The sequence below is a fragment of the Salmo salar genome, chromosome ssa18 (assembly GCF_905237065.1).
Source record: "Salmo salar chromosome ssa18, Ssal_v3.1, whole genome shotgun sequence".
Classification (NCBI taxonomy): domain Eukaryota; kingdom Metazoa; phylum Chordata; class Actinopteri; order Salmoniformes; family Salmonidae; genus Salmo; species Salmo salar.
Genome location: NC_059459.1, coordinates 66,183,385 through 66,327,563, shown reverse-complemented (window position 1 = coordinate 66,327,563; position 144,179 = coordinate 66,183,385). Strand labels below are relative to the sequence as shown.

The window sequence follows — 144,179 nt, the reverse complement described above, 5'->3', positions numbered from 1 at the left end:
ACAAACATACCCTTGTAAAACTGACGATCCTACCAATCCTCGACGATGTCATTTACAAAATAGCCTCCAACACTCTACTCAGCAAACTGGATGCAGTCTATCACAGTGCCATCTATTTTGTCACCAAAGCCCCATATACCACCCACCACTGCGACCTGTATGCTCTCGTCGGCAGGCCATCGCTACATATTCATCGCCAGACCCACTGGCTCCAGGTCATCTATAAGTCTTTGCTAGGTAAAGCTCCGCCTTATCTCAGCTCACTGGTCACCATAATAACACCCACCCGTAGCACGCACTCCAGCAGGTATATCTCACTGGTCATCCCCAAAGCCAACACCTCCTTTGGCCGCCTTTCCTTCCAGTTCTCTGCTGCCAATGACGAACGAATTGCAAAAATCACTGAAGCTGGAGTCTTATATCTCCCTCTAACTTTAAGCACCAGCTGTCAAGAGCAGCTTACAGCTTACTGTACACAGCCAATCTGTAAATAGCATATCCAACTACCTCATTCCCATATTGTTTTTATTTACTTTTTGCACACCAGTATTTCTACTTGCACATCTATCATTTCAGTGTTAATTTGCTAAATTGTAATTACTTCGCTACTATGGCCCATTTATTGCCTTACATCTTCACGCCATTTGCACGCACTGTATATAGACTTTTTTTCTATTGTGTTATTGACTGTACGTTTGTTTATTCCATGTGTAACTCTGTTGTTGTTGTTTATGTCGCACTTCTATGCTTTATCTTGGCCAGGTCGCAGTTGTAAATGAGAACTTGTTCTCAACTGGCCTACATGGTTAAATAAACCCCCCCCAAAAAAAAAAAGACTGTCGTTTCTCTTTGCTTTTCGAGCTGTACTTGCCATAATATGGACTTCATATTTTACCAAATAGGGCTATCTTCTGTGTACCACCCCTACCATGTCACAACACAACTTACGCATTAAGAAGGAAAGAAATTCCACAAATTAACAAGGCACACCTGTTAATTGAAATGCATTCCTGGTGACTAACTCATGAAGCTGGTTGCGAGAACACAAAAAGTGAGCAAAGCTGTCATCAAGGCAAAGGGTGGCTCCTTTGAAGAATCTCAAATATATTTGTATTTGTTTAAAACTTTTTAGGTTACTATATGTGTTATTTCATAGTTTTGATGTCTTCACTATTATTCTACAATATAGAAAATAGTAAAAATAAAGAAAAACCCTGGAATAACTAGGTGTATCCAAACTTTGACTGGTACAGTATGTGCAATCGATAGACCTACGGTTGAAGTGGAAGTTTACATACACTTTAGCCAAATGCATTTAAACTCAGTTTTTCACAATTCCTGACAATTAATCCAAGTAAACATTCCCTGTCTTAGGTCAGTTAGGGTCACCACTTTATTTTCAGAATGTGAAATGTCAGAATAATAGTAGAGAAAATAATTTATTTCAGCTTTTATTTCTTTCATCACATTCCCAGTGGGTCAGAAATGTACATACACTCAATTAGTATTTGGTAGCATTGTCTTTAATTTGTTTAACTTTGGGTCAAATGTTTCAGGCAGCCTTCCACAACCTTCCCACAATAAGTTGGGTGAGTTTTGGTCCATTCCTCCTGACAGAGCTGGTGTAAGTAACTGAGTCAGGTTTGTAGGCCTCCTTGCTCGCAAACACACGTTTTCAGTTCTGCCCACACATTTTTCTATAGGAATGAGGTCAGGGCTTTGTGATGGCCACTCCAATACCTTGACTTTGTTGTCCTTAAGCCATTTTGCCATAACTTTGGAAGTATGCTTTGGGTCATTGTCCATTTGGAAGACACATTTGCAACCAAGCTTCAACTTGCTGACTGATGTCTTGAGATGTTGCATCAATATATCCACATAATTTTCCATCCTCATGATGTCATCTATTTTGTGAAGTGCAGAAGTCCCTCCTGCACCAAAACACCCCCACAACTTGATGCTGCCACCCCCGTGCTTCACGGTTAGGATGGTGTTCTTCAGCTTGCAAGCATCCCCCTTTTTCCTCCAAACATAACGACGGTCATTATGACCAAACAGTTCTATTTTTCTTTCATCAGACCAGAGGACATTTCTCCAAAAAGTACGATCTTTGTCCCCATGTGCAGTTGCAAACCGTAGTCTGGCTTTTTTTAAATGGCGGTTTTGGAGCAGTGGCTTCTTCCTTGCCTTTCAGGTTATGTCGATATAGGACTCGTTTTACTGTGGATATAGATACTTTTGTATCCGTTTCCTCCAGCATCTTCACAAGGTCCTTTGCTGTTGTTCTGGGATTGATTTGCACTTTTAGCACCAAAGTACGTTCATCTCTAGGAGACAGAACGCGTCTCCTTCCTGAGCGGTATGACGGCTGTGTGGTCCCATGGTGTTTATACTTGTGTACGATTGTTTAAAAAAAGATGACCGTGGTACCTTCAGGCATTTGGAAATTGCTCCCAAGGATGAACCAGACTTGTGGAGGTCTACAATAATTTTTCTGAGGTCTTGGCTGATTTCATTTGATTTTCCCATGATGTCAAGCAAAGAGGCACTGAGTTTGAAGGTAGGCCTTGAAATACATCCACAGGTACACCTCCAATTGACTCAAATGATGTCAATTAGCCTATAAGAAGCTTCTAAAGCCATGACATAATTTTATGGAATTTCACAATCTGTTTAATGGCACAGTCAACTTAGTGTATGTAAACTTCTGACCCACTGGAATTGTGATACAGTGAATTATAAGAGAAATCATTTTTCTGTAAACAATTGTTGGAAAAATTACTTTTGTCATACACAAAGTAGATGTCCTAACCGACTTGCCAAAACTATAGTTTGTTCACAAAAAAATGTGTGGAGTGATTGTAAAATGACTTTTAATGACTCCAACCTAAGTGTTTGTAAACTTCAGACTTCAACTATAAGTGTATGTAAACTTCCGACTTGACCTAGTATTAAGCCATTAGGCTACATCTGAGCCGCTTCAATATTGGTATCTATTAGGACAAAATTATTATTTCACTGTAGCCTAACCAATGACCTGAAGGTCAACATATTAGGTCTATGGCAATGTCGATTAACTTGCTACTTCATGTTTAATAATTGTAGTTATTTTAATTGGTTGAATAATTTAATTGTACTTGAAGCTCAATTCCTGCCTTCCATTAGGCTGCAATGATTTGTTGAGCAATTACTTAAACCGTTGTCATCCTGTCCTAATTTTTAGGTGACGTTGATATTATAGTTTACACATACTGAAGAAACGCAGAACTTACATAAACATTGCATGCAAAATAGCGAAGAGAAGACACTTATGATTGCATCATGGCGAACATTAAAAACACAATAGGCTACAGAACACTTCTCTCGAAGGGAAAGACGTCCTGTGTAACAATTTTTTTCAAGATGACTTTGAAAAGCCATAAATCATTTAAGAGCTACAGTGAGCTCTTCAGGCTATATTCTGGAGTCTTTTTCAGCACAGGACAGCTCCTGTAACGACACGGTTAAGTTGCACTTTGTAACAAGTGCACTGCGTGGCCTTTTGGAAAACAGGTGCGATGTCGTCGACCGTTATTCACACGATGCATCGTTCAAAACGCTCGTAAGCCTACTTTCGATCGCTCATCGGGAAACCAGGCCCAGGGTGGAGGATTGAGTGATATAGGAGGAGCGCTGAACTATTGATTGTTCTATAAGGACAGGGGGTGTGGAGAAGGAAGCGAGTTAATATCAAGAGAGAGGAACTCTGACAAACAGCATAGACTACCGTCCAGTGGAGAGGAGGTGTTGTTGGCTTGGGTGTTGAGGGCGTGCAGCATCTGTTCACACCAGGTGGTGAACCCGTCCTGAGGCGTCTTGATGCCCTGCAGCAGCTTCAGCAGTTTGTCCTCCTCATCCGTACGTTGCTTCCTACAGCTCAGCATATACTGCTCACTACAGGGAGGGAAGAGAGGGACACAAAAGACACAGAAAAGAGAGAGAGGTTTAACATTTAAATATACAGACACATACCTGGACACACACTCAACATGTACGACTCACTGCAGTCGGAGGGGAAAGAGGTACAGGTTAAATACACTTTACACAATAAGGGCTGGTTCCCCTTAGACTAAAAAGCATTTTCAATAGAGAATCTCCACTGAGCAACCCTTTATGTAAACACACTAGGACCATTTACTGTTCATAGGGACAGGTGAGTGAAAGTTTACACTCAAAACCCACACACCTAATACGTAGCTAGTATAGACAGACAGAACACCAAACATTAGGAACACCTCGAGTTGCACCCCCTACTGCCCTCAGAACAGCCTCCATTCGTCAGGGCATGTACTCTACAAGGTGTCAAAAGCGTTCCACAGGGATGATGGCCCATGTTGTCTCCAATGTTTCTGACAGTTGTGTCAAGTTGGCTCGATGTCCTTTGGGTGGTGGACCATTCTTGACAAAAACAGGAAACTGGTGTGGGAAAAACCCAGCAGCGTTGCAGTTCTTGACACACTCAAACCTGTGCGCCTGGCACCTACTACCATACCCCATTCAAAGGCACTTAAATCTTTTGCCTTGCCCATTCACCCTCTGAATGGCACACATACACAATCCATGTCTCAATTGTCTCAAAGCTTAAAAGTCCGTATTTAACCTGTCTCCTCCCCTTCATCTACACTGATTGAAGTGGATTTAACAAGTGACATCAATAAGGGATCATAGCTTTCACCTGGATTCCCGTGGTCAGCCTGTCATGGAAAGAGCAGGTGTTCTTAATGTTTCGTACAGTCAGTGTGTCTGTTGTCAGTACCTGAGTGAGGGGCTGCTGCGGCTGTTCTTCAGTCCCTGCATGCTGCTACTTCTGGTCTGGTTCTTCACCGCCTCGTCCCACAGACCCATGCCGCCCCCAGCCTTACCCTCCATCCCCCCTCCGCCTCCCCAAAGGCCCCCCGTGACAGCACCTCTGTCCCCCCACTGACCCATGGAGGAACCCCCCATTGACAGGCCTTGGTGCTGAGGTGAGAGAAAGGAGACGGAACATCAATATTAGAACAGAGTGGATAGGAAACCAACAGAAAAGCACCAAATGTAATACACTAATGCATTGTATCGTTCACAGCCACTCACTGTGAGTGCTGCGTGGGAGTGTCAGCACTCTCTCATTTTCCCCCATTTGTGGATGACGTGTCTGTGCTCACACAGTCCCTCTCTTGCTATTTGAGTTGGCTTTCTTAGGCAAAGTGAACATGGGTAATCCCATAAATTCTGAAGAACACGTACGTGTGTGTGAATGCTATTACGTATGCTATTCTGCCGTCTGTGTGTGTGTGTCTTTTAGTAACTACTTACACGTTCTCTCTGCTGCTGCTGGGCTCTCTGCTGCTGTTTAAGAAGCCTCTCTGCCTCCTGCATGTCAAGCAGACTGAGGCCCTTGGCCCCTGACTTGTTGAGACCCCCAGTGCCCCAGCCAGACCCCACCCCGGAGCCTGAGCCCTGCTGGGGGGCCTGCTGGAGCAGCTTCATGATCAGCTCCTGCTGCTGGCGACACTGGAGGAAGACACACACAGTATGAGGGTACGGTACAACATAAGATGGAAACACACTTGCCATAACACACACACGTCACATACACACAGCCAACACTCGCCGAGACAGCAATCACACTACCGCCTCATCACAATTGCCCTTTGTGAGATAAATAAATCTAGATAAAGTAATTCTCCTCCTCCGTCTCGCTCACCTGTTTGCGTCTGAAGATCTCCTCCTCCTCCCTCCTCTTCTGCTCCTCCTGCTGCCTCCTCTTCTCTTCCCTCCTCTTGCGCTGTTCCTCCTCCTCGCGCTTCGCCCTGAGTTCAGCTTCTCTCCTCTCCTGCTGGAGCTGACCAGGGGTCAGGGGGCAAAGGTCATGGGGGTCAGGGTGGAATACAGATCGCTTTGTTTTCAAAGAGCGAGTTCAAAATGAAAAAGGGGCAAAAGGAATGTTTTGGACTGTACTGTCCATATGGGTTCTACTCTACTAGACAGAGTTATTCCATTTTGACAAGTGCTACTAGATTCCCACAGCCAGAGGGCGCCAGCACTCACCTTCTGAAGCTGTTCGAGAGTTGGACCCTGAGTTGAAGAATTCATTGTTAAGTCCCATAAACTGGCTTCACCGCCTGATTGGACAGAAGAGAGTGTTGCAGTCATTCCACACTATAATGTAGCATATATACTAGAGGTTGATCGATTATGAATTTTCAACACCGATACCGATTATTGGAGGACCAAAAAAGCCGATACCGATTAATCGGCCGATACACCGATATATATACGAAATAATTGGCCATGTCGATTTTAAAAAAAATCGGTCGACCTCTAATATATATGGGTGTGTGTGTACCTGATTGCTGTGAAGCTGAGGTATGCATGTCCCACATGGACCCTGTATCTGGCACTGACATCGACCTGTTCACCGAAGGCAAAATACCCTGCTCTCCGCACCTAGGACAGAAAAGCAAGAGACTTATAAGACATGGAAAAATAAAGAGAAAATATGGGAGACATTCCTGTGCCCATAGGTCAACCCAGCTCTCACTCAATCATTTTCACTTTTTGTTGTTGTTTCTTAGTTTCAAATTCCATCTTCCACACAAACGTCATGTGTAATTCACACCTGCTGATGAGCTGGAATAGCTGCTGCTGCTGCTGGAGCTGTTGATAGAGGACTGCTGCTGCCTGCTCCTGCTGCTTCTTCAGACGGTCCTGATCCATGCTACCCTGAGAGGAGAAGGTAAGGAACAAACAGGATAAACACAGGGGCAATCACACACACAGATCGGAATTAAAAAACACACGAGCGTACGCAACAGTAAATCTTATACAACAAAACTAGAGCAAACCCTACAATTCTACACACACGCACTAGAACCGGCTTCCAGGTCCCACAGTTGAGTTACAGGGCACTAGAGCATTGAGAACGCATGACTAAGTCACTTTGGAGAAAAGCGTCTGCTGAAGGGCTTAGATTATTACTATAACAGCACTGCTCTAAAAATAAACAAGAAACTCATTCAAGGCAGTAAACCTTCACTACTCTACATTCCACAGTCCATAAACCACAACAACATTGTGTTTCCCCTCCAGCAAACTCCACATACACACCCCCCCCCACACACACACACAAACCCCCCCCTATCCACAGCTCTTTCACTCACAGCAGACCCCCGGGGCGGTAGAGGTTGAGGGCGTGGCGGTGGAGATCTCACCAGCAGGGGCGGCGGGGAGGGCCCAGGGGCGAAAGGCACGCGTCCCCACATCTTGATGACGTCACCCAGCGGCTGGAAGCCCTCGTCACAGCCCCTCTTCACCAGCAGAGACATGGAGAAGTAGCCCGCCTGGAACCACTCGCACATCTCCAGGGTGGTGAATGGACCTGGGGGGAGAGGTGGTGGGAGAGTAGAGGGAGGGGGAGATATAACAAAAAAAGAAAGTGAACGAAAGAAGATAAAGGAGAGAAAAAAAAGAGGGCGAGACAGAGGATGATGTGAGGAGAAAGAGGCTGAGAAGAGGTAGCAGAGTTGAGAGGTGCAACTTGTTGCCTAGGTATGTGCCATTTCCTGTGTGTGTGGTTTTGTACATGTCCATATGATTGTGTGTCTGCCCACATGTAGACCTATGCATCTCTGTATGGGTGCGTGTACCCTGGATCTCTGCCTGGGGGTCCTTGTAGAACCACTTCATGGCAGCGTCGTGGGAGAGGGGCAGGGCGGAGGCTGTGTTTCTGCTCTCCTGCAGCGTCTGAGTGAAACTCTCCTCCTCCAGAGACGTGTCCTGCAGGGACGCCACCATCTTCTCTGCCTCCTGCACACAGAGGAAGACACACAGGATGGTTCATTAAACATCGACAACACTTATCTGGGCTGTGCTCTTACCAAAGGTTCTTCCAAAACAACTAGCACCTTAACCAGAAATATTACTACGTACTGAGACTAGAGTGTTTCAGACCATCAATTGTCTTACACCAAACCAAAAGAAGAGATTCTCAATTAGCATTTTAGTCCAGAACTAGGCTTAAAATGTGTCCAGGAAACCAGCCCCAGTACTGTTCGTACCTGTTGCAGGTGCTTCATGCCCTCGTCGTCCTCAGTGTCACCCCCCGGTGGCAGGGAGAGATGGTTAGCAGCAGAGGAGGAGGGAGGGGGTGAAGGCAGACTGGAGGTGGTGCTGGGGCTCTGTTGGGTGGTGGAGGACCCTGCTGGAGAGCCCTCGAGAACTGCAACAAAATCAGAGCATGTCGGTGAAGAGCACTTGATGTGCTCACGGTTTATATATGTATCTGTATGGTTTTGGTTTTTTCATGTACTGCTAAAATAAATGTACATGTTACTTAATTTACATTTCATTAGCGATAGTCTTATGACTGTCTCTCTGTCACAGTGTGTATGTAGTACCTTCACTTGGCATCTTGCTGGCCTTGACAGGGACAGGAACAGGGACAGGGTGGCTGTTGGCCATCTGAGAGGCCTCCAGCTCAGCCACGGTGAGGGACAGCTGGGGCATGGGGGGGTTGAGAGCCAGAGCGGGAGGGGCAGAGAGGGGGCCAGGGGGAGAGGAGGAGGAGGAGGAGGAAGAGGGACTGGTACCAGCGGATTCCTTTACATCGACTGGAGAGAGGAGAAAAAGTCCAGTAAATATTTGTTTTTTTCTGGGTTTTTTTTTAGAAAGAATAGACAATATGTAAAAACAATCGTAAACCTTGATACCATGAGGCGATTGAGGTAAAGATATCAATTAAACAGTAAATTAAGGTAAGAAAGAGTGCAGTTCCCCTCACCTCTCTGTCCTCCATTCATGATCCTCTTCATGTCAGAAAGACTCTCCCCCTCTTCTTCCTCCTCCTCTTCTATTCCCTGGAAGTCAAATTCATCCTCCTTTCCTCCCTTCCGACGGAGAGAGAGAGAGAGAGAGAGAGAGAGAGAGAGAGAGAAGACAGAGACACGGAGAGAGTGAGAGTTACGATTTTCTAATCAATCATTAGGTGTCAACGACCAACTGAATTCAGAGAATAACTAGATGACGGGGAAACAGAAAGATGGGCATATTTGTAGACAACAACCTTGCACGCACGCACGCACTTAACACACACTACCTTGGATATGGGTAGGAAGGCTCCGGAAGCGTCGAAGGTGCCCATCTCTCCTTCTTCATCAGTGCACCACTCAGGCAGTCCGTCTCTGTCGTCCTCTAACCCCTCGCTGCCGGCCCGCCTGCGACCCCCGCTGAAGTCAAACTCAAACTTCCTGCGACGCCCCTCAACCTGACTGTCGTGCTCCCGCCAGCCTGCTGACTTTGGACCTCCATCTGAAAGAAAGAGGAGGGAGAGAAATAGACAGAGAGAGAGGGGGGGGGGGAGAATTCCATGAGCGATACAATCAGCAACATCAACATTTTCTCTTACAACTAAACTGACATGAAAAATAATGTGTTTGCATAGAACTTCCTACCATCTAATCTCCGTGCTCCGGCCAGTCTCCAGCTGCCCCCGGGGTCGGCCCCTTCCTCCTCCTCCTCCTGCTCCTCTCGGAGGCTACGCCAGTTCTCACTGTCCGACCGCGTGTAGTCCTTCCTCGGTACACCAGGCACAGGGACACCAGTCGCCTCCTCGAAGCCAACACGTACCCCCTCCCTGGCACGCACAGGCTTCTCAAAACGCCTCTCGCCCCTGGGGAAAGAGGGAGGGAGACAAGGGAGGAAAGAGAGGTCAGGAATGATGACTGGATCGACTCACTTGCCTCTACAGAAGTGGTTCCTTTTCCATTCTGGGGACCACCAAATCACCATCAAAAGCTCGAGGACTACCATTGGCCAAGAACTGGATATTTTTGTATTTATTATTAAATATCTTGACGGTCAAATTGAGTCCATTTTAGCAGTGAATGTAATAAATTAAAGGCCTATTATTATTATTAAACAATTTGCATTGTGAAAAGTAAAATTCCTTATAATACCATTAATACTCCCAACTGTTATTACATTTTCTTTTTACATTTTCTTTTTTTTGGACCACCGGAGGTACCCTCGCAGATGGTTCGCGGACCACAGGTTGGAAACCACTAGTCTACAGTGTTTAATTACAAATATCTTTCGTTCATATCCTCAAGCCTAACTAATTCAGACTTAAAAGCAATAATACGCGTTTTTTACCTGTCGTCCCAGCTCTGGCTGCGGTGGATCTCTCTGGCTCCACGGCCGAAGCCTGCCTCTCCCTCCTCAATACTTCTTTGGTAGAATCCTCCACTCTCGCCTCGACCTCGCCCTGGAAAAAGAACACACACAATGAAAATCACACAAACATTCCAAATGTAACTTCCTCCACTGCACCAGACCGGACACACAAGATTCATATGCAAACAATGCCGTGTAAGCACATAAGTACTGTGCGTTTAACAAGGTAAAGTACATACAGTGCATTCAGAAAGTATTCAGACCCCTTGACTTTTTCAACATTTTGTTACATTACAGCTTTATTCTAAAACTGATTAAATTGTTTTTTTTTGCTTCAATCTACACACAATACCCCATAATGACAAAGCAAAAACAGGCTTATAGAAATGTTAGCAAATTTATTTAAAATAAAAAAAACAGAAATATCACATTTGCGTAAGTATTCAGACCCATTCCTCAGTACTTTGTTGAAGCACCTTTGGCAGCGATCAAAGCCTTGAGTCTTCTTGGGTATGACGCAACAAGCTTGGCACACCTGTATTTGGGGAGTTTCTTCCATTCTTCTCTGCAGATCCTCTCAAGCTCTGTCAGGTTGGATGAGTGCACAGCTATTTCCAGGTCTCTCCAGAGATGTTTGAGCGGGTTAAAGACCAGGCTCTGGCTGGCCCACAAAAACATTCAGAGCTTTGTTCCAAAGCCACTCTGGCTTTGTCTGGGCTGTGTGCTTAGGGTCATTGTCCTGTTGGAAGGTGAACCTTCGCCCCAGTCTAAGGTCCTGAGCAGGTTTTCATCAAGGATCTCTGTACTATGCTCCATTCATCTTTCCCTCGATCCTGATTAGTCTCCCACTCCCTGTTGCTGAAAAATATCCCCACAGCATGTTGCCACCACCATGCTTCACCATAGGGATGTTGCCAGGTTTCCTCCAGATGTGACGCATGGCATTCAGGCCAAAGAGTTCAATCTTGGTTTTATCAGACCTGAGAATCTCGTTTCTCATGGCCAGAGTCCTTTAGGTGCCTTTTGGCAAACTCAGAGCGGGCTGTCATGTGCCTTTTACTGAGGCGTGGCTTCCGTCTTGCCACTCTACCATAAAGGCCTGATTTGTGGCGTGCTGCAGAGATGGGAGAACCTTCCAGAAGGACAAACATCTCCACACGGGAACTCCAGAGCTCTGTCAGAGTGACCATCGGGTTCTTGGTCACCTCCCTGACCAAGGCCCTTCTCCCCAGATTGCTCAGTTTGGCTGTGCGGCCAGCTCTAGGAAGAGTCTTGGTGGTTCCAAACTTCTTCCATTTAACCTGTTGGGTCTAGGGGGCAGCATTTGCACGTCTGGATAAAAAAAATGTACCCGATTTAATCTGGTTACTAATCCTACCCAGTAACTAGAATATGCATATACTTATTATATATGGATAGAAAACACTCTAAAGTTTCCAAAACTGTTTGAATGGTGTCTGTGAGTATAACAGAACTCATTTGGCAGGCAAAACCCTGAGACATTTTCTGACAGGAAGTGGATACCTGATGTGTTGTATTGACTTTAAACCTATCCCATTGAAAAACACAGGGGTTTAGGAATATTTTGGCACTTCCTATTGCTTCCACTAGATGTCACCAGCCTTTACAAAGTGTTTTGAGTCTTCTGGAGGGAGATCTGACCGAACAAGAGCCATGGAACGGTGATGTCCCATTAGACACCTGGCGCGCTACTTCATGTTGGGTACCCTCGTTCCAATACCTTATAAAAGAGTATGCATTCGTCCACCTTGAATATTATTCATGTTCTGGTTAAAAAAGGCCCTAATGATTTATGCTATACAACGTTTGACATGTTTGAACGAACGGAAATATATTTTTTCCCCTCGTTCATGACGAGAAGTCCGGCTGGCTTACATCATGTGCTAACGAGACGGAGATTTTTGGACATAAATGATGAGCTTTTTTGAACAAAACTACATTCGTTATGGACCTGTGATACCTGGAAGTGACATCTGATGAAGAGAATCAAAGGTAATGGATTATTTACATAGTATTTTCGATTTTAGATCTCCCCAACATGACGCTCTAGTCTGTATTGCAACGCGTATTTTTCTGGGCGCAGTGCTCAGATTATTGCAAAGTGTGATTTCCCAGTAAGGTTATTTTTAAATCTGGCAAGTTGATTGCGTTCAAGAGATGTAAATCTATAATTCTTTAAATGACAATATAATATTTTACCAATGTTTTCTAATTTTAATTATTTAATTTCTGACGCTGACTTGACTGCCGGTTATTGGAGGGAAACGATTTCCTCAACATCAATGCCATAGTAAAACGCTGTTTTTGTATATAAATATGAACTTGATAGAACTAAAAATGCATGCATTGTCTAACATAATGTCCTAGGAGTGTCATCTGATGGAGATTGTAAAAGGTTAGTGCATCATTTTAGCTGGTTTTATGGTTTTGGTGACCCTGTCTTTGACTTGACAAAACATTACACACAACTCTTGTAAATGTACTGTCCTAACATACTCTAAATTTATGCTTTCGCCGTAAAACCTTTTTGAAATCGTAAAACGTGGTTAGATTAAGGAGATGTTTATCTTTCAAATGGTGTAACATAGTTGTATTTTTGAAAAATTTGAATTTTGACATTTATTTGGATTCAAATTTGCCGCTCTTGAAATGCACCTGCTGTTGATGGAGTGCACCACGGGTGGCACGCTAGCGTCCCACCTAGCCCCAAGAGGTTAAGAACGATGGAGGCCACTGTGTTCTTGGGGACCATCAATTCTGCAGACATTTTTTGGTAACCTTCCCCAGATCTCTGCCGACACAATCCTGTCTCGGAGCTCTACGGACAATTACTTTGACGTCATGGCTTGGTTTTTGCTCTGACATGCACGATCAACTGTGGGACCTTACATAGACAGGTTTGTGCCTTTCCAAGTCATGTCCTATCAATTGAATTTACCACAGATGGACTCCAATCAAGTTGTAGAAACATCTCAAGGATGATCAATGGAAACAGGATCCACCTGTGTTAAAGGGTCTGAATACTTAGGTAAATGTTGTTAATTTATAATACATTTTCCCAAAATTCTAAAAACCTATTTTCGCTTTGTCATTATGAGGTAGTGTGTGTAAATTGATGAGGATTTTTATTTTTATTTAATCCATTTTAGAATAAGGCTGCAATGTAGCAAAACAAGGAAAAAGTCAAGGGCTCTGAACACTTTCCGAATGCACTGTAAGTACTGTGCGTTTAACAAGGTTACATAAGCAAGGCAGTCTAAGACAGTTGTGTCCTGACAAATGGACTATTTGGACAGGGCCAAGAGGAATCACAGATATCAGATGAGGTCACACAAGCAAAAGTCTGGCTTAAATAAGTCTGGCTTTTCCTTTCCCTAGACTGAAATTGTTATGGCTTGAGCTCATTGCTCCTGTGATTATGTGTTCTGGGTAAAAGTTGCCCTTAGGCACAGATCTAGGATCAGCTTACCCTCCTGTGCTTCTACATCTGCATTGCTTGCTGTTTGGGGTTTTAGGCTGGGTTTCTGTATAAGCACATTGTGACATCTGCTGATGTAAAAAGGGGTTTATAATTACATTTGATTGATAAATCCTAACCTTAATCATTAGTGGCAAAACGCAGAACTGATCTTCGATCAGTGTCTAGGGAGCAATTATTGATATTGTGTCTCACCTCGGCCTCCTCCTCGCGTGGTGCCTCTGCCTCGGGCCACGCCTGCTGGGGCAACACCCCCTCCTTTACCCATGAGCCTCAGCACAGCCACACTGTTCACAGACATTGAGAAGTTCCTCTGGTAGGAGAGAATGAAAGAATGTCAGCAGAATGTCAGTTGGGTGTGATCAAGTATGTGTCTCTCAGACAGAGATAAAATAGATTTGAGTGTTTAGCAGCTTGTATGACCAGCAGTTTGAGACAGGTGTGTGTGTGTGTGTGTGTGTGTGTGTGTGTGTGTGTGTGTGTGTGTGTGTGTGTGTGTGTGTCCAACCTGCTCCTCCTCAGTGAGAGGCTCCAGTGCCAGCGGCTGCATGGGCTCATCTTGCAGAATAGAAGCAAACTCCTTATCCTGCATGTCCTCCGGGGCCTGGACACAACAAGAGAACACAACAGCAACACAATGTAAACAAACAACTTAATATGGGGAAGTTTACAACACAAAACACTTTAGAATTGTAGCATAACCTCACATGAAATCAGTCATACCACCATTACATGTCATATTTCACAATTACGGCAGGTTGCAGGGCTCAAGTTAAGCGTACTCCTGGACTTAAATGCATAAGTAGCAGTAGTAGCAGCAGAAGTAGAAGTAGTAGCAGAAGTAGTAGCAGCAGTAGGAAAAAAAAGATACACCAGATAGGTGCAGAGAAATGTGTTGTTTTACAGGGCCAGCCATAGTAGTACAACGCCCTGGTGTTAATTTGGGTTAAGTGCCTTACTCATGGGCACATCGACAAAATGTTCACCTTGTTGGCTCCAGTATTCGAACCAGCTACCTTTTGGTTACTGACTCAATGCTCTAACTGCCAAGTTACCTGACACCCTAATAGCAGTAGTAGAAACAGCAGCAACAGCAGTAGTATCGGTAGTAGCAACAGCAGCAGCAGTAGTAGTAGTAGTAGCAGCTGCATTAGCAACAGCAGCAGTAGTAGCAATACCGCAACAGAAGCAGCAGTAGTAGCTGTAGAAACAGCAGCAGTAGAAGTAACATTCAAACCGGCTACCTTTCGGTTACTTGTCCAAAGCTCTAAGCGCTAAGCTAATAGTAGTAGTAGCAACAGCAGCAGCAGAAACAGCAGCAGCAGAAACAGCAGCAGCAGTAGTATTTTGGTATTTCATTAGCATTCCCATTAGCTGTTGCAAAAGCAGCAGCTACTCTTCCTGGGGTCCACACAAAACATGAAACACGACATAATACAGAACATTAATAGACAAGAACAGCTCAAGGACAGAACTACATAATTTTTTTTTAAAAGGCCACGTAGACTACATATCAATGCATACACAAACTATCTAGGTCAAATAGGGGAGGAGGCGCTGTGTCGTGAGGTGTAGTAGCAACAGTAGTAAAAAAGTAGTAGTAGCAATAGCAGTACTACTAGTAGTAGTAGCAACAGTAGTAGTAGAAACAACATTCGAAACAGCTACCTTTTGATTTCTGGTCCAATGCTCTAACTGCTAAGCTAACTGACACCCTAATAATAGTAGTAGTAGTAGTAGTAGTAGTAGTAGTAGTAGTAGCAGCAACAGTAATAAAAAAAGTAGTAGCAACAGCAGCAGTAATAGTAGAAAAGTAGCTGCAGCAAAAGTAACAGTAGTAGAAAAGTAGCAGCAGCAACAGTAACAGTAGTAGAAAAGTAGCTGCAGCAACAGTAGTAGTAGAAAAGTAGTAGCAGCAACAGTAGTAGTAGTAGAAAAGTAGTAGCAGCAACAGTAGTAGTAGTAGAAAAGTAGTAGCAGCAACAGTAGTAGGTAGTAGAAAAGTAGCAGCAGCAACAGTAGTAGTAGAAAAGTAGTAGCAGCAACAGTAGTAGTAGTAGAAAAGTAGTAGCAGCAACAGTAGTAGGTAGTAGAAAAGTAGTAGCAGCAACAGCAGTAGTAGTAGAAAAGTAGCAGCAGCAACAGTAGTAGTAGAAAAGTAGTAGCAGCAACAGTAGTAGTAGAAAAGTAGTAGCAGCAACAGTAGTAGGTAGTAGAAAAGTAGTAGCAGCAACAGTAGTAGTAGTAGAAAAGTAGTAGCAGCAACAGTAGTAGGTAGTAGAAAAGTAGTAGCAGCAACAGTAGTAGGTAGTAGAAAAGTAGTAGCAGCAACAGTAGTAGGTAGTAGAAAAGTAGTAGCAGCAACAGTAGTAGGTAGTAGAAAAGTAGTAGCAGCAACAGTAGTAGGTAGTAGAAAAGTAGTAGCAGCAACAGCAGTAATAGTAGAAAAGTAGCTGCAGCAAAAGTAACAGTAGTAGAAAAGTAGCTGCAGCAACAGTAGCAGTAGTAGAAAAGTAGCAGCAGCAACAGTAGCAGAAAAAGTAGCAGCAGCAACAGCAGCAGTAGTAAAAAAAGTAGCTGCAGCAACAGTAGCAGTAGCAGAAAAGTAGCAGCAGCAACAGTAGCAGTAGAAAAGTAGTAGCAGCAACAGTAGCAGTAGAAAAGTAGTAGCAGCAACAGTAGTAGTAGTGACAGTAGCAACAGTAGTAGTGACAGTAGCAACAGTAGTAGTAGTAGCAGCAACAGTAGCAGTAGTAGAAAAGTAGCTGCAGCAACAGTAGCAGAAAAGTAGCTGCAGCAACAGTAGCAGTAGTAGAAAAGTAGCAACAGCAACAGTAGCAGTAGTAGAAAAGTAGCTGCAGCAACAGTAGTAGAAAAGTAGCTGCAGCAACAGTAGCAGTAGTAGAAAAGTAGCTGCAGCAACAGCAGCAGCAGTAATAAAGTAGCAACAGCAGCAGTAGTAAAAAAGTAGCAGCAGCAACAGTAGCAGTAGTAAAAAAGTAGCAGCAGCAACAGTAGCAGCAGTAGAAAAGTAGCAGCAGCAACAGCAGCAGTAGAAAAGTAGCAGCAGCAACAGCAGCAGTAGAAAAGTAGCAGCAGCAACAGCAGCAGTAGAAAAGTAGCAGCAGCAACAGCAGTAGCAGTAGTCGTAGTAGCAGCAGCAAGAGTAGTAGTAGTAGCAACAGTAGTAGTAGCAAGAGTAGTAGTAGCAACAGTAGTAGTAGTAGCAGCAAGAGTAGCAGTAGCAACAGTAGCAACAGTAGTAGTAGTAGCAGCAGCAGCAAGAGTAGTAGTAGTAGCAACAGTATTAGTAGCAACAGTAGCAACAGTAGCAACAGCAATAGTAGCAAAAGTAGTAGCAGCAGCAAGAGTAGTAGTAGTAGCAGCAGCAGTAGCAGCAGCAGTAGCAGCAGCAGTAGCAGCAGCAGCAGTAGCAGTGACAGTAGCAGCGACAGTAGCAGTGACAGTAGCAGTGACAGTAGCAGCAGCGACAGCAGCAGCAGCGACAGTAGCAGCAGCAACAGTAGCAACAGCAACAGTAGCAACAGTAGTAGTAGCAACAGTAGTAGTAACAGTAGCAGCAAAAGTAGTAGCAACAGTAGTAGTAGCGACAGTAGCAACAGTAGTAGTAGCAGCAGCAGCAAGAGTAGTAGTAGTAGTAGTAGCAGCGACAGTAGTAGCAGCGACAGTAGCAGCAGCGACAGTAGCAGCAGCAACAGTAGCAGCAGCGACAGTAGCAGCAGCAACAGTAGCAGCAGCAGCAGTAGTAGTAGTAGCAGCAGTAGTAGTAGTAGCAGCAACAGTAGTAGTAACAGTAATAGTAACAGTAGTAGTAACAGTAATAGTGACAGTAGCAACAGTAGTAGTGACAGTAGCAACAGTAGTAGTGACAGTAGCAACAGTAGTAGTGACAGTAGCAACAGTAGTAGTGACAGTAGCAACAGTAGTAGTGACAGTAGCAACAGTAGTAGTGGTAGTTTCAACAGTAGTAGTAGTAGCAACAGTAGTAGTAGCGACAGTAGTAGTAGCGACAGTAGTAGTAGCGACAGTAGTAGTAGCGACAGTAGTAGTAGCGACAGTAGTAGTAGCGACAGTAGTAGTAGCGACAGTAGTAGTAGCGACAGTAGTAGTAGCAACAGTAGTAGTAGCAACAGTAGTAGTAGCAACAGTAGTAGTAGCAACAGTAGTAGTAGCAACAGTAGTAGTAGCAACAGTAGTAGTAGCAACAGTAGCAGCAGCAACAGTAGCAGCAAGAGTAGTAGTAGTAGCAGCAACAGTAGTAGTAGCAGTAGGGATGAAATGGTTACCGGTTTCACAATAAACCACGGTAAAATTCCCAGCGATTGGTATTACCGTTTCAAATTTTAATTATCATTAAAACGAACGGTGTAAATTGTCCAGCATCAACCAAAGTTAGCAACAGTCTGACGCAGGCGCAGCCTGCAAAGTGGTTTTTGTTTTGTGTGAAAACATGGTGGAAGGCAGTGACAGCGCTCTGGAGATTTTTCAGCCTTCTAAGAGGACCAAATCTAAAGTGCGGTCGTATTTTGGGTTTTACATGAATGCTGAGGGAAACTTAAATCAAAGATGGTCACCCTGTCTGTCGAACATGCAACAACAAAATCGCTGCGAAAGGGGGCAACCACCACCCACTACTTTATAGCAAATGCAAGATAAGTTAACTTTTAGCTCAATGCATGATGTGGTTTGTCAGTCTAACTTGCTAATAGCTTGTCAATAATGTAAACTGAAGCTTTCAGTGTTACCTACCGTAATTTCAGGACTATTAAGCGCACCTGAATATAAGCCGCACCCACTGAATTTTAAAAAAAATATTATTTTGAACATAAATAAGCCGCACATGTCTATAAGCCGCAGGTGCCTACCAGTACATTGAAACAAATGAACTTTACACAGGCTTTAACGAAACACGGCTTGTAACAAAAATAAATAGGCTTTAACGAAACATGGCTTGTAACAAAAAATAAAAAATTAGCAGTAAGCTTTAGTTGTCTTTTTGCACTGAGTCAATTCCTCACGCTGCTGTTTCCAACGTCTTATCATCGACTCATTAAGACCAAGCTCCCGTGCAGCAGCTCCATTTCCTTTTCCAACAGCCAGATCAATCGCCTTCAACTTGAAAGCTGCATCATATGCATTTCTCCGTGTCTTTGCCATGATGAGGGTGACAAAATGACTACCGTAATCAGAATGATGGGAAGTTTGAGAGCGCTCAATTTAATCTAAATAGTAAACAAAAAAGTTGTTTGACCTTAACCCGTTCGGCAATTTCATTGGTCTAATGAAAGCTTCATGCCGCCAAAAAACTGAGCACGTCACAGAATGTTTTTTTGGAGAAAAAAAAAATTGAAAGCGGGAAAAATCCATATATTAGCCGCGTCATTGTTTAAGCCGCGGGGTTCAAAGCGTGGGAAAAAAGTTGCGGCTTATAGTCCGGAATTTACGGTACTCTTGTAAAAACACTACACATTATTCTGCTGCTGTATGAGTCGTGTGTCTGCAGATTATTCGCCCATTGCACACGATAACACGTTATGTAGTTTAGTCAACCAACCAACATATTTTGTTCATTTAAAATCCGTCAAGACGTCGACTTGGTTGTTAAAGTGTTCCAACAGGAGAAACACTATATACTCCTATACAAGACTCCTGTATTTATGTCAATTGTTGGGCTCATTGCAATTACTATCACTGTCTTCTTAAGACTCATTTGTATTTATGTAAATTGTGCATGCGGTCATCGCATATACTCAAATGCAATCCAGAAGATAGACTGTGTGTGTGTGTGAATAATAAATTATAATGTAACACCAATAATAATAATAAAGTCACTATTCCCTTGTTTACAGTGTGCAGCAGGCAAACCCAGTGATGCTACTGGTCCCTCCTCTACAATTGTGACAGACACTCGAGGAAGCATTTAAAAAGGCAGGCTGCTTATGTACCCACATCAAAAAATTCTCATGCCCTCACTGCAGCCCTTTCCTAATACATTGCAAAGGACATGATGCCATTTCTTATTTTAATGTTTATGCACACAAAAAGTGCTGCTAATTGTATTTGTTGTTTGTTGGTTTTAAATATTAAACTTGGTGAAATGATTTCAGTATATCAGTACTTATTGAACATTTCCAGCACATTTTAACAATACCGCGATAATACTGATAACCGTGATAATTTTGGTCACTATAATCGTGATATGAAATTTTCAGACCATTTCATCTCCAAGTAGCCACAGCAGCAGCCGCGGTAGCCACAGCAGCAGCCGCGGTAGCCACAGCAGCAGCCGCGGTAGCCACAGCAGCAGCCGCGGTAGCCACAGCAGCAGCCGCAGTAGCCACAGCAGCAGCAACAGTAGCCACAGCAGCAACAGACTTCATCTTGACCTTTGTAACCACCTATTTCATAAGACTGAGCACCGTGTGGCTTCCTCCAGCTCACCTTGTTCTCTTTGATATAAAGTGCTAACATCTCCTCTCGGCCGTAGCGATACTCGGCCAGCTTGTACTTTGGCATGGCGGGGGAAGGAGGGGGGGACGTCACACTCCCCCCACTGGATAGTGCACGGAGCCTGGGGGGGGGGACGACAGTCAACACACATTCACACTCAGATTACGTCACAACTCACTTCTTGGCAAACACCACAAACGTATAATAGTAACCTCATTTACAATCTGAGCATTTAATTGAAAAATGTCTTAGAAAATACTAGATTCTAAGACCTGCTGTCACAAACAATAGCTCTATTTTACAAACTTTCGGGATACAAAGCCACCACCCCATATCCAGCCAGTACTTTTGAAGAAAAGGGAAGGAAAGTGGAAAAAGGCATCGAATGTGTGTGTGCACTGCTGCATGCAAACGTTACGTTGGTGGGTGGAGTGATCTGGTGGTTGGCGGAGCACCAAGATGCACACGGCACAGCAGCCAGCAGTCCATTAGAGGTGACCAGCCACTGGCCGCCTACCAATCCAAGGCCTACGCCTCCCTCCCGCCTCACATTAATCTCTACACAAACATTTACTGAGGGCTCAGCACCCAGGAGAGGAAATGGACAGAATAGAAGTAGAAGAAGAGGACGAGGAGGGTAAGGGAAGGAGTCCGGATCAACAGTGGTAAGGATGGAGTAGCAAGAGCGGTGAGAGAGGAAGAGAAGTAGATTGAGTTACCATTCGGGGCCGAAGTTAAGTGTCTCAGCAGTCATATTCCTTACGTCTTTATAGAGCTGAGTATCTAGAGAAAAGTGCAAGAAAAGGATGCATCTGTCAGTGACACACCAACTAACACACAGCATGCATGCTTGGTCACACCGACAAACACGTGTGCACACGCATACAGGCAGTATAATCACACCAACTAGGCGTAGCATTTTCCAGACAAGAACACCCCCCACCCACACACGCACTTTGCTCTTACCCTGTCCAGAAGATCGGACCAGGCTGGATCAGGCTAGGACTGGCTTAGTTAGGCTTAGGTGAGAAGGCTGAGTGGTGCTTATTTAGCTGTGATCACAGAGCTCCCCAAAACACACAGAGATAGAGAATAGCTGCCTGTTTCAAGTGTGTATAGGGGATAGAGTGCTGGTTCGGGTAAGAGAACAGTTTGGAAGAAGCCTCTGCTCACAGCCGAAAAAAGTAGTACAAATAAAAAACAAGAACAAAGAAATTGGAATAAACTGTCAAGTCAATAACAATGAAACAAACAAAATAAAACACTGTCGATAGTAACAATAATGATTGGACGACAACAGCAGTAATATCACACTTAAAAAAATAAAGATCCTTCTCGATTTAAATCTAAACGCAGGGAAGAAAACAGGCTGCTGGAACAGCTGCCAGGAACAGACGCGACTCTCTCCCTCCTCCTCTCCCTCTCTTCCCTCTCCTTCTGTCGTTCTCTCTCCAACTGAAACGTGGCTTGACCGAGACTCTCCAGGTGAGGACACCTTTGATTCCTGACCACCTCCCTTCAAACTGCTGCAAAACAAGAAAAAGAAGTGAATAATAGCAAGTGCTGCTACTCTCTTATTATCTATTCATAGTCACTTTAATAACTCTACCTACATGTCCATATTACCTCAATTACCTCGACACTGATGCCCCTGCACATTGACTCTACCGGTACCCCGTTTATAGCCCCGCTATTGTTATTTACTGATGCTCTTTAATCATTTGTTATCCTTATCTCTTACTTTTTGGGGGGTATTTTCTTGAAACTGCATTGTTGGTTAAGCGCTCGTAAGTAAGCCTTTCACTGTAAGGTGAAACCTGTTGTATTTGTCGCATGTGCCGAATATAATTTGATTTGAAAATAAATTAACCCACACAAATAGACACAGGGACAGAAGAGTAAGAAACACACACCCAGTCACTGTTTGGCAGACAGCCTTCTAATTGGATTCTTGTTTTGCCTTAAAACTAGTGATGCACCAATATGACATTTTTGTCCGATATCCGATATTTTCCTTGCCAAAAAACCTGATAGCGATAACCGATATTTAAAGTTTTTGCGGCCTTTTAAGCATTCTAGTAAAGTTAAATAGTTAACACACACACGGACGCAGCGGTCTAAGGCACTGCATCTCAGTGCAAGAGGCGTCACTACAGTCCCTGGTTCGAATCCAGGCTGTATCACATCCGGCCATGATTGGGAGTCCCATAGTGAGGCACACAATTGGCCCAGCGTCGCCCAGGTTTGGCCGCCATTTTAAATAAGAATTTGTTCTTAAATGACTTGCCTAGTTAAATAAAAGGTTACACACACTGACCAAAAAGTTATTTTGTCAGCATTTACGTATGTCCCCATTACCAGTAAAACATAATCAAAACCTATTTCTTTCACTTACTTGCTGTGCTGTTTAGTTGTTCATTTGTTCAGTCGTTTCATTCTCAACCAGGATTTCTATGGAACGCCGTTTGGTTCTTTGCATGTCAAAAAAAATACTATTTAACACTATTTGACGTGTCAAATAAGCTTGTTGACCAATCAGGACCTGCATGACTGCAAGTCACAATAATTTAAACATGTTCATACATTTTTTACCTAGTTATTACACATTGATTATACCATCACTTGTATTTCATATGTCAAAACGATTCATCGATACGTATGCTATGATGCTGGTAAAGTTGTCTCGCACACCTACAGTGCTGGTCATTAAAAAAAAGCTAGCTAGCTCATGGATGCAAACAATGTTCTTCCCCAAAAACATAGCTAAACGAAAATCTGATTCAGTAGCTATAGTTAGCTATATAGCTAGGTGTCATCATCTTATTTGAATAATGGTGGTCGGACCCATCTATGTGAAGCTGGCCACAATAGTGGACTTTGCGGTTAGCCTGCAAAATAAAAGTATTCCATAATTATACAATTTGTATTCATTCGCATCACTGTCAATGACACACTTTTATTTTGAAAGCAAACTGCAAATTCCACTATTGTGCCTAATCCTTAATGTGGCAAGCTTCACAACACATAACCCGGTCCGGTCGAGCCTCACCAGCCAGATGAAGCTAGCTGGCTGCTTATAACATTAGCTTTTGTCAACAGGGTTAAGTAGCTGGCTAGCTATTTATTTTCATGAACTGATGTTCATTTTCAATAGGCGAACAAGTGGCAACCTAGCTAATACTTACTCACAAGGATTCCTAAATCACTGCAAAGAATAATGAAAATGACTGCAGTTTTTACTGGTCATTGTTTTCAGGCTGGTTGTATTGGTGCTAGCTAGGTATCAAGCTAAAGCTAGCTACCCCAGAAGTTGCGGTCAAACAAATTATGCTTTATTACCAACGCGGTATTGTAAACACATAGTTGGTGGCTGGTGTTTGCTTGTTTGCTGACTTTTCTGTAGAGCTTTGACAATGCTACTGTATCTTTTTTGACACGCACAGACCCAAACAGCGTTCAATAGTACGTATGTCGTGAAGGTAATAGCAGTGACGCTATTAATGTGTAACTCCGGTAGGACAACATCGGAACAATTCCGATATGTTCACCGATATATCGTGCATCCCTACCTAAAACATTTTTTTAAAGCAGATTGGAATGCTTAGTGAGTGTTGATTGGTAAACTTCTTAAAGCATTTGACATTTTCAGGATTTCTTTTTCTGTATAATATGACAGCTACTGTACTCTAGCTGAAGAACATACGCACATCTAGGTACTTTCCGCAGGTGCGGGAGTTGTAGGCAAACTCATGGAAAACGATGCACAGCTACTGTACTCTAGCCTTCCACCATGAGCATGCATCTGTGTTCCTATGTGTATTTTTTCCTCACACAAATTAATAGTCAACAGTGCAAGACCTTTGCCGTCAATAATAATTAACTTAAGTTTCAATTTAAACAGAAATTGAGCCCCAGCGACTAATACAATTATGATGTCACACACTTACAAAAAAACTGCACCAGTTGGAGACAGAACCTGAAAACACAATGGCAACAACAATATCCAAGGAACAGAATGCCAACCCCAGGCTTTGCGGTAAAAACAGACAACCAACAGTCAGACACCTAGGCTATGGGCTTGTAGTGCTGTCCCCATAGAATTAGAATTCATAGAATGCCATAGTCTGAGGGGCTTAGCACAATCTGATCAGGTGATTCTAATTCTATGGCTTCTCCTCTTCCTAGAGATGCCCAGTTATGCATAGGTGGACTTTTGCACATAAACACAGAATCATATTATTTATTACACGCGCGTAATTACGTCAGTTTCTTTTTGAGCAGATTTCGCCATGGGCTTTGATACGGGAACCTGGCTCACGCCCAGGAGGCAGCCCCGCTTCCAAATCGAATTTAATCAGCCGATGCAAAACTTGCCTACGCGGCCACCCCGGTGAGATTAATCGAACCCCCTCACTGTTTGAGTTAAGAGGGCGCTCCTCCCACACCGTGTTTGCCCGTTCAAGTCACAGACCATATACTAGTGCCCCGCGGCTCAGAATAATCGAATCTGTCCAATATTAGCCTACAGTAAACAACATGGCCAACCGGTGTCCGATTGGTCGGTTCTGTAACGACAATTACCTAGCAGGATTCCGGTGTTATTTTAAGAAAAATAAAGTGATAATATCAGCTTGTTACTGCCTTTAATGTCAGATAATTTATAAATAGTTTCCTTAAAGTTTCACCATTATGGAAATTACTTATTTGAGTTACTACAGTATCCCGCTTGTTTGGAATTCGAGTAGCAACTAGTTAGCTAACATTACCGGCGTTGTGGGGCCATGTAGGAACGTTAACAAGGCTCGAGTCAAAAACGCAATTTGAAAATGAACTGGACAATCGCTTTTAGCTAAAATGTTAACTACCTGGGTAACTTATCATTGAACACTGATTTCTCCAGCTAATCATATTTAGATTACATAACACTTACACTGTGTATCTTTAGCCGTGTAAGGCCTTGGGTTTACGTCCAAGGTTCAAATGACACGAGATATGGCGAAGAGGGGCGGAGTGCCCGCCGTGTGTTAATCGCGCTCCCCCCTCGTCAATCCGCCGCCCAAGCTACAACTAACCTTACCTCGCTGCTTACTTTGGCCTTCCACAACCTGAGCAAAACAAACCAATAAAACAGCAATGGTAATCGATAAAAAACACTCTACAACGGCTCGCTCACAGCCCTATCTTCTTAAACAAGATAATTTAGCTAGGCATTCGACTCGTGTTTGCGTGTGCCCTCTCATATTTAAGTGATTTGCCAGCTAAATCAAGCGGCTAGCAAACTAACTAGCTACTATATGTGACACTAACAACCATAGCTTACCTTACTGAAGCAATGTTGTTTATTTTTCAAATACGTTATTTTTGTGTACAATCTTCATTCATTCAATATTTTGTGAATGATTAAAAATATTGTATGTATTATTTCCCCCCTCTCCTACGGTCACTGCGTGTTGATGTCTTGTCGGCTCGCTACTCTTGTTGTTTGTGTTTTCAGAGAAAGATGGCCGTTCTACTCGCACCACGTGACTTTACATTGACTTGCGTTACTAGTGGTTGTTGACCAGTGTTTAGGTATATCGGTATACTATTGTAAGATGAATCACCCCGTTTGCACAGCATGTATAACTTAGCATACACAACATGTATAATTCTTGTCAATTTGGTTGAAGCTAATAACGCCTTTTTTAAGTGCTCGCAAGTGGTTGTAGTGGGTCCGTAATCGATCCACATACGAAACACCGCACTGTGCATCGCTTATTAGGCAGCCGAAAGTGAGCGTTATATCTGCTTCACTATCCGCTGCCTAGGCTATAATGCACGCGTGTTGTTTACATGGGGGGCTGCGCCTGCAAATTTGTAACAGATAACTATCGCACCGATTCAATCGAACCATTTGATTTGAAAAGTCACTCTGGTCAGACTGCAACGTTGTTTTAATTTCTCGAGCAGTCAGAGGGTGGCGCAATATTACTTTTAATAATTCCCTGTTGGAGGAGAACGTTGTCATTATGAAATGATTACTTCCGGGGCACCTCTGTGTTTCCGGACGTTCATAGTCAGGTTGAAAGTCTCCAGCACGATAGACGAAAAATAAGAATAATTTGGTACGGCGGTGATGATGGACCCCATAGAGTACACCCTACGCAAGCGTCTCCCCAGGAAGCTGCCCAAGCGCCGCAACGACGTGTACGTCAACATGAAGACAGACTTCCGGGCCCAGCTGGCCCGCTGCCAAAAGCTGCTGGAAGGAGGAGGCCACGGAGAGATCTGTGTCCACGGTCTGGGCCTGGCCATCAACAGGGCCATCAACATTGCCCTGCAGCTCCAGGCCAGTAGCCAGGGGGCGCTACAGCTGGCAGCCAACACGTGCGCGCTCCCGGAATAACTCTGCTATTCATATCAATGTGTTCTACCCAGACCCACAGTGACCCAAAACACAACTATCGTCCCTAGCTTGGATATGGCTAACTACCTCCATTGATGTGTCTGTAATATCGTACTGATGGAGTCTAGTCATATCAGGGGTACACTTATTCCATCCACCTGCAGTGGTTAAAACTGACAGTGTTGTTTAGATGCAGGGAGAATTATCTATGAACTATTGGAATCTCTTTCTCAGTTTTGTTACATATTTTGTCATGCATGATGTCAGTCAGAGTAGTGTATTTGTCAGTATCAAGAGTGTGTTGTTTCATTGCATCGTCATTTCCAGACAATCCCTTACTGCCTGAAACAAACTCCCATAGGAAATGGGACAGACCACACACCAACTCATGCAAGCTACAATACACCTCTTCCACATGTGGGAATATGTTTAATCTCTGAAAAGGTTGTGGATTTGAATCTTTCATAAAATGTATTTGTTACACGTTTTTTGTTTCTTGTGATAACACTGAATATTATTTGACCATGGGAAATAAGTAATATTTCAGTCATTTCTGGTCAAATTTAAGTTTACAAACTAAGTCTGGGCATGAGACATGCCAATCATGTGTTTTACATACCGATTCCATACATTCAAATCTAGCTCTGTCGAAGAGTCAATAAATGTTTATTTTTTATTTGACTTTTGGCCACATTTTGTTTTTTAGCTTCAGTATTTGAACATGTATATACAGTATTTATTGTATATTTTCAATCAAATTTTTTTATGTGCCATAAAATAAAATTAGAAAAGTACTGAAGTTAATAAAACATTAAAGTGCAAAACTATAATCCGGTCATTTTTACAGGTATAGTAACAGTGAATTTCCACTAGGTGACAATAGAATGCTTCATTTGCACAATGCATGTTTCAGGTATGCGAAACTATTGAACCATGATTTGAGTTTGAAATTTGACAATACACATGTTTTCTACCTGAATTAATTTGAACTGTTGCTAAGTATGCAACCCCAAAACAAGGCTTTCTTTCAACACCAGATATATCTGGACTTCAAAAGAGAGGCACTTATCACACAGACAAACTTCCTCTTGCATTGTTTTCATCCATCCTTTTAATCTAAGAATAATATTTTGTATTTAAATACCAAATGGCAGTGTAATAGAAGGGACAAAACATCTGAAACAAACAGGAAAAAACATGTACAAACATCAGCAACGTGCCTGCAAGACTTTTAATACGGGAAACAAAACACAGGAGGAAAAAAACTAATCCAGAAATTGGAAGAATCCCCAACGTCAGCGACTCCAAAGGTTCCCAGGATTGCGCTTGATTGGCTGCTGCTTGAATGAAGGCGAGAGAGAGGCATGCAGGATGTTCATCATGAGAACCAATCAATATTTTTCCTGGCAGTCATGCTATCTGCGTCGAAGCTCTATTTGAGTGCTGGTCTGCATAAACCAGACACTGATAATCACAGCATAGCTTCGGAGTTCTCACGTAAGCCCCCCTCTCCCTCTTCCGCTCAATCTTTTCCTCCTTCAACCGACAGAACCTCTGCTTCTGTTTCTTCCCCCCCCCTCTAGTCCATTCAATAGGGTTATAAGGAGTTGTATAAAACTCATTCATACAGGTACTCTCTCACACATACAGTACATACAAACACAGATCATTTCTTCTACAAAGGGTAACAGACAGTGAACAGTTGGATATTGACTTGTACAAATATCTTAACAACAATGTTCAGTGGTGGTATACAGTAATTATGGTCAATCGTTAGAGCTCAACTGTGGTCTCCAGCTCCTAGTTACAGTATATCTCTCATAATACTATAGTCCTGACAGTAACTGCAGCTTAAAAGTAAAAATATAAATCTCTATAAATAAGTAATTACATTAGCAATATAAAATACATATAAGGACACTGATAGACAGCAGTTGGAAAAGTGTTGTGTTTTAAGAACGAGGCAGGTGGTGTTTGAAGAGTTTGTGGTACAGGCTAGGAGGCCCCCTCATTCTGGTATTTGATAGGCAGTCAATGACAGTTGAGTAGAACTCCAACAAGGTGTCATCATGTGCAATCTGTGTCGATTACGCGGGCTTGGCGATGAGAACTCACATTCCATTGCAGTAGGGGCCACAGAATTACACTCATGCTAAAAGACATACAGACACACACAAAGTGCTGAAGACTGCCCATTAAAGAGCTGTGGAGCTGTGTATTCTGTAGGCCCCATTCATTTTCGGCGTGTGATTTCTTAACCACATACTTCCCTCATCTCCATGTTCAAGGTGCTACCTGCTCTTTTCCTTTTAAAGTCCAATAGGAACTGTTCTGTCCATATAGCTTCATTCTCTCCTGTGAAGATCTGGTCCACACTCATCTTTTAGAGTTCTACCTGGCAACAAGCAGGGTCAATAGTGTCAGATCCCACCCCTTGCCTCGGGAAGCTCCAATCAACTCGGCCCCGCCTCGGAGAGCCCCAATAAGCTGCCGCCCTAGTGGCAGACGGGCGCGTTGGACAGCAAGAGCTGCAGCTTGCCTCGCAGGAAGTTGACGTGGACCTGGAGCAGCTCTGAAGCAGACGACACCCGCCATGTCTCCTCTCCTCCAGGCACTCCTCCTGCTGGAGGGGTGCACTCCTGACAGGAAGACAGGAGAAGAAATATGTCAGTATTAGGGTTGGACAGTATCTAGATGTTCCTACCATCATATCGTTTCTGTACCATACCGGGGTATATGGTATTACCGGATGTGCACACAAGGGGCGCTCTTTCTTAGAAAATGTACTTTTTTTTTTACACACAAAATGTATTTAGGCAACATGGATCTTAATCCAGGAGGGGATTGATGGTCTCTGCTGTAACCAATAACTTTGATCTTGCCATCTAGCCACTTAGCTAGCAAGTTAGCAAACCAAATGCATAGCTGGAGCCCTGAGTTGGATATCATTTATTTGGCATATCTTAGATAATTTATTTATAAGCAGTGGCATAACACGCACTACCGGAGCCCCCCGTCAGTATGTCTAAATACCCCAGTATATGGTATATCGCCCAAGCCTGGTCAGTATACACAAAATGGAGTAGCCTACTGGGTTTTGTTCACTTGGCAAAAACCAGAAGAAAACTGTCCGAAACGGCGAGAAACGGGGAGATTCCATCTGAACTTGTCCAAGAAGCGCTTGTTTTCTTTTTCCGTGGTACAACATTTCGCTACAGTGTACCCTAATGAACACAACCATGAAATCAATATTTAAAAAATGACACATGCCACTAGACACTAGACTGGATGGAAAGATTAAAAATAAATAAAAAAAGATTTAAAAAATAAAGATTAAAAAAATATCCCCATGATGAAGGAATATCAGCAGTATTTCAGCAGTATTTCACCAAGGTACAAGCCTAGGGCGCTGTTAGATTTGATGTCTATACTATGAAAGCTCTGCAGTAACCCTTAAGCCTGAAAGGACAGATGGAATGACTGGAGCTAATTTTGTCTTTCCATGGCCTTGGTGTATACCCAGTAAACTCTGCCTGCCAGTTAGTGCCCCAACTCACTGGTGGATGTGAGTGTGGTTGTTGTCATTTCTGCTACTATCTAAGAACCACCGCCCCCGAGGGGATTCTCTGAATTTCTCTACCTAACAGTCCCTTACGCTCTTAGAAAAACAGGTTCCAAAAGGGTTCTTTGGCTGTCCCCATAGGAGAACCCTTTTTGGTTCCAGTAAGAACCCTTTTTGGTTCCATGTGGAACCCTTTTGGATTCCATGTGGAACCCTTTTGGATTCCATGTGGAACCCTCTGTGGAAAGGGTTCTACAGTACATGGAACCCAAAAGAATTCTACCTGGAACCAAAAGCGGTTCTTCAAAGAATTCTCCTATAGGGACAGCCGAAGAACCCTTTTAGGTTCTAGATAACACCTTTTTTCCCCCAAAGAGCGTACAGTCAGCATGACACAGCTATCCATCAGCAGCAAGCTCCAACCACTGTGTGGGAATAGCAGTAACTGGGTCATTCAGGTTAAACATTGCGTGTCTCTAGGAATGCATCTGGACAGGGCCCAAAGTGAACATAAGATAGTGACCATTCATTCCTATGCATTCCTATGCTTGTCTGCAATAGCAACTTCCACAAGCCCTTGCACTTTTATTCCCTGACCTGGCTCACCTGGATGTTGAGGCTGCGCAGCACCTTTCCTATTCTGAAGATGTTTATGAGGCTGTTGTCTATGTGGCTTTGCAACGCTGTGTTGGTGACGGAGGCTCGTAGCGAGCCAATGGCCTGGTTTAACAGCCACAGGCCAGACTGTACCTCCTGAGCTTGCTCCAGTGCCTACAAAAACACACAGAGACAGACATAGTTCACCAGTTGACCAGAGCCATGTGGTTTAGGTTGAAACATCAATGCCCAAACTCTCTCCATGTGGCTCTGCAATGAGATAACAGGATATACTGCTGATCTGATAACAGTAGAGCACATTCTTAGGTAGACTGGTTCTTCTTCTTGGAGAGAGAGCGAGAGAGAGAGGGAGACTGTTGTTACTTACATTTTTTCTCTCCCAGACGCTGAAGTCTACTTTGGTTTGGGGAACAGTGACGGGCTCTGGAAGACCACATCCTTCTTTACAAGTCAGCTGAGGGAGGGAGCGGGAGATGGATGGAGAAAAGAAACAGGGCAAGAAAAAATTGATAGAAAATAAGAGAGATGTGTGAGATGAAATGTAACTATCACTATCACTGTAAAAAGCACCAGTTCATGGCCAGGGCCCGTATTCATAAAGGGTGAATATGAATGCTGATTAAGGATCAGTTTTCCTCTTAAAGCTCGCACAAATCGCACCGAATGTGGATCTCGCGTTCGTCTGCGTGGTGTCCGCACTGTGTTTTAGGGACCACCGGCTGTAAAGGTCCGACCTCCGTTATTTTTCATGCGACTCTACATGTGAAATCGGTGCACACTCAGTTCACAAATGATATTCAGAGTACTCTCAGCCAGCGAACTCTATTGGTGTGTCTGAGCCATAAGATTATAAAGAACTGAAAAGGGGGGAGGGGGCCATGATCTCAGATAAGCACTCCTACTTTTAGACGATTTATTAATAAGGGCTCAGACCAGACCAGACTAGACCAGACCAGACCAGACCAGACTAGACTAGACCAGACCAGACCAGACCAGACATGGATGTGGTGTGTCTCTCACCATGGCTGCTTGGGCATCTCTGGCCTCTTCAATGAAGTGTTTTAGAACCCGCAGGTCACAGATCGGCCGCAGGGGGGACGGTAGGCCTGGTCTGGTCCACTCCAACAGCATCAGCAGGAACGTAAAGAGTCCTACACACACACACAGAGAGGGGCTTCAGCAAACACACTATCAACACTCCATACCATTATCAGCCATAACCAATATGTAGCTTAACCCATAAACAATATGGAAAACATGTTATCTAAGGGGTAGGGGCAAGGGGTGGATTTGAGCAAGGCTGACTAATTACGTATAGACTACATGTGTCTGTATTTGGGTGAGTCAAATGCAATCATGCTCTGGCACTAGTATTGAGCACAAGAGGGACTCTGGATGTTATTTATCCTGTATGTTAGCAGGGAGTCATATTGCATGTTGCATCACTACACAAGGAGCTCCAACACTACTAATACTGATGCAAAGAATGTCTTTCTTCATATATATATATGCCAATGAATGAATAGCTGTGTTCAGGCTTTTAAACTCTCATTAAATACATGCCATTGGCTTGGAGCTATGTATGCTAGCCTATGCATGTAGGTGTCATCCCCTCTCTACCCAGACCTCTCTGGTTCTATTAGTCTCTCCCAGTTCTGTTTACATCCATCTGTCCCAAGTTGAATCCCTTTTCCCTGCCTCTCATCCTCTGTAGCATCCCCTCCCCCATCTCCTTGCCACATATTTTGAGCCCATCCCATGGGCCTTTGCAACCCCCCTGTGAACCTAGGAGCAACATACTAACCACCCAGTCACAGGAGCTACCCCTAAGTCAAACCCATACTCTGACGTCTGAACTGTTCTTTCCTGCTCTGACCGTGCTGCTGTAGCACGGGCTGGGCCTCTCAGCACACTGCTGTAGCACGGGCTGGGCCTCTCAGCACACTACTGTAGCACGGGCTGGGCCTCTCAGCACACTACTGTAGCACGGGCTGGGTCTCTCAGCACACTACTGTAACTATGTTCTCCACTGCTTGCCTCTTCACTCAAGACAAACTAGTGTTGTTCTATTCAGGCCAAGATTATTTATTTTACACTGTAGAAGAATAACTGTTTGAATTGGGTGTTACTTGGTATTCTTGACCTGCAAGCAATGCAATGGGTCAAGGTTACTTGTGATCTGTCATCCAGAACATGAGATCAGACATGGTCCTGGACACACAGAGTGGCTAGTATTCCAGCACAATGCTGCTGTACACAGCACATAACAGTGCTTTTGTGGAAATCTGCTGTCTATGTATTCCTGAACTTCATGCATACTGGCTCATGTGTGCTCTTAGAGTGTATGCATTTTGTGGTATTTCTAGTGACAGCCTGGTAAAAATGGGCTCAACAGTGATGTATGCATTATGGAAATCGTTTACCATTTAAGAACCAAATGGAAGCAAACAGAGCAAAACAAGAGTTTGTATTGGGCAAATCAGGTAAGTCCCTCCCTGTTTCGTTCTGTTTGCTTACGTTTAAGAAACGTTTAGCAACAGAATCGGCGGAATGAATACACCCCCGGCCTTTCCACGTGTTCAGTCTCGCACGGACCTCTCCTAGAGCAAACTGTTCCATAATAATTGTGGTAAACCCTATGTGTTACACATGACAGTTCAATGTAGTTGTTCAGGTCATATAACTGCCTTCATTTTTCTGGACCCCAGGAAGAGTAATGGGGATCCATAATAAATACAAATATGGACATCGTGCTGAATGAGCTCTTTCACTGACGCAGTAAAATGCTACAGATTACAGACAGCTCTCCAAGGCTGCCTCGTGTCAGGCTGAGCACTGGTAGCCTCCGCAGCTGTTTCCCCAAAAAGATTCTTCAGTAAAATGTTTGCCAATTATTTGGGTTTAGCCTTTAGTTGTCTAAACATAGAAAGTTGGCTTATCAACCAAGATTTTTTTTAAACTCAGATAATAAAAGATTTTCTTAGACCATTGATGTTTTTAAAAAACAATGTTGGCTGTGGGGAGGACAAAGAGGACTCACAGAGATCCCTTTTAAGGGTCAGAGGAAATGCCCCCTCTAACCCTAACCCTCTCTCAGGGTCTTCACCCTGTGTGTACATAAAACCCCTTTATGTTGTCTGTCTGTGTTGTCCCCTGTGTCATACTTAGGGTTGGAAAGGGAGGGTATATTACTGGGAACTTTCTATGTTTACCAGTAAACTACCAGAACTTTGGCATCTTTCAAGGATTTATGTAATCTATTACAAGACATCTAGTGTCTCTTTTGGGTACTTCCAATTTTTTACAGATGTCTGTAATTGTCTCTGGCTCTTTGTGTGGTCTCATCACATGTAAAATATACTGAACAAAAATATAAACGCACCATGAACATTTCAACAATTTTACTGAGTTACAGTTCATATCAGGAAATCAGTCAATTGAAATAAATGCATTAGGCCCTAATCTATGGATTTCACATGACTGGGAATAGAGATATGCATCTCTTGATCACAGATGCCTTAAAAAATGAGGTAGTGGCGTGGATCAGAAAACCAGTCAGTATCTGGTGTGACCACCATTTGCCTCATGCAGCGTGACACCTCTCCTTCGCATAGAGTTGATCAGGCTGTTGATTGTGGCATGTGGAATGTTGTCCCACTCCTCTTCAATGGCTGTGCGAAGTTGCTGGATATTGGTGGGAACTGGAACATGCTGACGTACACGTCGATACAGAGCATCCCATACATGCTTAATGGGTGACATGTCTAGTGAGTGTGCAGGCCATGGAAGAACTGGGACATTTTCAGCTTCCAGGAATTGTGCATAGATCCTTGCGACGTGGGGCGGTGCATTAGGCCGGGCATTTGTTCACAACGTTGACATCAGCAAGCCGCTCGCCCACATGACACCATACACGTGGTCGGCGGTTGTGAGGCTGGTTGGACGTAGTGCCAAATTCTCTAAAACTATGTTGAAGGCGGATTATGGTAGATAAATGAACATTCAATTCTCTGGCAACAGCTCTGGTGGACATTCCTGCAGTCAGCATGCCAATTGTGTGCTCCCTCAAATTTGTGTTGTGTGACAAAAATGCACAGTTTAGAGTGGCCTTTTATTGTCCCCAGCACAAGGTGCACCTGTGTAATGATCATGCCGTTTAATCAGCTTCGTGATATGCCACACCTGTCAGGTGAATGGATTATCTTGGCAAAGGAGAAATGCTCACCAACAGGGATGTAAACAAATGTGCACAACATTTTAGAGAAATATGCTTTTTGTGCGTATGGAACATTTCTGGAATATTTATTTCAGCTCATTAAACATGGGTCCAACACTATACAAGTTGTGTTTATATTTTTGTTCAGTGTATATTAAATAATGAAATAAGATGATTTTCAAACAACTTGAATGACAAAGCTGTAAAACATTATCCCATCAACTTAGTGAATACCATTGGTGTTTAATATGAGGGTTTCAGCATATTGTTTTTTTAACACACTTTTATTTATTTTATAAATAAAAGTGTGTTTTTATGTTTTATGAATAACCACATTGTCCATCTATTAGAAACTCATGGACAATATGGACTGATATAAAAAAAATTATGCTATATATGAATACTTTAAAAAAAAGTTAATCACGTATAAATTACCAAAGTTACAATAGATTGCCATAGACTTTCTGTTAATTACCAAAACTACTAAAAGTTCTGGTAACTTTGGTAAACTACCGATAGCTTTGCAACCCTAGTCGTAACTAAGTCAGCTATAAGCACTAGCTGCGGTGATATGGTCGCATGCTTCTAAAGTAATGCTGATTATCTGTGTCACATAGTGGAACCCCACACTGGTTCTTTGGAGACAAAGAAATTAGGCCAGCAGCAGCGTGTGTGTGTTTAAGTGTGCGTGTGTGTGTGTGTGTGCATGGTACTTAGAGACACGATGTAATGACAAGACAAACAAAAGTATGGATTACACTCATATAACCTTACACCCCATTCCAGTCTGAGAGGTTGTAGGTGGTTTGGAAAGAGCAGCATAGCCAACCTCATAACTGACCTCCTCTAGGGTTGAATGTCTGAATTCCACACTTTTCAATCACTATGTTTAACAAGTTGATTAGTGTGACCGCCCGACCTTTGCCGACCTATGTGTGAGACTGATTGCGTGTCCTCCCTATGCCCCCCCATGCCCCCACACTCACTCACTCCCAGACTCCCTCACTGACTGACAACGCTGACCCATAGACTACTCTGCCTGCCTGCCTGTCTGCCAGTCACGTGCTGAGCACAGGGACTCTGGAGTCCAGGAAGCTGGCCAAAGTGAAAGGTAACAGAACCTGTGCCAGCAGCACCAAATGCCAAGATTTGACTTCTATTTTTTGCCATTCTAGGGTCTAGTTCTGTGCTGTGCACTGATGGTGAACCTTGGCAAGCACCAGACACAGAGTGGCAGATTAATCTCTCAAAGGTCACCTAGCTGTCAGTGATGCTCTCGTTTGAGACGATTTCATTCCTACTCTTGACGTTTAATAAATCAAATGACTTCTACATGACACTGGTTCATTCTCAAGGTGAACTCAACACTTCAATCCAATTGGGAAGAGTGACAGATAAATGATGTATAACAACCTACTACACTGCCAGCCTTTTCTCTTAGAGGTGAACTCAACACTTCAATCCCATTGGGAAGAGTGACAGATATAGGATGTATAACAACCTACTACACAGCCAGCCTTGTCTCTTAGACTGAAAGTGCAAAGTTGTGAGTAATCAGCAAGCAGGTCACACTGATGTGACATCATTTCCTGTGAGGAATCCCAATGTAATGCAAAGTCAAAGGGTGGAATCCTGGACTTCCTCTATGGAAATCCCTTGTCTGTTAAATCATCCTTAGAGAAATGTAAAGTCATCCCATTCTAACATTAATCAGCATTAACTTGAAGCCTGTCACTTCCTTGCTGCCTCGACATTGCAGTCATGCTACAGTTAACTAACAGGAAACACATCCATAGCCTTACTCATGATAAGTAAGAAGTAGCATTGTCAGAGCAGGAACGGCCCATAGGGCAGGAGCCTCTCTCCTGTTTCTGTCTGTAGCTTGAGCCAACTGGATGTACAAGTATACCCCCTGGACAGGATACTGAGCCTTCTATCGCAGGGCAGGGCTTTACCCCCAATCCATCAGTTCAACCTTCCAATCTCAGGGATGACACTAACCACAAGGCCACTGAGTTGGTACTCATGGAAAGGTCATGGGTAAAAAAGTACTGTGCATATGTCAACCATGAGTACCTTCTGATTAAATCAATCGATCAATCAATAAAATGTATTTTTTTTAAACTACACAAAATCCCAAACTGTTTGAGCTGGAACGGCGGAGATATTGCGCGTCCATGCTTCGCCTCACTTGACTATTGATATAGGGGACTTTACGCACGTAGTTGTCCCATTCTCTGTCAAAACCTAGATGTGAAAATAAACTACATTTACTGTAATAAAGTTCCTTTAGGAAAGCATAATTTGAAAGCCAAAATTAAAACGTGGTTGAAATGCTGATATGTACATTTAGCAGACGCTCTTATTCAGAGCGACTATGGTTACGTTCCTTGCCCAAGGGCACATCGACAGAATTTAGGCTCCACATTATTTGGGCTGTATAATATGTATAGCCTCCTTATTAGTCGTACCAGAAAATGTGACTTTAGCAGACTATTTCGTTTATAGCATACCAAGTAATTAGAAAACGGTCTTACCTCGACTTGAATTGTGGAACATTCGCAAAGCAGTGATGTGTCGTTTAAACACATTGCGCGAAATAATAACATCTGTTCACCCACTCCTCAACATGCAAAAGCCATCGGTCCATTAAAAATTCCCAACCATGCCCAGTGTACTGGTTCGTATTCTCCAGGTGCTGAATGCGAGGAGCTTAGTGCTGGGTAGGTGCGTCTACCAGTCAGAGCCAAATATAGGCTACAGTAAGTAGCCTCCTCACCGGAGCAACGATCTATCAGGCTTTTCATCACTGCTTTGGCAAGTCACTAAAACGCGTATTTACCTCCCCTCAGCAAAGCGATAAGGCCATACAGCCGATTGGGATGAGCGCACGCTCTTCAGGCCTACGCATCAACACAGACAAGAGCTATAAAACCTCAACTCAGGTCGTCCTTTGCCAAACCATGAAAATATTCAACTTCAGTAGAATAAAACTAAAGCATTACTAGTTACTCACTGGGTGGCAACTCCATATCGGAATCTGCATAGTCCCTCACAGGATCCTCGCCGTTTCGCACATTGGCCCGTCTATTGCCCACTAATTGCAACCCGAAGCTCTTTTATGGTCCCTGGGTTATCCGGTAGGTGTTTCTACAACTGATTCGTGAGATTTTTTTAAAATTGATGACAATGAAAATAAAGTTACGTTGTCCTGTGATGACTATCTGAACGACTTCCTTTGTTTTAGGACATTTATTTTATTATATTGTCATTCAAATAATATCCATGTTTTCAAACAATAGTACCCAAATGTAAATCATGTTATAAAAAAGCAAGCAGGGACTTCCCATTCACAAATCTTCTGATCCCTGTACACATTTTTCACTTGGCTGACTACAATTTCTACAGAAATAACATTGTAAACAATAGATCAAATATTCCTCACTTTTGATTCACTGGACACAGTGACATTCTTTGTAATCCTGTAATGCAAGTGTGCCAGAAGTGCCGGTGCGCCATGGTGCGCTGACAGCCTAGAACATTACCAAATGAAATAGCCTTGTCCTAGATTGTTACTTTAATAATGCCGTTATTTGCATGTTGATGGTATTCCTCAGAGGCCTTTAGCGTCAACATCTTAGAGCTTTGTTGAGACGCAAACACCCCCCACCCAGTTTTGTTGACGCAAGTCTCTAGCGGTTGTCTCCCTGACCTGTAGCTTGCTGTCTAGGAGACACAGCCACGCGTGGCGGGGGTGGAGAGGCATGGAGCCCTGCGAGGTTCCTGTCCAAATACACTATATATACAAAAGTATGTGGACACCCCTACAAATGAGTGGATTCGGCTATTTCAGCCACACCGTTGCTGACAGGTGTATAAAATCGAGCACACAGCCATGCAATCTTCATAAACATACATAGGCAGTAAAATGACTTTCAACGTGGAACATTCATAGGATGCCACATTCCCAACAAGTCAGTTGTTCACATTTCTGCCCTGCTAGAGCTGCCCCAGTCAACTGTAAGTGCTGTTATTGTGAAGTGGAAGCGTCTAAGAGAAACAATGGCTCAGCACCCAAGTGGTAGGCCACACAAGCTCACAGAACAGGACCGGCGAGTGATGAAGTGCGTAAAAATCGTCTGTCCTCGGTTGCAACACTCACTACGAGTTCCAAACTGCTTCTGGAAGTAAAGTCAGCAGAAGAACTGTTCGTCAGGAGCTTCATGAAATGGGTTTCCATGGCCGAGCAGCCGCACACGAGCCTAAGATCACCATGAGCAATGCCAAGGGTTGGCTGGAGTGGTGTAAAGCTCCCCACCATTGGACTCTGGAGCAGTGGAAACGCGTTCTCTGGAGTGACGAATCACGCTTCACCATCTGCCAGTCCACCAGACGAATCTGGGTTTGGCGGATGCCAAGAGAACGCTACCTGCCCAAGTGCACAGTGCCAACTGTAAAGTTTGGTGGAGGAGGAATAATGGTCTGGTGCAGTTTTTCATGGTTCCGGCTAGGCCCCTTAGTTCCAGTGAAGGGAGATCTTAACACTACAGCATACATTCTAGACGATTATGTGCTTCCAACTTTGTTGCACAGTTTGGGGAAGGCCCTTTCCTGTTTCAGCATGTGCACAAAGCGAGGTCCGTACAGAAATGGTTTGTCGAGATCAGTGTGGAAGACCTTGACTGGCCTGCACAGAGCCCTGACCTCAACCCCATCGAACACCTTTGGGATGAATTAGAACGCCTGACCTCATTAATGTTCTTGTGGCTGAATGGAAGCAAGCCCCCGCAGCAATGTTCTAACAACTAGTGGAAAGCCTTCTCGGAAGAGTAGAGGCTGTTATAGCAGCAGAGGGGAGATCAACTCCATATTAATGCTCATGATTTTGGAATGAGATGTTCGGCGAGCAAGTGTCCACATACTTTTGGTCAAGTAGTGTATGTTGGTCACTGTCCTGCACGTTCACAGAAACAGATGACACATCAGCACAATAGGGGGACCAATGTCAATTTCTTTGCTCTCAGATGCAGGAGTTGATGATCCCCTCCTCAATTAACATCAACATGTTAGATACTGGGGAGTGGTGGGGGGACAAAAAAAAACATATTCATGGCCAAACAAGAAGACCTAATTTGGTAGTGTGCACTGTAAAACACTATTTAATATTCTCTCAAGTGATGTAAGACCCGAGGTCCTGTGTTGGCTCCCCTAGATAAATGTCTAAGCTTTAGCTCAATGGGCTAACATAGTTTTCATTTGGATATAGACTAAGACCCTGATTTGATATACAGCCAATCACAGAAGGAGGTCCGAATAGTTTCCTTCTGTTTTGGACTTGGGTTATCGAATAAAGCCTTGTACATAAGCCCTACATTTTATAAGATTATATATGGTTTCATTAAGAAACCGTAATGACATGGTTGTTGCTCAGAACTCCGCCAAATCGTTTGACCTATAGTATGCATAGTATTTGACGTATAGTACGTATAGTACTTGATGCATGTTTGCGGATGGCATTCTTAGAAACGTTTCCTGCTGGTATAGTTCCCTTGTGTTAGTTACAATGAAACAAGTACTCCGCCCTAGTAGTTCTGTACACTCTAAAGATAGTTTTTGTAGGATGACTTTATTACTCCTCTTCATTCCTGGAATAATAGAAGGTCTAAAAGAGTTCCCCTTTTAGCTGAATATGAGATCCTTGTACGTCACAGAGGAAGTAGTGGTATGTTTGAATGTGCCCTATCAGGTGTCTCTGATGCTTAGCGGATCATACTGCCTTACTTAAAGAAATACAGGGAAACCCGATACTGTAGACACATACATGTTCATGTACATTCTATACTGTACAAACGTACTGTAAATGCACCCCCACCCGCATACATGCACGTACACACACAGTGACTATGCTCGTGGCACCACGGGCCAGCTGGTCTACAAGAATACACCCAGTGTTCTGTGAAACATCTGGGTAAATTACTCAAACTACACAAGTCATTTAAGGGTAAATCCCTTTGAATTCAATCAGTTTTTGATAGCACCTCTTTTGATCTGAACTAAACCTTCCATTCATATTTGCCCGTTGTAGAAGTGTTCAGAAAGGGACTTTTTGGAACTGAATGCCAAAACATTAAAATGATGAAGGTGCTCAAAGTTGAGCTGTTTTGCTTATCCCACCATACCATGAGACATCCATGTCTTCATCACTGGAAAAGCTAAACGGTTGACATTGACATAATTTAAAAGCTAACAGACAGGGTTGTCAAAATATTAGAAAATGTGTTTATAAAAAAAAGTTTGTTTAAAAAACAATTGTCATTTTTTACCATTAAACGTCAATTATCTAAAAACTAGTAAATTCTGATTTTTTTCTTTTTTGCATACATTGTAGCTTAGACCTTATTTTAGATCATCTGATGTTTTGGTGTTGTGCCCACCATCGGTTGAGACAACATGCTCTTGAATACAGGGTTGGTGTTGTGTTTTGGCTAATAAATGTACTAAAATGGGAATCAAATGGAAATTTCAACTTTCAGATGCTACCACAAAGATGGTTGGAGATCTACACATCAGAGAATGTTGATTTGAATGGGAATATCTGCTCTTTTAAATTATACTATCAAGCCTCAATATGAAACCTGTTGAAATCATATAAATATAAATAATAGAATACACATTTAAATTGACGTTCGGCGTTAGGTGGACTGGTGGCGATCTTTGTGGTAGTAATTAGAAGTTAACATTTTAATTACATTTCAATGGTGTACCAGCTCAATTGCAGTGGTATGAAGGGATAGACCCATTCTATTAATTATTTTTCTATATAATACCCTGTAGTCAAGAGCTTGTTGTGTCAGAAACCTTAGAAGATGTAAAGTAGGGTCTAAGCTACATCTGCGAATATGAAAAAATCAGACTTTACACTTTTTTTAGATATATGACTTTAAATGTTAATTAAAAAACGTTCCCCCAAGATATTATAAAATAGTTTGACAACCCTGTTTGTAAATGATAAACTTAACCGTTCATCTTTTCCAGTGACAAAGACATGGATGTCTGATGGTATGGTGGGGTATGCAAAATGGGTCAACTTTGAGCACCTTTATCTCCTGAATATCTTGGCATTCAGGTCCAATCATATAGATTGAATCAAATAGATTTACCCTTAAAGCTGAAATTTGTAACTTTTTGGGGCGACCTGACCAAATTCACATAGGAATTTGAGTTATACATCTGCCATTCTCATTAAACACAAGTCTAAGAAGCAGTATATCTGTTCTATGTGCACTATTTCTATGCTTCCCATGCTTAAAGATACACTATGCAGAAATCAATCCACCATTTCCTGGTTGCTAAAATTCTAATAGTTCGCATAATTTCAGTTTATGTCACAACTTGTAGACTTGTTTACGTGCTGCTGTGCGTTTTGTTGCTAATCTTACTTTGCTAACTGCCAACTTTATGGTTTTTACTTTTTAATTACCATTTACATTTTTTGTTTTTCCCTCTCTCGACTTTTTTCATTCAACTTTTTCACTCCGGACGCTTTATCTGGACGTAGTTCGTCAGGACCTCCACCAGCCGAAGCTAAGTAGTAACATTAACATGATGCCTTCTAATTGCAGTCGCTATACTCATAATGTACAGGAGAGCGATCGCTTTACGGCGAGATAGCTGTGCTGCAAGCCCAGCTTCAGACGCAATCATCAGGCAAGGGTAATTTAAGTGTAGGAAAGGATGATACAGCGTCTGTGCCACCAGTAAGTACAGATAGTAGTTTAAATCCCCTCGCACAGTCCCCGCTCAGCCGGACAACTTTCTCATGGCTTCTGGAAGGAAATGCTGTAGGAATGCTTAACCGGTGTCGCTCATTCAGCCGACAGAAACTTTCAACCGGTTCTCCCCATTAAGCAGCGAGTCGGAGTCAGAGGCCGAGACTTCTCAGGTCTCTACTCCTCCCGTTACGGGTTCTGAGATGCCGAAGCCTCCCACCATTAGCTCTGACAAATTGAAAACCCTAGCCATTACCCTCAGTATTAGACTTAAAACGAATCATCCAGCGATCATACACTGTTTACCAGGGGGCAGGGCTACCGACGTTAAGGCTAATCTGAAGATGGTGTTGGCTAAAGCTAAAACTTAATATGTGATTATTATTATGTGACCCTGCTGGTCATCTATGAACATTTGAACATCTTGGCCATGTTCTGTTATAATCGCCACCCGGCACAGCCAGAAGAGGACTGGCTACCCCTCATAGCCTGGTTCCTCTCTAGGTTTCTTCCTAGGTTCTGGCCTTTCTAAGGAGTTTTTCCTAGCCACCGTGCTTAAATGCCTGCATTGCTTGCTGTTTGGGGTTTTAGGCTGGGTTTCTGTACAGCACTTTGTGACATCAGCTGATGTAAGAAGGGCTTTATAAATACATTTGATTGATTTATGTGACAAAACAAGCAAGTATAGTGAAGCAGCAGTGGTTCCCAAACTTTTTATAGTCCCGTACCCCTTCAAACATTCAACCTCCAGCTGCGTACCCCCTCTAGCACCAGGGTCAGCGCACTCTCAAATATATTTTTTTGCCATCATTGTAAACTTGCCACACACACACTATATGATACATTTATTAAACATAAGAATGAGTGTGAGTTTTTGTCACAACACGGGGAAGTGACAAAGAGTCCTTATTGTTATGTAGAGCGGAACAGGTGAACCCAAGAGCAGACTCAGACGAGGAGACTGGGATGAGGTAACCAAAGTATTTATTGAAACACAGGGAGAAGATTGAGTGCAGGCCATCAAGCTCGGGCTGGTTGCTGGAAACCAGGTGCGGAGGCTGAGGCTGGAGCGAGAGGTGTGGGGACAGGGTAAGCAGGTCCGGAGGGGAATCCAAGGGAGCGTAGAGTGGGGAATCCAGGACAAAGTAGCAGGACTGACGACAAGTCGGACTGGAGACAGGGACCAAGCGGGCAGAACTGTAGCGGAGAAGAAAACAGCGTCAGGTCAAGGAGACACCGGATGAGCACTAGAGGGCGTGGAAGGAGCAGATGTGACAGTACCCAGATGGCGCCCGACCAGGCTTATCTGGGTGTGAGGAATGGAAATCCCGTAAGAGGGAGGGGTCCAGCATGTGACGGTGGGGCACCCAGCAGCGCTCCTCAGGCCCGTATCCCTCCCAGTCCACCAGGTACTACCAGCCACGAACCCGACAGCGCACATCCAAAAGCTGCAGGGTGGTATAGGCAGGATGGTCATCGATGAGCTGAGGGGTGGAGGAGCTGCTGCAGGAGGAGACGAGACTGGAGCAGACAGGTTTAATCAGGGACACATGGAAGGTTGGGTGGATCTTAAGAGAGTCTAGGAGTTTCAGGTACACAGCAGAGGGGTTAATGACATGATCAATCTCAATGGGATCAATGAATTGGGGGGCAAGTTTTCTGGAAGCCACTTTCAAGGGCAAGTCCTTCGACGAAAGCCATCCCCTTTGGCCTGGAGTGTAGACTGGAGCTGAGGCACAGTGACGGTTAGCTTCGGATTGGGTCCTGGCGGAGGCACGGTGAAGGGCGGCCCAGGCCCTCCTCCAGGTGTGATGACAACGGCGCATGTGATCATGGACTGAGGGCACCGCTACCTCAACCTCTTGGGCAGGGAACAAGGGGATTGATAGCCCAGAACACACTCAAAGGGTGACATACCTGACGAGACGTGGATGAGCGTCTTGTGGGCATATTCCACCCAGGGTAGCTGAGTACTCCAGGAGGAAGGGTTAGCCAAAGTCACACAACGTAGGGCAGTCTCCAGCTCCTGGTTGGACCGTTTGGTCTGGTCGTTGGTCTGGGGGTGACATCCAGATGAAAGACTAACATTAATACCAAGTGCTGAACAGAAGGATCTCCATACCTGGGATGTAAACTGGGGCCCTCTGTCGGAAATGATGTCAGTGGGAATTCCATGCAGCCGAAACACATGGGATACCAGCAGGTCCGCAGTCTCCCTGGAGGATGGAAGCTTGGAGAGGGGAATGAAGTGAGCCGCTTTGGAAAATCTGTCGATAATGGCATGGATGACCTAGTTACTGTTAGATGGGGGAAGGCCAGTGACAAAGTCCAGAGCTATGTGTGACCAGGGGCGACTGGGTATGGGAAGAGGGTGAAGCAGACCGGAAGTGGGTTTGGTTGAGGTTTTGTTCCGGGCACAGACCGAGCAGGCTGAGACGAACTCCCGGACGTCTCTCTCCATGGTGGGCCAACAAAAGTGCTGACGTAGGAAGGTGACAGTCCGGTTCATGCCAAGGTGACAGATGAGGTGAGTAGAATGGGTCCACTGAAGAACTTCAGAGTGAACTGGATCTGGAACAAACAGAGCCTTTCTAGGACAGTTACCTGGGTCAGGCTGGTTTTGCTGAGCCTGGCAAATACGGGACTCGATCTCCCAGGAGACAGCGGTAACGATGCACGTGGATTGCATAATGATCTCTGGCTCGGAACCTGTGTTGTCGGCGGTGAACTGACGGGAGAGGGCGTCAGGCTTGGTATTCTTAGATCCGGGGCGATAAGTGAATGTGAAGTTGAATCTTCCAAAGAAAAATGCCCACCTGGCCTGCAGGGAGTTCAGATGTTTGGCGGTCTAGATGTAGGACAGGTTTTTGTGGTCCATCCACACAATGAAGGGGAGAACCTTGCCCTCCAACCAGTGACGCCACTCCTCAAGAGCCAGCTTCACAGCCTGAAGTTCCTGGTTACCTATGCGACATTTCTTTCTGCAGGTGAGAGCTTGCGGGACAAGAAAGCGCATGGGTGGAGCTTCTGATCAGAGGGGGAACGTTGAGACAGAACAGCACTTACTCTGGTGTCGGATGCGTCCACCTCGACGACGAACTGGAGTTCTGGGTCTGGCTGGGTGAGGATCGGAGCGGAAGTGAAGCGGAGTTTGAGTTCCTGGAACGCTGCCTCTGCCTCAGGGGACCAGTGGAACGGAGTGGAGGTGGAGGTGAGAGTGGTGAGAGGAGCTGCCAAATGACTGTAGTCACGGATGAAACGTCTGTAAAAATTGGCAAACCCCAGGAAACGCTGTAGCTGCTTCAGATTCGAGGGCACAGGCCACTCTGTGACTGCCCTGACCTTGCGAGGGTCCACCTGTAACTGTCCTTGTGCAAATATGTAATCCAGAAAGGACGCAGAGGAAACATGAAACTTACATTTCTCAGACTTAACAAAAAGCTTATTCTCCAACAGCCGTAGGAGAACTTGTCAAACGTGTTGTTTGTGAGCCTCAGGGTCCTTAGAAAAAATTTGAATGTCATCCACATAGACAAAAAACGAAGCGTCCAATCACATCCCTCAGAACGTCAATAACCAGTCTCTGGAAAACAGCAGGAGCGTTACTGAGACCAAACGGCATGACCAAATACTCAAAGTGTCCAAGTGGTGTGTTGAATGCCATTTTCCACTCTTCCCCCTCTCTGATGCGGACAAGGTGGTAGGCATTCTGGAGGCCGAGTTTAGTGTACACCATGGCACCTTGGAGGCGGGCAAAATCAGAACTGATGAGTGGCAAGGGATACTTGTTCTTAACAGTGATACTATTCAGCCCACGGAAGTCTATGCATGGCCTCAGTGACTCATTGTTTTCTTGACAAAGAAAAATCCAGCCCCTACCGGAGAGGAAGCAGGCCTGACATGTCCTGCAGCCAGGGAATCCTGGATGTACCCCTCCATAGCCCCTTGCTCAGGGCGAGAGAGGTTATACAACCGGCTACAGGGGAGAGGAGCTCCAGGCTAGAGGTCAATAGCACAGTCGTATGGCCGATGAGGTGGCAGAGACAGGGTGTGGTGCTTGCTGAACACAGGAGCTAGATCATGATACTCTGGAGGAACTGATGACAGTTCCGGAGGTTCTGGAATGGACTGGGGCACAGACAAGGCAGGGGGAAGGGCAGAATGTAGACAATTAGAGTGACAAAATGTGCTCCAAGTGGTGACCCTTCCAGCAGTCCATTCGATCTGTGGGTTGTGCAGCTTTAACAAAGGATGGCCAAGAACCAGGGGAGAACAAGGGTAGTCGATTACGTGGAGACTGATCCTTTCCTGGTGATTCCCAGAGAGACACAGGATGACCGGCACGGTTCTCTCACTGACACTGTCCATTGAGCTGTCCATTGAGAGCGTTAGCATCGAGGGGTGAATCGAGTGGAACAGTGTCCAGACCCAACTGCGTAACAACACCTCGGTCCAGGAAACTCTCATCGGCACCCGAGTCGATGAGGGCAGGTAGAGAAAAAGCCTAGCTTTGCCATACAAGAGTGCCATCTAGCAAGGGTCTGGGGGAAGATGGACAGGCGCTTTGACTTAACAGTATATCCCCCACAACAGCCGAACCACCCCCTTTGACTGGCCTCAGTGAACAAGTGGAGACAAATTGACCAACCTGGCCACAGTATAGGCAGCTCCTAGTTCTGACTCACCGATGCCTCTCCTCAGGAGAGAGACGGGCCCGGTCGAGCCGTGTGGTTTCGGGTTCTGCCCTCTCTCTCTGACGCTCATGGAGATGTTGTTGATAAGGATGGCGAGAGAGATGAGCTCCTCGAGTCCACCAGGCTCATCCCTGGACACCAACTCATCCTTGATGGTATTGGTGAGAGCGTTCTGGAATGCTCCTTGAAGGGCCTCCTCATTCCAGCCACTCTCAGCGGCGAGGGAGCGAAACTCGATTGCCATCTCAGTGACACTATGGGACACTGGATGAGCACTAGAGGGCATGGCAGGATCAGATGTGACACTTATAGGACCAGGGCACAAATAATAATATAATAATAATAATCAATAATTTTGCTCTTTATTTAGCCATCTTACATATAAAACCTTATTTGTTCATCGGAAATTGTGAATAACTCACCACAGGTTAATGTGAAGAGTGTGCTTGAAAGGATGCACATAAGTCTGCAATGTTGGGTTGTATTGGAGAGAGTCTCAGTCTTAAATAAGTTCCCACACACAGTCAGTGCCTGTATTTAGTTTTCATGCTAGTGAGGGCCGAGAATCCACTCTCACATAGGTACGTGGTTGCAAAGGGCATCAGTGTCTTAACAGCTCGATTTTCCAAGGCAGCACACTCTGAGCGCAGCCCAATCCAGAAATCTGGCAGTAGCTTCTGATTAAATTACATTTTCACAAAACTGTTTGTTGCAATTTCGATGAGGCTCTCTTGTTCAGATATCAGTAAGTGGACTGGAGGCAGGGCATGAAAGGGATAACGAATTCAGTTGTCTATGTCATCCGTTTCGGAAAAGTACCTGCGTAATTGCGCACCCAACTCACTCAGATGCTTCGCTATATAACATTTGACATTGTCAGTAAGCTTGAGTTCATTTGCAACACAAAAAAATCATACAATGATGGAAAGACCTGTGTGTTGTCCTTGTTAATGCAGACAGAGAAGAGCTCCAACTTCTTAACCTTTGCCCCAATTTTGTATAGTTGCGGAGAGTCCCTGTAATCCTAGATTCAGATCATTCAGACGAGAAAAAACATCACCCAGATAGGCCAGTCGTGTGAGAAACTCATCATCATGCAAGCGGTCAGACAAGTGAAAATGATGGTCAGTAAAGAAAACTTTAAGCCGTCTCTCAATTTAAAAAACGTGTCAATACTTTGCCTCTTGATAACCAGCGCACTTCTGTATGTTGTAAAAGCGTTACATGGTCGCTGCCCATATCATTGCATAATGCAGAAAATACACTACAGTTCAGGGACCCAGTGTACCCAAATAGTGTCAGGAGCAACTGCTTGCACGCGCGTTAACACTCCACTATGTCCCCCTGTCATGGCTTTTGCGCCATCAGTACAGATAAACACATCTTGACAACCAAAGTCCATTTGATGTCACAAAACTGTCTAGTACTTACAAAATATCCTTTTCTGTTATCCTGGTTTCCAATGGTTTCCAGTAGCGGATGTCTTCCTTAATTGTCCCCTCATTAACGTAACAGACATATACCAGGAGCTGTGCCAGGCCCGCCACGTCTGTTGACTCATCCAACTGTAACGCATAGAATTCACTGGCTTGTATGCGAAGCAGTAACTGTTTCAAAACATCTCCTGCCATGTCACTGATGCGTTGTGAAATGGTGTTGTTTGATGAAGTGATTGTCTGTATAGTTTTTTGGGCCTTTCCCCCAGCATCCCAGCCATATCCGCAGCAACAGGAAGAATTAAGTCCTCCACAATAATATGGGCTTGCCTGTCCTAGCCACTCGCTAGCTCACCATATAAGACGCTTCTAGCCCCTTCTTATTAATGGTATCTGTTGCTTTTATACGTCTTACTAATCGAAAGTCGTCTTAATTCTTCCTCAAAAACTCCTGTGGCTTATTTTTAAAATTGGTATGTTTTGTTTCTAAATGTCTGCGCAAGAGTGAAGGTTTCATCGAGTTGTGAAATAGTACTTTTGCACATATAACACACTGTGGCTGAGGAAAGGCACTACTCCCAATATAAGTGAATCCCAAATCAATTTAGTTCTCATCATCTTTGCGCCTCTTCGATGGTCCAACGTCCCTGTCTGTTGTTCAGTGATTTCCCGGGTAAAGGGGGAAGTAGCTCTTCGGCTGCATCAGATTCACAACTGTCAGTGTCCATGCTAGCTGGGCTAACAGCAAATGTAGAATTACTGATGCTTGCATTGGATGTGCTCGTGGAAACAGAACAGCTTGTGTCGTCGACAGGTGCAGGGGTAGTACTGATGGTAGTAGCAGTACTACCAGTAGAGCTGGTATGTGTCTCTATGGATGCAGGCCTTACTTTTTTAAAACATGAATCAATTTTTTAGCAAACAGAATGAGCAGCAGCTACGTTTGGCTAGATACAGACCGTTAGTGTAATTCCCGGTTAATGTGATTGGATGTTAATTATTTGACTAGGCTACCTGTATTTGACATTGTGTTGTTATTTCGCTGAACACTAGATGGTTTAATTTTATTTTTGGCAGTGAAACGAGGCTACTAAGGAAAGAAAAAAAACTATCAACCAGATGTATTGCCCCGTTGGAAAATCTAAATGGACTGTTTGAAAATGTGATTTAAAAAAAAATAAACGTGAATTACATTTTTATTTGGTGAACCCCCGACGGCATTGCTCGTACTCCTGGGGGATACCGGGAATACCTGGTGTAGAGCATCATTGTACCATCTAAACCGCTTTGAAATACAGTATCTTTTACATAACCAAAAATATTGTATTGTCAGTTATTTGAAGCTGAAAATACAAGAATTATAAAAAATAATGCACATAGAACAAATCTACCGTTTCTTAAACTTGCTTTCAATGAGAATGACAGATCTATAACTCTATAACTCTATAACATTTCTATGTGAATTTGGTCAGGTCGCCCAAGAAGTTATATATTGCAGCTTTAAAACCTGTTGGGGATCGAGGGTAGCCTTAATCCCCCAGTTGGGATTGCTAGCAAGGCGGGAAATTCAAAACATCAAAAATCTAATAATTTCAATTTCTCAAACAATCAACTATTTTACACCATTTAAAAGATAAACATCTCCTAAATCTAACCACATTGTTCGATTTTCAAAGAGGCTTTACGGCGAGAGCATAAAGTTAGATTATGTTAGGACAGTACATAGCCAAAAAAGTACAAACATCCATTTTCAATTCAAGGACAGGCGTCACCAAAAGCAGAAAACAAGCTAAAATTATGCACTAATCTTTGACAATCTTCATCAGATTACACTCCTAGGACATTATGTTATACAATACATGCATTTTTGTTCCATCAAGTTCATATTTATATCCAAAAACAGCATTTTACAGTGGCAGAATTTTTTTCTCCCTCAAATTGGTAAATTATAATATTGTCATTCAAAGAATTATAGATTAACATCTCGTAAATGCTACCGCATTGCCAGATTTCAAAATAACTTTACTGGGAAATCACACTTTGCAATAAACAGGATCCTATGCTAAGAACAATAGGCTAGGATATACAGGTTAGCACCATCTAATATCAATAATACTATTGTTAATAATCCCTTACCTTTGATTATCTTCATCAGAAGGCACTTCCAGGAATCCCAGGTCCACAACAAATGTGGTTTCTTTTGACAAAATTCATAATTTATGTCCAAATATCTCCAAATTGTTCCATGTTGTTAGGCGTTCGGTAGGCTCCTCAAAATGTAGGGGGGGAAGTCACGATGAAAAGTAAAAAAAAAAAATCTATTTACGTTCGTTCAAACATCTCAAACGTTGTTTAGCATCAATCTTTAGGGCCATTTTTAACGTGAAACATCAGTAATATTTCAACCCGACCTCTCCTGTGTCTTGAAAACCGTTTTTGAAAAATGTCTCGCCTCACATGCATGCGCAGGTGCGCACAATAATGAAGTGACGACATCCCAGGGACGTCAACTTCTCTTCGTTGTCATCCGGTCTCTGTTCATCATAGACGCTTCAAACAACTTTATAAAGATCGTTGACATCTAGTGGAAGCCGTAGGAAGTGCGAAATGAATCCTTTGTCACTGTGTGATCTATTAGCAATGACTCGAAAATAGTACAGCCACAAAATTCTCATTTCCTGGTTGTATTTTTCTCAGGTTTTTGCCTGCCATATGAGTTTTGTTATACTTACAGACACCATTCAAACAGTTTTAGAAAACTCAGAGTGTTTTCTATCCAAATCTGTTAATAATATGCATATCCTAGCTTCTGAGTTGGTGTAGGAGGCAGTTAAAAATGGGCACATATTTTTTTCAAAATTCTCAATACTGCCCCCTAGCCCCAACAGTTTCGTTTTTGCGTCTTTTACTTTCGGTTTTGTACACCAGCTTCAAAACAGCTGAAAATACTATATTTTTGTTTAAGGAAAATATATTTCTCAGCGGTTTAGATGGTACAGTGATTCTCTACACTGTACTTGCTTGTTTTGTCAAATAAACTGAAATTAGGCGACCTATTAGAATTTTAGCAACCAGAAAATGGCAGAGCAATTTCTACACAGTGCAACTTTAAATAAGTTTGGAACACATTATTTAAACTGATAGAATTTTAAGAAAAATCTTAAACTTGCTAAGAAACAAAGTTCAATGGTGAAGTGAAACACTACAGACCAAATTCAAATTCAAACAATAATGGCATAATTTCAGACTTTCTATAAATATTTGTTCAAAACCATGGAAGGCAGAAGGTGTGGATTTTTAACCAATTATTGCTGTAAAATATTGCATTTCAAATAACTTGCACCTTGAACAGGTAGACTCCAAAGGACAGGTGGACTACAAAGGACACCTTCACAAAGACACGCAGTGAGGCGTCAAAGACAACCCACATGTGACTGGCTGTCCAGTCCCACTGGCTCTTAACATCGTCATGATTCTCAGAATGTCTGGGACCATGGCTTGCTGTACTGTTTGCTCAAATAAAACCCTGGGCTGTTTGCTTATGTCTGAGCCAAAATGAGAGAGGGGACAGAGAGACAAGGTACGTGCTGCAAGCCATGTGTCGGAGCTGGGTGCGGGGGCGTCCCGTCATAATGACTCCGTGGGTAGAACCAATGTTGTCGTTGAATTAGGGATGATTTAAAAGGGAAAGCGGGATGAACCCAAGGACACCCCCCTGCCCTTTTTGATAATAAACAAAGAAAGCCAGGAGTCGGAGGGGGGGAGAGAGAGAGAGAGAATCCACAACATAGTAAACAGCACCAGTGAAAGTTCATGGCGACAGTCTTTCTCCCTGCCGCTGGGAAGAGAGCCAGATAGATCTACTTTCTGCGAGTCAGTCCACTGGCGCGACACAAGACAGGAATTTCACATAAAAGAATGGGTAGACCAGAGAGGCAGGAGCCAGGACAGTAGCCTGTCGGAAGTTATTGTTTTGGACCAACACAGGCGTCTGTCCGCGGAGGCAGAGTAATCTTCCAGTCGTGTCTGGCCTGGGACAGGTTCCACTAATGTCGTGACCTCTACAGCCCTCTGGTCACTTATGATACTGTTCACGTCCAATAGGGCTTTTCTGGGACAGGAAGCCCCGAAGCTCGTCACCACAAGGCTAGGGAGCCCCTCCCCCGAGTCTTTTGTATTGTGTCCTGCCCATAATAACAGTAGCAAGTAGCCACTTAGGCTAATACATTTTATGAACTTCCTGGCCTTATGGATGTAAACAATGCTTATGATAACCATCACAACTACCTCCCCACTCTACGTCATTATCTGGATGCCAGACACACTTGAACTGCATTGTATATGACAATCTCACTTTTGGCAGGCTCCACACACCGCCTGTCCCTGTGGCCTAGCCGCCCCCCCCCCCATCCCCCCCCCCATCCCCCCCCCATCCCCCCCCACCCACCCACCCGCCGACCCCGAGTCACCCCTGCTGATTGTTTTAGGAAGACCAGGCGACTCTTCAGCAGGAAGATTTTAATAGACTGAGAAGAGCCTCCTCTACTGATAAACAACAACTTGGTCTGGGACAGGTTCCACGTTGCTAGAATAACCTTTTTACACTGGCAGGAAAGAGCAGAGATATGTTCGGTATTTAACCTTGTCACTCCTCCATAGATCTTTTCTGTAATCATTTGAATGAATAATAAACACTTATATTACCGTATACTTCTGTACGGGGAAAGGTCAGCCTACTTTTAGATTCTTCTTAGGGTGGGAAATGATCCAAGTTTTAGCCTATGTAAGACCCCTGACAAATGATAATTGGACTAATTTGCGGTAGTTCTACTGGAGGATTCCGTTTATGGTTTATCCTGTCAGGTTGTTTAGAAAGCTGTCTACCAGTACATTGGCGGGCCCTACTCTGGTTGGTCCATTGACATTTTAACTTGTGGCAGGTGAGCAATCAAAACACTATGGCCCTATTTAAATGCTACAACCTCATCAAACAAAAACAAAACATTGTAACATCTATTATGCTCCTGAACTGTGCCAAAAGAGAGATCCCTATGACTATAAGCAGTGGAGGGCTGAGGGCTCACACAGCTGTTCAAACTTAGGGAGCAGAAGCCAATTACATTCTCAGAAGCCCCAATCCCATTGTGTAACATTGCATAATAGCAGGCAAGGCGCAAATCCAACAAGCGTAACAAACGAATAAAAATGCATGGATTTTTTCTCGCAGGTGCTGTGGTTCCGTGGTTGAACACGCTTGATGCTCTCCTTAGCTATTGGGCCACAGAGTTCCCTATTTGAATAATCTGTAATCTATAAAATCATTGAGGCCCCTGTTCATTGACTGAGCTTCCTAATGTCTAAAGTTGGCTCTATCATGGGAAAAGTTCATGCTGTAAGGAAAAGCAACAGATAAGGCCATGTGATTATATAATGTGGTATAATTCTTTGTAATTTTTTCCCCCCTATGAATGTTATTGATTCAGATGCAACAGTCAGGTCCTAGATCCAGAGCCGGACTAAACAGTCAGGTCTTGACCATAAGAGATTTCTTGTAAGCAAGACCACAGTCGCCAATACGAACTGCCTCGTTTCCTGTGATGGGAAAATCAAATCAAACCACATTTTATTTGTCACATGCGCCAAATACAACCTTACAGTGAAATGCTTACTTACAAGCCCTTAACCAACAATGCAGTTTTAAGAAAAATACGAGATTTTTTTTTTAACAGTGACTTTCTCCAGCAGATAGGGATGCAGAGCACATACGAGCTATAGAGGAGAAGAAATGTTAAGCCTCTCAGTTGTCTATGTTAACATGATTGTTTTCCTTTCTTTTCACAATGGGGATATGTTGGTGCTCGTTGAAATGGCAGGCTTTTTCTGGAAAGCACAGATTGGGATTTTATGGGTATGTTCAGTTAATCGTAGGTAGATACATAACATCCATTATGTTCAAGTGTAACTCTGGATTTTTTTGCACAGCTTTTACAGGCAGTATTTAGACATACTACTTGAATGTCCTTGTTTCAGAAAAAAACATCCTCTGTGCAGAAGAAAATAGAAGTATGACCTGTGAGTATGACCTGTGTTTTGGTTTATCATGTCACATGACCTGGATTTGAACTTTTATTTTAAGCCTTTTCCAGAAATGAGAATTAAACCAAAAATGTAAGCAATTGTTTGAGGATGGTGCAGGACCATCTGACATAAAAAGACAGTGGGATGAAAAAGCTTTAAATAAAGGTTAAAATCCTGGCCATGATCAACCAAAACACAGGGCCCTACCTATGAGGGAGTTTCCCCACCACACTCATGGTGATACTCAAACTACCTGATCCATCTGGACCCCAGTATAGTTCACTACCTGTGGGTTCTACCCATTTTCATCTCAACACCACATGCTTTCAGAGACATTATTCATGCAAACAAAATCAACATATTATTTTCACAATGTTTATTTTTATCAGTGTATTTTCATTGTATTCTCTTCGCTTAAAATCCTCTGTACCCACCTGAAGTAAACTCAGGATGGAGTGTTTGGAAGTGGAGAAGGTTGTCCAGCAATAGAAAGTTGGCCTCTTCAATGGGAGTACGGTCAAGTCCGGAGTGGGCCCACTGTGGTGTCTGACTCTTCTGCTGTAAGGACAGAGGAGATAGGAGGAAAGTTATAGTCATGTCATTCACTAATCACTGCAAGGATGAGAAGCACTGATGAACCATCAGTAGCCCATCCAATTAGTCAATATAATCGGTGTATATTATGTCAACGTGAACAAGCTTCTCGTCTAGTCTACATCTATAGTTTGGAAGGGGATCAACTCTTACAAGAGCTGCAAGGATCATTTTTGATTGACATTGTCTTGCTAGGGTCATTTCATTTAAGTGCTGTCTTTTATTTAGTAGCCTAGTTAGTCATGGCTGTTTGAACTGTCTGATTGCTCAGTACTTGTGACTGTCATTGTGGATTTAGATTAGTTTCAGGCCTATTTGTGTAACAGTCTTGCTCATTTGAGGGCATGTTGTATTGTAGGTAGAAGCAGATCCTCTCTTATAACAATGCAAATTTGAGAACAGTGCTACCTAAATTTTATCAGCATATTGATTGCACGACACGTAAGGCTAATACTCTCGACCACTGCTACTCTAACTTCTGCGATGCATACAAAGCCCGCCCTCCCTTCGGCAAATCCGACCACGACGCCATCTTGCTCGTCCCGGCTTATAGGCAGAAACTCAAACAGGATGTACCAGTGATGAGAACCATTCAACGCTGGTCTGACTAATCGGAAGCCACGCTCCAAGATTGTTTTGATCACACGGACTGGAATATGTTCTGATCAGCCTCAGAGGACAATATTGACCTATACGCTGACTTGGTGAGTGCATTTATAAATAAGTGCATTGGAGGCATCGTACCCACTGTGACCATTAAAACCTACCCTAACCAGAAACCATCGATGGATGGCTGCATTCGCGTAAAACTGAAAGCGCAATCCACCGCATTTAACCATGGAAAGAGGTTGGGAGCTATGGCTGAATATAAACAGTGTAGTTATTCACTCCGCAAGGCAATCAAACAAGTGAAATGCCAGTACAGGGACAAAAACAGCCACATCACGGACACTGACGTCACGCTTCCAGACAAACTAAACACCTTCTTTACCCGCTTTGAGGATAATACAGTGACACCGTCGCGAATCGCTAACAAAGACTGCGCCCCCCACCCCCCTCCTTCTCAGTGGCTAACATGAGTCAAACATTTAAATTTGTTAACCCTCGCAAGGCTGCTGGCCCAGATGACATCCCTAGCAGCGTCCTCAAAGCATGCGCAGACCAGCTGGCTGGTGTGTTTACAGACATATTTAATTGCTCCCTATCCCAGTCTGTTGTCCCTACATGCTTCAAGATGGCTACCATTGTTCCTGTACCCAAGAAGGCAAAGATAACTGAACTAAATGACTGCCGCCCCATAGCACTCACTTCTATCATCATGAAGTGCTTTGAGAGGCTAGTCAAGGATCATATCACCGCCACCTTACCGACCACCCTAGACCCACTTCAGTTTGGATACCACCCCAACAGGTCCACAGACGACGCAATCGCCATCACACTGCACAATGCCATATCCCATCTGGACAAGAGGAATACCTATGTAAGAATGCTGTTCATTGTCTACAGCTCAGCATTCAACACCATAGTACCCTCCAAGCTCATCATCAAGCTGGAGGACCAGGGTCTCAACCCCTCCCTGTGCAACTGGGTCCTGGACTTTCTGATGGGCCGACCCCAGGTGGTGAAGGTAGGAAACAACATCTCCTCTTCGCTGACCCTCAACACTGGGTCCCCACAAGGGTGTGTGCTCTGCCCTCTCCTATACTCCCTGTTCACCTACTACTGCGTGGCCATGCACGCCTCCAACTCAATCATCAAGTTTGCAGACGACACAACAGTAGTGGGCTTGATCACCAACAATGACGAGACAGCCTACATGGATTTCCCCAGAGAACACAACTACTCCAGCTGTTCTCTCGTCACCTGACTGTGTGTTCTCTCATAGTCCGAGAGCATCTGGTAGTCGCAATGGTGGCACAGTGCTAAATCAAATCAAATCACATTTTATTGGTCACATACACGTGATTAGCAGATGTTATTGCGGGTGTAGTGAAATGCTTGTGCTTCTAGCTCCGACAGTGCAGTAATATCTAACAAGTAATATCTAACAAATTACACAACGTATACCCAATACACAAATCTAAGTATGAATGAATTAAGACTATATACATATGGACGAGCGATATCAGAGCGGGAACAGACTAAGATATAGTAGAATAGTATAGAAAACCGTATATACATATGAGATGAGTAATGCCAGATATGTAAACATTATTAAGTGAATGAGATACCATAAAATAGTATAGAAAACAGTATATACACATGAGATGAGTAATGTCAGATGTGTAAACATTAAATGACTAAGACACCGTAGAATAGTATAGAATAGAGTATATACATATGAGATGAGTAATGCCAGATATGTAAACATTATTAAACAGACTAGTGTTCCATTCCTTAAAGTGGCCAGTGATTCCTAGTCTATGCCTCTAGGCAGCAGCCTCTAATGTGCTAGTGATGGCTGTTTAACAGTCTGATGGCCATGAGATAGAAGCTGTTTTTCAGTCTCTCGGTCCCAGCTTTGATACACCTGTACTGACCTCGCCCTCTTGATGATAACGGTGTGAACAGGCAGTGGCTCAGGTGGTTGATGTCCTTGATGATCTTTTTGGCCTTCCTGACATCGGGTGCTGTAGGTGTCCTGGAGGGTGGCTAGTTTGCCCCCGGTGATGCGTTGGGCAGACCGCTGAATTGTGACTCCCCTCTATCCCTATACTGACATTTCGCTTGTTTGATTGCCTTGCAGAGGGAATAACTACACTGTTTATATTCTGCCTTTTTCCCAGTCATCTTTCCATGGTTAAATGCGATGGTTCACGCTTTCAGTTTTGTACGAATGCCACCATCTATCCACAGCTTCTGGTTAGGTTATAATAGTCACAGTGGGTACAACATCTTCAATGCACTTCCTCACTGAATCTGCATGTAAATCGATGGTATTCTCTGAGGCTGCCCGGAGCATTTCCCAGTCCGCGTGATCAAAACAATCTTGAAGCATGGATTCCGATTGGTCAGACCAGCGTTGGATAGTTCTAGTCATGGGTATATCCAGCAAAATGGAGTTGTGGTTGGATTTGCCGAAGGGAGGGTGGGGGAGGGCCTTGTATGCATCGCGATAGTTAGAGTAGCAGTGATCCAGTGTTTTGCCTGTACGAGTGCTACAATCAACATTCTGATAGAATTTAGGTAGCCTTGTTCTCAAATTTACTTTGTTAAAATCTCCAGCTACAGTAAATGCAGCCTCAGGATATATGGTTTCCAGTTTGCATAGAGTCCCGTGAAGTTCCATGAGGGCCGTCGTGGTATCGGCTTCTGGTTAGGTTATAAAGAATCCCGGTGGCTTGAGGAGGGATATACAAGGCTGTGATAATGACCGACGAGAATTCTCCTGGGAGATAATTTGGTCGGCATTTGGAATTCTAGGTCAGGTGAACAAAAAGACTTCAGTTCCTGTATGTTGTTACGATTACACCATAAGTCGTTAATCATGAAGCATACACCCCTGCCCTTCTTCCCAGAGATGTTTATTTCTGTTGGTGCGACGCATAAAGAATCCCGGTGGCTGTACATATCCCGAGAGAGCCATGTTTCCGTGAAATAGAGAATATTACAATCCCAGATGTATCTCTGGAAAGCAACCTTTGCCCTAATTTTGTCTACATTGTTATCTAGAGACTGGACATTTGTGAGTAATATACTCGGAAGCGGTGGGTGGTGTGCATGTCTTCGAAGTCTGACCAGGAGGCCGCTTCGTCTACCTCATCTGCAGCGACGTTGTTTTGGGTTGGCCTCTGGAATCATATCCAATGTCCTGGTTGGTGGTGCGAACAAAGGATCCGCTTCGGGAAAGTCGTATTCCTGGTTTTAATATTGGTAAGTTGACGTCGCTCTGATATCCAATAATTCTTCCCGGCTGTATGTAATAACACTTAAGATTTTCTGGGCTAACAATGTAAGAAATAATTCTATAAAAAAATACTGCATAGTTTCCTAAGGACTAGAAGTGAGGCGGCCATCTCTGTCAGCGCCATCAGTGCGTACGTTATCGTGTGTGTGTATGCGTGTGTCTGTGCCTGTGTGTGTCTCTTCACAGTCCCTGCTGTTCCATAAGGTGATTTTTATGGGGGGGTTATCTGTTTTTATTGATTTCATGATTTACTTGATGTGGAATAGAGTACCATGTTGTCATGGCTCTATGTATTACTCTGCATCTCCCATAGTTTGTTCTGGACTTGGGGACTGTGAAGAGGCCTCTGGTGGCACGTCTTGTGGGGTATGCGTGGGTGCCTGAGCTGTGTGCTCGTAGTTTAAACAGACAGCTCAACATGTCAATACTTCTCACAAAAACAAGTAGTGATGAAGTCAATCTCTCTTCTACTTTGAGCCAGGAGAGATTGACATGCATATGATTAATGTTACCTCTCAATTTACATTTAAGGACCAGCCCAGGTGCTTTGTTCTGGGCCAATTGTAATTATGGTATAGTGAATGATTTGTCCCAAACACATGTACAATGCTATTAATTTTTGAAATATTTAGGACTAACTTATTTCTTGCCACCCATTCTGAAACTGACTGCAGCTCTTTGTCAAGTGTTGCAGAGATTTCACTTGCTCTGGTAGCTGATGTATACAATGTTGAGTCATCAGCATACATAGACACACAGGCTTTACTCAGAGCCAGTGGCAGGTCATTAGTAAAGATTTTAAAAAGTAACTGCCCTGGGGAATGCTTGACTCAACCTGGATTATGATGGATAGGCTTCCATTAAAGAACACTGTTTGTGTTCTGTTAGACAGGTAACTCTAGATCCACATTACAGCAGGGGATATAAAGCCATAACACAAGTTTTTCCAGCAGCAGATTAGATTGATAATGTTGAATGCCCTTCCCTATAAGCGTGCTGAAAAGCTGTTGTTAATTTGTTTACTTTGAAATAGCATTGTATCTGGTCAAACACCATTTTTTCCAAAAGTTTACTAAGGGTTGGGCACAGGCTGATTGGTCGGACAACCATAATGTTTTCACCCCTTCAACACTCACTTTATGGAATTCAAAATTACAATGCTTGTCTTTCTTAATTTTGTCAGTTATGCATGGGTGTGTAGGTTCAGAATTTGTTGTTGGCATGTCATGCCTAAATTTGCTAATCTTGCCAATGAAAAAAATAACATTAAAGTAGTTTGCAATATCAGTGGGTTTTGTGATGAATGAACCATCTGTTTCAATAAATGATGGAGCCGAGTTTGCCTTTTTGACCAATGTCATTTAAGGTGCTGCAAAGCTTATTACTATCATTCTTTATATAATTTATATTTGCTTCATAGGACCGTTTCATCTTCTGTTTGTTCAGTTTAGTTAAATTATTTCTGAATTTACAGTACGTTTGCCAATCGGCTGTGCAGCCAGACTTATTCGCCATTCGTTTTGCCTCAGCCCTCTCAACCATACAATTTTTCAATTTCTCATCAACCCACGGGGATTTAACTGTTTTTCCAGTCATTTTCTTAAAGGGTGCATGCTTATTAGTAACTGGAATAAGCAATTTCATAAATGTGGCAGTGTCTGGTTGCTCCTCATTACTCAACACAGGAATCATTACAAAACTTATTGTATGGTCTGTGCATATTTGTAAACAACAGCTAGTGCACGAAATCTGAGGAAGTCTGTAGATTTTGCTCGCCTGAAGTAGAGTATATTGTGATAAATTGCAGGCCACACTACTTGCCTAGAGAGTTTTCAGCTATACTTTTCGTGGCTGTTTATTTACCACCACAGACAGATGCTGGCATTAAAACAGTCAGCTGTATAAGGAAATAAGCAAACAGGGAACCACTCACCCAGAGGTGGCGCTCCTAGTGGCCAGACTTTAATGCAGGGAAACTTAAATCAGTTCTACCAAATCTCTATCAACATGTTAAATGTGCAACCAGAGGGAAAAAAATTCTAGATCACCTGTACTCCACACACAGAGACGCGTACAAAGCTCTCCCTCGCCCTCCATTTGGTAAATCCGACCACAACTCTATCCTCCTGATTCCTTCTTACAAGCAAAAAGCAAGAGGCACCAGTGACAAGGGTCTATAAAAAAGTGGTCAGATGAAGCAGATGCTAAACTACAGGACTGTTTTGCTATCACAGACTGGAACATGTTCCGGGATTCTTCTAATGGCATTGAGGAGTACACCACATCAGTCACTGGCTTTATCAATAAGTGCATCGAGGACGTTGTCCCCACAGTGACTGTATGTACATACCCCAACCAGAAGCCATGGATTACAGGCAACATTCGCACTGAGCTAAAGGGCAGAGCTGCCGCTTTCAAGGTGCAGGACTCTAACCCGGAAGCTTACAAGAAATCCTGCTATTCCCTGCGACAAACCATCAAACAGGCAAAGCATCAATACAGGGCTAATATTGAATCATACTACACCGGCTCCGACGCTCGTCTTATGTGGCAGGGCTTGCAAACCATTACAGACTACAAAGGGAAGCACAGCCGCGAGCTGCCCAGTGACACGAGCCTACCAGACGAGCTAAATCACTTCTGTGCTTGCTTCGAGGCAAGCAACACTGAGGCATGCATGAGAGCATCAGCTGTTCCGGTCGACTGTGTGATCACGCTCTCCGTAGCTGACGTGAGTAAGACTTTTAAACAGGTCAACATACACAAGGCTGCGGGGCCAGACGGATTACCAGGACGTGTGCTCCGGGCATGTGTTGACCAACTGGCAGGTGTCTTCACTGACATTTTCAACATGTCCCTGATTGAGTCTGTAATACCAACATGTTTCAAGCAGACCACCATAGTCCCTGTGCCCAAGAACACAAAGGCAACCTGCCTAAATGACTACAGACCCGTAACACTCACGTCCGTAGCCATGAAGTGCTTTGAAAGGCTGGTAATGGCTCACATAAACACCATTATCCCAGAAACCCTAGACCCACTCCAATTTGCATACCGCCCAAACAGATCCACAGATGATGCAATCTCTATTGCACTCCACACTGCCCTTTCCCACCTGGACAAAAGGAACACTTATGTGAGAATGCTATTCATTGACTACAGCTCAGCGTTCAACACCATAGTACCCTCAAAGCTCATCACTAAGCTAAGAATCCTTGGACTAAACACCTCCCCCTGCAACTGGATCCTGGACTTCCTGACGGGCCGCCCCCAGGTGGTGAGGGTAGCTAGCAACACATCTGCCACGCTGATCCTCAACACTGAAGCCCTCCAGGGGTGCGTGCTCAGTCCCCTCCTGTACTCCCTGTTCGCCCACGACTGCATGGCAAGGCACGACTCCAACACCTTCATTAAGTTTGCAGATGACACAACAGTGGTAGGCCTGATCACCGACAATGACGAGACAGCCTATAGGGAGGAGGTCAGAGACCTGGCCGGGTGGTGCCAGAATAACAACCTATCCCTCAACGTAACCAAGACTAAGGAGATGATTGTGGACTACAGGAAAAGGAGGACTGAGTACGCACCCATTCTCATCAATGGGGCTGTAGTGGAGCTTCAAGTTCCTTGGTGTCCACATCACCAACAAACTACAATGGTCCAAACACACCAAGACAGTCGTGAATAGGGCACGACAAGCCTATTCCTCCTCAGGAAACTAAAAGGATTTGGCATGGGTCCTGAGATCCTCAAAAGGTTCTACAGCTGCAACATCGAGAGCATCCTGACTGGTTGCATCACTGCCTGGAACGGCAATTGCTCGCCCTCCGACCGCAAGGCACTACAGAGGGTAGTGCGTACGGCCCAGTACATCACTGGAGCTAAGCTGCCTGCCATCCAGGACCTCTACACCAGACGGTGTCAGAGGATGGCCCTAAAAATGGTCAAAGACCCCAGCCACCCCAGTCATAGACTGTTCTCTCTACTACCGCATGGCAAGCGGTACCGGAGTGCCAAGTCTAAGACAAAAAGGCTTCTCAACAGTTTTTACCCACAAGCCATAAGACTCCTGAACAGGTAATCAAATGGCTACCCGGACTATTTGCATTGTGTGCCCCCCCACCCCTCTTTTACACTACTGCTACTCTCTGTTCATCATATATGCATAGTCACTTTAACCATATCTACATGTACATACTACCTCAATCAGCCTGACTAACCGGTGTCTGTATGCAGCCTCGCTACTTTTATAGCCTCACTACTGTATATAGCCTCGCTACTGTTTTTCACTGTCTTTTTACTGTTGTTTTTATTTCTTTACTTACCTATTGTTCACCTAATACCTTTTTTGCACTATTGGTTAGAGCCTGTAAGTAAGCATTTCACTGTAAGGTCTACATCTGTTGTATTCGGCGCACGTGACAAATAAACTTTGATTTGATTTGATTACCTTTTATACACTATATTAGGCCTAGCCTTTGGAACTTCTTAGATATGGCTATTATATTATGATCACTACATTCAATGGATTTGGAGACTGCTTTAAAGCAGATTTCTGCAGCATTAGTAAAGATGTGATCAATACATGTGGATGATTTCACCAGTGCTATTTGTAAACACCCTGGTAGGTTGACTGATAACCTGCACCAGGTGGCAGGTACTGATTACAGTTTGAAGCTTTTTCTTGATTGGGCAGCTTGATGAAAGCCAGTCAATATTTAGGTCCGCCTGAATATTTCCTCTGTTATCACATGCATTTCACATGTGCTAGACCTATACTCACTATCAGTCTTCTTGATTGATGACTGTGGAGCATTCTTCAGTGTCCCACTGGCTCAGAACTCTGTCCCCCGCTCTGTCCCCCACTCTGTCCCGCCCCCTTCCCCCCTAGGACTATGCCTCAGGACTATACCTCAGGACTACATGGCCTGATGACTCCTGGCTGTCCCCAGTCCATCTGGTCGTGCTGCTGCTCCAATTTAAACTGTTCTGCCTATGGAACCCTGACCTGTTCACTGGACGTGCTACCTTGTTCCGGACCTGCTGTTTTTGTCTCTCTCTCTCGACCGCACCTGCTGTCTCGACCTCTGAATGCTCGGCTATGAAAAGCCAACTGACATTTACTCCTGAGGTGCTGGCCTGTTGCACTCTCTACAACCACTGTGATTATTATTTGACCCTTCTGGTCATCTATGAACGTTTGACCATCTTGAAGAACGATCTTGCCTTAATGGCCATGTAATCTTATCTTCACCCGGCACAGCCGGAAGAGGACTGGCCACCTCTCAGAGCCTGGTTCCTCTCTAGGTTTCTTCCTAGGTTCCTTCCTTTCTAAGGAGTTTGTCCTTGCTGCCATGCTTCTGCGTTGGTTGCTGTTTGGGGTTTTAAGCTGGGTTTCTGTATAAGCTTTTTGTGACATCTGCTGATGTAAAAAGGGCTTTATAAATAAATGTGATTGACTGTCTGGTCTAGTCAAGAAAGCCATTGGTCAACTGCAAAACATACAGAATGCTGCAGCACGGGTACTGACCAAGTCCAGAAGGAGAGCACACATTACACCGGTTTTAAAGACTCTGCGCTGGCTACCTGTGAGTTTTAGAATTAATTTTAAGATTCTTCTATTGGTTTTTAAATCAACCCATGATTGTGCACCCCAATACATGTCAGACATGCTTTTAAGTTACAAACCCAGTAGGTCCCTCAGGTCCTCTGACACTGGCCTTTTAACTATACCAAAGCCGGACATTCTGCTCGGTGGACAATGAATCCCAATGTTAGGGTGGAGACATAGGTAGCTTGTCATTATATAATCTCTGGTGCCACTATAAGAGGTCAGTCGTGAGTGCCATGATGGGGGTAGGTACATAATATTTGGCCTATTTAGAGAAAATGGTACATATCACAAAAAACACATGCATTCCCATCCTGATGTAGGCTATATTTAACCCGCTATTTTACATCTTGATCCCAGTTGGATGGATATTATATCTCTGAACTTGTTTGATTTGTAGGAGAAAAAGAGTGAGAAGCCATTGACCCCAACATGGCTACCTATGACCTCCACTATCATATCAAATCAAGCTTTATTTATACAGCACATTTCAGACATGGAATGCAATGCAATGTGCATCACTGGGGAAAAAACTAATTTAAAACAATGAAAATAAATACTGAAATTTACTACACAACAAACATAAGGAGATACAAAACTAAAGAATAATAAAAACTGAATGACTAAAAAGCACCCTGAGGAAAAGCAAAGCTTAAAAGGTGTGTTTTAAGATCCATTTTAAATATGTCCACAGTTTCGGCCCTCTGGTTCTCTGGCAGGCTATTCCAGAGGCTGGGGGCATAGTAACTAAAGGCTGCCTCTCCATGCCTATTGGTCCTAGGCTTTAAGCTCCCGCCTATTCCTCTCTTTGGATTGATATATACATCTCATTATTTTAATACATTTTTGAATATTGGATGAGGGGCGTTGATGTCAACCGTTTGTATTCAATGGACACAGATGCTATGCTACTAGCCTCATATCATGAATATGCATAGCCATCTCGAGACAACTCCGATAAAAAAGTGTTTTTTCTGAAAGTTGCCGAGATGTCATGTGTCCTACTTATATCAGTACACTCCTCTCATTGACCTCCATACAAAAACTCCTCGCTTGGTGAGCGAAAGAAACAAAACAACACCACCTGCTGGAGAATACATTTTTGTCTCAGTTTATTTTATTTAACTAGGCAAGTCAGTTAAGAACAAATTATTTTTTACAATGACGGCTTACCAGGGAACTGAAACTGCCTTGTTCAGGAGCAGAACGACAGATTTTTACCTTGTCAGCTCGGGATTCAATACAGCAACCTTTTGGTTACTGGCCCAATACTATAACCACTAAGCTACCTGCTGCCCCAAGGGGTAACAGTTGTGTCATTTTGCCTCTTCCTCTCTGGTGGCACTCAACAGGTAAGACCATTTGAACCCCTCTGACTATCAGGCTTCCACTGAGGGTGGGGAACATTCCAGGAGATAACACCAGCTTGTTGGAGTAGATCAGCCATTATCCATTCAGCTGCAAGGGTGAGGAGAAGAACCATTAACAGGCCTAAAGTAATTATCCTGTAACTCTCCCTACCTTGTGCCCGCGTGCCGATGATGACTGCAGATTTTTGAATTCCAACGGTCATCTCGAGATGCCTCCAGCTCTGCCAGTTTGATCCACCGCTTCTCATTCAAGCCAAAAACCTGTCTCAAATGTGTCTCCAAGTACCCTAAAATCAGAACAACATTGGGATAAAGACGAACTACAGGTAAAATGTGAATAAATAAACGTGGGAATTGCAGTGGAGGTAATTAATCGAAAGCAGAGGCATCCTTTTCTAACCATCACATTTTCGTCTTGGTGACGATCCAACGGTGACGATCCACTGAATTCCTGCACACCTTTTTCAGAACATGGTGTCTCTGGGCTACATCTGAAATGGTCCTATATTCAGGATTACAGTACTATGGGAGTGAGTCCAGAGTAAATGGTCTTTCTCAATATTATTTTGGCTGGCAGTATTTCATGGTCAATGACAAAAAAGGGCCTGTGTCTGTGTGTAGGCCTAGCTACCATGTTTACAATTAAATGGAGAAAACACTTTTTAAATTGTAAAACATAAGATTGTTGGCAGTGCCATAGCCGCGGGAAGTAGGGGTGCTGAAGGTGCTACAGCACCCCCTGAAGAATCTGACACAAATAAAATGTTAATAAATATATATATAATAAAAATAAAATAAAAGTATTGCACTGAGCCTTTTAATAGTCCTGATATAGCTGATTCCAGCCCCCCCCAACATACTTCCCACGGCTATGGGCAGTGCTTGACTTGGGCAGGAGCTCACCATTCTACTACTTGAGCTCCTGTTCCTGTTATAGAATATGAACTCAAAACTATTGTGGAGCTCCTGCACCTAAATATAAACTGTGCCAGCACCCAAAATGAGTACCAGCACCTATTTCAGTCCAAGTCAAGCACCGAGGGAGATCATCTGAGAACAATGTCCAATTTAGTAAGAAAAACAGATCTACTCGACTATTAAAACGGTAAGACCGACAGGTTTTAAATAGAACGCATACATGCAGACTGATCATCAATGACAGCCAGGTGTCAATCAATAATGTAGGCTACAGGTGTGCGCTTGATGCAAAATGAGGGGGAGGGTGTTAGAGAAGAAGGAAACTTAATATATAATATAATAATATAGAGAATCTGTAATCCTTTAAAGGTTTCCCATTTTCCAACGACAAGCCAAGCGTCCTCTTTGTGAAATTGCGCACACGCATGCTATTCCCGCTAAAGCAAGCCCAGATAGGAACACAATCATCAGCTTTTGCTGATAAGGGGAACTGAGGGGAACTGATAAGTGATGAACTGAGTTGCAATTTTGCCGTTGTCTATATATTTTTGGCCTATTTTGTAAAAATTCTAAAAAACAAAAATGAGCTTTTTGGTCTTAATTTAAGTTTATGGTTAGGCGTAAGGTTATCAGTGTGGTTAAGGTTAGGGTGAGGCCTCCACTGGACAGGGCATCAGTGCAGGGTGGGTGTCGTGGAAAAAGTGGGGTCACTGGATGACAGCTTATTCTATAACTTGTCTGCCTCAGACTCCTAGGAAATGAAAGGGAGAAGGACAGATCAGCCCGGAAATGAAGACTCATTGTGTTGTGAACTCGTTGACAGAGAGATAATTCTTGTAAGGTCTTAATTGGATAATCGCTTCATTATATGACTGTTGTAAACATATTCGCAAATGTCTGTTAAATATAGCCTACTTGTATTGTCCTGTGCAGCAGTAGGGAGTAATTCATGAGTAGGATGCTATTGCCCTCTTGTGGATGACTGCAGTTGCAGACTCTTCATACAGTGTGAGGCAATAACTAAACCTTTAAAGGCCCATTGCAGTCCCTGTGTTTTGTATTGTATTGTACAACAGCTGAAAAAAAATGGTTCAGGGTTATTTCCTGATAGTTGCTTGTTGAAAATACAATCTACACAGGACCTTCTAATCAGCAGGTTTTGCATGGGTGTTGTTTCAGCTTTCCTGGTGACATGATCAATATATGTAATAGGTATAATAGACCAATAACAAAGTGAGAGTGTGTTCCAAATTTCTCAGCCAATAACAGCTACTTTTCCGTTTTCCCCTCCCCACTCAGACCACTCCCAGACAGTCCTAGCTACATTATTGCTTGAGAAATAGGTTTTTGCAATAAAAAAGCTATTTTTGTTTCTTTTTTACTATTTTAATGGAACACTATTCCAGATATTGATATAAAAATGGCTGCATTGGGCCTTTTAAAGATGACCGTCTACAAGCCTGGTGAATATCACCTGTGAATACAGTAATTCTCCAACAGTAATTCTTATGATCTGAAAGTTCTTGTCCACATCTATCCTTCCTCTGAGTAAATTCTCCAGGTTTTTCACTGGAACCTCCACCAGGTGGTTGTTGACACGGTTGTTCTGACCGTAGGCCCCGAACACTGGGAACTTGTACAGTGCGATGTAGGGCTCGTTCTGTTCATAGTCGGTGCAGCAGTACGCCAACCACATGTACTCGGGGACGGCCACACGGTCCCAGCGGATCATGTTCCCGGAAGTCGTGACCCCGGTGACCATGAAGGCTTTGCCACGGCAGTAGTTGTTGAGACGTTTGCGGATGAGGTCCTCGTGCTCGGCCCAGGGCCCGATCTTGGACTTGCGGATCTGCGGCAAGAACATTACTTATATTCCCCATACGTCTTCTGATTATTATTCATCTTCCACCCTCTCCAGCACTAAAACGGTTTAAGGTAGACACACCAAACCTTCTTTAAAATGTGCAGACTGAACCAACGTACCTGGGGCACCACGTTGGTCATTGTGTAGGTGAAGGCCATGTCCAGGGGGTCGGACTGGTGCTTGTCAGGGTTGAGGAGGCCTCTCTCGTACTGGGCCACGTCAGCATAGTCTTCCAGCACGGCTGTCCTCGAAGTTCATGTGCATGTGGGAGGACTGATGGAACGGCTCCATGTTGCTGCTGCCGTTCTCTGACGTCAACTAGAGAGGGAGAGAGAGGAAGGGATGGAGAGAGAGTGGAAGGGAAGGAGGGCAAGAGGAAGGGATGGAGAGAGAGTGGAAGGGAAGGAGGGTGAGAGAGGAAGGGAGGGAGAGAGAGTGGAAGGGAAGGAGGGAGAGAGAGGAAGGGATGGAGGGAGAGAGGGGGTAGAGACACATACAGATAGATAGAGGGAGGTGGGGAGAGATCGAGACAGAGGAAGAAAAGGAGGGGATTTTGATGAAGAGTTGAAGATGGAAAATGAGGGGAGGATCAATTCATTTTGCATATGCACAACACCTGCTTCCTACATGAATGGCTATCACAACAATATCCTATTGTAACACCCATTCACACAACCTATGAAGCTGCTTATCTCCAGTGTCTCATTTTACGTAGAGCAGCAGTATTGTCCTCACAGCTCAGCAAGCCTTACCAACTAGTGTATGGGTATCAGTCATCTGCATCCATGAGAGAACATGTTTGAAATTACATAGGGTTTCTAACTCACTATCTAGAGCATGCAAACATCTTGGCCTATGTTCATTCAAAATCCAACACACACACACATGCACGCACGCACGCACGCACGCACGCACGCACGCACGCACGCACACACACACACACACACACACACACACACACACACACACACACACATACCTGTGGCTCAAACATCCAGGGAAAGTCCACCCTCTTCCCGCCGTCAAACTTCTTGAAGGTATAGGCCGAGTAAATGGGGGTGTGTTTGTGGAGGTCGCAGAGGGTGACGAAGCGCAGCTTGTCCTCGTAGCGCTGGCAGATCTTTTTCAGGGAGTTACTGAGGAGGTTGCCCTGCGTGGGGTTCCCAAGTACAGGGAGTCCTTACAGCGCTCCATGTGGTTAAAGTCCTCCACCACCCCAGCTTGGGTCTCCCGCATACAGCCCAGCAGGATCAGCACCACAGCCAGGGACAGAGAAGAGTAGATGGATAGGTGTCTCATGATGACCATGTCTCTCTCTCTTTTCTCGCTCTCTCTCTCTCTCTCTCTCTCTCTCTCTCTCTCTCATTGTCCTTGCACCTATCTTCTTTAGTGGTCTTGTCTGCCTCTCTCAGTTAACACTGTCTCAGCATGTGTTCCCCTCTCTCCCTATGACCTTCACACAGTATTCTATGCTTGAGTCGTATGTCTCTCCCTCCCGCATTTCTAAATTGCCCAGATAGAGCATCATCATCAGATAGACGTATTTTACTGGCTGACACTATCGTGTCCTCTCTTTCATGCTCTGCAGCCTCTGTTAGGCCCTGAAAGGCTGTGTTTTTTGTTATCAATCTCATGCTTTCTGCTCAGTAGAGAGGAACTCAAGGTCCCTTGTGTGTTGGTGTCCATCGATGCAGAACGTGGTCCGAGCTGACGGTCATTCTTCCACGCTGCCTCTCAATCTCTGAAGTGGAGATATGCAAAGTGTGTGTGTGCGCGTGTGTGTGTGTGCTTGAGTCTGTCTGAGCGCGTGTGTGTGTAGATCTGTGGCTAGCCTTCTCAGCTCTTCTCATGTAAAGACTGAGGTGTGAGCCGAACAAGGCTTTGTGCAGTGGTAGATTGGGAGGGAGACGTGAGGAAGGCTCTGAAACAAAATGGAGACCTAGCTGTGCTATGATTATTTCAAATCACAGACATGTTGTGGATTCATTGATTGTCACTGGAATTAGTATGATGGGCTTCTAGTGAATAAGCTTGTAGATGTATAGAAAAACAACATTCCATCCAGGGTCGTCAGTTAAATCAGTAGCAATGACTGAGTTTTTATTTCTACTCATTGTTATTTGTACCAATAACTGTTGCTGTTTTACATATTTTCTGTTTCCAAATCACATGAGGGGAGAGGAAGGTTTTTAATTTCCCCCTGAGGGGTTGTAAACCACATTCTCATATCTTCTGTGTGTATGTACAGCAACAGGACTAGACTACAACCTCTATTTCCTGTTGTATGTTTTAGTTGGTGAGCTGTTCACAAGTTGCATGACACCCCCTCCCACACACCAGCTGAATGTTGCTCTGAATAAGCAGGCATGTCACCCGTGATACAAGTCAGTATTCAACGTCCATCCACGTCTAATGACGTGGAAACCGGCCGCTAGGGGCATCAGTGAGCGCTGTTACCTTCAAGCAAGTTTTAGTGTTGTGGACAGGGATGGAGGATGGGCATAAGTATCTGCTGCTTTTGAGACATGGTTCAACCCCACCTTGGGGCACTACTTGTTGAGTAAATAAAACACTAAACAATCACAATACAGTAACTATTGGTCACTACTATGTATTATAATTCTAATATGTATTCATTATAGAATTGTGTCAGTTATTAATGATCGTAATAATGGAAATAGAGGTTACAGGAAGCATTACAGGAAATAGAGGATGTAGTCTAGCACTGTTGTTGTACCCACACACAGAAGATATGAGAAAATGTGGTTTACAACCCCTCAGGGGGAAATGAAAAATCTTGCTCCCCTCATGTGGTGTGGAAACAGAAAATTTGTAAAACAACAGTTTTTGGTACAAATAACAATGAGTAGAAATAATTGCTCATCCATTCCTTTACTTAGATGTATGTATTAGGTAGTTGTGAAATTGTTAGATTACATGTTAGATATTGCTGACTGTTGGAACTAGAAGCATAAGCATTTCACTACACTCACATTAACATCTGCTAACCATGTGAATGTGACCAATACAATTTGATTTGAATCATAACCTTTTTTAACTGCACTCTCCAGTTGTAGGCATAGATATGTGAGAGAGGAGAGAATGTGTGTTTTCATGTTTTCATATATTTATACATTTGAAGTCGGAAGTTTACATACACTTAGGTTAGAGTCATTAAAACTTGTTTTTCAACAACTCCACAAATTTCTTGTTAACAAACTATAGTTTTGGCAAGTCAGTTACGACATCTACTTTGTGCATGACACAAATTTGTCCAACAATTGTTAACAGACAGATTATTTCACTTATAATTCACTGTATCACAATTCCAGTGGGTCAGAAGTTTACATACACTAAGTTGACTGTGCCTTTAAACAGCTTGGACAATTCCAGAAAATGATGTCATGGCTTTAGAAGCTTCTGACAGGCTAATCGACATAATTTGAGTCAATTGGAGGTGTACCTGTGGATGTATTTCAAGGCCTACCTTCAAACTCAGTGCCTATTTGCTTGACATCATGGGGAAATCAAAAGAAATCAGCCAAGACCTCAGAAAAAATGTAGACCTCCACATGTCTGGTTCATCCTTGGGAGCAATTTCCATACGCCTGAAGGTACCACGTTCATTTTTACAAACGATAGTACTCAAGTATACACACCATGAGACCACGCAGGTCGTCATACCGCTCAGGAAGGAGATGCATTCTGTCTCCTAGAGATGAATGTACTTTGGTGTGAAAAGTGCAAATCAATCCCAGAACAACAGCAAAGGACATTGTGATGCTGGAGGAAACAGGTACAAAAGTATCTATATCCACAGTAAAATGAGTCCTGTATCAACATAACCTGAAAGGCCGCTCAGTAAGGAAGAAGCCACTGCTCCAAAATCGGCATAACAAAAGACAGATTACGGTTTTCAACTGCACACAGGGACAAAGATTGTACTTTTTGGAGAAAAGTCGTCTTGTCTGATGAAACAAAAATAGAACTGTTTGGCCATAATGACCATTGTTATGTTTGGAGGAAAAAGGGGGAGGCTTGCAAGCTGAAGAACACCATCCCAACCGTGAAGCACAGGGGTGGCAGCATGATGTTGTGGTGGGGCTTTGCTGCAGGAGGAACTGGTGCAATTCACAAAATAGATGGCATCATGAGGATGGACAATTATGTGGATATATTGATGCAACATCTCAAGACATCAGCCAGGAAGGTAAAGCTTGGTCGCAAATGGGTCTTCCAAATGGACAATGACCCCAAGCATACTTCCAAAGTTGTGGCAAAATGGCTTAAGGACAACAAAGTCAATGTATTGGAGTGACCATCACAAAGCCTTAACCTCAATCCTATAGAACATTTGTGGGCAGAACTGAAAAAGCGTGTGTGAGCAAGGAGGCCTACAAACCTGACTCAGTTACACCAGCTTTGTCAAGAGGAATGGGCCAAAATACCCCCAACTTATTGTGGGAAGGTTGTGGAAGGCTCCCTGAAACGTTTGACCCAAGTTAAACAATTTAAAGGCAATGCTACCAAATACTAATTGAGTGTATTTAAACTTCTGACCCACTGGGAATGTGATGAAAGAAATAAAAGCAGAAATAAATCATTCCCTCTACTATTATTCTGACATTTCACATTGTGAAAATAAAGTGGTGATCCTAACTGACCTAAGACATGGAATTTCTACTAGGATTAAATGTAAGGAATTGTGAGAAAAAAATGAGTTTAAATGTATTTGGCTAAGGTGTATGTAAACTTACGACTTCAACTGTATATAAACTATGCAAAAAAAGAAACGTCCTCGCACTGTCAACTGCGTTTACTTTCAGCAAACTTAACGTGTAAATATTTGTATGAACATAACAAGATTCAACAACTGAGACATAAACTGAACAAGTTCCACAGACATGTGACTAACAGAAATGGAGTAATGTGTCCCTGGATAAAGGGGGGGTCAAAATCAAAAGTTACAGTCAGTATCTGGTGTGGCCACCAGCTGCATTAAGTACTGCATTGCATCTCCTCCTCATGGACTGCACCAGATTTGCCAGTTCTTGCTGTGAGATGTTACCCCACTCTTCCACCAAGGCACCTGCAAGTTTCCGGACATTTCTGGGGGGGAATGGACCTAGCCCTCACCCTCCAATCCAACAGGTCCCAGACGTGTTCAGTGGGATTGAGATCCGGGCTCTTCACTGGCCATGGCAGAACACTGACATTCCTGTCTTGCAGAAAATCATGCACAGAACGAGCAGTATGGCTGGTGGCATTGTCATGCTGGAGGGTAATATGCAGGATGAACCTGCAGGAAGGGTACCACATGAGGGAGGAGGATGTCTTCCCTGTAACGCACAGCGTTGAGATTGCCTGCAATGACAACAAGGATCAGTCCGATGATGCTGTGACACACCGCCCCAGACCATGACGGACCCTCCACCTCCAAATCAATCCTGCTCCAGAATACAGGCCTCGGTGTAACGCTCATTCCTTCGAAAATAAACGCGAATCCGACCATCACCCCTGGTGAGACAAAAAAGCGACTCGTCAGTGAAGAGCACTTTTTGCCAGTCCAAGCTGGTCCATTGATGGTGGGTTTGTGCCCATAGGCGACGTTGTTGCCGGTGATGTCTGTTGCGGACCTGCCTTACAACAGGCCTACAAGCCCTCAGTCCAGCCTCTCTCAGCCTATTGCGGACAGTCTGAGCACCAATGGAGGGATTGTGCATTCCTGGTGTAACTCGGGAAGTTGTTGTTGCAATCCTGTACCTGTCCCGCAGGTGAGATTTTCGGATGTACCGATCCTGTGCAGTTGTTGTTACACATTGTCTGCCAGTGCGAGGATGACCAGCTGTCCGTCCTGTCTCCCTGCAGTGCTATCTTAGGCGTTTCACAGTACGGACATTGCAATTTATTGCCCTTGCCACATCTGCAGTCCTCATGCCTCCTTGCAGCATGCCTAGGGCACGTTCACGCAGATGAGCAGGGACCCTGGGCATCTTTCTTTTGGTGGTTTTCAGAGTCAGTAGAAAGGCCTCTTTTTAGTATCCTAAGTTTTCATAACTGTGACCTTAATTGCCTACCGTCGTTCCACAGGTGCATGGTCATTAATTGTTTATGGTTCATTGAACAAGCATGGGAAACAGTGTTTAACATTTTACAATGAAGATCTGTGAAGTTATTTGGATTTTTACGAATCATCTTTGAAAGACAGGGTCCTGAAAAGGGACGAGTTTTGATGAGTTTATATATATATATATATGTAAAACACACATCACGACAAGAGACAACACTACATAAAGAGAGACCTAAGACAACAACATAGCAAGGCAGCAACACATGACAACACAACATGGTAGGAACACAACATGGTAGCAGCACAAAGCATGGTACAAACGTTATTGGGTACAGACAAGAGCTCAAAGGGCAAGAAGGTAGAGACAACAATACATCATGCGAAGCAGCCACAACTGTCTGTAAGAGTGTCCATGATTGAGCCTTTGAATGAAGAGATTGAGATAAAACTGTCCAGTTTGAGTGTTTGTTGCAGCTCGTCCCAGTCGCTAGCTGCAGCGAACTGATGTGTTTGCTTTGGGGACCTTTATCAGAATGTGACTTGCAGAACGGGTGTTATATGTGGAGGATGAGGGCTGCAATAGATATCTCAGATAGGGGGGAGTGAGGCCTAAGTCGGTTTTATAAATAAGCATCAACCAGTGGGTCTTGCGACGGGTATACAGAGATGACCAGTTTACAGAGGAGTATAGAGTACTGTGATGTGGCCTATAAGGAGCATTGGTGGCAAATCTGATGGCCGAATGGTAAAGAATATCTAGCCGCTCGAGAGCACCCTTACCTGCCGATCTATAAATTATGTCTCCGTAATCTAGCATGGCAGGAAGGTTAGAGGAAACCAAGTCTAGATTTAACTTTAGCCTGCAGCTTTGATATGTGCTGAGAGAAGGACCGTGTACCATGTAACCATACTCCCAAGTACTTGTATGAGATGACTACCTCAAGCTCTAAACCCTCAGAGGTAGTAATCACACCTGTGGGGAGAGGGGCATTCTTTTTACCAAACCACATGACCTTTATTTTGGAGGTGTTTAGAACAAGGTTAAGTGTAGAGAAAGCTGGACACTTAGAAAGCTTTGTTGTAGAGCATTTAACACAAAATCCGGGGAGGGGCCAGCTGAGTATAAGACTCTATCATCTGCAAATAAATGAATGAGAGAGCCTTCTACTGCATGAGCTATGTTGTTGATGTAAATTGAGAAGAGCGTGGGGCCTAGGATTGAGCCTTGGGGTACACCCTTGGTGTCAGGCAGTTACTGAAACCCCAGATTTTCTGACTTTATACACTGCACTCTTTGATAGAGGTAGTTAGCAAACCAGGCCAAAGACCCCTCAGACACCCATACTCCTTAGCCAGCTCACAAGAATGGAATGGTCTACCGTATCAAAAGCTTTAGCCAAGCCAATAAAAATAGCAGCACAACATTGCTTAGAATCAAGGGCAATAGTGACGTCATTTTGGACCTTTAAGGTTGCAGTGACACATCCATAACCTGATCAGAAACCAGATTGCATACCAGGTAGAATACTATAGACATCAAGAAAGCCAGTCAGTTGATTATTGACAAGTTTTTCCAACACTTTTGATAAACAGGGCAAAATAGAAATAGACCTATAACAGTTAAGATGAGCTTGATCTCCCCCTTTAAATAAAGGACGAACCATGGCTGTCTTCCAAGCAATGGGAACCTCCCCGGAAAGGAAAGACAGGTTAAAAAGGTCAGAGATAGGCTTGGCGATGATAGCGGCAGCAACCTCGAGGCGGCAGCAACCTCGTGGCGGCAGCAACCTCGGGGCGGCAGCAACCTTCCTCTGTTTGCAATCCCAAGGGTCCCAGCTACAATATGAATGGTATTTTTTTTTTAGATAAAATCCTTCTTTAAATCCCAAAAAGTCTGTTTAGAGGCGCCATTCATTTCAGTAATCCACTCGTTCAACTTGCAGACAAAGGAGTCCAAAAAGCTACCGCTAAACTTTGTCCAAACAAGTCAAACAATGTTTCTATTTAATCCTCACATACTCTCAAATGTAAATACACTATAATATTTCATACAGAAAGTAGTATGTTCAATAGGAAGCAAAATTACTTGGCGCGCACCCTCTCCCTCATGCGCCAAAAGGCTGATATTGTTCCGGTGCTCTCTTCACCAAAACTCCAATTTCTTGCTTGTTTTTCAAAAAACATCTAGTGGAAGCCATAGGAATTGCAATCTGGGAGACGGAAGTACATAGGATGCGTAGCTTTACATTGTAAGAGCCTGGGACCTAAAAAAAATGTATTGTTGTTTTTTCTTCGGATTTTGCCTGCCATATCAATTCTGTTCTAGTATTATTTTAACCGTTTTAGAAACTTCAAAGTGTTTTCTATCCAATGCTACCAATTATACGCATTTCCTGGCTTCTGGGCCTGAGTAACAGGCAGTTTACTTTGGGCACGTCAGTCAGGCGGAAATTCAGGAAACTAGACCCCATCCCTAACAAGTTTTAAAGTTTTTTAGCAAGCGTCTATAACAAATCAGGACAGGTTGTTTCTCTGAGCAGCCATTACAAACACAGGCTGTAAAACAGTGATCACTAAGGTCATTACAGAAAACACCAGACTGATACCTATCAGGATTATTTGTGAGGATAACATCAAGGAAAGTAGCCTTTTCTGGGTGTTTGGAGTCGTACCTTGTGGGATTGGTAACAATCTTAGAAAGATTTAGGGAGTCCCATTGCTTTAGGACATGGTCAGGTGGTTTAAGCATGTCCCAGTTTAGGTCACCTAGCAGGACAAATTCAGACTTGGTGTAAGGGGCCAGGAGAGAGCTTAAGGCAGGTAGGGTACAGGCCGGTGCTGATGGAGGACGATAGCACCCAGCAACAGTCAACAAAGAGCAATTTGAAAGTTTAATGCTTGAAACCAGCAAATCAAATTGTTTGTGGACAGACTTGGTGAGACAACCGATCACTGAAGGTGATTGCCACTCCCCCATCTTTGGAAGATCTGTCTTGCTGAAAAAGGTTATAACCAGAAAGGTTAACATCAGTATTCAAAACACTCTTCCTTAACCATGTCTCAGTAATGACCAACACATCTGGATTGGAGCTGTGAACCCACACTTTCAAAATATCCATTTTAGGTAATAAGCTTCTAGTGTTAACGTGCAGAAAACCCAGGCTTTTACGAGAGTAGAAATCAGTGAAGCAGATATCAGAGCACAAGTCAGAATTGGGGCTAGCAACTGTAGATGGGCCAGGGTGTACATGCACATTTCCAGATATCATCAACAGTAATACAATCAAGGCACGCCAGAGGACAGGGATAGCTCTGCAGTGTTGATTGATGACATCTGAACGTACATCAGATGGCAACAAGATCATATTGTACAGCATTTTCATCAGGTAACATGAATACAAAGCCAGCAAGAGGTGGTTAGAATAGGATGGCCAAAAGTCTGTGTAACCAATAGAGAGTCAGAGTCCCGAGTGTGGGAACAAACACTGTCCCTAAACAAACACCAAAGAAAGTTAATAATCAACAAAGCATGCAGGAGTCATGAGACAAATAGCAAAACAGCAAAATGCGCAAGAAAAAAGTAAAATATATAACGACTTGGGGCTAGCCATTGTAAGCTCAGAGTCACTCGCCCCAACAGTTTGTGTGTGCTGGAGGCGAGCAAAAGCTCGGGAGAGAGGGGTGAGTGTGGTGGGGGTACCTGTACCAGACAGGCCAGGGCAGACGGTGAACAGATCGCCAGGTGGAATCCAAGCAGCAGTGCAGCAGGAAACGGGAGTAGGTGTGTGTCACACCCACTTGGGAGAAGCTTTTATTTCTGGAGGCAGATTTATTGTAGAAAATGCCAGTGGATGGTCTTTGAACAGCAGGAGGGGGCTTCAAAGGGGGCTTCAAAGACTCAAAGGCCTTGACACCTTTCACTTCACACCTCAGTGCTAATTGAAGTTGTATCTGGTCTGTCCTAGCAAGCCTGGCAGCCTTAACTCAGCATTCAGTCCCCATAAAGTAAAATATATCATTGTAATTACTTTTACAGTTCTAAAATGTTTCATTTTTTTCTTGGCTTTCAAATAGCATCAGACCAAACACTACTCTCACTCAGTTCCAGGTTGATCATCTATTTTTATTTATTTTATTTATTTCACCTTTATTTAACCAGGTAGGCTAGTTGAGAACAAGTTCTCATTTGCAACTGCAACCTGGCCAAGATAAAGCATAGCAATTCGACACATACAACAACACAGAGTTACACATGGAATAAACAAAACATACAGTCAATAATACAGTAGGGGGCTGACTCTTTTCTCTGAATACATCAATGATGTTGCTCTTGCTGCTGGTGATTCTCTGATCCACCTCTATGCAGACGACACCATTCTGTATACTTCTGGCCCCTCTTTGGACACTGTGTTAACTAACCTCCAGACGAGCTTCAATGACATACAACTCTCCTTCAGTGGCCTCCAACTGCTCTTAAACGCAGGTAAAATTAAATGCATACTATTCAATCGATCACTGCCCGCACCCGCTCGCCCGTCCAGCATCACTACTCTGGACGGCTCTGACTTAGAATACGTCAGAGCCGTATTCGGCTGATATAGACTTTTTGTTTTCTTTTGTTCTACTGTATTATTGACTGTATGTTTTGTTTATTCCATGTGTAACACTGTGTTGTTGTATGTGTCGAATTGCTACGCTTTATCTTGGCCAGATCGCAGTTGCAAATGAGAACTTGTTCTCAACTAGCCTACCTGGTTAAATAAAGGTGAAATAAAAATAAAAATAACAAAAGAAAACAAAAAGTCTATATACAGGGAGTGCAAATGAGGTAAGTTAAGGTAATAAATAGGCCATGGTGGCGAAGTAATTACAATATAGCAATTAAACACTGGAATGGTAGATGTGCAGAAGATGAATGTGCAAGTAGAGATACTGGGGTGCAAAGGAGCAAGATAAATAAATAAATACAGTATGGGGATGAGGTAGGTAGATAGATGGGCTGTTTACAGATGGGCTATGTACAGGTGCAGTGATCTGTGAGCTGCTCTGACAGCTGGTGCTTCAAGCTAGTGAGGGAGATCATCTATTAAAATGTATCATATATTAACATTTAAACGGTCCGGTAAAGGATATTATGGCCCTCCACGTCCTCCTCACTGTGGCTTCATACCCGAAGGCAGACCCACCCAGCCCTTCAGACACAACGGCCGGGCTCTGCCTGGCCAGAGAGGGGGATACTGGTGGCACTCCAGGCCTGGCTTACTGTTAGGGACCACTGCAGTGTTGACGTTAGCACTTGCCTGTTCCTGGTGCCCAGGTACCCTGAGCTGTTGAATGTAACAACTAAAGTGAGCAAGCAATAGTTAATGGATGGCAGATAGTCTGGCGGTTAAGAGCATCGGGCCAGTAACTGAAAGGTTGCTGGTTTGAATCCCTGAGCTGACAAGATGAAAAATCTGTCGATGTGCAATTGAGCAAAGCACTTAACCCTAATTACTCTGGATAACAGTGTCTACTAAAATGTAAATGTCTTGAAGAACAATCTGGCCTAGATGGCTGTATGGTTGATGTTATGGCACCGGATCATGTTCCCCGAGGTGGTGATTCCGGTGATAACGTAGGCGGTGCAGTGGCAGTAGTTGTTGAGGCGCTTGCGGATGATGTGCTCCTGTTCCTTCCAGGAGCCGGCGCTGAATTCTCAGACCTGAAAGACAGTGCCACATCATACGTGTGGATGTTTATTGGTTGTTGGGGTTTAGGAAGTCATTCTAAGCTAACCACTGGTGTTGCTAATTTACTTATTTGATATAAAATGTTTTATGACTGGATGTTGTATTTTTTTGTTAAAAACATTTTTTAAATTTGTAAAGTATTTCAGTACATTATCCCACTGTTGAGAAATTATATTTTGTTCAATACAAATGTGACATTGTCTTCAAGTAAAATGTTAAGTAAATCATTTGAAAACAAAATGGCGGACCTGAGGCACCACATTGGTCAGTGTTTAGGTGGAGGCCTTGTCGTCTGGGTCAGCCCGGTGATCGTCAGGGTTGAGGTGGCCATGTTTGTAAAGTTTGGCGTTGGTGTAGTTTTCCAGCACGGCCTGGGCGTCCTCAAAGTTCCTGTGCCTGTAGCCACGCGGGAACGCCTGCATCTCGCCAGTGTCAGAGACTGTGGACAGCTGGGTGGGAAACAAACAGACAGGCAATATGAGATAATGAATGTTGGATATAAAGTGTGATTGTTATGGATATTGATATGGAGATGAATGAATGTGCTACTTCTTCAAACACATGTTTGCTGTGAAAAGGAGAATTTATGATCAGTCAAATATAAGCCCATGAAATTAGGTGCATTTGCCCATGAAATTAAATGTACTTTTATTGAGTTAGCACCACATACATTCAAATTCAAAAGCTATAGAAAAAAAACATTCATTAAGAAAGAAATACAAATAAATAAACAGTCTAGCAGTGAAAGCCAATCAGTATGGAAAAACACAGACTGATGGGCCCTGGTCAAAAGTAGTGCACTAAATAGGCAATAGGGTGCCATTTGGGATGTAACCATTGACTTGAAATGTCACCAGGTAACCTGTGGCTCGTACATCCAGGGCACGTCCACCCTCTTCTCTCCGTCAGAGCGCTTGAAGGTGTAGGCTGAGTAAATGGGGACGTGGTCGGCCGTGTCGTACAGTGTGACATAGTGTGGCTTGTTGTTGTAGTGTTGGCAGATCTTCTGGAGTGAGTGGTCCTCTAGGCCCATGGAGGGCGTCTCCATGTACAGAAACTTCTTCTCCACCGTCCCCTGAACACCATCCGTCATTGCCATGGTGACCAGTAGTAAGGCCTGTGCCCAGAGTAGGGCCATGATGACTTCAGCTACAAGGTCACGATGTAGAAATGGAGTAAAGCTGTCCCAATGGAAGGAAAGGAGAAGTCTGTGTGTGAGTCTGAGGAGCTTCAATGAGGTGATATGTCCTTTGCGTTCCTGTGCATGTCTCTCTCTGTTACTATCTGTCTGCATGTCTCTCTCTCTCTGTTACCGTCCGTCCGTCCGTCCCTCTTAGTACCTATATGTGTCCCAGAGCTCTTTGTGTCGGCAGCTCTGAAGGAGAGGTACACCTGTGTCTCAGCGTTAGCTCTCCCTAATCTGGGCCCAGTATGCAAAGCCATGCACCTTTTAGCCCAGCTGACTCGCCCATCATTGGCTATATAGAGGAATAAAGAGGTCACTGCTAGCCTGGTCCCAGATGTATTTGTGCTGTACAGGCAATGGCTATGGTTTTTGTCATGACAACAACTATAGAAGTTGGCAATACAGCACAAGATCTGGGACCAGGGTAGACTATTCCCAAACCCTGATGGGTTTTTCCATTGGTTCCATTTGTGGTTGGAGGAAGTGAATTAACTCAGCTGGACTGAAACCTCTAAAGACTGAAAACAGACTCTGATTGACAGGTGACTATTTGGTCACTTTAGAACGAGCGGTTCCTGTCACTTGCCAAAAGCTTTTTCCCCTGAGCACTAGAGGTTGGACCATAGTGCATGGAAAACCAAACTCAGCTCGCTCTGAGGGACCAGTTCCTGTCACTTAATGTGTAAAACGTTTTTTTTTTAGATGTGTTGGTGGTTCATATGTCATATCATATGTGATAGGTTTCAGTCTCTTCCTGGAAGGCTGTGGTGGCTAGACTCATAGACGGCCTTGTATATGGTTTTGCTGCATGACCATGTAAGGTTGTGTTGGTGTCATGTGTACTCAGGCATGACTTGATGGGAAATCAATGAGAGCCCTTCCAGCAAACCCTTATCTTCCTTTAGAGGGGAAATAAGTGTCATGTACCTCAATGACATGAGTGATTCACTTTGAATTTGTATATCAGTTGATCCATTTCCTTGTCAAGGCCATTACAGTTTATGTTTCTGTACGTGTTTATTGGGCATAGCAACAAATTATTGGTGAATGAAAATTGTACCCCCACCCGGTTAACGATACCTCTCCGAATGGTGTTACTGGCGGTGGTGAGGCCGGTGATAACATAGACCGTTCCATGGCAGTAGTTGTTGCGGCGTGGTGGAGAGCCAGTTGTGTTGGAGGAACTCCTTGGCCTGGGGCACCACGTTGGTCAGGCTGTAGGTGGAGGCCTTGTCCCCGGGCCTGGTGCTGGTCGGGGTTCAGCTGGCCATGCCTGGCTCTCCTTCATTACCTGTCCTAGAGCCACTGGACAGCTGGAGTAGATGGAGAGGGGTAGAGCAATGTGTGATTACACAGACAGTACATAGATGCTACACAGTATAGGCACCACTGGATAGCTGGAGAGGAGAGAGAGAGAGAGAGTGAGGAGTAGAGTGCAACAGATGAATGCGTATAAAAATGAGTTATTATAGAAATTGCAAACAGGAATATCAATAGTACTATGTAACAATGTGTACCTTTTTCCTGCACTTTGTTCACAGTGAAACCTGTTCATTGTGAGGGAAGTGTCATTTGGTGCTGTATCAAGACTTCGAACCACCATGTCAGAATACCAGAGGAAGGGTTTCAACTGTGCTCACCGCCACCATAAAGCCCTCTTCTCACCACTGTAGCAGACGGTCTATTCTTTGAATGACTCATCATTCAGGTCCAAAAGGCTCCTTATCAGCTTCTACCCCAAAGCCATAAGACTGCTGAACAGTTCATCAAATGGCTACCCAGACTATTTGCATTGACCCCCCTCTTTTCATGGTGCTGCTACTGGCTGTTTATTATCTATGCATAGTCACTTTACCCCTACCTACATGTACATATTACCTCAATTACCTCGACTAACCTGTACCCCCGAACATTGACTCGGTACCGGTCCCCCTGTATATACCCTCGTTATTGTTATTTTATTTATGTATTTTTTTTACTTTAGTTTATTTAGTAAATATTTTCTTAACTCTTGTCTTTCTTAAAACTAGTTGGTTAAGGGCTTGTAAGCATTTCACGGTAAGGTCTACACCTGCTGTATTCGACGCATGTGACAAATAAAATGTGATTTGATTATCTCTTCTTCAGGTTGATTTGACCACAGAGTTCAAAATATTGTGATATGAGATTTTGACCATATCGCCCAGCCCTATCCACAGATCTCAGAGGGAGAACGACTGCCTAAGCAGTCAAATGGCTCTGTATGTAAAGTGGCAGTGCCAGGGACCGGTTTGATTGGGTGCCTGGTTGACTATTTATGGAGAGCAGTAGCAGACAGGTATAAGTGTGTGCAATTAGAGTTAGGAAACTTCTGGATCAAGTCTTGTTTGTCTGGTGCCATGAGACATTCATTAATGCACAGATATTAACTTTCTTATAAGTGAACACCCACCCCCACACCAAAACACACATAGCAACAGCAGGTGGTGGTTCATAACCAAAGGAAACTGCAGGCCCCATCTATATAAACAAAGCCTTGACCACAACTAAAAACGCAGCCTCCAGGATGGAACCCACAGTTAACATCTTGCTGTTTGTTTCCCTGTAGTCAGTTAGTCAGTCAGTCAGACATCAGACAGACAGACACAGAATGCTCCATTGTTCCATGATCATCTTCATCAAACCCATCATCATCACCAAGAGATTGTGATTGATATTATGTCAGGTAAGAGGTAATATAGCTATACTTACTCTCTAAGTATGTCTCCAAAAGAGAGCAACACTTCTTTTTTCCTCCCCTTTCTTTTTGTAGGGGAACAGGAGTCTGCTCACCCTACACATTGTATAGTTTAATGGAGATAGTTAAAGAGGTGAAGTGAGTAAGGAGAAAGATGAGAGTTGTGCAGTTGACTCAGGGATCGAACCCTTGTCTCCCACGCGGGCATATGTACCCTGGAATTAACAGTGTTTTTCTGCTATACAAATCAAATTACGCCACAATATCTTAACATTAGACACATTTTGAGTTCTGAAAACATCTGACAAACGTTGATATTGGAATGTAATATCCCGTTAAGTTTACCATTTGAATTGACCTTGAATTAAATGTAATGTAATATCTACCTTCTCCTCTCCAGGCACACAGACTTCTCTGGTTGCCCTGCTGTGGCTGTGGGGAGCGTGGCTGTCCCCTGTCCTGTCCTCGTGCACCACGGGCCGGCCAGCGGAGTGCAAGGCTGCGCTGTCAGCTCCCGGTACCAACCTGGCGGGCGAGGGTTTCGACGTTGTCACCATGGAACGTAAGCAGGCCTATGTCATCGACGTGGACACCTGGAGGAAGACCGGTAACGGGACCTGTACCCTCTGTGTTAACCCTTTCATGGATAGACAGGCTCAGAGGCTGCCTGCGGCTGTGGTGGACTGGCGTCCCTCGCAGAAGTGCAACATGAAGTTAGCCAGCATGGTGTACGACTCCAGCGAGGCGTTTGTGAGCAGCAGCCAGACAGAGGTAATACTACTAAACTCAACATGTCAGGTGTTGGTTTCATGAGCTGAAATAAAAGATACCAGAAATGTTCCATACGCATAAAAAGCGTATTTCTCAATATTTTGCAAACAAAGTTGTTTACATCCCTGTTAGTGAGCCTTTCTCATTTGCCAAGATAATCCATCCACTTGACAGGCGTGTCATTTCAATGAGCTGATTGTGCTGCGGACAGTAAAAGGCCACTCTAAAATGTGCAGTTTTGTCACACAACACAATGCCGCAGATGTCTCAAGGTTTGAGAGAGCGTGCAATTGGTATGCTGACTGCAGGAATGTCCACCAGAGCTGTTGCCAGAGAATTTAATGTTAATTTCTCTACCATACGCGGCCTCTGTCATTTTAGAGAATTTGTCTGTACGTCCAACCAGCCTTCCAACCACAGAACAAATGTATGACATCATGTGGGTGAGCGGTTTGCTAATGTCAACTTTGTGAACAGAGTGCCCCATGGTGGGGTTATGGTTTGGGCAGGCATAAGCTACAGACAACGAACACAATTGCATTTTATCGATGGAAATTTGAAAACACAGAAATACCGTGCCGAGATCCTGAAGCTGTCGTGGAAAAATTAGGTCAATCATATTTCACAAATACCGGAGCATGTGAGTTCAAATAGACTTTCATTACCACTTAACAAAAGCCGAGCTGGTTCATGAATACAACTGCCTTCCAGTCTTGGCACACACGTTTATATATTTGTCCTCCTCACGTCACACTCACAGTAACTCCTCTTAATGGCTCATTCCCTCTGGCATTTAGCCACCGTTATCTTATTGGTTTCAAATTAGGGCATGGAACCCGTAGAGCAACAGAAATAGACAAAAATAGACCTGCATTCGCCTTAAGTCAGGTTCATGCATGTAGGAGCATAGTAACAGACCTTGGCACTCTACAGGAATAACCATGCATGTCATCCTGCTAACTCTTCTGAAAGCGACACCCCTGTTCTGGAAAAGACCCAAGAGGTTTAACCATAGCAACAGTACATAGTTGGCCCTAACAACAGTACATAGTTGGCCCTAACACATGTCCACTCCCCAGATAGGTGCATGTCTAATGGCGTCTAATGACCCAGAGCACACATGGAGTGCACTAGTTTTGCTGGCTCCTTCTGAAATAAATTATTGCCACATATGTACTGAAAAATGCACAATGAAGCCCATTGTGAAGCCCATTTTTTCTTAAAGGTTTCTGTGACCAAGAGATGCATATCTGTATTCCCAGTCATGTGAAATCAATAGATTAGGGCCTAATGAATTGATTTAAATTGACAGATTTCCTCACATAACTCAGTAAATTTTTTTGAAAGTGTTACATGTTCCATTCATATTTTTGTTTAGTATATAATATATATAGAGAGAGAGCGAGAGAGAGAGCATTATAATAATAATCATAAGTATAATATAAATAAGAATAATTGATTCAATATATATTTAAATATAGATATTTTCCCAATGCTCAAAGTGCTTTATGTGGGTAAACTCACCTTATCCACCACCAATGTGTAGGTAGATGTCAGTTGGAAGATTGGTCTGGACATTATGACCCCCCAGGCTAAGGGGTCGGTCATGGTGGGGGGCACCCACTCCAGAGCTGCCAAAACGGTGATGAGCCAGTCGAAGAAGGACAAGTACAGCTTCATCAAACAGGATATACACTGCTCTTATTACAGGTGATATACCTTATAAATATAACATCACTTGTATTATAGAAGTTTAACTTTATAGAACCAACACTGCTCTCTACAGGCTATAAACTCTCCATCTTGTGTGTTTCTCTCTCAGTTACCGCCTGCTAGATGACCCTCCCCTGCACCCTGAGTTCTCTCGCTCCCTGGGCCTCCTGCCCCCCCTCTACACTGACAAGACCAAGGTTGACTACAGACGTTTTCTTGACAACTTTGGCACCCACTTCATCAAGAAGGTTCTCCTGGGGGGGCGGGTGAAGAGTGTGACCTCCCTGCGAGTGTGCCAGGCGGCCCTGAGTGGCTACAACGAGAACGAGGTCAAGTACTTTTTAATCAAAATATATTAGTAAATGTATTTATCTATGTATTTTTATTTATTTAAAGAAAATGTACATTACGTTAAAAACAATAATAATCCAGGTCAAGGACTGTCTTGAGGCTGAGGCCTCCGTCGCCACCAGTACCGGATCAGCCGAATTCAAGACAGAGACCAAGTTCTGCAAGAAGGACCTTAAGAAACGTGACACCAAGGACCGCTTCAGCAGCACCTTCCAAGAGAGGTTCGATTGATTTTGATTTGAAAGAGTTTGGGGGTTAATGGGCATTATACAAGACTTATAAAACACATATTTCCATTGTGGTCCTCGTTCAAGACAAAACATGACTAATGATAAACAAACAGGTTTACCGAGGTGGTGGGGGGAGAGACGGACGGGACGCCCGACCTGCTCTTCTCCCAAACGGGTGGAAACTCCAAGGCCTTCGCTGATTGGGCGAGCAGCCTGAAGACTATCCCTGACGTCATCAACTACTCCCTCCACCCCCTCCACCTATTGGTGAAGCAGGGTAGTAAGAGGGCTGGGCTGAAGAAGGCTGTGGAGGACTACATCCTGGGACACGCTCTGGTCAAGCGCTGCTCTGGGAAGTGCAAGGGAGGCTCCAGCTCCAGTGCCCACGACTCCTGCCAGTGTGTGTGCAAGGCCAGCAAGGAGATGACCAGCCAGTGCTGCCCGCAGGAGAAGGGCCTGGCCCACCTTACCGTCACCGTGAAGTACGCCAGGGACCTCTGGGGGGACACCACCTCTGAGACCGACGGCTTAGTCAAGGTATTATCTATTTTATTTTACTATTTTAAATTACTATGAAATTTGTTCTTCAGTGGACTTTAATGTTAAAGTCTAGGATTTTACATTTCCGTAGCCCCATCCCTCAGCTACACAAAATTATGTGGACACCCTTTCAAATGAATGGATTTGGTCATTTCATCCACACCCCTTGCTGACAGGTGTATAAAATAGAACACAGAGCCATGCAATCTCCATAGACAAACATTGGCAGTAGAGCAAGGTCCACACAGAAAGGGTTTGTCGAGATCGGTGTGGAAGAACTTGACTGGGCTGCACAGAGCCCTGACCTCAACCCAATCGAATACCTTTGGGATGAATAGGAACGCCAACTGCGAGCCAGGAACAGCAATAACATCTAGTGGAAAGCCTCCCCAGAAGACCAGAGGCTGTTATAGCAGCATATTAATGTCCATGATTTTGGAATGAGATGTTCAATGAGCAGGTGTCCACATACTTTTGACCATGTAGTGTGTATACCAAAACAAGTGGTAGGGGTCCCGTTTTGTTGTTTTTTCTAATAACATACAGTAGCCTTAAATAAAATTTGATTTGGTTTGATCCGTCAAGGTCATCATGGACAACGAAGCCAGGCAGACCAAGGTGATCCACAACAAGAACAACCCTGTCTGGAACTCATTCTATGACTTCGGATTCGTCAAGCTCTCCCTGGCCAGCGAGCTGAAGTTTGAAGTGTACGATGAAGACAAAAACTGGTACAAGTGGTGGAACGACCTTCTGGGGAATTGCAGTACCCGGCCCATCGTACCGGGGTCTGACAAGCAACTGTGTGCCTTGAATCATGGCAACATGTACTACTCCTACACGGTTGACTGTGCCCCAGGACTTGGGGGTTCCACCTGTGGGGAGTATGTCCCCTCTGGGATGAACTCTGACCTCTCTGACCTCTACACCTCCCGCAACGCCCTCAACATGACCCAGGATCTGCTGGCTCACATCCGGATGGGCCGTCCCCTAGGAGACCCCCTGGCTTTCATGGTTAAGCAGAAGGCTAATGGTCACGAAAAAACCACATGAATCTCACATCGCATGTGAGGGATAATGGTTACCCTTGTATCCTTGCTCTCAGTGAGCTGTGATCAAAACCGCTATGCTATGCATTATAAACCTTATGCTGGCCTATCTAACTTTAAGCCATACCATTTCTAACCTATTGTTCTGAACCATAAATCATTTTACTTTGGTAAAAGAAATTGAAAATCATCAACAAAAACATCCAAAGTACTGTATATCCTATGTATTTCTGAAGGTAATGGTTTATACACATGTTTATATGTTTATTTGACAGGGGCCATGTACAATTACAACATGAAATGTAATGCATTAAACTTGACTTTTATGTTTTCATTCTCTCATGACTGTGCCATGTTGTTTGTGCTACCACTGCAATAAAAAGCTACTTGATTTGAAATATTCAGCTGGTAGTCCAGTACATCAATTCATTGACCCTCACTTGAAAATCAATGTGCTGCTTTTGTGTTGTATTAAATGGAAGCAATTTTTCTCTAAGTATATAATCATTAAATACATTAAATATGAATATTTACAACAGATGGTGTAGCCTACTTTGTTTAAAGACATTCACATTCACCTGTCGAACCTGGAATATCTCCACACCCCCAAGCATCTCAATTCCAGGCAAGCTAGATGGGCTCTGCTTTTCACCCGGATCAACTTCTCCCTCTCACACTGACCGGGATCCAAGAATGTCAAGGCGGATGCACTGTCATGTCACTATAGCCCCATGGCTACAACCCCGGATCCCGAGACCATCCTTCCCACCTCGTGCTTGGCAACGGCACTCAGCTGGGGAATAGGGAAGCAGGTTTGTGAGGTGCAGCGTTCCCAGCTGAACCCCGGGGGTGGGGGGGGGGGCAGAAAACCAGATGTTTGTTCCATCCAGGCTTGCCTGCCACCCGGGCTCCCGTCAGACCCTGGCCTTTGTGCGACAACGCTTTTGGAGTCTACCATGGTTCCTGACATCTCCGCGTTCGTCACCGCATGCAAGATCTGTGCGCAGATCCGAACCGGTTTCCCAAAGCCGACCACTTCATTCCTCTCCCCAAGCTACCCTCTGCCAAAGAGACGGCCCAGCTCATGGTGCGGCTCATCTTCCGAATCCATGGACTCCAAGTGGACATGGTCTCCGACCGGGGTCCTCAGTTCTCGTCCCGGTTCTGGAAGGCGATCTACACACTCATTGGTTCGTCGGCCAGCCTGTCCTCCGAGGTCCACCCCCAGTCTAACGGCCAGTCTCCGCCAACCCCACCACCTGGAGCCAGCAGCTAGTGTTGGTCAAATACGCCTGCAACACCCTTCCTTGCTCTGCCACGGGGCTCTCGCCCTTTGAGTGTTCTCTGGGTTATCAGCCGCCGCTCTTCCCTGAACAAGAGGAAGAGGTCGGCATACCTTCGGCCCAGATGTTTGTCCGCCGCTGTCGTCGTACCTGGAAGAGAGGCCGGTCGGCTCTTCTCAAGACCACCTCCAGGTATCAACGACAAGCGAACCGCCACCGGACCCCTGCTCCCCGGTATCATCTCAGGCAGAGGGTATGGCTGTCCACCCGGGATCTGCTCCTCCGGGTGAAGTCCCGCAAACTTTCCCCCCAGTTTATTGTCCCTTTTGTTATGTTATGGCGCCAGATCATGTTCCCCGAGGTGGTGATTCCGGTGATAACGTAGGCGGTGCAGTGGCAGTAGTTGTTGAGGCGCTTGCGGATGATGTGCTCCTGTTCCTTCCAGGAGCCGGCGCTGAATTCTCAGACCTGAAAGACAGTGCCACATCATACGTGTGCATGTTTATTGGTTGTTGGGGTTTAGGAAGTCATTCTAAGCTAACCACTGGTGTTGCTAATTTACTTATTTGATATAAAATGTTTTATGACTGGACGTTGTATTTTATTGCTTTAAAACATATTTTTTTAATTAGTAAAGTATCTCAGTACATTATCCCACTTTTGGGAAATCTTATTTTGTTCGATACAAATGTGACGTTGTCTTCAAGTAAAACAAAATGGCAGACCTGAGGCACCACGTTAGTCAGTGTTTAGGTCGACTCCTTGTCGTCTGGGTCAGCCTGGTGGTCGTCAGGGTTGAGGTGGCCATGTTTGTAAAGTTTGGCATTGGTGTAGTTTTCCAGCACGGCCTGGGCGTCCTCAAAGTACCTGTGCATGTAGCCACGCGGGAACGCCTGCATCTCGCCAGTGTCAGAGACTGTGGACAGCTGGGTGGGAAACAAACAGACAGGCAATATGAGATAATGAATGTTATACATAAAGTGGGATTGTTATGGATATTGATATGGAGATGAATGAATATGATTCTTCTTCAAACACGTTTGCTGTAAAAAGGAGACTTTATGACATGCAGTTTATGATCAGTCAAATATCAGCCCATGAAATTAGGTGCATTTGCCCGATTTAAAGAGTCAAGTTAGCACCACATACCGTAATTTCCGGACTATAAGCCGCTACTTTTTTCCCACGCTTTGAACCTCGCGGCTTAAACAATGACGCGGCTAATATATGGATTTTTCCCACTTTCCAATAAAAAAATGAAAAAATAAAAACACATTCTGTGACATGCTCAGTTTTTTGGCGGCATGAAGCTTTCATTAGACCAATGAAATTGCCAAACGGGTTAAGGTCAAACAACTTTTTTGTTTACTGTTTAGATTAAATCGAGCGCACTCAAACTTTCCATCATTCTGATTACGGTAGTCATTTTGTCACCCTCATCATGGCAAAGACAAGGAGAAATGCATATGATGCAGCTTTCAAGTTGAAGGCGATTGATCTGGCTGTTGGAAAAGGAAATAGAGCTGCTGCACGGGAGCTTGGTCTGGAGCAATGACTTTCTTGGTAGGCTACTGTTTACTGCAAATGTTTTATTTTTCACATGATCTGCCCCATGATCTCAGTATATATACACCTGTTCTGAAAGGCCCCAGAGGCTGCAACACCACAAAGCAAAGGGCACCACCAAGCAAGCGGCACCATGAAGACCAAGGAGCTCTCCAAACAGGTCAGGGACAAAGTTGTGGAGAAGTACAGATCAGGGTTGGGTTATAAGAAAATATCCGAAACTTTGAACATCCCACGGAACACTATTAGAAAATGGAAAGAATATGGCACCACAACAAACCTGCCAAGAGAGAGCCGCCCAGCAAAACTCATGGACCAGGCAAGGAAGGCATTAATCAGAGAGGCAACAAAGAGACCAAAGATAACCCTGAAGGAGCTGCAAAGCTCCACAGCAGAGATTGGAGTATCTGTCCATAGGACCACTTTAAGCCATACACTCCACAGACCTGGGCTTTAAGGAAGTGTGGCCAGAAAAAAATTAAGAAAATAAGAAGAAAACACATTTGGTATTCGCCAAAAGGCATGTGCGAGACTCCCCAAACATATGGAAGAAGGTACTCCGGTCAGATGAGACTAAAATGTAGCTTTTTAGCCATCAAGGAAAACGCTATGTCTGGCGCAAACCCAACACCTCCCATCACCCCGAGAACATCATCCCCACAGTGAAGCATGGCAGTGGTAGCATCATGCTGTGGGGATGTTTTTCATCGGCAGGGACTCGGATACTGGTCAGAATTGAAGGAATGATGGATGGCGCTAAATACAGGGAAATTCTTGAGGGAAACCTGTTTCAGTCTTCCAGAGATTTGAGACTGGGACGGAGGTTCAGCTTCCAGCAGGACAATGACCCTAAGCATACTGCTAAAGCAACACTTGAGTGGTTTAAAATGTCTTGAAATGGCCTAGTCAAAGCCCAGACCTCAATCCAATTGAGAATCTGTGGAGCTGGAGCAGTTTTGCCTTGAAGAATGGGCAAAAAATCCCAGTGGCTAGATGTGCCAAGCTTATTGAGACATACCCCAAGAGACTTGCAGTTGTAATTGCTGCAAAATGTGGCTTTAAAAAGTATTCACTTTGGGGGGGTGAATAGTTATGCACGCTCAATATTTCAGTTTTGTCTTATTTCTTGTTTGTTTCACAAAAAATAATATCTTGCATCTTCAAAGTGGTAGGCACGTTGTGTAAATCAAATGATACAAACCCACCAAACATCAATTTTAATAAAAAAAAGAAGAAAAATGCCAATGGGGGTGAATACTTTTGCAAGCCACTGTAGATGGTCTTGTATATGGTTATGCTGCATGACCATGTAAGGTTGTGTTGGTGTCATGTGTACTCAGGCATGACTTGATGGGAAATCAATGAGAGCCCTTCCAGCAAACCCTTATCTTCCTTTTAGAGGGGAAATAAGTGTCATGTACCTCCGGTGATAACATAGACCGGTGGTGAGGCCGGTGATAACATAGACCGTTCCATGGCAGTAGTTGTTGCGGCGTGGTGGAGAGCCAGTTGTGTTGGAGGAACTCCTTGGCCTGGGGCACCACGTTGGTCAGGCTGTAGGTGGAGGCCTTGTCCCCGGGCCTGGTGCTGGTCGGGGTTCAGCTGGCCATGCCTGGCTCTCCTTCATTACCTGTCCTAGAGCCACTAGACAGCTGGAGTAGATGGAGAGGGGTAGAGCAATGTGTGATTACACAGACAGTACATAGATGCTACACAGTATAGGCACCACTGGATAGCTGGAGAGGAGAGAGAGAGAGAGAGAGTGAGGAGTAGAGTGCAACAGATGAATGCGTATAAAAATGAGTTATTATAGAAATTGCAAACAGGAATATCAATAGTACTATGTAACAATGTGTACCATTTACCTGCACTTTGTTCACAGTGAAACCTGTTCATTGTGAGGGAAGTGTCATTTGGTGCTGTGCTTATCAAGACTTCGAACCACCATGTCAGAATACCAGAGGAAGGGTTTCAACTGTGCTCACCGCCACCATAAAGCCCTCTTCTCACCACTGTAGCAGACGGTCTATTCTTTGAATGACTCATCATTCAGGTCCAAAAGGCTCCTTATCAGCTTCTACCCCAAAGCCATAAGACTGCTGAACAGTTCATCAAATGGCTACCCAGACTATTTGCATTGGACCCCCCCCCCCTTTTTTTTTACACTGCTGCTACTGGCTGTTTATTATCTATGCATAGTCACTTTACCCCTACCTACATGTACACATTACCTCAATTACCAAGACTAACCTGTACCCCCGAACATTGACTCGGTACCGGTCCCCCTGTATATAGCCTCGTTATTGTTATTTTATTTATGTATTTTTTACTTTAGTTTATTTAGTAAATATTTTCTTAACTCTTATCTTTCTTCAAACTGCATTGTTGGTTAAGGGCTTGTAAGCATTTCACAGTAAGGTCTACACATGTTGCATTCAGCATTTCACACTAAGGTCTACACATGTTGTATTCAGCTCATGTGACAAGTAAAATGTGATTATGTCTTCTTCAGTTTGATTTGACCATATCGCCCAGCCCTATCCACAGAGCTCAGAGGGACAATGACTGCCTACGCAGTCAAATGGCTCTGTATGTAAAGTGGCAGTGCCAGGGACCGGTTTGATTGGGTGCCTGGTTGACTATTTATGGAGAGCAGTAGCAGACAGGTGAAAGTGTGTGCAATTAGAGTTAGGAAATTGCTGGGTCTAGTCTTGTTTTTCTGGTGCCATGAAACATTCACCCATGCACAGATATTCATTATCTGTATGTTTGCAAAGGCTTTCTTATAAGTGAACACCCACCTCCACCCCCACACCAAAACACACATAGCAACAGCAGGTGGTGGTTCATAACCAAAGGAAACTGCAGGCCCCATCTATATAAACAAAGCCTTGACCACAACTAAAAACGCAGCCTCCAGGATGGAACCCACAGTTAACATCTTGCTGTTTGTTTCCCTGTAGTCAGTTAGTCAGTCAGTCAGACATCAGACAGACAGACACAGAATGCTCCATTGTTCCAGGATCATCTTCATCAAACCCATCATCATCACCAAGAGATTGTGATTGATATTATGTCAGGTAAGAGGTAATATAGCTATACTTACTCTCTAAGTATGTCTCCAAAAGAGAGCAACACTTCTTTTTTTCCTCCCCTTTCTTTTTGTAGGGGAACAGGAGTCTGCTCACCCTACACATTGTATAGTTTAAAGGAGATAAATTAGTTACAGAGGTGAAGTGAGTAAGGAGAAAGATGAAAGGTGAGCAGTTGAAGAAGTTGACTCAGGGATCGAACCATGGTCTCCCACGGGAGCATATGTACCCTGGAATTAACACTGTTTCCGCTAGTCAAATCAAATAGCGCCACATTTTGAGGACTGGAAACATTGATATTTGTAATAAGTTTACCACTGGAATTGACCTTGAATTAAATGTAATGTAATATCTACCTTCTCCTCTCCAGGCACACAGACTTCTCTGGTTGCCCTGCTGTGGCTGTGGGGAGCGTGGCTGTCCCCTGTCCTGTCCTCGTGCACCACGGGCCGGCCAGCGGAGTGCAAGGCTGCGCTGTCAGCTCCCGGTACCAACCTGGCGGGCGAGGGTTTCGACGTTGTCACCATGGAACGTAAGCAGGCCTATGTCATCGACGTGGACACCTGGAGGAAGACTGGTAACGGGACCTGTACCCTCTGTGTTAACCCTTTCATGGATAGACAGGCTCAGAGGCTGCCTGCGGCTGTGGTGGACTGGCGTCCCTCGCAGAAGTGCAACATGAAGTTAGCCAGCATGGTGTACGACTCCAGCGAGGCGTTTGTGAGCAGCAGCCAGACAGAGGTAATACTACTACTACTACTACCACTGCTACTACTGCTGCTACAACTACTACTACTACTAAACTCAGACCTTATTTCTCTGAAATGTTGTGAACAAATTTGTTTACATCCCTGTTAGTGGTAATTTCTCTTTAGCCAAGATAATCCATCCGCCTGACAGGTGTGGCATACCAAGAAGCTGATTAAACAGCATGATCATTACACAGGTGCACCTTGTGCATGGGACAATAAAAGGTCACTCTAAAATGTGCAGTTTTGTCACAAAACACAATGCCACAGATGTCTCAAGGTTTGAGAGAGCGTGCAATTGGCATGCTGACTACAGGAATGTCCACCAGAGCTGTTGCCAGAGAATGTAATGTTAATTTCTCTACCATAAGTCGCCTTTGTCGTTTTAGAGAATTTGTCAGTACGTCCAACCGGCCTCACAACCATAGAACACATATATGGCATCATGTGGATGAGCGGTTTGCTGATGTCATCATTGTGAACAGAGCGCCCCATGGTGGGGTTATGGTATGGGCAGGAATAAGCTACAGACAACGAACGCAATTGCATTAAACAATGGCAATTTGAATACACAGAAATACCGTGATGAGATCCTGAAGCTCATTATGAGGCCCATTTATTTGAAGGTGTCGGTGACCAACAGATGCATATCTGTATCCCCAGTCATGTGAAATGCATAGATTAGGGCCAAGATAAAGCAAAGCAGAAGATGAGTGTGCAAGTAGAGATACTGGGGTGCAAAGGAGCAAAATAAATAAATAAAATAAATAACAGTATGGGGATGAGGTAGTTGAATGGGCTGTTTACAGATGAGCTATGTACAGGTGCAGTGATCTGTGAGCTGCTCTGACAGTTGGTGCTTAAAGCTAGTGAGGGTGATATGAGTCTCCAGCTTCAGTGATTTTTGCAGTTCGTTCCAGTCATTGGCAGCAGAGGAAGGAAAGGCGGCCAAAGGAGGAATTGGCTTTGGGGGTGACCAGTGAAATATATCTGCTGGAGCGCGTGCTACGGGTGGGTGCTGCTATGGTGACCAGTGAGCTGAGATAAGGCGGGGCTTTACCTAGCAAAGACTTATAGATGACCTGGAGCCAGTGGGTTTGGCGACGAATATGAAGTGAGGGCCAGCCAGCGAGAGCATACAGGTCGCAGTGGTGGGTGGTATATGGGGCTTTGGTGACAAAACAGATGGCACTATGATAGACTGCATCCAAATTGCTGAGTAGAGGGTTGGAGGCTATTTTGAAAATGACATCTGCAAAGTCAAGGATCCGTAGGATGGTCAGTTTTACGAGGATATGTTTGGCAGCATGAGTGAAGGATGCTTTGTTGCAAAATAGGAAGCCTATTCTAGATTTAATTTTAGATTGGAGATGCTTAATGTGAGTCTGGAAGGAGAGTTTACAGTCTAACCAGACACCTAGGTATTTGTCGTTGTCCACATATTCTAAGTCAGACCCGTCCAGAGTAGTGATGCTGGACAGGCGGGCAGGTGTGGGCAGCGATCGGTTGAAGAGCATGCATTTAGTTTTACTTGCATTTAAGAGCAGTTGGAGGCCACGGAAGGAGAGTTGTATGGCATTGAAGCTCGTCTGGAGGTTAGTTAACTTCCATGGGCTACCACCTGCGGGACACAGCCAGTGAAATATCAGGGCGGAAAATTCAAAAACAACAAAATGTCATAATTCAACTTTCTCAAACATACAACTATTTTACACCATTTTAAAGATAAACTTCTCTTTAATATAACCCCATTGTCTAATTTCAAAAAGGCTTTACAGCGAAAGCAAAACATTAGATTATGTTAGGAGAGTACATAGACAAAAATAATCACACAACCATTTTCCAAGCAAGGACATGTGTCAATAAAACCCAAAACACAGCTAAATGAAGCACTAACCTTTGACGATCTTCATCAGATGACACTCCTAGGACATTATGTTACACAATACATGTATGTTTTGTTCGATAAAGTTCATATTTATATCCAAAAACAGCATTTTACATTGGCGCGTAATGTTCAGAAAATATATTCCCACCAAAACGTCCGGTGAATGTGCACATCAATTTACAAAAATACTCATCATAAACGTTGACAAAATATATAACAATTATTTTAAGAATTATAGATAGACTACCCCTGGATGCAACCGCTGTGTCAGATTTTAAAATAGATTTACGGAGAAAGCACATTTTTCAATATTCTGAGTACATAGCTCAGCCATCACGGCGAGCTATTCAGACACCCACCAAGTTCGGGGCAACCTAAACTTAGAATTAGTATTAGAAATATTCTCTTACCTTTGCTGATCTTCGTCAGAATGCACTCCCAGGACTGCTACTTCCACAAGAAATGTTGTTTTTGTTCGAAATAATCCATATTTATGTACAAATACCTCCGTTTTGTTCGTGCGTACAGATCACTTATCCAAAGGCATAACTCGCGAGTGCGGAACGAGAGACGAAAAGTCCAAATGTTCCATTACCGTACTTAGAAACATGTCAAACGCTGTTTAAAATCAATCTTTATGGTATTTTTAACGTGAAATTGCGATAATATTCCAACCGGACAATAGCATATTCATTCAAGAAGAAAAAGAAGGAGGGGAGCGGGACCGAGCATATCCAATCCCTTTGTTGCCAGGCAGACCACTCAGTAACTGAGCTCCTATTATCTGCCCAGTGACAGGAAAATGCTCAAACCACTTTCTGAAGGCTTTAGACAGCCAATGGAAGCCTTAGGAAGTGCAACGTCCCCCACAGACACTGTAGTTTCGATAGAGAATCAAAAGAAGAACTACAATTCTCAGACTTTCCACTTCCTGCTTGGAATATTCTCAGGTTTTTGCCTGCCATATGAGTTCTGTTATACTCACAGACGCCATTCAAACAGTTTTAGAAACTTCAGAGTGTTTTCTATCCAAATCTACTAATAATATGCATATTCTAGTTTCTGGGCCAGAGTAGTAACCTGTTTAAATTGGGTACATTTTTCATCCGGCTGTGAAAATACTGCCCCCTAGCCCAGATAGGTTAACACAGTGTCCAAAGAAGGGCCAGAAGTATACAGAATGGTGTCGTCTGCGTAGAGGTGGATCAGAGAATCACCAGCAGCAAGAGCGACATCATTGATATATACAGAGAAAAGAGTCGGCCCGAGGATTGAACCCTGTGGCACCCCATAGAGACTGCCAGAGGTCCGGACCACAGGCCCTCCGATTTGACACACTGAACTCTGTCTAAGAAGTAGTTGGTGAACTAGGCGAGGCAGTCATTTGAGAAACCAAGGCTGTTGAGTCTGCCGATAAGAATGTGGTGATTGACAGAGTCGAAAGCCTTGGCCAGGTCGATGAATACAGTTGCACAGTATTGTCTCTTATCGATGGCGGTTATGATATCGTTTAGGACCTTGAGCATGGCTGATGTGCACCCATGACCAGCTTGGAAACCAGATTGCATAGCAGAGAAGGTATGGGATTCAAAATGGTCGGTGATCTGTTTGTTAACTTGGCTTTCGAAGAACTTAGAAAGGCAGGGTAGGATAGATATAGGTCTGTAGCAGTTTGGGTCTATAGTGTCTCCCCCTTTGAAGAGGGGGATGACAGCTTTCCAATCTTTTGGGATCTCAGACGATACAAAAGAGAGGTTGAACAGGCTAGTAATAGGTGTTGCAACAATTTCGACGGATCATTTTAGAAAGAGAGGGTCCAGATTGTATAGCCCGGCTGATTTGTAGGGGTTCAGATTTGGCAGCTCTTTCAGAACATCAGCTATCTGGATTTGGGTGAAGGAGAAATGTGGGAGGCTTGGGAAAGTTGCTGTGGGGGGCGCAGGGCTGTTGACCGGGGTAGGGGTAGCCAGGTGGAAAGCATGGCCAGCCATAGAAAAATGCTTATTGAATTCTCAATTATCGTGGATTTATCAGTGGTGACAGTTTTTCCTAGCCTCAGTGCAGTGGGCAGCTGAGAGGAGGTGCTCTTATTCTCTATGGACTTTACAGTGTCCCAGAACTTTTTGGGAATTTGTGCTACAGGATGCATATTTCTGTTTGAAAAAGCTAGCCTTTGCTTTCCTAACTGCCTGTGTATATTGGTTCCTAACTTCCCTGAAAAGTTGCATATCGCGGGGGCTATTCGGTGCTAATGCAGAACGCCACAGGATGTTTTTGTGCTGGTCACGGGCAGTCAGGTCTGGAGTGAACCAATGGTTATATCTGTTCCTGGTAAAAAAAAATTGAACCAGGTGAGGTCACCGCATGTGTGGGAGGTGGAACTAAAGGGTTAACTAAGGCATACTGAGCAGGGCTAGAGGCTCTACAGTGAAATAAGGCAATAATTACTAACCAAAACAGCAATGGACAAGGCATATTGACATTAGGGAGAGGCATGCATAGCCGAGTGATCATAGGGGTCTAGTGAGTGGCTCAGGTGGGCCGGAAACCCGGCGATTCAGGCAGCATTGCGGGCTGGGGCTAGCAAGCTAGCAGAAGGGGCTTAGAGGGACATCGCAATGGAAGAAGTCAGTTGTAAGTCGTGCTGTAACGTCGGCAGACCAGTCGTCGTGGATCAGCAGGGCCCCGTGTGGTGAAAGGGTCCAGGCCAATTGGCAAAATAGGTATAGTGGCCAAAGAATTTGTCCGATGGGCCTCTTAAGCTAACAGTCCAATATGCCCGAGACAGCTAGCGGGCCGCGGCTAGCAGATGGGCATTCAGGGTATGTCGCGACGGAGGAGCCAGTTGAAAAAAAAACCTTGGTCGAATTACGTCGGTAGTCCAGTCGTATTGGGTCGGCGAGGGTCCAGGCCAATTAGCAAAATAGGTATTGTAGCCCAAGGAGTGGCTGATGGACCTCTTCGGCTAGTCGGGAGATGGGCTTAGCAAAGGCTAGCTCCAGGCTAGTTGGTTTTTGCTTCAGGACAAAGACATTAGTTTTAAGTTACTGGGTGTACACATCACAGACAAACTGAAATGGTCCACCCACACAGACACTGTGGCGAAGAAGGCGCAACAGCGCCTCTTCAACCTCAGGAGGCTGAAGAAATTTGTCACCCAAAACCCTGACAAACTTTTACAGATGCACAATCGAGAGCATCCTGTCAGGCTGGTACGGCAACTGCACCGCCCTCAACTGCAAGGCTCTCCAGAGGGTGGTGCGGTCTGCACAACGCATCACCGGGGGCAAACTACCTGCTCTCCATGACACCAATTTCACCCGATGTCACAGGAAGGCCAAAATGTCACAGGAAGGCCAAAATGATCATCAAGGACAACAACAACAACTGCCTGTTCACACCGTTATCATCCAGAAGGCGAGGTCAGCACAGGTGCATCAAAGCTGGGACTGAGAGATTGAAAAACAGCTTTTATCTCAAGGCCATCAGACTGTTAAATATCCATCACTAACTCAGAGAGGCTGCTGCCTACACTGAGGCCAAATCACTGGACAGTTGAAAAAATGGATCACTAGTCACTTTTAATAATGCCACTTTAAATAATGTCACTTTAATAATGTTTACATATCTTACATTACTCATATCACATGTATGTACTGTATTTGGGGTGGCAGGTAGCCTAGTGGTTAGAGTGTTGGACTTGTATCTGAAAGGTTGCAAGATTGAATCCCCGAGCTGACATTCTGCCCCTGAGCTGTCGTTCTGCCCCTGAGCAAGGCAGTTAACCCACTGTTCCTAGGCCATCATTGAAAATAAGTGATTTGCCTAGTTAAATAAAAGGTAAAATAAAAATACACTGCTCAAAAAAATAAAGGGAACACTAAAATAACACATCCTAGATCTGAATGAATGAAATAATCTTATTAAATACTTTTTTCTTTGCATAGTTGAATGTGCTGACAACAAAATCCCACAAAAATAATCAATGGAAATCCAATTTATCAACCCATGGAGGTCTGGATTTGGAGTCACACTCAAAATTAAAGTGGAAAACCACACGACAGGCTGATCCAACTTTGATGTAATGTCCTTAAAACAAGTCAAAATGAGGCTCAGTAGTGTGTGTGGCCTACACGTGCCTGTATGACCTCCCTACAACGCCTGCGCATGCTCCTGATGAGGTGACGGATGGTCTCCTGAGGGATCTCCTCCCAGACCTGGACTAAAGCATCCGCCAACTCCTGGACAGTCTGTGGTGCAACGTGGCGTTGGTGGATGGAGCGAGACATGATGTCCCAGATGTGCTCAATTGGATTCAGGTCTGGGGAACGGGCGGGCCAGTCCATAGCATCAATGCCTTCCTCTTGCAGGAACTGCTGACACACTCCAGCCACATGAGGTCTAGCATTGTCTTGCATTAGGAGGAACCCAGGGCCAACCGCACCAGCATATGGTCTCACGAGGGGTCTGAGGATCTCATCTCGGTACCTAATGGCAGTCAGGCTACCTCTGGCGAGCACATGGAGGGCTGTGCGGCCCCCCAAAGAAATGCCACCCCACACCATGACTGACCCACCGCCAAACCGGTCATGCTGGAGGATGTTGCAGGCAGCAGAACGTTCTCCACGGCGTCTCCATACTCTGTCATGTCTGTCACATGTGCTCAGTGTGAACCTGCTTTCATCTGTGAAGAGCACAGGGCGCCAGTGGCGAATTTGCCAATCTTGGTGTTCTCTGGCAAATGCCAAACGTCCTGCACGGTGTTGGGCTGTAAGCACAACCCCCACCTGTGGACGTCGGGCCCTCATACCACCCTCATGGAGTCTGTTTCTGACCGTTTGAGCAGACACGTGCACATTTGTGGCCTGCTGGAGGTCATTTTGCAGGGCTCTGGCAGTGCTCCTCCTGCTCCTCCTTGCACAAAGGCGGGGGTAGCGGTCCTGCTGCTGGGTTGTTGCCCTCCTACGGCCTCCACCACGTCTCCTGATGTACTGGCCTGTCTCCTGGTAGCGCCTCCATGCTCTGGACACTACACTGACAGACACAGCAAACCTTCTTGCCACAGCTCGCATTGATGTGCCATCCTGGATGAGCTGCACTACCTGAGCCACTTGTGTGGGTTGTAGACTCCGTCTCATGCTACCACTAGAGTGAAAGCACCGCCAGCATTCAAAAGTGACCAAAACATCAGCCAGGAAGCATAGGAACTGAGAAGTGGTCTGTGGTCACCACCTGCAGAACCACTCCTTTATTGGGGGTGTCTTGCTAATTGCCTATAATTTCCACCTGTTGTCTATTCCATTTGCACAACAGCATGTGAAATTTATTGTCAATCAGTGTTGATCCTAAGTAGACAGTTTGATTTCACAGAAGTGTGATTGACTTGGAGTTACATTGTGTTGTTTAAGTGTTCCCTTTATTTTTTTGAGCAGTGTATATACCATCTACTGCATCTTGCCTATGCCGCTCGGCAATCGCTCATCCATATATTTATATGTACATATTGTCATTCACCCCTTTAAATTTGTGAGTTGTTGGTGGGGAATTGTTAGGTTACTTGTTAGATTTGTGTGTATTACGTAGCTGTTGGGAATTGTTAGATATCACTGCACTGTCGGAATTAGAAGCACAAGCATTTCGCTACACTCGCGTATGTGACCAATAAAATTTGATTTGATGTATAGCTCTTTTCCCAATGCTCAAAGTGCTTTATGTGGGTAAACTCACCTTATCCACCACCAATGTGTAGGTAGATGTCAGTTGGAAGATTGGTCTGGACATTATGACCCCCCAGGCTAAGGGGTCGGTCATGGTGGGGGGCACCCACTCCAGAGCTGCCAAAACGGTGATGAGCCAGTCGAAGAAGGACAAGTACAGCTTCATCAAACAGGATATACACTGCTCTTATTACAGGTGATATACCTTATAAATATAACATCACTTGTATTATAGAAGTTTAACTTTATAGAACCAACACTGCTCTCTACAGGCTATAAACTCTCCATCTTGTGTGTTTCTCTCTCAGTTACCGCCTGCTAAATGACCCTCCCCTGCACCCTGAGTTCTCTCGCTCCCTGGGCCTCCTGCCCCCCCTCTACACTGACAAGACCAAGGTTGACTACAGACGTTTTCTTGACAACTTTGGCACCCACTTCATCAAGAAGGTTCTCCTGGGGGGGCGGGTGAAGAGTGTGACCTCCCTGCGAGTGTGCCAGGCGGCCCTGAGTGGCTACAACGAGAACGAGGTCAAGTACTTTTTAATCAAAATATATTAGTAAATGTATTTATCTATGTATTTTTATTTATTTAAAGAAAATGTACATTACGTTAAAAACAATAATAATCCAGGTCAAGGACTGTCTTGAGGCTGAGGCCTCCGTCGCCACCAGTACCGGATCAGCCGAATTCAAGACAGAGACCAAGTTCTGCAAGAAGGACCTTAAGAAACGTGACACCAAGGACCGCTTCAGCAGCACCTTCCAAGAGAGGTTCGATTGATTTTGATTTGAAAGAGTTTGGGGGTTAATGGGCATTATACAAGACTTATAAAACACATATTTCCATTGTGGTCCTCGTTCAAGACAAAACATGACTAATGATAAACAAACAGGTTTACCGAGGTGGTGGGGGGAGAGACGGACGGGACGCCCGACCTGCTCTTCTCCCAAACGGGTGGAAACTCCAAGGCCTTCGCTGATTGGGCGAGCAGCCTGAAGACTATCCCTGACGTCATCAACTACTCCCTCCACCCCCTCCACCTATTGGTGAAGCAGGCCAAGAAGAGGGCTGGGCTGAAGAAGGCTGTGGAGGACTACATCCTGGAACACGCTCTGGTCAAGCGCTGCTCTGGGAAGTGCAAGGGAGGCTCCAGCTCCAGTGCCCACGACTCCTGCCAGTGTGTGTGCAAGGCCAGCAAGGAGATGACCAGCCAGTGCTGCCCGCAGGAGAAGGGCCTGGCCCACCTTACCGTCACCGTGAAGTACGCCAGGGGCCTCTGGGGGGACACCACCTCCCAGACCGACGGCTTCGTCAAGGTATTATCTATTTTATTTTATTATTTTAACTTACTATGAAGTGCACTTTAATGCTAAAAACTAGGATTTGATGTGATTTACATTTCCGTTGCCCCATCCCTCAGCTACACTACATGGCCAAAGGTATGTGGATACACCTTCAAATTTGTGGATTCTGCTATTACAGCTACACCCGTTGCTGACAGGTTTACACAATTGAGCACAGAGCCATGAGATCTCCATAGACAAACATTGGCAGTAGAATGGCACCATGCACAAAGTGAGGTCCATACAGAAATTGTTTGTCAAGATCGGTGTGGAAGATCTTGACTGGCCTACACAGAGCCCTGACCTCAACCCCATCAAACACCTTTGGGATGATTTGGAACACCGACATCAGTGCCTGACATCACTAATGCTCTTGTGGTTGAATGGACGCAAGTCCCCGCAACAATGTTCCAACAACTAGTGGAAAGCCCAAGAGTAGAGGCTGTTATAGCAGCAAAGGGAGGACCAACTCCATATTAATTGCTATGATTTTGGAATGAGATGTTCAGTGAGCAGGTGTCCACATACTTTTAGCCACGTAGTGTACAGTATGTACCAAAACAAGTGGCGGGGGCCCGGTTTTGTCATTTTTCGAATCACATACTGTAGCTTTAAATAAAGTTTGATTTGGTTTGATCCGTCAAGGTGTTCATGGATGACAAAGCTATGCAGACTAATGTGATCTACAACAATGACAACCCTGCCTGGAACAAAGCCTTATACTTCGAAAACGTCAAGCTCTCCCTGGCGAGCGAGCTGAAGTTTGCTGTGTACGATGAAGACAAACACTGGTTCAAGTGGTGGAACGACCTTCTGGGGGAGTGCAGCGTCCGGCCCATCTTAGTGGGTTCTCACAACAGCATGTGTCCCATGAATCATGGAACCCTGTACTTTTCCTACAAGGTCGACTGTGCCCCAGGACTTGGGGGCTCCAACTGTGGGGAGTATGTCCCATCTGGGATGAACTCTGACCTCTCTGACCTCTACACCTCCCGCAATGCCCTCAACATGACCCAGGATCTGCTGGCTCACATCCGGATGGGCCGTCCCCTAGGAGACCCCCTGGCTTTCGTGGTTAAGCAGAAGGCTAATGGTCACCTTTACGGAAAAACCACATGAATCTCACATCATGTCTCCCTGCTCTCAAAACCGCTATGCTATGCATTATAAACAGCCTGGCATGTCTAACCTTAATGCATACAATTTCTAAACTATTGTTCTGAACCAGAAATCATCAACAAAAACATCCAAAGTATATGTATTTCTGAAGGTAATGGTTTATTTGAATTTTAGTATGTTTACTTGATAGAGGCCATGTACAATTACAACATGAAATGTAATGCATTAAACTTTTGTATTTTCATTCTCTCATGACTGTGCCATGTTGTTTGTGCTACCACAGCAATAAAAAGCTACTTGATTTGAAATATTCAGCTGGTAGTCCAGTATATCAATTCATTGACCCTCACTTGAAAATCAATGTGCTGCTTTTGTGTTGTATTCAATGGAAGCTATTTTTCTCTAAGTATATAATCATTGAATACATTTTAAAAAGGAAAGTTTACTACAGTTGGTGTAGCCTACTTTGTTAAAAGACAATCATAGCTGTTGTTGACTGCACCTCCTCATTGACCAACTGGACCAGTTCAAGGACTCACTGTTAAGATTATTTTCCATTGATATATTATACAAGAAAGTGATTCGTTTATTATGGAATATATTTGGTGGGAAATACTAATACATTAAGCTGGGTTGGGGTCAATTGCATTTCAACTCCCGTCAGATCAGGATGTACAGCACACTAAAATTCCAGATCACTTCTATTAGGAAAAATTAGAATTTGAATTGGCGTTTGGTTCACTTTTTGAATTGACCAGACTTGAAATTGAATTGAACCCAACCCTGACAGTAGGAGGCATCAGGATGATTATGTGTGTACTTCAGGGTATAGTATTGTAAGTACACAATTTAATCTTACTATTCAGCTACTACAAATAGCTAAGCAGTGATATTTCACAGAGACAATATAATCTCAAAGTCTCTTAGAAAAGTGAAACGTTAAGAAAAGTATTATATTCTCAGAGAACACCACAATTTTCCAATTCAATGGTTTCTCAACACTTTCCTGAATCACAGAAGTGTAAGTTAAATATCAGACCATGCTTGATTTTACCAAACCCAATGTTACAGAAAAATGAAAGATAAAAAACACATAAAAACCCCAAACTGTAAATTAATACTAGCACAAATACAAAACATAATTAGAAAATTATTCTCTGTAAATACTACCATTACTTAAATGTAGAAGATTCTCAAAAAAGGGTTGACTTCAAGAGGCAATATTCTGCAGTTCGCATCAGAAAACAGATTCCTTGTTGATTGTTGTCAGTGCCTGCCAAAGTAGACTGATAGTTACATATCAAGTTCAAGGACTGATGTATCTTTTGCGAATTGCTTTCAAGCAAAGAAGCTGAGGCACAGTGTATAACAGATTATCATTCCAACCACCATTTGGTGGCTCTTCGATTAGACTATTCTGCTTAGTGATGAAACAGATGCCTTGTCTTGATTCTGTAAACTAAAACCTGAAACAGAATCAGATTTAAGCATATTTAAGCATCTTTATTATAAATGTATCTTCTTTGTTTAGTGTTAAATCTGTCAATTTCTCTTACCGGCAACGGCTTCTTTTTTTTTTTTTTACTATGGTCCGACACATTATTACTCTTCAAGATGCTATTCCTCATCGAGAGGATGAATGGGCTCTCAATTATAAACTTTTTCAGACGCAGGGATCCCTGGACGATATACCTGAAATTCACTACTTTCATTCTTCTGCTTACTCTGCCCTCATATTTAGCCTCACATTAAAATGTTATACCATATTATTCCAGTGACAACTATGGGGAGTTTGTGACAACAATTTTGTGAGCTTATTACAGTATTATAGACCAAATGTTTTATTTAACTAGGCAAGTCAGTTACGAACAAATTATTATTTACAATGACGGCCTACCCATGCCAAACCTGGACGACGCTGGGCCAATTGTGCGCCGCCATATGAGCCTCCCAATCACAGACAGATGTGATACAACCTGGATTCGAACCAGGGTGACACCTTAGTGACACCTTTTGCACTGAGATGCAGTGCCTTAGACCGCTGAGCCACTATGTCCTGGGATGTACAATGATCTTCTATGTAGAAGAATGCAAAAGAAACACCAGTCTGTAGCTAAAACACACAATGTTTAAAAGGGGTTAGAAGCACTAAAATGCGCTGGCGATACCGTGGGACTCAAAGCATTAGTAATGCTAAAAGACTCTCTAAGGCTCTTTTCTGCCTGTTCCTTTGTGATCAATTTCCAGGCAGGGGGGATATCTCCTGGGCATGCATCATACTCTTTGGAAAATTCCTTGTTGAATTTTGCCATCACATATTTCCAGTAGTCTGAGGCTTGTATGCTGGGATCTGCTGGAATATGCCAATTGGGAAAAATGTCTCTGTACTTTTTGAAAGGGTGGTATTTTCCATTTGTCTCATAGCATCTGAAAGAACTCTCACTGAACACAGAGGAGGAGCAGATATCAGTCACGAGTTCCTTTGAACCATCAAACCTGTATCGACCAAGTCCCTGTGGTCTGTGTATTGAAGCACAGTGATCATTGTGGGCCTCCCCTCCTGCCTCGCATGGTGACTTGCAGAATGGACACTGCTTCCCGCAGCCAAACACTCTTGTGAACAGGATATTCTGTGGTTTAATCCTCATTTGTTCCAATTTCTTACTTACATCTGTTGCATTTCTGAATTCTTCTCTCAGAGACTGTTCCATCTCCACCACAGATGTTTTGAGCCAGTAGGAAAACTGTTCCTGGTTGGAATTGTTGAGGATCATGGTGGCTTCCAATGCATCTTGTGGGATGACCAGCTTCTCTCCAAGTTCCCTGCATATGTCCTGAATTAATTCCTTTATGTTGCCATTCTTATTCGTCTGTACTTTTGTGATTGCCTCAGTGATGACTCTGATGATCCCTTTGAGTTGACAGTCTTCCAACTCAAACATTTTTTTCCCTTGTGAAAATCGTTTCAACATTTCACCCAAAATCCAATTCTTGACAAAGGCTTCATAGTGACAAGTGTAGCTCACGTAGTTGGCAAAGTTGAATTCTGACAGTAGTTGCTTCAGGATAGAGTACTGGAAAAATGTCCGAGAGCTGAATTGAAAGGCATTCTGTCCTGTCAGCATTTCGTCAACAATTTCCGGACCCAGGGAACTGGCAACATAGACTTCTACTGCAGGTTTAAGACACAGGTTGGTGAACTCCACAGATTTCTTCCGACACTGATCTTGTCCATTGAACAAGTCTTTGAAGTTCGCCAAGTATTTACCTTTGAACTGTTCAAGGCACAAACGAGGATTATTGTCACATATGAACTGTTCATGCATTGATTGGAAAGCCCTGGATGCAAACCCACAAATGTACAATTTAATGGAGACTTCAAATTTATCGCTTGTTCCAAGATTTCTGTTGGCGTTCAACTTCTCTTCAATCATGTGTATGATCTCTTGAATGTATGTGTCATTGTAATCTGTTTTATTTTGGATCTTCTCATTCACAAATTGTTTGCATATCTCTATAAGGTTGTCTGCCATGGCCTGGGTTTTTCTTGTGTGCTCATCCATATAAATCCCCGTAATTAATCTCTTGAAAAACCCCTCTGGAGTGACTATGAAGGGTTCTTTTCCATGATCTTCAAGTTTCTCTTTGTTCAGCTTTTCATTCACTGAACCTCCCTTCTGCTTCATGTTAGACCGGAGCTGGTTGAAAACATCGCTCACAATGTCTCGTTTCTTTAATCCTGTAAAAGAGAGCTCCTGCACGGTTTCCTCCCATACCTTTTCAAATTCTCTATCAAGGTCCTTCTCTGACCGCTCAGAATGGCTCTTTCTGCAGTCCTCAAGCAACTTCAGCACCTTCTCCTCCATCACGGCTGTATGTTTTTTCTTGATTCCGTCAAGCTTATTCATTCCTTGTCGAATCTCAACAGCAGCTTCCAGTTTACTCATTATAGAGTTTTCCATCTCCCTTTTCATACTTTTGGTGCTGTTTACAAAATCCTCTCTGTATCTCTCCACAAGATAGACATGGCCCTCTGTCTGTTCGTAGTACTTGGTCAGGTTGTCAAGAATGGTCTTCTCCCATTTGATAAGTTCCGTTGAGGCTGCACTTTTCAATTGACAGAGAAAATCCCTCACATCTCCTGTTTGAGATTTCATTGCTATTGTTCCAAAGTTGGAAATCCTTGTTTCAGCACTTGTCATCCATGTGTGCATGTGTTTTCTGACAGACCATTCCCACTTGTTGAACTCAATGCACAACTTCATGTAGGCATCAGCCACCAGGCTGTTTCTGAAGCTGAAGATGAAGTTTTCATACTTCACAGCATTCCAAAGGCTTTTTGTCCACTCCAGAAAGTCCATGATGTTGTTCCCAGAGGCTTCACAGTTCTGGAAGACCTTGATCATGTTCTTTTTGAACTCGTAGACGGACTCGCTGTATCCGGCATTGACAGGTGCCATTGGAGGGTTTCCATGCCAAAGTCCAGGGATGTACCAGTTACCAGTCTCTGGGTTGTACTCCATCACATCTGTGAAGCTCATGTTCTCCTCCTTGTTTTCCATTCTGGCTGCTGCCTGGGTCATCTCATTCAATTGCTCCAAGAGCATTTTCCAGTCTCTCATGTTCTTGTCATGTGCCGAGACATCTGCCACGTTCTGGTGGACAAATTGGCACCTGGGTTTCTTTCCCACCTCTTTCATTCGGAGAAAAGCGTGGACGACGATCTGCAGGATGTCCTTCATCTCAATCGAGTTCTCCATGGCAATATTGATTATTGTGACATCACTTAGCCCAACAACGAATGTGGCTAGCTCGTTGTCATGCTCATAGCTGTCATCCAGCTGTGCCAACTCTGGAGACTTCAGTCCTTCTGTGTCGATGATCACAAGGAAATCGCAGTTCAGCTCTTTCTTGAAGTCCTCTTTGACTTTGATGAGAAGCATGAAGGCCCCTCTTGTGCATCTGCCACTACTGACTGCGAACTGCACTCCAAACATTGTATTCAGTAGAGTGGACTTTCCTGTGCTCTGAACACCTAGAACGGTTACCACCAGGATCTTGTTCTTCGGTTTCACCAAGACATTGAGCTGATGCAGCACATCACTCACCCATCTCAGAGGTATGTTGGACGCGTCTCCGTCCACCAGCTCCAGAGGAAACCCATCCAGAAGCAGCTCAGCACATAGTTTGGGCAGGTGCTGCAGTTGTTGCCGTGACTCTTCAGTTTCTCCCAGTAAGACTGCAGATTCGTACAGTTGACCCATTTCACGTAGGAAATGTTCGGTTCCCAAAGAACTGTTTGAAATCTGTCTATCAAGGTATGCAATTTCATCTTGGTTTTCAGACCAATTCTGAGACTTTTCTTTGTACAGGTCCCTAAGGCCAGAAAGGTTTTTACGAGCCATATTGTCCAGGTTCATTCTCATCCATTTCAAGAAGTAGGACCTTTCTAGCCCTGTGCCTGATATTCCATGTATGAAGCAGGTCATTGCCTCTGACATGTCATACAATCTTTGCTGTTCCCTAAGTTGTCTCTTCTCTGTTTGCAGTTCACTTTTGTACATCTCTAGGTTCTGGTTCCCAGCTTTCCGCAGTCTGCATTCCTCTTCTCTAGACGTGCCAGCTCCTTCCAGATCTGTCCTTGCAAGGGAAGCTGACGTTCCTTATACTGTGGGGTGTCATGTATGTTTGAGGTAATTCCATCAGCTTTTTGCTTGGCACTCTGACATTCTTGGCAGTCCTCATCAACCAAAATCCCAAGCTCGTGTGCCACTTCAGCGATCTGCTCCAATGGCATTCTGGACTTTGAATTCTTGATCACCTGACCAACTGTGTTTCGCAGGTTCTTCACAAAGTCTGCATCATTCATCTGTTTGGTTTTCAGGATGATGTTGCTTTTCTTCAAGTTCAACTCTGCTGCTGTTTTCTTTAAAGCATCAATGCTGAAACTCTTGCTCTGTGGGTTACCCACCAGAAACAGCTGTGCCTTGGTGTGTTGGCTGGTCAGTAGCTTGTACTTGTTGTCCAGGTTGTCAAAGAACACAAAGACTGCTGCAGAGGTCTGACAAAGAAAGGAGTACTGGGTCTCAAAGGAACTGATGTCCCCTCTCAGATTGGTTACAGCAACAGCTTCACCAAAAATGTCAATATTTTTTTTCCCACTTGGGAGGTACCAGCTTATCTCAACCAATCCATTGGATATCCTCCTTGGGCTATCACCGCATTCCATATCGTGGTGGACAAATGTATCATGATACTGTTGGGGATTACTCAGAAGCTTGTTCAGAATCTGCGACTTGGACAAGGAGCATTTGCCCAATCTGACGAAAGAGACCATGGGGAGGTCAGACAGAACAATCCTGTCTTCAACAAATCCTCTTGGGTCTGCCAATGAATGAGGTCTGAACTTCTTGACAATGTCTCGCATTGCCCAAAGCATGAGCGTGCACTTTTCTGTGTCACAATTGGGGAGAAGAAGGGGTACTGAAAACTGACACATTGACATTTTCAAGGTCATCTCTTGCTGCAGAAAACCATTAGAGCAAAGAAAGAGAGCAGTAACAACGTCTAAAGGGTTCACAACATTACTAGAGTCCAAGTTATTAAACAGACTCTCCACATCTAGGTCTGCATCACAACTTTCCTCACCTCCTGATGAGGTACATTTCACACTTCTAGCTGTTACATTAACCATCATTAACCTCTTTAGGAAAGTCCATGGCAGGGCTGAGTGAGTCTGAGCTGGTTCATCGTCGACGGTCTTCTCATCAATCTGCAGCACAGTGCTCAGGGTGAGCTTCTCAACATAGTGAACTGTTATCTCTCCGGGGGAGGACAGCTCTGTGGAAGAAAGCAAAAAGTTATGAGTCTATGGGCAATGGAAAATAGTTATAGCAGCCATTCACAATCCTGAAAATATTGGTCAAGTGAAGTGACTATACATATTGAAGAGTTTTCAACACAACTCTCTTTTCAGGCATGAAAAGGTTATAAATAAATGCTATTATACTGCATCATCCCTACTGTTGTTGTGCTAGTAGTGAGTTAAAACCTTTGGCACCCTGGGCATAGACAATCTAAAACGAGTGAAAGATGTTTTGAGTACTCACTTGTGCGTGCATATGTCACAGCAGACTTGCTTTTGGTCCCGTTCTTCAGCACCGTAGAGACGTGGAAGGAGTACTTGACACCTGGACTCAGACTGGAGAACGTCAGGGTGTTGGATACAGTTGTTATCTTCTGGACTTCCTCTCCGTCACAGGAACAGGTCACAAGACATGCCTCAGGAACACCAACACGTTTGTCCCAACTCAGAGACACTGATTCACTGCTGACATAATCTATCTTTATCTTTTCCGGTGGCACAGGTTCTGCAAAAAAAACAAAAAAGGACCCAATCAATTATAACTGGAATAATGAAAACACAAATGAAATATCATTCTCCCTGTAATGCAAGAGGACATGTTTGAATCATTGTACTTACTTGACAGTCACAGTCAGTGATGTGGTGAAAAAAATAGGTGGGTAAATGCTGTTCGCCGTTCGCAGTGAATAAAGTAATGCTCCCTATATTTTCATAGCATTTTTCAGCAATAGTTGGGTAAACGCTCATGCAAATAAAAAAGGTGCGAAACCAGCATTAACGTGAGCTTACCTTCCATTAAGCCACTGGTTACAACAATACAATTACAACTACCCAAATAAGCATACATGCAGTGTTTTCATGTGATTGGAAAAAGCAAGTGATAAAATATACTCCAAGCTTGACAATAACTCTGAGATATAGTATATTGTAAATTATATAATTTCCTCTAATATTATTGAAGTACCTGCTACAGCAGCATCCATCTGTTTAGCTGGCTCTGGTTCTAGATCATTAGCTTGTACTCTCTGAGATGTGTCCTCATCTTCCCCAAGGTAGAAGTCAAAGAATTGATCACTGGCATCATGAAATTCCTTCAAATGGAAAGAAAATTACAGGCAAGAATGAAGGGTTTTATCCTTTGGAATGTCAGTCAATTGAATGATTTCACATTGTAAATGGCAATGTCCTTGATAAAAGATGTAAAAAAAAAAAAATGTACTGACAAGGTTATTAATTCTGTATTAGAAACTGGGTGGTTCAAGGCCTGAATGCTGATTGGCTGAAAGCTGTAGTATATCAGACTGTATACCACAGGTGTGACCAAAAATGACTTTTTACTGTTCTAATTATGTTGGTAACTAGTTTATAATAGCAATAAGACACCTCTGGGGTTTGTGGTACATGTCCAATATACCACAACTAATGGCTGTATCCAGGCACTCCTTGATACGTTATGCTTAAGAACAGCCCTTAGCCGCGTTATATTGGCCATATACCACACCCCCTTGTGCCGTATTGCTTAATTATAACAAGTTATACAGCATATTTCCATGGCCGGCGCCAGAACAAATCAGTTGGACGGGCATTTGATTTCCATAGGCGGCATTTTCTTTTCACGGGACATCCTATGCTTATATGTTCAGATTCTTTTAATGGGTGTCATTTCAATAATAAAGTTTTTGTTTATCAAAATCATTGTCACGTGGTTAATCATAAATCTGAATTAAAATGCAAAAAAAAAATCTCAAAGTTAAATGTAAACTAATGTGAGAGCATATGCCTCTGCCATATGGACACATGGATACACCACGATCCATTGGCGGCTAAAGAAATGAGAGCATAGAACTCAGATAGCCTATAGGCCAATGTAGTAGTAGGCCTATAACTTCCATCGTCAAATTTCTATCTGTCTGTACTTGAGACATCGCTAGTGAAGTGCAACATCATATCAAATCAATCAGTTGGGTCTGGCCTGAAGCTGTCGCTAGCGAACTCGCAACTTTACATCAAATCAAATTTGATTGGTCACATACACATATTTAGCAGATGTTGTTGTGGGTGTAGCGAAATGCTTGTGTTCCTAGCTCCAACAGTGCAGTAGTATCTAACAGTGCAGTAATATCTAACAGTGCAGTAGTATCTAACAGTGCAGTAGTATCTAAAAACAATTCACAACAATACACACAATTCTAAAAGTAAAAGAATGGAATTAAGAAATATATAAATATTAGATCAAGCAATGTCGGAGTGGCATTGACTAAAATACAGTAGAATAGAATACAGTATATACATATGAGATGAGTAAAGCAGTATGTAAACATTATTTAAACATTATTAAAGTGACTAGTGTTCCATTATTAAAGTGGCCAGTGATTCCAAGTCTATGTAAACTCAGCAAAAAAAGAAACGTCCTCTCACTGTAAACTGCGTTTATTTTCAGCAAACTTAACATGTGTAAATATTTGTATGAACATAAGATTCAACAACTGAGACATAAACTGAACAAGTTCCACAGACATGTGACTCAAATAAATTGAATAATGTGTCCCTGAACAAAGGGGGGGGGGGGGTCAAAATCAAAAGTAACAGTCAGTATCTGGTGTGGCCACCAGCTGCATTAAGTACTGCAGTGCATCTCCTCCTCATGGGCTGCACCAGATTTGCCAGTTCTTGCTGTGAGATGTTACCCCACTCTTCCACCGAGGCACCTGCAAGTTCCCGGACATTTCTGGGGGGAATGGCCCTAGCCCTCACTCTCCGATCCAACAGGTCCCAGACCCGCTCAATGGGATTGAGATCCAGGCTCTTCGCTGGCCATGGCAGAACACTGACATTCCTGTCTTGCAGGAAATTACGCACAGAACGAGCAGTATGGCTGGTGGCATTGTCATGCTGGAGGGTCATGTCAGGATGAGCCTGCAGGAAGGGTACCACATGAGGGAGGATGTCTTCCCTGTAACGCACAGCGTTGAGATCGCCTGCAAAGACAACAAGCTCAGTCCGATGATGCTGTGATACACCGCCCCAGACCCTGACGGACCCGCCACCTCCAAATCGATCCCGGCTGGCAGGGATGTCCTTGTCCCATCGTGCACTAGCAACTCCTGTGGCGGGCCGGGCGCAGTGTACGCTGACACGGTCCCCAGCTGCTTCCTCCGACACATTGGTGCTGCTGGCTTCTGGGTTAAGTGGGCATTGTGTCAAGAAACAGTGCGGCTTGGTTGGGTTGTGTTTCGGAGGACGCACGGCTCTTGACCTTCGCCTCTTCCGAGTCCGTACGGGAGTTGCAGCGATGACTACCAATTGGATACCACGAAATTGGGGAGAAATAGGGGTAAAAAATATATATTATAATTGGAGGGAGACAGCTGAGCACATTGTGGATAGTTGAGTTCTGGAGAGAGACACACTGTATCGTTGCCACACAACTCTCCCCTTCTTCTTGTCAAAACATTTAAAATTATATTCAAGACATTATCGTCACACATACAGTGCCTTCAGAAAGTATTCATACCTCTTGACTTATTCCACATTTTGTATTGTTACAGACAGAATTCAAAATGGATTAAAAAAAGTACACACAATCTCACACAATGACAAAGTGAAAACATGTTTTTAGACATTTTTGCAAATTTCTTGAAAATGAAATGCAGAAATGTCTCATTTACATAAGTATTCACACCCCTGAGTCAATACTTTGTAGAAGCACCTTTGGCAGCAATTACAGCTGAGTCTTTCTGGGTAAGTCTTTAAGAACTCTATACCTGGATGTGCAACATTTGCCCATTATTCTTTTCAAACTGTCAAATTGTTTGTTAATCATTGCTAGACATACTTTTTCAGGTCTTACCATATATTTTCAAGTAGATTTAAGTCATAACTGTAACTCAGCCACTCAGGAACATTCACTCTCTTCTTGCTAAGCAATGCCAGTGTAGATTTGGACTTGTGTTTTAGGTTATTGCCCAGCTGAAAGGTGAATTCATCTCCCAGTGTCTTGTATAAAGCAGACTGAACCAGGTTTTCCTCTAGGATTTTGTCTGTGTTTAGCTCCAATCCGTTTCTTATTTATCCTTCAAACCTCCCCAGTCCCAAACTCCCCAGCCCCAAACATGTCTAAAAACACATTATGGGGTAGTGTGTTTACCAGTGACAAAAATATCTACATTTTATCCATTTTAAATGCAGGTTGTAACACAAAAAATTTTGAAAAAAGTCAAGGGGTGTGAATACTTTCTGAAGGCACTGTATATTTAGATGCTTTTCACTGACAGCCACAACTCAATAATCAGCTAGGCTTATTGCCACACGTGCTTCCCAAATAGGCAATCCACAGCTATTTTTTTTCAAGAAGATCCTCTGTGGCTAAGTCAAGCTCTCTGCTGAAGTATTTTGAATGATTTTATTTAGACAGTAATTGTATAACTTTGGCAAAAACATCAATTGACTTTTGGGGAAGCCAGCATCCGAACAGTGCACTCTGCACCAGCCAACTTTCCTTTCCAATTCGCAAGTGGCTGAAACCAGAGATCTTTATATGATGATGAGATGCTCATGTCTCCACCCTAACAATGGGAATCATTGTCCCAAAGGCGGGAAGGCAGGCAACAAGCTTATATGTGCATATTATGCCAATAGAAATGCATTGGGCTTATTCTGGACAGATTTTGACGAGAGTGAGCCCTCTCACTCAGCCTCTTCCTCTCTCCTCTCACCGGAAAACAGTGCCCCTCTGTCTTAAATATGTAGTCCATGACATGCCATACTCTTTTTGTCCACACAACATCAGATATATGATCTACACATACTGAGACAGGGGGCACAGTTGCGCTCACTCGGAGGATTTATCTAAGATCGATGTGTCTTTCTGTCAGTGCACGTCTCGGTCAAATAAATGATCAATAGTTCAATATTTTATTTGGAAGGAGATACGGTAGGGCGGGCCAAGCCCCCTAAGGCCCATCCGTAACGCCGGCCCTGCACATCTCTATCTGCTAAAACCTGGAAGTTTCATCCTCCTGGGCCTGTTTACAAGTGTGAAAGCACAAAAGCACACCCTACCTCTTCATCTGAGAAACAATCCATTGGCAGGGGGGTGTCTTCAGCTGTCCTACTCCTACCCCAGTCAACAGCCACATCTTTCAGACTGCCTGGGTCTGAAATACGTTTGGGGTAATAGATGAGCTCATGTTACAATGCCAATTAATGTTCCAGCACATTAAAATGACGGTGAAACATTATACGATTATTTATTTTCTGTTATATCGCAGCAAAGAGAAAAAGCACTAATGGAGAATTTCCACTGATGATTTACCCCAGTGTTTTACCAAAAAGACTCAGACTTTTGTGTTTCTACCACCACGGCCCGGCTCCAGTGACTCACTGGGCCATGGCATCAGTGCAGCTGCTCTGAATTGATGCCAAGGCGAGGCCACTGGGACTTTTCAGCTTGCATTTATATAACACTGGCTAACTGTGAACATTGGTTAACATCTTCTACGGTTAATACCTTCTCACAATGCAACGGTGTTGATGGTGCAGATATTTGGTTCCTAGATCAAAACTTAACGACATGTTCTACCTGTTTATTGGTTACCAAACATGAACATCCCTAAGCAATAGTGGACAGGGCCTATAAACTTGCCCTGAAATCATGAGGCGAGCCATTAACACATTAGCAAGGCAAATATTTAGGCAAAGACTAATTTCACCAGATTTTACTTTCTCTATAAAAAGCAGAGTACCCTGTGATTTAAGCCAGTTAAAAAGTGTTAGCAATTTTCTTGGCTTTATTGTTATTCATACTTTGTAAATAATGACAGTACTTTTTAAAGTCTATCAAACGTGACAATTGTGCTTTTGATCATTCCATTTCATTTGATGAATATTATTGGCAAAATGTAATATTCATAAAATGAATAATCAAAAGCCCAATTGTCACTTGTTTGATAGACTATCATGTAATAAAAGGGTTATATATAGACAGGTAAAATATAATATTCATAAAATGAAATGAATAAAAGCTCAATTGTCATGTGTTTGATAGATACATTGTAAATAATGTATCAAAAACAAAGCCAAGAAAATGATGAAATTGCTAACACTTTTTAACTTCCTAGAAGGCTAATAATGCCTCCCTTTTCTACAATTGATGCATTGTTTTTTATTTGATTTGTAAATGTATTCAATCTACTTGTGAATGTGAAGAGATTGTTGTTCGAATGAATACAGTGTGTATTTTAACAATACTGAATAAAAAATAAGGCAGACAAGACTGACTCACTAGGACTCTTCTAAAAAAAGGCCCGAGGCTACAGTACCTACCTCGCTCTCCCTCGACGATTGCGTTGCATCTCAAACAAAACGTCTGTCCCACCTCACAAAGCGTGTTACATCGAAGACACTCCATTTTCAGAAAATGTCTACCACACAATGGACGTCAATAAAATAATTAGATTATATCAAACATTTGCATTCGTAGGCTATAGTATAGCATGCTTAGTATGGAATGTGCTTCTGTGATAGATTTACTTAAAATAAAGATTACAACTTCTTAATTTGCCTTGTGATTTAAGCCATGAAAGAGTTTGATAAACCTGAGTCACCTGCGACACAACTCACCTTTTGATCACACTCCAGCTAAAACGACAACGGATAATCAAATGTTCCAGGGTCTTCCTTTGGGATGAACCATGTGCAAGATTGACTATCTGTTTTTTATTGTGCCTAATAAGCTAACATTCATGCCACCACATTGTCAGTAGGTCCCTGCATTCACATATAACTTTATCCTACGCTATTAGAATGTCATTCATGTGAGAGAAAAAAACATTTAGAGCATCATTTGGTTATCATTTGGTTCAGTCCGTCTGTGCTTTCTTTCGGTTTCACTGAAATGAGAACACAAGCGGATAAATACAAAATTAGGGTGAGTTTGGGCGAGTCAGCGTAGGGCGAGACAGATTCAAGAATGAACAGGAACATGAATGAACATTTAGCAGACTAGTTGGTGTAATGGTTAATATACACTGAGTTAACAAACATTAAGAACACCTTCCTAATATTTGCTTGTTGTCCTTTAGGTGGTTGACCATTCTTGATTCACACGGGAAACTGTTGAGCGTGAAAAACCCAGCAGCGCTGCAGTTCTTGACACAAACCGGTGCGCCTGGCACCAACTACCATGCCCCATTCAAAGGCACTTAAATATTTTGTCTTACCCATTCACCTTCTGAATGGCACACACACAATCCATGTCTCAAGGCTACAAAAATACTTATTTAACCATTTTTTTCCGTAATCTACACTGATTGACGTGGATTTAAAAAGTGACATCAATTAGGGATCACAGCTTTCACCTGGATTCCCCTTGTCAGTCTATGTCATGGAAAGAGAAGCTGTTCATTATGTTTGTACACTCAGTGTATATATCTGTGCCATTGAAAATAGCAACATCTTCTTTATGTTGACTTCTTCAACATTTAAGTTTTAAGCAAATGTGAAAAATGGTGCTCTGGTCAAAAGTAGTGTTTTAATTGTATTGTTTTGCTGTAAAGTGTGGAAGGACGTCTGGGAGCATGTAGGGAAGTTGTTTTCAGGAGGAGGTTCTAAATGGGTGGTGGGAGGGATAAATAAAAAAATCACCTTTATAATAAAGTATTTGCAGACTAACAATAAAATACAATTCCTAATGTGATGAGTAACCGAAGCATAGGACAAGATTTGGTAGCACTGTAGCTTAAAGTAAATTGAAATACATTTGCCAAAATTATATAATTACACCAGAATTATTTTTGGGGGGGCCTACGCTACAGACAGCTACACGGATCCGCTAATACAGGTCTATTAAAGGCCCAGTGCACTACTTTTGTGATATTTATATATATACAGTACCAGTCAAAAGTTTGGACACACCTACTCATTCAAGGGTTTTTCTTTATTTTTATGATTTTCTACATTGTAGAATAATAGTGAAAACATCAAAACTATGAAATAACACAATGTTATTTAACACATATGGAATCATGTAGTAACCAAAAAAGTGTTGAAAAAAATACAATATATATATATATATATATATATATATCTATATATATATATAAATAATTGTATATATATATATATATTATTATTATTAAAAAAAAAAAAAATTCAAAGTGTGCACCCTCAGCACCCACGGCTATGGCTGAATGTACACCTCTTCAGATTAGTGGATTCGGCTATTTCAGTTACACCCGTTGCTGACAGGTGTATAAAATTAAGCACACAACCATGCAATCTCCATAGACAAACATTGCAGCAGAATGGCCCGTACTCAGTGTCTTTCAACATGGCACCGTCATGGGATGCCACCTTTCCAACAAGTCAGTTCATAAAATTTCTGCCCTGCTAGAGCTGCCCTGGTCGACTGAAAGTGCAGTTATTGTGAAGTGGTAACGTCTAGGAGAAACAATGGCTAAGCCGCGAAGTGGTAGGCCACACAAACTCACAGAACGGGACCGCCGAGTGCTGAAGCATGCAGAGCGTAAAAATCGTCAGGCCTCGGTTGCAACACTTACTATTGAGTTCCAAACTGCCTCTGGAAGCAACGTCAGCACAAGAACTGTTCGTCGGGAGATTCATGAAATGGTCCATGGCCGAGCAGTCACACACAAGCCTAAGATCACCATGCGCAATGCCAAGCGTGGGCTGGATTTGTGTAAAGCTCGCCACCATTGGACTCTGGAGCGATGAATCACGCTTCACCAACTGGCAGTCCGACGGACAAATGTGGGTTTGGCGGATGCTAGGAGAACGCTACCTGTCCCAATGCATTAAGCCAACTGTAAAGTTTGGTGGAGGAGGAATAATGGTTTGGGCTAGGATCCTTAGTTCCAGTGAAGGGAAATCTTAATGCTACAGCATATGACGTTCTAGACGATTCTGTGCTTCCAGCTTTGGGGCAACAGTTTGGGGAAGGCCCTTTCCTGTTTCAGCATGACATTGCCCCCATGCACAAAGCGAGGTCCGTACAGAAATGGTTTGTCGAGATCGTTCTGGAAGAACTTGACTGGCCTGCACAGAGTCCTGACCTCAACCCCGTTGAACACCTTTGGGATGAATTGGAACACAGACTGGGAACCAGGCCTAATCGGCCAACATCAGTGCCCAACCTCACAAATGATCTTGGAAGCAAGTCCCCGCAGCAATGTTCCAACATCTAGTGGAAAGCCTTCGCAGAAGAGTGGAGGCTGTTATAGCAGCAAAGGGGGGACCAACTTCACATTAATGCCCATGATTTTGAAATGAGATGTTTGATGAGCCATGTAGTGCATTTCAAAACAGAATGGAAGTACTTCAATCAGAATGATTTTGTTTTTAAGAGAGTGTTGTGAAAACACTTTTTGGTGTTTCAGTGCATGTAAAAGAAAGCACCAAAACACAAAATTAATGTTTTGGCAGACTGTGTCTCATTCAATCAGGATGTTTTCAATTTATAATTGGTTTATTTCATAAATATTGATTGTTGACATTCATTTTTAAAGAAGACACTGGGAAATAAATAGTTTAAGGGTAGACTTGGTCACTTATTATAGGCCACAATTGCCAGGCCCATTGTGAGATTATAAATAATGTTACAATCAAAATGTGTAGGGCTATGTAAGTTATAGCAGAGGTAACATGTGTAAATGGGTACTTCTTTACTGGTATTCATGTGAGGAGGTGGATGTGAACCCGGGTCTCCTTCTTGTCAAAACAATGCCTTAGTCCACTTAGCCAGTCTTCAGGACTGCACTGTTGTTCCGAACCACCCTTGTTACACTGAGCACATGGGGCCCGATTCAGACTTGAGATAAGTAGACTTAACATAGAATCAATAAAGCAAGGACTTCAATTCATGTTAAATCACCTTATCTTAAAGGGGCAATCCGTAGTAGCTACATCGGTTTTTGGACATATACATTAATGATATGTACCCATTGATTCTTGAAGAATATAACTTATAACTTAACTTCATAAGGCATTTGCCTTATGAGCTTAGTTCAACCGTAGTATCCCATCAGAATCCAAAATATAAGCTTGTCTTACTCCAATGTTTGTAAACAAAGAAAATTTAACACACTCTGTATATAAACCCTGTAAAACATGGTTAAAACTATAATTTATATGTCATGGATGGTCAGTCCTTGCATCCACAGCTCTGTCTATGAATCCCTCAGCTTTTTAGCGAAACCGTGGCGGGGAGTACGCTTTGTTAAGTCTGAATAGGGCCAATAGAGAATATTTATATCTGAAATTCCACCTTTATTGTTTCTGTGCTTTGTTTAGACCGATTATAAACAGGAGGAGACAGATAAGGAGTGAAAGTTGGACAGGCAGAAGTGGGAAATTAACCCTCGAATCGGCTGCAGTAAAATTGTACATTTCTTTGGAATTTCACCCACTCAATCACACAGCCACATACTGTGTGAGGATCTTGGGCTCCAATATCAGATGCAAAATGTGAATTTCAATCATTGTGCTGCCGCACATTTCAGAATTCACCTAGTCTGAGGCATGGAGGTGTAGAGAGGGTATTCGTGGCAGGTTTGCCCTCTAGCAAACTCTATGGTCAAGTATTAAAACAGGCAAATTTGTGTGCACCTCCCCTGTATTTGGGTCCTTCATGAATTCAGGATGGTAAGAGCAGAAGTGTTATGCAACCAGAAATAAACAAGTAGTAGCTAGAACGCATGGGTGATTCACATTGTACTATGTAAACAGAAGACATCCAATAAGGAAAAACCAAGAAGGAACATATACAGTTGAAGTTGGAAATTTACATGCACCTTAGCCAAATACATTTAAACTCAGTTTCACAATTCCTGACATTTAATCCTACAAAAAATTCCCTGACTTAGGTCAGTTAGGATCACCACTTTAGGAATGTAAAATGTCAGAATAATAGTAGAGAGAATGATTTATTTCAGCTTATAGTTCTTTCATCACATTCCCAGTGGATCAGAAGTTTACATACACTCAATTAGTATTTGGTAGCATTGCCTTTAAATTGTTTTACTTGGGTCAAACATTTAGGGTAGCCTTCCACAAGCTTCCCACAATAAGTTGGGTGAATTTTGGCCCATTCCTCCTGACAGAGCTGGTGTAACTGAGTCAGGTTTATAGGCCTCCTTGCTCGCAAATGCTTTTTCAGTTCTGCCCACAAATTTTATATAGGCTTGAGGTCAGGGCTTTGTGATGACCACTCCAATACCTTGACTTTGTTGTCCTTAAGCCATTTTGCAACAACTTTGGAAGTATGCTTGGGGTCACTGTCCATTTGGAAGACCCATTCGCGACCAAGTATTAACTTCCTGACTGATGTCTTGAGATGTTGCTTCAATATATCCACATAATTTTCCATCTCCATGATGCCATCTATTTTGTGAAGTGCACCAGTCCCCCCTGCAGCAAAGCACCCCTACAACATGATGCTGCCACCCCCGTACTTTCCCACCATAGAACGAGTCACCTTCCTGAGCGGTATGACGGCTGCGTGGTCCCATGGTGTTTATACTTGCGTACTATTGTTTGTACAGATGAACGTGGTACCTTCAGGTGTTTGGAAATTGCTCCCAAGGATGAACCAGACTTGTGGAGGTCTACCATTTTTTTCTGCGGTCTTGGCTGATTTCTTTTGATTTCCCCATGATGTCAAGCAAATAGGTACTGAGTGTGAAGGTAGACCTTGAAATACATCCACAGGTCCACCTCCAATTGACTCAAATGATGTCAATTAGCCTTCCAGAAGCTTCTAAAGCCATGTCATCATTTCCTGGAATTGTCCAAGCTGTTTAAAGGCACAGTCAACTTAGTGTATGTAAACTTCTGACCCACTGGAATTGTGATACAGTGAATTATTAGAGAAATAATCTGTCTGTAAACAATTGTTGGAAAAAGTACTTGTGTCATGTACAAAGTAGATGTCCTAACAGACTTACCAAAACTATAGTTTGTTAACAAGAAATGTGTGGAGTGGTTGAAACACGGGTTTTAATGACTCCAACCTAAGTGTATGTAAACTTCCGACTTCAACTGTAAATAACTTAATTTGGGTAAGGAAATGTTCAGCCTATAATTAGTTAACTAGAAAATGTATATTTAAAACACATTTAATTAGCTAGCTAATTTCAAGCTGCTAGCACGCAAGCTAAAGTTATTAGCTGGCTGGCTTTGGGCTTAACATTTCTAGCTATGCTTAGCTGACATTAGTTGCTATTTGCTAGCCACAAGATTGTAACGTTTTTCAGGTTTCAGTTGTCTGATATGTCACTCGTATATATGTTTTACAAATACATTTAAAAAAAAAACAGGACAAATCTAACAGGGCACATGCCCTTGTATCCTCTATGGGCATGACGCCTCTGGCTGAGAGCACACCAAACACACAGATGAAACTCTCCAAAACAATCCAAGAAAGTATGTGTCAATGAAACATTGTGTTCTCACGTTTATCACATTAAAGAAGGTAAAATAAATTCTCTCAACAAGAGCATTTTGTTTTGTGTAGCATTTCGGCCGTTAATGCTAATAGTCCGAGCCAAACAGCCATTTTGATTCATTTATCAATTTTCATGATGCTACATGTAGTTATTAATTGACACGTCATTGTTTGCCCCTTTCGAGCACTTGTTTTTATGCAAATGAAGGCCTGCTTTAGTTAATACTGCTGGCTTGTTTGCCTACTAGCTTTACCTACTGTTTGATGTGTGACCCACATGTTAAACACTAAATACCACTGCCAATTTAGCCTGTTCTAGCATTGGCCTACCACAATACATGTTAGATGCTACAATATATACCACTTCCAATTTAGCCTGTTCTAGCATTGGCCTACCACACCACATGTTATTGCATCCTACTTTTGACATTCATATTGTTATCTTGTTGCTATATTTGCATAGCTTAATCACGTAGGCATTTTGCATATTTCTATTAATGTTTAATACTTGTGTTATGACAAGGAACATAGGTGGAACATAGGTGTTCCTTTTGTCCAGCTGGGAAAGGGCAGTGTGGAGTGCGATTGCATCATTTGTGGATCTGTTGGGGCGGTACAAGAATTAGAGTGGGTCTAGGATATCCGAGAGGATGCTGTTGATGTGAGCCCTGACAAGCCTTTCAAAGCACTTCATGGCTACCAACGTGAGTGCTACGGGGCAGTAATCATTTAGGCAGGTTACCTTCACTTCCTTGGGCACAGGGATAATGGTGGTCTGCTTGAAACATGTAGGTATTACAGACTCAGTCAGGGAGAGGTTGAAAATGTCAGTGAAGACACTTGCCAGTTGGTCCGCGCATGCTTTGAGTACACGTCCTGGTAATCCATCTGGCCCGTGGCTTTGTGAATGTTGGCCTGTTTAAAGGTCTTGCTCACATCGGCTACCGAGATCGTTATCACACAGTCATCCAGAACAGCTGGTGCTCTTGTGCATGCTTCAGTGTTGCTTGCCTCGAAGCGAGCATAAAAGGCATTTACCTCATCTAGTAGTCTGGGCAGCTCACGTCTGGGTTTCCTTTTGTAGTCCGTAATAGTTTTCAAGCCCTGCCACATCCGACCAGCGTCAGAGCCGGTGTAGTAGGATTCAATCTTAATCCTGTATTGACGCTTTGCTTGTTTGATGGTTAGTCTGAGGGCATAGCGGGATTTCTTATAAGCGTCTGGATTAGTCTCCCGCTCCTTGAAAGCGGAAGCTCTAACTTGTTAATTTGTGTTTTCACAAAACTGTTTTCTTGTGCCCTTTGTTTGAGCATAATACGGTACATTTGACCTTTTGGAATTACCAATGAGGAGTTTATCAGCACACCATATAAGAGTAGGGACTATGCAATAAGATGAGGGTCTCTCATTTACAGTATTTGTAAACTCCAGAAGGGATCTAATTCTGCACTACACAGGACTTGAAACACCAAGTGTTTTCAAACTTTTCCAGGTTTGTGCACCCAGACTCTGAAAGGTGTTGCACAACTCTTGATTATGTGGTGTTACAACACACCATGTCATGTTTGAGAACACCTCAGGATGAATGTTTCAGTACATCTTAAATCTGCCCCAATACCCTCACAACCATGTGTTTCAATACTCCAGCAAAGTTAAGGTTTTGTCTACTTTAGGGTGGTGACAGCTCAGTTGCCACTAGTTTTAGTGTTACAAAACACTTCATTTTAACAGTTTACTACTCCTAAAAGGTTTACTGCGCCCCAGAACTGAGGGGCCCCACCTGTGGGGAGTACATCTCCTCTGGGATAAACTCTGACCTTTCTGACGTCTATACGTCCTGCAACGCCCTCAATATGACTCATATCCGGATGGGCCGGCTCATAGGAGACCCCTTGGCCTTCATGGTGAAGCAGAGGAATAATGGTCACCCTTCATCTCCATGTGAGCTGTGACTCTAACATATGCACTGTAAACCTTAGCCGGCATATTCAACCAGATGCATTGTAATGCACTGTAAACCTTAGTCTGTCTATCTAACCTTAATGCATACCATTTTTAACCTTTTGCTCTGAATCTGAACCAGAAAGCATTTTACTTCGGTCATTTAAAGAAACAAACCAACAACAAGAAAATCCAAACATCAAGTATATCCAAAATATTTCTGAAGGTAATGGTTTACTTAAATGTAAAAAAAAGTTTATTTACAATTACAATATACTTCTCACAGGAAATTTGATGAATGAAACTCAAGTTGTCAGCCTTGTGTTTTCATTCTCTCATGACTGTGCCATGTTGTTTGTGCTACCACCGCAATAAACAGCTACTTGATTGTTTTATATTCAGCTGGTAGTCCAGTACATTTATTACATCAGCTTTTGTGTTGTATTCAATAGAACCTAATTTTCTCTAAATATATAATCATTGAATACATTTTACATGGGAACTTTTACTACAGTTGGTGTAGCCTACTTTGTTAAAAGACATTCATAGCAGAGTGTTGACTGCAACACGTCAAAAAACTGGACCAGTTCAAGGACTGTAAAGATTATTTTTCATTGATATATTATATAAAGTGATTAGTTGATTATGTAATATATTTGGTGGGAACTACTTATACAGTGAGCGTTATCAGGATGATTGTGTGTGTGTACTTAACGTTACAGTATTGTAAGTACACAATCTAATCTAAATATTAAGCTACTACAAATATTAATGATATTTCAAAGGGACAATAACGCAATAGAATATTTAATCTCAAAGTCTCTTTGGAAAGTAAAAAGTTTTGAAAACTATTATAGTCTCGGAGAACACCACCATTTTCAAATGTAATTGTTTCTCAACAATTTCCTAAATCACTTAAGTGTAAGTAAAAAAAAAAAAGGTCAGACCAATGCTTGATTTTACCTAACCCAATGAATGTTACAGAAAAATTAAATATAAATCCATTCACCGCATACTGTAAGAACCCAAACATTAAATGGCTGATATTCATAGACAGAGTTATGGATGTTTGAGGCTATATAGTGTTTGTTTAAATGTTCTTTGTTTACAAATGTTGGGAGTAAAACAAGCTTATATCTTGGGTTTTGATGGGGTACGACAGTTGAACTAAACTCATGAGGCATTTATAAGTTACTGTATATTCTTCAAGAATCAATGGTTACATATGATGATTCATTTCTAAGTCCAGAAATGGATTTAGCAACTGCTGATTGCCCCTATAAAGCATTGGAAAATAGATTCCTTGTTGATCGTTGTCAGTGCCTACCAAGTAGACACATCAAGTTTAAGGACTGATGTATCTTTTGCGAATTGCTTTCAAGCTATGCAAAAACAGAGTAGTGACAAGTAGTTGAGGCACAGTGTATAACAGATTATCATTCCAGCCCCCATTCCAAGGCTCTTCAATTTAGAGAACATACTGCTCATGAAGCAGATGGCAAGGACCACGGTTTTGATTGTGAAAACGTACATAAACAGATACAGAAAAATTCATATTTGAAATCTGACATTTATTCTTGCAGGTAATGTCTTTTGTTAGACTATGGCCCGACACCATTGTTCATTATATTACAATTCCTATTTGAGGTAGAGGCTCTCACTTGATGCTAAAAGACTCTTTGAGGCTTTTTTCTGCCTGTTCCTTTGTGATCAATTTCCAGGCAGGTGGTGTTTTTGCTGGGAGTGCGTCATATTTTCTGGCAAATTCATTGTTGAATTTTGCCATCACATATTTCCAGTAGTCTGAGGCCTCGATGCTAGGATCGGCCGGGATATGCCAGTTGGGGAAAATCTCTCTGTACTTTTTGTAAGGATGGTATTTTTGTTTTGTCTCGTAGCATTGGAATTGTTGCTCACTGAACACAGAGGAGGAGCAGATATCAGTCACGAGTTTCCTTGAGTACACAAACCTGTACTGGCCCAGACCCTGTGGTCTGTGTATTGAGGCACAGTGGTCTGTGTGGGCCTCTCCTCCTGCCTCGCACGGTGCCTTGCAGAATGGACACTGCTTCCCACAGCCGAACACTCTTTTGAAAAGAACATTCTGTGGTTTAATCCTCAATTGTTCCAGTTTTCTCTGTGCATCCACTCCCTCTTGGAACTTGGTCCTCAGGGATTGTTCCATTTCTTCAACAGATGTTTTGAGACAGTGGGCAAACTGCTCTTGTTCAGCATTATTGAGGATCATGAAGGCACTCAGAGCATCCTTGGGAATGACCAGTGTATCTCCAAGCTCCCTGCAAATGTTCTGAATGAAGTCCTCAAAGTTGCTGTTTTTCTTGGTTTGGGCCGTTGTGATGGCATCCGTTATTTTCTTGACGATTGCTTTCAGATGTTTGTCTTCCAACTGAAACATTTTTTGTCCCTTTGAAAAGCGCTCCCTGATTTGATCAAATATCCAATCCTTGACAAACTTTTCATACGAACAAATGTAGCTGTCATAGTTCTCAAAGTTTAATTCTGAAAGCAAATGTTTCAAGATTGAGTACTGGAAAAATGCACGAGTGCTGAATTGAAGGGCATTTTTTCCTGTCAGCATTTCATCAACGATATCTGGACCCAAGGAATGGGCAACACTTTCTTCCAGTGCAGGTCTGAGGCAGAGGCATGTGAATTCTTTCGCTTTTTTCTGACACTGGTCTCGTTCATTGAACAAGTCCTTGAAGTCAGAGCAGTACTTGTCTTTGTACAGATCAAGGCATCGGCGTGGGTCATTGACTTCTATGAAATGTTCATGCATTTGCTGAAATTTCCTGGCTGCAACTCCACAGATATGTAGTTTTAGTAACACTTCAAATTTGACATCAGTCTCAAGATCTTTGTTGGCTTTTAATCTTTCCTCAATCATGTGTAGGATCTCCTGAATATAATTCTCATGGTAATCTGTTTCCCTTTCCACCTGCTCCAACACAAATTGTCTGCAAGCCTCTATGAGGTTGTCAGCCATCAACTGGGTTTTCTGTGTGTGTTCATCCAAGTGAAGCCATTGTTTTACTTTCCTTACAAACCCATCAGAAGGCACTTTGAATGGCTCTTTTCCAAAATGTTCCAGCTTTACTCTAGCTATCATTTCATTCACAGAACTTCCCTTCCGGGTCAAGTTTGAACGGAGCTGGCAAAAAATCTTTCCAGTAATGTTTTTCTTCTTCAATCCTGGGAAGGACAACTGCCGCACAGTTTCATGCCACATCTGATCAAAATCTCTCTCTAGTTCCTGATCCGACTTCTCAGATTTGCTCTTCCTGCATTTCTCAATTAATCCCAGAACATTCTCTTCCAGTCTTGCTGTGTGGGTCTTCTTTATTGTGTCCAGATTGTTCATTCCCTGTCTGATCTCAGCAGCTGAATCAAGTTGATTCAGCACAGAGTTCTCCATTTCTCGTCGAAGGCTTTTTGCACTGTTGGAGAAGACCTCTCTGTACCCCTCCACTAGATGCACATGGCCTTCTGTCTGTTCATAATACTTTGTCAAGTTGTCAAGAATGGTCTTCTCCCATTTGGAAAGCTCTAGGGAAGCATCATTTTTCAATTTGTATATCAAGTCTTTCATATCTGATGACTGAGCTTTCACAGTGATTGTCCCAAAGTTGGAGATCCTTGTTTCAGCATTTGTTACCCAAGTATACATGTGCTTTCTGAATGACCATTCCCATTTGTGGAACTCAGTGCACAACTTCATGTAGGCATCAGCTACCAGGCTGTTTCTGAAGCTGAAGATGAAGTTTTCATACTTCACAGCATTCCACAAGCTTTTTGTCCACTCCAGAAACTCTGTTATGTTGTTTCCGGAGGCCTCACATTTCTCTAAGACTTCAATCATGTTTTTTTTAAACTCGTAGACGGACTCGCTGTACCCAGCGTTGACTGGTGCCATTGGAGGGTTTCCATGCCAAAGTCCAGGGATGTACCAGTTACCAGTCTCTGGGTTGTACTCCATTACATCAGTGAAGATCTTGTTCTCTTCTTTGTTTTCCATGCTGGCTGCTGCCTGGGTCATCTCGTTCAATTGCTCCAACAGTAGTTTTCGGTCTCTCATGTTCTTGTCGTGTGCCGAAACATCTGCCACATTCTGGTGGACGAACTGACACTTGGGTTTCTTTCCCACCTCTTTCATCCGGAGAAAAGCATGGACAACAATTTGAAGGATGTCCTTCATCTCGGTTGAGTTCTCCATGGCAATGTTTATTATTGTTACATCACTCAGCCCGACAACAAGTGTGGCTAGCTCGTTGTCGTGCTCAAAGCTGTCATCCAGCTGTGCCAGCTCTGGCGACTTCAGCCCTTCTGTGTCGATGATCACTACAAAGTCGCACTTCAGCTCTTTCTTGAAGTCCTCTTTGACTTTGATGAGAAGCAAGAAGGCACCTCTTGTGCATCTGCCGCTACTGACTGCGAACTGCACTCCAAACATTGTATTCAGTAGAGTGGACTTTCCTGTGCTCTGAACACCTAGAACGGTTACCACCAGGATCTTGTTCTTCGGCTGCACTAAGACATTGAGCTGATGCAGCACATCACTCACCCATCTCAGAGGTATGTTAGACGCGTCTCCGTCCACCAGCTCCAGAGGAAACCCATCCAGAAGCAGCTCAGCACATAGTTTGGGCAGGTGCTGCAGTTGTTGCCGTGACTCTTCAGTTTCTCCCAATAAGACTGAAGATTCGTACAGTTGACCCATTTCCCGCAGGAAATGTTCGGTTCCCAAAGAACTGTTTGAAATCTGTCTATCAAGGTATGCAATTTCATCTTGATTTTCAGACAAATTCTGAGACTTTTCTTTGTACAGGTCCCTAAGGCCAGAAAGGTTTTTACGAGACAGATTGTCCAGATTCATACGCATCCATTTCAAGAAGTAGGACCTTTCTAGCCCTGTGCTTGATATTGCATTTATGAAGCAGGTCATTGCCTCTGACATGTCATAACTCCTTTGCTGTTCCCTAAGTTGTATTTTGTCTGTTTGGAGTTCACTTTTGTACATCTCAATGTTCTTGTCACCAGCTTTCCGCAGTCTGCATTCCTCCTTCTCTAGACGTGCCAGCTCCTTCCAGATCTGTCCTTGCAAGGGAAGCTGTGTTTCCTTATACTGTGGTGTGTCATGAATTTTTGATGTGATTGCATCCGCATTTTGCTTGGCACTCTGACATTCTTGGCGGTCCTCATCAACAAAGATCCCAAGCTCGTGTGCCACTTCAGCCATTTGCTCCAATGGCATTCTGGACTTTGAACTCTTGATGACCTCCCAAACTGTATTTCTCAGGTTCTTCACAAAGTCTGCATCATTCATCTGTTTGGTTTTCAGGATGATGTTGCTTTTCTTCAAGTTCAACTCTGCTGCTGTTTTCTTTAAAGCATCAATGCTGAAACTCTTGCTCTGTGGGTTACCCACCAGAAACAGCTGTGCCTTGGTGTGTTGGCTGGTCAGTAGCTTGTACTTGTTGTCCAGGTTGTCAAAGAACACAAAGACTGCTGCAGAGGTCTGGCAAAGAAAGGAATATTGTGTTTCAAAAGAACTGATGTCCCCTCTCAGATTGGTTACAGCAACAGCTTCACCAAAAATATCAATGTTTCTTTTCCCACTTGGGAGGTACCAGCTTATCTCAACCAATCCATTGGATATCTTCCTTGGACTATCACCGCATTCCATGTCGTGGTGGACAAACGTATCGTGATACTGTTGGGGATTACTCAGAAGCTTGTTCAGAATCTGCGACTTGGACACAGAGCACTCACCCAATCTGACAAAAGAGACCATGGGGAGGTCAGAGAGAACAATCCTGTCTTCAACAAATCCTCTTGGGTCTGCCAATGAATGAGGCCTAAACTTCTTGACAATGTCTCGTATTGCCCAAAGCATGAGCATACACTGTTCTGTGTCACAATTGGGGAGAAGCAGGGGCACAGAAAACTGACACATTGACATTTTCAATGCCATCTCTTGCTGCAGAAAACCATTAGAGCACAGAAAGAGAGCAGTAACAATGTCTAAGGGGTTCACCACATTACTAGAATCCAGGTTATCAACCAGATTCTCCAGATCTAGCTCTATGTTGCAAAATGAAGCATCACAACTTGCCTCGCCTCCTGATGAGGTGCATTTCACACTTCTAGCTGTTACATTAACCATCATTAACCTCTTCAGAAAAGACCATGGTAGGGCTGAGAGAGTCTGAGTGGGTTCATCTGTGACGGTCTTCTCATCAATCTGCAGCACGTTGCTCAGGGTGAGCTTCTCTGTGTAGTGTTGCTCCAACCCCAGGTCCAGCAGCAAGCTCTCCAGGTGGGTTTCTGTAGACGAAAAGAGAAGGTTTTCAGATTTGACCTCCTTGGTTGACAATCAATCCATTGGAAAACATCTTCCTGTCACAATAACACAGTGTAAATTCTTAATACACTCACTTGTGCGGGCATATGTCACAGCTGACTTGCTTTGGGTCCCGTTCTTCAGCACCGTAGAGACGTGGAAGGAGTACTTGACACCTGCACTCAGACTGGAGAACGTCAGGGTGTTGGATACAGTTGTTATCTTCTGGACTTCCTCTCCGTCACAGGAACAGGTCACGAGACATGCCTCAGGATTACCAACACGTTTGTCCCAACTCAGAGACACTGATTCACTGCTGACATAATCTATCTTTATCTTTTCCGGTGGCACAGGTTCTGCAAAAAGGACAAAAAAGGACCCAATTCAATTATAACTGGAATAATGAAAACACAAGTGAAACATAATTCTCCCTGTAATGCAAGAGGACATGTATGAATCAATGTACTTACTTGTATACATGGACATTGTGACCGACGCTCTCTGATTCCTATTGTCAGTGACCGATGTGACGCTGAAAGTGTAGTCTGTCCCCGGGTACAAACCTTCCACTTCAGTGCTGTTGAATCCTTGGATGGACAGGATCTCTCTCTGGGTGTGGCAGGAGTAGGTCAATTCGTACCTCTGTGCCGGGTCAAAAGGAAGCCAGCTCAGAGAAACAGAGTCACTGCCAACATAGTGAAATGTTATATATCCAGGGGAGGAGAGCTCTGTGGGAGAGAGCAAAAAGATATGTTATAAATTATGTTTAATTTTTGGGAAAAGAATTATAGCAGCTAGGAATTGGCGCAGGTATTTGAATATCCGAATGGACGTTAGTATTTGATTACTTGTGTGAGTGTTCATTTTTTTAGGAAATAAATTGTAGGCCTATTATAACAATGAAAAAGATTTGTGTTATTAAACTAAATGAAATTATCATTTTGACATTGTTACAGACAGGGATATACCATGATATTTGAAATTCTTAATTTAATAAAACAAGTTTTTATGACAATGACTATCCATATTGAAGAGTTATCAACACAACTCTCTTTTCAGGCATGAAAAGGTTATAAATAAATGCTATTATACTGCATCATCCCTACTGTTGTTATGCTAGCAGTGAAAAACAGATACAACCAGTGACGGTTATTATCAAATACAACCACTAATGTAGTGGTAAAGAAAATGGTGGGTAACTGCTTTTGGCTGTTCGCAGTGAATAAAGTAATGCTCCGTATATTTTATGCACTTTTCCATGATCGGTGAGTAAACTCTTGAACAAAATACAAATAATTTATGTGTGTTTATCCCCCACTACACCACTGGTTACAACATAATATCACTACAACTCCCTAATATGCATACAGATGCAGTGTTTTCATGTGAATGGAAAGAAACGGATATTCGTTTTATGAAATGATAAAGTATACTCTAAGGTTGCCAATAATTCAGATTCAGTATATGTAAATGATCAAAATTCCTCTAATATGATTGAAGCACCTGCTACAGCAGCCTCCATCTGTTGAGCTTGCTCTACCTCCAGACCGTCAGCTTGTACTCTCTGAGATGTGTCCTCATCTTCCCCAAGTTTTAAGTCAAGGAATTGATCACTGGCATCATGAAATTCCTTCAAATGGAAATAAAAACATTTACAGCAGGAATTAAAGGTTTTATCCTTTGAAATTTCAGTCAATTTAATGATTTAAATATTTTCCCACATTGCAAATTGCAAAGCAATTTACTTAATAACAGAGGGCATATTTTAAGGACAACTACAGAAAGTATTCACATCCCTTGATTTTTTCCACATTTAATTGAGTTACAAAGTGGGATTAAAATACATTTAATTGTCCTTTTTTTAAATGATCCACACAAAATACTCTGTAATGTCAAAGTGAAAGAAAAAATCTAACATTTGTAAAAAAAAATAAAAAATGTTTTACAATAAATATCTACATATATACTGTATATATAAAATAAATACTCAACCCCATGAGTCAATACATGGTACAATCACATTTGGCAGCGACTACAACTGTTGAGTCCTTCTGGGTAAGTCTTTAAGAGCTTTCCACACCTGGACTGTGCAACATTTGCCAATTATTACAAAAATTATTCAAGCTCTGTCAAATTGACATGAAACTGAAACAAAACAATGACGCCTGGGGAAGAAACCAAAGGGAGTGACATATATAGGGAAGCTAATCAGGGAAGTGATGGAGTCCAGGTGAGTCTGATGACGCGCAGGTGCGTGTAACTATGGTGAAAGGTTTGCGCCATAACGAGCAGCCTGGTGACCTAGAGGCCGGAGAGGGAGCACCGGTGACACACAGAGTCCATGTAACTTATTATGTTATTTGTTAAGCCAAATTTACTATTGAACTAATTTACTATTGAACTAATTTACTATTGAACTAATTTACTATTGAACTAATTTACTATTGAACTAATTTAGGCTAAGGGGCTGAATACTTATGCAACAACTACATTTTAGTTATCACATTTTTGTTAATATTTTTTTAAATGTGATATGTTCTTCCACTTTGACATTGCAGAGTATTTTGAGTAGACAAAAACATTCAATTAAATCCATGTAAATCTCACTTTGTAACCCAATAAAATGTGAAGAAATCAAAGGGGTATGAATACTTTTGCAAGGCACTGTATATATATCGAGCTGACAAGGTTATTGATTCTGTATGATAAGTTATACAACACATTTCTATCTGGAAAGACGTATATGTGAAAGAGGAACAGAAAACCCTACCTCTTCATCTGAGGATCTGTCCATTGGCAAGGTGTCTTCAGCCGCCCCACTCCTACCCCGGTCATAGGTCACATCTTTTAGACTGTCTGGCTCTGCAACACGTTTGGGATAATTGTCACGTCCTGGCCAGTATAAGGGTTAATTGTTATTGTAGTTTGGTCAGGACGTGGCAGTGGGTATTTGTTTTATGTGGTTCGGGGTGGTGTTTTGGTAGAAGGGCGTTTGATTTAGTATTTCCGGGTTTTTTGGTTTATGGTCTGTTTATGTATTTCTATGTGTAGTCTAGTGAGTGTGTTTCTATGGTTGGTTAATTGGGGTTGGGCCTCTCAATTGAAGACAGGTGTTTTCTCTTTGCCTTTGATTGAGAGTTCTATATATTAGGGTGTGTTTGTGTTTGTCATTAGTGGGAGATTGTTTCTTGTTTAGCGTGTGTGAGCCTAACAGGACTGGCTAGTAGATCGTGAGTACGTTGTTTATTATTTTGTGTTCACTTCTGAGTTAATAAACTTCAAGATGAGCATTGTCAAACCTGCTGCATATTGGTCCTCCTTTTCCGACGATGATTTCGCTATATCGTCTGACGACGACGAAAGCCGTGACAATAATACAGTAGATGAGCTTATGTTACAATGCTAATCAAATATGTTGCAGCACATCAAAAAGATGGTGAAACACTATCAAATGTAGTTTTTTTCATTAGAAACGAAGTGGTTCAGGCCCTGAATGCTGATTGGCTGACAGCCGTGGTATATCAGACCGTATAGTTCACTGTATTCACATATGACAAAACTATTTATTTTTACTACTCTAATTTCGTTGGTAACCAGTTTATAATAGCAATAAGGCACCTCGGGGGTTTGTGATATATGGCCAATATACCCACGGCTAAGGGCTGCGTCCAGGCACTCCGCAATGCTTCGTGCAAAGAACAGCACTTAGCCATGGTATATTTAACTTAATATACCACACCTCCTCGGGCCTTATTGCTTAAATGTATTTTGTCAATAATTGAAAAAAATCACTCATCTAAAAAAAAGGCCAGAGGCTACCTACCTCTCTCTTCCTCGACGATTGCGTTGCATGTCAAGCACAACTGCTGTCCCTCCTCACAAAGCGTGTGACAACGATGACACTTCATTTTCAGAAAATGTCTGGAACACAACTGGAATTCAATAAAAATGTGCGTAACAGTGAAGTGTTGTAGTAATTTAGCCACCCCATAGAATGAATATATTTTTAAATCAATGCCACATAAACGGATCATGAGAATGTAAACAAAAAACGTAAGTATATTAACCTACCCTATCAAACATTTGCATTCGTAAAAAGTATATTAGCCTACAGCAAGCTTAGTATATAATCAGCTAATATGATATTAGATTTACAATTCCGTAGGCCTACAGGTTGTATAAACTTTCACTTCGTTAAAAAAAAGATAAAAACATAATAAGTTGCTTTGTGATTTAAGCTATTAGACAGTTTGATAAGCAAAGTTTGATGAGACACGATTTACCTGTATATCAGCATGCAGCTCAATGACAATGCATAATCAACTGTTCCAGCTACTGTACTAAATGCCATTGGGATGAACCATGTATAAGAATGAATCTGTCTATTGTGCCAGACTGACAACGTTCATGCCATCACATTTTGAAAATGTTCAGTAGTTCACTGTATTCACATATAACTTAAGCCTACACGTTATTAGAATGTAATTAACGTTAAAAAATATATATATAGCATCATTTGGTTCAGTCCGTCTATACTTTTCCTTCAGTTTCATTTCAGTCGATCGACAATAGACCACGTTGAGTTTCGTTTCGACGACGCAGATTGCAGAAAGTTTTCAATGGCACGGATTCAAGAATGGTCTTGAACATGAATGAACATTTAGCAGACTAGTTGGTGTATTGGTTAATTAAATCAAATATTATGTTCTCGAATAGAACAAGTGTAGACCATACAGTGAAATGCTTACTTACAAGCGCTTAACCAACAATTCAGTTATATGAAAAATACCTACAAAAATAAAAGTAACAAAATTATAGAGCAGCAGTAAAATAGGCTATATACAGGAGGTAGCCATACCGAGTCAATGTGCAGGGGCACCGGTTAGTCGAGGTTATTGAGGTAATATGTACATGTAGGTAGAGTTATTAAAGTGACTATTGTTAAAGTTGCGTCAATTCGATTCTGGTATCAGAACAAAATAGTCAGCACATAGTAACTTCTGATTTATTTGTACTTTAATTAATGCAAACACGTGTATGGTAAATGAGTTGTTCGTATATACGGTCTCTCTGTGACACCTCGCAGGGCAAACAGAGAAGAGACCGTCACATCCTATTGTTCTCTATTATATACTCTGACAGTGATCGTTCCCGCTCAATGCTGGCCTGTCAGAGGGAGGAGGAGCGTGGTTTAAACTTGCTCCTCCTATCGTCGGCGTGCAGGCTGGTCCCAGCCTCGTGACGCACTTCCTGTTGCCGGTTGTAGTTCTTGTCTTCAGCAGTTGACTTATCCGTAGTTTATATACTTAATAATGTAGCATAGCTTCCCCAGTATATTATATAGGTTATGCAAACAAATAGCCAGTTCAACCCTAACAATATGCATAGATAATAACAGAGTAGCAGCAGCGTAAACGAGAGGGGGGGCAATGCAAATAGTCTGTGTAGCCATTTGATTAGATGTTCAAGAGTCTTATGGCTTGGGGGTAGAAGCTCTTTAGAATCCTCTTGGACCTAGATGTGGTGTTCCGGTACCGCTTGCCATGCGGTAGCAGAGAGAACAGTTTATGACAAGGGTGGCTGGAGCCTTTGACAATTTTTAGGGCTTTCCTCTGACACCGCCTGGTATAGAGGTCCTGTATGGCAGGCAGCTTGCCCTAGCGATGTACTGGGCTGTTCGCACTACCCTCTGTAGTGCCTTGCGGTCAGAGGCCGAGCAGTTGCCATACCAGGCAGTGATGCAACCAGTCAGGATGCTCTCAATGGTGCAGCTGTAGAACCTTTTTGAGGATCCATGCCAAATCTTTTCAGTTTCCTGAGGGGGGAAAAGGTTTTGTCGTGCCCGCTTCACGACTGTCTTGGTGTGTTTGGACCACGTTAGTTTGTTGGTGATGTGGACACCAAGGAACTTAAAGCTCTCAACCTGCTCCACTACAGCCCCGTCGATGAGAAAGGCACGTGCTCGTCCTCTTTTTAGTGTAGTCCACAATCATCTCCTTTGTCTTGATCAGGGTCGGTAGTCATTTAGGCATGTTACCTTAGTGTTCTTGGGCACAGGCACTATGGTGGTCTTCTTAAAACATGTAGGTATTACAGACTCGGACAGGGAGAAGTTAAAAATGTCAGTGAAGACACTTGCCAGTTGGTCAGCGCATTCTCGCAGTACACATCCTGGTAATTCGTCTGGCCCTACGGCCTTGTGAATGTTGGTAGTTTAGTCTTCCGCGTAGCTCGTCGATTTTATTCTCTAAAGATTGCACGTTTGCTCGCAGAATGAAGGGAAATGGGGGTTTATTCGATCGCCTACGAATTCCCAGAAGGCAGCCCGCCCTTCGGCCCCTTTTTCTCTGCCTCCTCTTCACGCATATCGCAGGGATCTGGGCCTGTTCCCGAGAAAGCAGTATATCCTTCGCGTCGGGCTCGTCAGAGTCGTGAAAGGGAAAAGAGGATTCTGCCAGTCCGTGGTGAGTAATCACAGTCCTGATGTCTAGAAGTTATTTTCGGTCATAAGAGATGGTAGCAGCAACATTATGTACGAAATAAGTTTAAAAAAAGTTGCGAACAAAAAAATAGGTTGGGGACACGTAAAATGCATGCCTGTATTTCGTTTTCATGCTAGTGAGGGCCGTGAATCCACTCTCACATAGGTACGTGGTTGCAAAGGGCATCAATGTCTTAAACCTCTTGCATCTAGACTCGCCATCTAGCCTCGCCAAATATCCAATGGAAGAACGTGGCGCGAAATACAAAACCTAAAAAAATTCTAGAATTTTAATTTTTCAAACATATGACTATTTTACACCATTTTAAAGACAAGACTCTCATTAATCTAACCACATTGTCCGATTTCAAAAAGGCTTTACAGCGAAAGCAAAACATTAGATTATGTTAGGAGAGTACATAGCCAAAAACAACCACATAGCCATTTTCCAAGCAAGCATATATGTCACATAAACCCAAAACACAGCTAAAAGAAGCACTAACCTTTGATCTTCATCAGATGACACTCCTAGGACATTATGTTATACAATACATGCATGTTTTGTTCAATCAAGTTCATATTTATATCCAAAAACAGCTTTTTACATTGGGATGTGATGTTCAGAACATGCATTCCCACCCAAAACTTCCGTTGAATTTACTAAATTACACATCATAAACGTTGACAAAATACATAACAATTATTTTAAAGAATTATAGATACAGAACTCCTTTATGCATTCGCTATGTCAGATTTTAAAATAGCTTTTTGGCGAAAGCACATTTTGCAATATTCTGAGTACATAGCTTAGCCATCACGGCTAGCTATTCAGACACCCGCCAAGTTCGGGGCTCACTAAACTCAGAATTACTATTAGAAAAATGGTATTACCTTTGCTGATCTTCGTCAGAATGCACTCCCAGGACTGCTACTTCCACAAGAAATGTTGTTTTTGTTCCAAATAATCCATATTTATGTCCAAATATCTCCGTTTTGTTTGTGCGTTCAGGTCACTATCCAAAGGTAACGTGCGAGCGCATATCGAGACAAAAAAAACGCTGTTTAAAATCTATTTTTATGGTATTTTTCTCGTAAAATAGCGATAATATTCCAACCGGACAATACTGTATTCATTCAAAGAGGGAAAGAGAAAACAGCATGGTCGCAGGACCGCGCATCTCCAATCTCTTAGTCACCAGATAGACCACTGACAAACTGTGCTCCTATACTTTGCTCAGAGAGAGGAGACGCCTCAATCCGCTTTCTGAACGCTTTAGAGAGCCAATGGAAGCCTTAGAAAGTGCCATGTAACAGCTCAGATACTGTAGTTTCGATAGAGAAGCAAAAGAAGGACTACAAATTCGCACACAGGCCACTTCCTGCTTGGAATCTTCTCAGGTTTTTGCCTGCCATATGAGTTCTGTTATACTCACAGACACCATTCAAACAGTTTTAGAAACTTTAGAGTGTTTTCTATCAAAATCTACTAATAATATGCATATTCTCGTTTCTGGGCAAGAGTAGTAACCAGTTTAAATCGGGTACGTTTTTTTCATCCGGCTGTGAAAATACTGCCCCCTATCCCAAACAGGTTTTAACAGTGCGTTGCCAAGGCAGGATACTCTGAGCGCAGCCCAATCCAGAAATCTGGCAGGGGCTTCTGATTAAATTCAATTTTCACAGAACCTCTTGTTGCAATTTCGATGAGGCTCTTTTGTTCAGATATCGGTTAGTGGACTGGAGGCGTGTGTCATCCGTTTCGGGAAAGGTACCTGCGTAATTGAACACCCAACTTACTCAGGTGTTTCGCTATATAACATTTGACATTGTCCGTAAGCTTGAGTTCATTTGCACACAAAAAAATCATACAATGATGGAAAGACCTGTGTGTTGTCCTTGTTAATACAGAGAAAAGCTCCAACTTCTTAATAATAGCCTCAATTCTGTCCTGCACATTGAATATAGTTGCGGGGAGTCCCTGTAATCCTAGATTCAGATTATTCAGGCGAGAAAAAACATCACCCAGATAGGCCAGTCGTGTGAAAAACTCGTCATCATGCAAGCAGTCAGACAAGTGAAAAATTATGGTCAGTAAAGAAAACTTCACCCAAATGTACAGCCCCCTTGTAAAATTGAAATGGACTGTTTGGAAATGAAGATTTTTTTAAATGTGAATCACATTTTTATTTGGCGTACCCCCGACGGCATTGCACGTACCCCTGGGGGTACGCATACCCCAGTTTGGGAATACCTTCTGTAGGCTATTCTCATTGGTTCTCCTTAGGCACAGATCTAGGATCAGCTTACCGTATCCAAATCCTAATGTTAACCATTAGCCTAGTGGGAAAAATACAAACCTTGTCCATAGACAATGACCTTGGATCAGTGTCTTGATATCTTTACCCTACACTGATAAATCTATCAACCTATTGTCTGTGGATGACTGGAGGGAGTAGTATTTTATAATCTAAGACCAGTAAAACAAGGTCAGATCTAGTGCTTTTGTCAAGGGTGTGCGTACTGGTAGCGGAGTCAGGTGCAGGAGAGCAGAGAGTTGTGAACAGGCGCACACTTTATTGAGGCAGGAGAAACCAACAGATGGACGCCACTGCGTCAAAACCTCCAGCCAATTCGCAAAAGCGCAAACAGTCACAATAATTATGTTCAAACAAATAAACATACCTTGTGACAAAACACGGAATAATACGAACACCAGTCTGGCGTGTCAAAATTGACACGTAACACAAACAATATCACACAAAGACATGAGGGGGAACAGAGGAAAAAATACATGCAGTGTGATTGGGAAATGCAAATCAGGTGTGCAGAATAAGACAAAACAAATGGAACAATGAAAAATGGAGCAGCGATGGCTAGAAAGCCGGTGACGTCGACTGCCGAACGCCGCCCAAACAAGGAGAGGAGCCGACTTCGGCGGAAGTCGTGACAGCTTTCTCTCTTCAGTGAGATACCATTTACAATAAAGCATCTAATAATGTTTTTACCAACACTTGTAACTGAAGTTTATGCTGTTTTTTTATCCTACGTTTATTTAATTAGCATTGTTACTTTGGTTAACATATCTATTATCCCATACTTATTTACAATCCAGGCCATCTGAATGCACCTTGCTAATGGATAAAAATGAAGAGGTAGGTTGTGACACTTGGGGGTGAACCTTAAATCTTTCCTCAATTCCTCTCTCCTCACCCCCTTCCTTAAATGCAATGAAATGGATCTCTGATGTGTTTTGAGAAACGAGGCAAGGAGATAGAATGCAAGCAATCAAGGAAAGACTTCTGAGATCCACCCTAGATGCTTTTACACAGGTACAGGAGGACGGTGTCCAGATTGGAGGGCATTCATATTTGTTGCGATAGCTAGATATTTTGCATACTGTCAAAATCGTGTAAAACTACAGCACCACCTAGTATACCCCCCCTTAAATCCCTGAGCTGACTAGGTGAGCACTTAACCCTAATTGCTCCTGTAAGTTGCTCTGTTCAAGACATCTGCTAAATGACTAAAATGTAGTTATAAACTTGGGGGTTCGAGCCCTGAATGCTGATTGCTGAAAGCCATGGTATATGAGACCTATACTATGGGTATGACAAAACATTTATTTTTCCCTTTTCTAATTATGTTTGTAACCAGTTTATAATACAAATAAGGCACCTCAGGTTTGTGGTATATGGGCCATATACCACGGCTAAGGGCTGTATCCAGGCACTCCACGCTGCATTGTGCATATGAACAGCCCTTAGCCGTAGTA

General features: G+C 43.3%; 7 protein-coding genes and 1 pseudogene across 16 annotated transcripts in view; 3 read left to right on the top strand and 5 right to left on the bottom strand.

Annotated features, from left to right (window-relative positions):
* The window catches only part of LOC106577760 (GRB10-interacting GYF protein 1-like), a 30,137-nt gene extending 4,358 nt beyond the window's left edge, over positions 1-25,779 (bottom strand). The window contains exons 1-21 of one of the 4 annotated variants that reach the window (XM_014156082.2): positions 25,482-25,779; positions 21,128-21,687; positions 20,881-20,944; positions 20,153-20,282; positions 14,199-14,294; positions 13,886-14,003; positions 10,171-10,282; positions 9,471-9,688; positions 9,116-9,327; positions 8,801-8,906; positions 8,418-8,630; positions 8,079-8,239; positions 7,668-7,827; positions 7,182-7,399; positions 6,641-6,744; positions 6,368-6,468; positions 6,070-6,143; positions 5,726-5,863; positions 5,335-5,532; positions 4,796-4,998; positions 3,767-3,933 (exon numbers count right to left, since the gene is read on the bottom strand). In XM_014156082.2, the coding sequence (XP_014011557.2) occupies positions 3,767-3,933; positions 4,796-4,998; positions 5,335-5,532; positions 5,726-5,863; positions 6,070-6,143; positions 6,368-6,468; positions 6,641-6,744; positions 7,182-7,399; positions 7,668-7,827; positions 8,079-8,239; positions 8,418-8,630; positions 8,801-8,906; positions 9,116-9,327; positions 9,471-9,688; positions 10,171-10,282; positions 13,886-14,003; positions 14,199-14,294; positions 20,153-20,282; positions 20,881-20,915 (2,764 nt within the window). In that variant the 5' untranslated portion in view covers positions 20,916-20,944; positions 21,128-21,687; positions 25,482-25,779. Of the gene's footprint in view, positions 1-3,766; positions 3,934-4,795; positions 4,999-5,334; positions 5,533-5,725; positions 5,864-6,069; positions 6,144-6,367; positions 6,469-6,640; positions 6,745-7,181; positions 7,400-7,667; positions 7,828-8,078; positions 8,240-8,417; positions 8,631-8,800; positions 8,907-9,115; positions 9,328-9,470; positions 9,689-10,170; positions 10,283-13,885; positions 14,004-14,198; positions 14,295-20,152; positions 20,283-20,880; positions 20,945-21,127; positions 21,688-25,091; positions 25,221-25,481 lie in introns of those variants that run through there. The other 3 variants (XM_014156085.2, XM_014156083.2, XM_014156084.2) reach the window with 3 other exon arrangements.
* Positions 25,780-26,198: 419 nt separating this feature from the next.
* On the top strand, positions 26,199-27,227 carry LOC106577764 (ribonuclease P protein subunit p20). Its single transcript, XM_014156091.2, has one exon. It carries the CDS (start codon positions 26,277-26,279, stop codon positions 26,544-26,546), a length of 270 nt encoding a protein of 89 aa, XP_014011566.2. The 5' UTR covers positions 26,199-26,276; the 3' UTR covers positions 26,547-27,227.
* A 538-nt stretch (positions 27,228-27,765) lies between these two features.
* On the bottom strand, positions 27,766-38,654 carry LOC106577763 (erythropoietin). 3 transcript variants are annotated; one of them, XM_014156090.2, is made up of 5 exons: positions 38,388-38,654; positions 31,747-31,877; positions 31,094-31,180; positions 30,715-30,879; positions 27,766-29,185 (listed from the first exon to the last, which is right to left on the bottom strand). In XM_014156090.2, exons 2-5 carry the CDS (start codon positions 31,855-31,857, stop codon positions 29,042-29,044), a joined length of 507 nt encoding a protein of 168 aa, XP_014011565.1. In that variant the 5' UTR covers positions 31,858-31,877; positions 38,388-38,654; the 3' UTR covers positions 27,766-29,041. The 3 variants fall into 3 exon arrangements, with proteins under 3 accessions (XP_014011565.1, XP_014011563.1, XP_014011562.1); XM_014156088.2 differs by lacking the exon at positions 38,388-38,654 and adding an exon at positions 37,959-38,063; XM_014156087.2 differs by lacking the exon at positions 38,388-38,654 and adding an exon at positions 37,480-37,950.
* A 30,103-nt stretch (positions 38,655-68,757) lies between these two features.
* On the bottom strand, positions 68,758-70,746 carry LOC106577769 (endonuclease domain-containing 1 protein-like; annotated as a pseudogene).
* A 13,926-nt stretch (positions 70,747-84,672) lies between these two features.
* On the top strand, positions 84,673-89,945 carry LOC106577762 (perforin-1). Of its 2 annotated transcripts, none has more exons than XM_014156086.2 (7): positions 84,673-84,875; positions 85,288-85,658; positions 87,205-87,368; positions 87,481-87,700; positions 87,804-87,943; positions 88,066-88,489; positions 89,078-89,945. In XM_014156086.2, the coding sequence occupies exons 1-7, from the start codon at positions 84,869-84,871 to the stop codon at positions 89,543-89,545; spliced, it is 1,794 nt and encodes a 597-aa protein (XP_014011561.1). In that variant the 5' UTR covers positions 84,673-84,868; the 3' UTR covers positions 89,546-89,945. The 2 variants fall into 2 exon arrangements, with proteins under 2 accessions (XP_014011561.1, XP_045557364.1); XM_045701408.1 differs by having other exon boundaries at positions 84,758-84,882.
* A 5,396-nt stretch (positions 89,946-95,341) lies between these two features.
* Positions 95,342-106,551, top strand: LOC106577765 (perforin-1). Its single transcript, XM_045701407.1, has 7 exons — positions 95,342-95,470; positions 95,853-96,223; positions 103,869-104,032; positions 104,145-104,364; positions 104,468-104,607; positions 104,730-105,153; positions 105,826-106,551. Exons 1-7 carry the CDS (start codon positions 95,464-95,466, stop codon positions 106,297-106,299), a joined length of 1,800 nt encoding a protein of 599 aa, XP_045557363.1. The 5' UTR covers positions 95,342-95,463; the 3' UTR covers positions 106,300-106,551.
* LOC106577770 (interferon-induced very large GTPase 1-like) lies at positions 106,504-119,613 on the bottom strand. The gene is given in 6 exon segments (XM_045700588.1): positions 106,504-111,901; positions 111,904-113,139; positions 113,409-113,669; positions 114,129-114,255; positions 118,226-118,320; positions 119,489-119,613. Coding segments are annotated over 6 exon segments (5,277 nt in total). The 5' UTR covers positions 119,574-119,613; the 3' UTR covers positions 106,504-108,428.
* An 8,179-nt stretch (positions 119,614-127,792) lies between these two features.
* On the bottom strand, positions 127,793-138,499 carry LOC106577766 (interferon-induced very large GTPase 1). Of its 4 annotated transcripts, none has more exons than XM_014156095.2 (7): positions 138,210-138,499; positions 137,750-137,858; positions 136,697-136,818; positions 135,430-135,556; positions 134,397-134,654; positions 134,022-134,282; positions 127,793-133,910 (listed from the first exon to the last, which is right to left on the bottom strand). In XM_014156095.2, exons 2-7 carry the CDS (start codon positions 137,832-137,834, stop codon positions 129,223-129,225), a joined length of 5,541 nt encoding a protein of 1,846 aa, XP_014011570.1. In that variant the 5' UTR covers positions 137,835-137,858; positions 138,210-138,499; the 3' UTR covers positions 127,793-129,222. The 4 variants fall into 4 exon arrangements, with proteins under 4 accessions (XP_014011570.1, XP_045557362.1, XP_014011568.1 ...); XM_045701406.1 differs by having other exon boundaries at positions 136,697-136,788; positions 138,210-138,498; XM_014156093.2 differs by having other exon boundaries at positions 137,750-137,847; positions 138,210-138,475.
* Positions 138,500-144,179: the final 5,680 nt, after the last annotated feature.

Bases quoted from the DNA above. Each gene is read 5' to 3' on its own strand.
- LOC106577764 (XM_014156091.2), top strand. From the start codon at position 26,277: ATGATGGACCCCATAGAGTACACCCTACGCAAGCGTCTCCCCAGGAAG.
- LOC106577763 (XM_014156087.2), bottom strand. From the start codon at position 37,501: ATGTTCCACAATTCAAGTCGAG. The intron at 31,181-31,746 runs GTGAGAGACACA...TCCCTCCCTCAG, and splicing joins GAGATGCCCAAGCAGCCATG to CTGACTTGTAAAGAAGGATG. The intron at 30,880-31,093 runs GTAAGTAACAAC...GTGTTTTTGTAG, and splicing joins GCGTCTGGGAGAGAAAAAAT to GCACTGGAGCAAGCTCAGGA.
- LOC106577762 (XM_014156086.2), top strand. The intron at 85,659-87,204 runs GTAATACTACTA...ACCAATGTGTAG, and splicing joins TGAGCAGCAGCCAGACAGAG to GTAGATGTCAGTTGGAAGAT. The intron at 87,369-87,480 runs GTGATATACCTT...TTTCTCTCTCAG, and splicing joins ATACACTGCTCTTATTACAG to TTACCGCCTGCTAGATGACC.
- LOC106577765 (XM_045701407.1), top strand. The intron at 96,224-103,868 runs GTAATACTACTA...ACCAATGTGTAG, and splicing joins TGAGCAGCAGCCAGACAGAG to GTAGATGTCAGTTGGAAGAT. The intron at 104,033-104,144 runs GTGATATACCTT...TTTCTCTCTCAG, and splicing joins ATACACTGCTCTTATTACAG to TTACCGCCTGCTAAATGACC.
- LOC106577766 (XM_014156093.2), bottom strand. From the start codon at position 138,277: ATGGCATTTAGTACAGTAGCTGGAACAGTTGATTATGCATTGTCATTG. The intron at 134,283-134,396 runs GTAAGTACATTG...TCCTTTTTGCAG, and splicing joins CACAATGTCCATGTATACAA to AACCTGTGCCACCGGAAAAG. The intron at 133,911-134,021 runs GTGAGTGTATTA...TTTCGTCTACAG, and splicing joins TGTGACATATGCCCGCACAA to AAACCCACCTGGAGAGCTTG.